Source organism: Liolophura sinensis, chromosome 1 (genome assembly GCF_032854445.1).
Source record: "Liolophura sinensis isolate JHLJ2023 chromosome 1, CUHK_Ljap_v2, whole genome shotgun sequence".
Taxonomy (NCBI): domain Eukaryota; kingdom Metazoa; phylum Mollusca; class Polyplacophora; order Chitonida; family Chitonidae; genus Liolophura; species Liolophura sinensis.
In genome coordinates, this window is record NC_088295.1 from 68,752,756 (window position 1) to 68,896,934 (window position 144,179).

General features: G+C 39.3%; 9 protein-coding genes across 10 annotated transcripts in view; 3 read left to right on the top strand and 6 right to left on the bottom strand.

Annotated features, from left to right (window-relative positions):
* LOC135482226 (bcl-2 homologous antagonist/killer-like) overlaps positions 1-1,317 on the bottom strand; it is a 6,508-nt gene extending 5,191 nt beyond the window's left edge. The window contains exon 1 of the mRNA XM_064762103.1: positions 1,229-1,317. The gene's annotated coding sequence lies outside the window, so the exon portion shown is untranslated. The remainder of the gene's footprint in view (positions 1-1,228) is intronic.
* Positions 1,318-8,921: 7,604 nt separating this feature from the next.
* LOC135482230 (eukaryotic translation initiation factor 2 subunit 3, Y-linked) lies at positions 8,922-19,122 on the top strand. Its single transcript, XM_064762106.1, has 11 exons — positions 8,922-9,034; positions 13,182-13,245; positions 13,516-13,577; positions 13,795-13,860; positions 14,453-14,574; positions 14,921-15,015; positions 15,842-16,000; positions 16,515-16,889; positions 17,276-17,445; positions 18,081-18,253; positions 18,595-19,122. The coding sequence occupies exons 1-11, from the start codon at positions 8,969-8,971 to the stop codon at positions 18,656-18,658; spliced, it is 1,416 nt and encodes a 471-aa protein (XP_064618176.1). The 5' UTR covers positions 8,922-8,968; the 3' UTR covers positions 18,659-19,122.
* A 75-nt stretch (positions 19,123-19,197) lies between these two features.
* LOC135482231 (vesicle transport protein SFT2B-like) lies at positions 19,198-25,573 on the bottom strand. The gene is made up of 7 exons (XM_064762107.1): positions 25,427-25,573; positions 25,046-25,132; positions 23,565-23,650; positions 23,302-23,383; positions 23,042-23,077; positions 22,592-22,680; positions 19,198-22,114 (listed from the first exon to the last, which is right to left on the bottom strand). Exons 1-7 carry the CDS (start codon positions 25,490-25,492, stop codon positions 22,075-22,077), a joined length of 486 nt encoding a protein of 161 aa, XP_064618177.1. The 5' UTR covers positions 25,493-25,573; the 3' UTR covers positions 19,198-22,074.
* Positions 25,574-26,255: 682 nt separating this feature from the next.
* On the top strand, positions 26,256-32,277 carry LOC135469297 (uncharacterized). 2 transcript variants are annotated; one of them, XR_010444305.1, is made up of 4 exons: positions 26,256-26,334; positions 28,060-28,613; positions 28,818-30,879; positions 31,415-31,551. XR_010444305.1 is itself a non-coding variant. In XM_064747917.1 (4 exons), exons 2-4 carry the CDS (start codon positions 28,100-28,102, stop codon positions 31,718-31,720), a joined length of 1,122 nt encoding a protein of 373 aa, XP_064603987.1. In that variant the 5' UTR covers positions 26,256-26,334; positions 28,060-28,099; the 3' UTR covers positions 31,721-32,277. The 2 variants fall into 2 exon arrangements, 1 of the variants encoding a protein (XP_064603987.1); XM_064747917.1 differs by having other exon boundaries at positions 28,818-29,119; positions 31,415-32,277.
* Positions 32,278-32,923: 646 nt separating this feature from the next.
* LOC135482116 (EGF-like repeat and discoidin I-like domain-containing protein 3) lies at positions 32,924-40,371 on the bottom strand. Its single transcript, XM_064761959.1, has 9 exons — positions 40,195-40,371; positions 39,762-39,828; positions 39,285-39,371; positions 38,757-38,858; positions 38,137-38,326; positions 35,167-35,280; positions 34,486-34,643; positions 33,668-33,808; positions 32,924-33,411 (listed from the first exon to the last, which is right to left on the bottom strand). The coding sequence occupies exons 1-9, from the start codon at positions 40,248-40,250 to the stop codon at positions 33,265-33,267; spliced, it is 1,062 nt and encodes a 353-aa protein (XP_064618029.1). The 5' UTR covers positions 40,251-40,371; the 3' UTR covers positions 32,924-33,264.
* A 1,489-nt stretch (positions 40,372-41,860) lies between these two features.
* Positions 41,861-49,795, bottom strand: LOC135461344 (lactadherin-like). The gene is made up of 9 exons (XM_064738386.1): positions 49,653-49,795; positions 48,855-48,921; positions 48,136-48,228; positions 47,611-47,712; positions 46,998-47,187; positions 46,260-46,373; positions 45,401-45,558; positions 42,337-42,483; positions 41,861-42,207 (listed from the first exon to the last, which is right to left on the bottom strand). Exons 1-9 carry the CDS (start codon positions 49,721-49,723, stop codon positions 42,064-42,066), a joined length of 1,086 nt encoding a protein of 361 aa, XP_064594456.1. The 5' UTR covers positions 49,724-49,795; the 3' UTR covers positions 41,861-42,063.
* Positions 49,796-50,158: 363 nt separating this feature from the next.
* Positions 50,159-58,957, top strand: LOC135461664 (lactadherin-like). The gene is made up of 9 exons (XM_064738857.1): positions 50,159-50,283; positions 50,725-50,791; positions 50,915-51,001; positions 51,678-51,779; positions 54,196-54,382; positions 55,096-55,212; positions 55,957-56,124; positions 56,759-56,892; positions 58,571-58,957. Exons 1-9 carry the CDS (start codon positions 50,222-50,224, stop codon positions 58,715-58,717), a joined length of 1,071 nt encoding a protein of 356 aa, XP_064594927.1. The 5' UTR covers positions 50,159-50,221; the 3' UTR covers positions 58,718-58,957.
* Positions 58,958-79,664: 20,707 nt separating this feature from the next.
* On the bottom strand, positions 79,665-90,424 carry LOC135479232 (uncharacterized). The gene is made up of 11 exons (XM_064759036.1): positions 90,305-90,424; positions 89,048-89,083; positions 88,742-88,834; positions 87,861-87,986; positions 87,361-87,554; positions 85,565-85,688; positions 84,865-84,985; positions 82,755-82,941; positions 82,051-82,242; positions 81,348-81,449; positions 79,665-80,321 (listed from the first exon to the last, which is right to left on the bottom strand). Exons 1-11 carry the CDS (start codon positions 90,333-90,335, stop codon positions 80,070-80,072), a joined length of 1,458 nt encoding a protein of 485 aa, XP_064615106.1. The 5' UTR covers positions 90,336-90,424; the 3' UTR covers positions 79,665-80,069.
* A 16,571-nt stretch (positions 90,425-106,995) lies between these two features.
* LOC135463560 (protein lin-28 homolog) lies at positions 106,996-130,094 on the bottom strand. The gene is made up of 4 exons (XM_064740861.1): positions 130,061-130,094; positions 127,550-127,653; positions 112,756-112,928; positions 106,996-107,221 (listed from the first exon to the last, which is right to left on the bottom strand). Exons 1-4 carry the CDS (start codon positions 130,092-130,094, stop codon positions 106,996-106,998), a joined length of 537 nt encoding a protein of 178 aa, XP_064596931.1.
* Between the last annotated feature and the right edge of the window lie 14,085 nt (positions 130,095-144,179).

Genomic DNA, 144,179 nt, shown 5'->3' on the forward strand with positions numbered 1-144,179 from the left:
AGCAATGATAATATTAGTCTCATACATTATTTGGGCAACACAATTCTTAAGTTTTTTGAACTATTTATTGCGTTATTTATAGTGTCATAAGTTAGCACTACCTTAAATAAAGTCAAGATTTTCAGGAGTCCAGGAGTTCAACTGCTGATGATGATTCAAGTGTTCCCATGACCAGGTCAAACGACCCAAGCAAATGGTAGTTGTATAGAAATCACTGGTGACGGTATAGGCTGGAAGGATTTTACTTGTGAAAAGAAACTTTATTGGATAATCATCACAAAATTTTGTGCAGGGATTTGAAGGGGAGATGTTATGGTGCAGAGTTGGCCTGCTAGAGGTAATTGGAGTGGTTATTTGCATTGCTACATATTCCCCATCACTGAGACAACATTGCTGGTCTCTGAGTGCAGATTGAGCAGCCATAAATATGGCGTATCCAAATATTCTTGAACCAACAGTCAAAGTACTCAGGCTAGTGACAACATGTTGGTGAGTGGTCTATTTAGATGAGCGAGTGAGAGATACCTCAATGTTTGTTTATTGGTGTTTTACACCACACTCAAGAATATTTCCCTCATACGACGATGACCAGCATTGTCGAAGAAGGAAACTGGGCAGTGCCCAGGGCAAACCATGACCTTCTGCAGTTTACTGGCAGACATTCCCACGTACGGCCGCGAAGGAAGCCAGCATAGGCTGGACTTGACACTGAATAATATGATATTTAGTGGCTATCATCTGGTAAAATGATGTCATTTCATTGAAGAACCAGCTTTTCACAGTCAGCATCTAAGAAATGACTCACTGACTAAGAAAAGCACAAACCTAGTCTTTACAACTGCCGACGATTGGATATACAACTCGACATCAACAACAACGAAGGCACATTCAAATCGTAATCAACGTTTGCTGTTGAAACAGCAAGCCAAAGAGGGCGCTTCTCAGATATAACAGCTGTATAACTCACATATAACAAGACAGGAAAACACCAAGCCTACACACACAACACATTTGATGTATTAATCAATGCTGACTGTTATCAGTTATTAAAACTGACACATTATACACAACAAAAACAGCTTTTCTTCGAGCAACACAACGAAAGCACTGTACACCGACACATTGTAATGACATTGTAATCATGTATTCGGTTGTATTTCTAGTTCTGGCAAGCGAACTAGAAACGGTTAAAGATACCATAGTAATAGTATGAACAGTAAAAGCTTACTTATTTATCTCTTTCTGATATACATGCTCATTGACAGCGATCAGTTTTCAGTAAACATAAAAGCTCAGCGTCCATTTTTTAGCGGGTACCTTTCCTTCCTTCGTATGTTGGAGAGTTCCAAGGTGGTGATGGAATTGCATAGTTTTATGACCGATTCAAGTTCCGTTATTGAGCGTTGGATTATGACATGATAACGCAGTTCTGCAAATTGGGTAAAGATTGCACAATCTGAAAGGGGATTAATTGACAGCTATATTTATTGATGACACTTCTGCTCTTTCGTTTTAAAACATATGTAGGCCTACGACCAAGGACTGGTACATTTATAGCCTACATTTATTAAATCGGAGACAACCGGGCCTGATTCTTTATTATATTAGTCCCAGATTAAACATTTGTCCTGAATGCGCTTGTGAAGAGTTCTGATTAAAATTGGAATAATCTGCTAAACAGTCCAAAAACAACGGTTCAAGTGATATTCAGATTAAATGCAATTTAAATTGTGACCCAGTGAAAACCGGCTAGGTGGAATAAAGTAGACCCTATGCTGGGTTGTCGATTTGTTTGTTTGTTTTTTTTTTTTTTTTTTTGATTGGTGTTTTACGCTGTACTAAAGAATATTTAACTTATACGAAGGCGACCAGCATTATGGTGGGAGGTAACCGGGCACAGCCCGGGAGAAACCCACGACCATCCGCAGGTTGCTGGGGGGACCTGCCCACACGACGCTGGAGAGGAAGCCAGTTAGAGTTAAAAGTCATCTTCCATCATCTCCCAACACAGAGAGGATTGATATATCATCTTCCATCAACAAATCTGCCATTATGTTTGAGAAGATTAGCTTGAATTAGCTGAGTTAAAAAGTAAGCCTACAAGCCTATCATTTTGGTTACAGGAAAAACCTTCTGTCTCGCCTCAGTCCGATAATTTTTTCCGCTCCTGGATGAATATACAAAAAGATAGGGGAGTCTGAAAGTTGATTTCGTTTTGTCAGCGAATATATGGTGCATATTTATGTTTAGGTGGGTGGTGTACACCGGGCCCCCCGGCGTACTTCAATCGTAAAACTTTGTGCCAATTGTATTGAGTGAGAGATTATCGACTATATACAGATTTAAACGTATGGAAACCTATAGAGGACATCTCGTTACCTCCAAACGACATTCAAATGAATAAAACAAATGAACAGCGTAGGTTACTGACTTGTTTTCTGTTTGGTAAATTAAAAAACAAAACAAACAAAAAAAAAATAACAGATAGTGATTGTATGTAGATGCATGCATGCTGCTTTATTCTTAAGTTAATGCAATGTTTTGCACTTCGGGGAAATGACCTACTGAAAATGAAGACACCCTACTGTTTTAATGTAATTAAGCTATATTGAGGTTAGTTTGTTTGCGTGATCTTTAACCCTTTTTTTTCGATATATATATACATACGCAACCCTTGGTTGGTGTTGGAAGCCCCAAAGTTGAGTGATTATAGTGTTAGCGAAGCACAATGACGCAGGCGCCTCTCAATGCGACCGTTGTAAGTTCGTCCAGCTCTTGCCATGTAGGCTTCCTCTCCAGTAACACATCAGCCTATGGTTGTTACAAGATTTCCTCCAACCATAATGTTGACCATTGTTGTGTGACTTATATGTTCTTCAGTACGGCATATCAATCAAATAAATAAATTAAAAATAAATTGTAGTAGACCATTCCACTTTTATGTACCACATATTCATATCCTGTTGCCTCCGCCAGAAGGCTGTGGTTCATAGAGAAGAATGAATGAATGCTTGGGGTTTAACGTCGTACTTAACAATTTGTCGGCCATATGATGACGAGAGGTTAGTAGGACTTAAGGTACATATATTATGTCTTTTTGTGGCATGGCGAGTCCATGCCGCTAAAGTGCTGCCGGGACTGAAGTATCATGCCTAAGACACCAGACATGACACCCCACCCAGTCACATTATACTGGCACCAGGCCAACCAGTGATATTTGCTTGCTCTAACCTCTCAGGGCTGAGCGTCATGTGAGGCAGCAGTAAGTACAATGTTTAAAGTCTTTGGTATGACCCTGCCCGGGTTTTATCGGGGACTTCGAGACGGACGCTCTTTTAGGCCACCAAAGCGGTCTACTTACAAAAGACCCCTGATCAGTTAACCACGGGCTTTTGAAATTTGGGCTTTCCTCCCTTACGTGGCAGACATTCCAACCTGACCACCATTGGCTCGGCTGCGTATTCTGCTTACAAAGTATACGCTCCAACTTCTCGACAATTGGCTCGGAGTGAACACCAGGTGTCCCGCTTACAAAACAGACGCTCTTGCCTCTCGGCCACTGACACTGGTGTAAACCCGAGTGTACTGCTTAAAGACAGACGCTCCAACTGTCGGCCATTGGCTCGAGTGTCCCGCTGTACGAAACAGACGCTCTAACATCTCGTTCACTAACTCAGATGTGAATTCCGGGGTGAGCCGCTTACGAGACAGACCGCTCTAACCTCTCAGCCATTGGCTCGATTGGGAACCCCAGGTGTCCAGCTTACGAGACAGACGCTCTAACCTCTTGGCCATTGACTCGGGTGTGAACCCTGGGTGCCCCGCATACGAGACAGACGCTCTAAACTCTTGGCCATTGACGCGTGTGAACCTCTGCTGCCCCGGATATAGAACAGACGTTCTTATTTCTCGGACCTTGACTTGCGTGTGAAACCCTGTTGCCCCGCATATGGGACAAACGCTCTAATCTCTCGGACACTGAATCGAGTGTGACCCTGGATGTCCTGCTTACGACACAGACAGTGCAACTTGTTGATCACTGACTGGTGTGAACCCCGGGTGTCCCGTTTACGAGAGAGATGCTCTAACCTCTCAGCCACTGACTCGGTTGTGAAGCCCGGGTATCCCGCTTTAATTACACTCGTGTTGATCCAACACGAGAACGAGGTTTCGAATGCGAAAGTGTAACACGAGTTCACCGTTCGCAGATGAGATTTTAACTGTCCATTTCTTTGCGGTTGGTGCGGGTTGCATCAAGAACGATACTGAAATAAAGCGCCCTCTGTGCTCTGTTTTTATTTACACATTCTGATGTCCTGCTTTACGAGACAGACGCTCTAACCCTTCTGTCACGGACTCAAAGTGTGAACTAAGGATGTTTACCAGGCAGATACTCCAGCCACTCGGCCACTGACTCTGGTGTGGAGCCCCGGTGTCCCTCGTACGGGATAGATGCTCTATAAACCTCTCGGCCACTGACTCGGGTGTGATCCCGAGTGTCCTTATGAAGCAGACACTCTAACCTTTCGGCCACTGCTTCTGGGGTGAACGCGCTTACGAGACAGACGCCTGCAGCCTCTCGGACAGTGACTTGCCTGATAATTAATAGTGAAGAAATATTATCAATTAAAAGTGATTTCCAAAAAGTTCTTTATTGATGATGATAATTAAATTTAACTGAGAGCGAGTATTTTGACCATTAGATCTATAGTGGTATACTTATGAAGAACAGTTACGCATGCAGGTGTGGACTTCGGAACACCTGTTCACATATACAAAAGTAGTAAAGATTCCATTCATACACATTAACTCTTACGGCAAGCATCCACTATTGTTCAGGAAATTGTTGACTACGTCTATATTTGAAGTGGTGTTATTTTGGACGTCATTATATAAACGCATCTTGATCTGTTTAATGAAGGAATCGTTATAGAGTTTATGCAGTTGAAGTTTACGCAGCCTTTTCGTTGTGTCGTTCTGGGTCCGTTTGAACTGTCCTTTGCTGAAGACATCAATGCAGGTCAGCAGTCTCAATGGCACTGCCATGCCTAGGAACTCCAGTATTCGTGTAAGCTCTTTCACCAGCTGACTCCTCAGGCATTCGTAATGGACAAGCAGTAATTTCCCCTGGAACTTAAACCAGTGTTTGTGGAAGTTTTGCCATTTTTGTATCCGTTTCATCCAGTACAGCTCCCACCCTATGGTATAGACAGAGAGAACACATAGCAAATCCAAAGATCTTGATAGATTTTTTGTCGTATATATATTGTATTAAAATTTTACTGACACGGTGGCGGTCAGTCTTTTGGTTGAAGGAAACCGGAATGCCTGGGATATAACCATAGACCCTTGCCAAGTTGCTGGCCAGCTTTTCCATCCATGATTTAAATTGTAGGCTTGCACACTATATTGGTGGGATATCGTCAGCAGCTAATTGTCATCAAATGTCCACGAAAATTTATCTATTGAAGAAGTTTGTGTATATGTATATTATGTATTATATTATGTATCGGTACACTTTTTGAAGATACGTGGTTAATACATGCTTACTGTTTGAGAAGACCTGGTCGGTGGCTAGCTGGGTGTGACTGTGTGTGACCTCCCTGTTAAAGTCAGCCAATAAGGCGTCCCTCGGGTCTCTTGTGAGCAGGATGGCTCTTTTAAAATGGGCAAGGTGTGAATCTTGGAACAAATGGGTTTTCACTGCAACCACAGATCCGTTCCTCACACTCTCAGCGAAAAATCCATTCCTCTTGAGATTCAAGTCACAGTACATACTTCCGGTGGCCAGACCTAGAATCTCGAAATACATTATATGTATACATGTAGAAATCCATGTGCTCATACATGTAGGTCTACCATAAATGTTTTACTATTTATGTTTCAGTCATTTTCCACTTGGGATCATGCGTACAAAACCATGCAAACCCGTATACCAACAGATCTTTATGTCAAGCCAAGCCCTTTTGGATTTTCGAAAAGATAAATGAAATCATTGTACATCATAACGAGATATTGTAAGTCACGATTACGGCTTACCTGGCTGTGACCGTCTGCTGCAAGAAACAGCTTACTTGTAGCCTCTTGTAGGAGATTGTCACGGTTACGGCCGATCTATAGTGGGAAGTACCGTAACAAAGTATTGTCACGGATTACCGGCTGTCTGCTGTAGGTAGGCTACCTCGCTAACCCACTGCCTCGCCCTTTGCAAAAGTCGAGGTAGCAAGGCAGCGAGGCAGCGAGGTACAATGCGAGGAAGCGAGAATATGTTAATCTCGCTACCTCCCTGCCTCGCATTGCTACCTCGCTACTTCGTTTCCTCGTTACTTCGCTTCGCTACCTCGCTGACTCGCCCGGTATAAAAAAGGTGGAGGTAGCAAGATAGCTAGGTAGCGATTTGTCCTCTATTTGCTTCCATATTTGAAATATGATCTTCAAGCTTAGATTTCGGCTTTAGAAAGTAAAATTTTGTCCCCCTCATCAGTTTTATCTGAAGAAAAGGGTCTCCAAATTTCAACTTTCAGTACCCAAATAGAGCATTGTGAAGAGGTTTTAAATTTTGACTTAAGGGGCGGATTCGACACAGTGAGTTTTGTCAAAATTTGAAACTTGATTTTAGAGCTAATTTTCAAGCCATGTACATTAAAAATTTTACTACCTCACCTATGTTGTCTTAAGACGAATGTGTGAAAATTTCAACTTTTAAAATCAAACACTAAGCAGTGTGACAATGTTTTACAATTTGACTTCAGAATTGCCTTTGTGGAATCAGCATCAGGTGTCGCCGGCCGTGAAAACACGCTGAACTGCGCCCAATATTTCGCATAACACTGGTTTTTGAATAATTATGACGTCACCGGAGACAATGGATTCTTAGCGTCGAAACCGAGCTTATGAACTTTAACATTATGAATTAGAAAAAGTGTTCCATCTTGATTTTCCGTGCAATATTATAAACTTCCAACATATCCATGCGTAGAGCTTGTGTTTTTACGTGTCACTGACTAAAGGCAATTTTGGTAGCGAGTTTGACTGATTTTAAAGAGAGCCGAATATAGGCGATTTGCTAAAAGAAATTGACTATAGATATTGTCAGTCAGAGTTGTCTCTTACCTGTGAGCTGTTCTAACCTTTTATTGTTAGTCAAGGTCATGGCTTACCTGTTGTCAGTCAGATTACCTGTAGCATGTTGTAGGAGATACCGTTGCCAGGTATAGTCAGAGTCACAGCTTCGGCTTACCTGTGGCCTGTTGTACGAGATACCGTGACTAGGTATTGCTAGAGCACCGCTTGCCTGTTGGCTATTGTATGAGATACCGTAACCAGGTATTGTCAGTCAGGGTTATGGCTTACCTGTGGCCTGCTGTATGAGATACCGTAACCAGGTATTGCCAGAGCCCGGATAACTTGCCAGTGCCGTGACGGGAAGCTCTTGTGGAGACAGTTGGATTGTTTTCTGGCAATCATCCTTTGCTGCCAATTTGTACTGAAAAGTGTACGGAAAATTCTCGAATATTCTCCCACAGGACGATATAAGACCTGGTACTCCCATTGAACTTCTGTTTCGTTTGTTGGCTTTAAATCTGTTCGCCAGGAACACCGTATCCTTTAATTCTTCGCTTTTGGTCGCTCTCACATGCTTGGGTTTTGTTCTAATGAAGGCAAAACGATCCACTATTAAAGCCGTCGCTGCAAATACAGCTATAACACACAGTCCTGTAAGATAGAAACGTCTTGCCATCACCGAATGCATAACGGGATTCTGTCATATTTTATGGGACAGATAGACCAACACTAGCAAGCGTACTTGTTTAATAGTAAATGTATATCAGCCTGCGCCAGGTTAAGGCTCTATAACATGCATGCGCGTGCATGGTAGGTCAGATTTCCACCACAAAAGAATTAATGTAAGCCAGATGAATAGCGCGTTACCATGTTGGCTTTTATATGTCAGTTTGGACGAGATCAAACCCTGACAGAAGTATACTGGAATTAACACAAGAAGAAACATGGGGTTGCTGTTTCGTTATGGTATGCAATCACAGACATTCATGTCCGTGACAAGGCAAAGCCTAGAGGTATATCGTTGTATATGTATGGTCAGGTACTTTGCAAACAACGCTACCACAGTAGGACACCACACAACTGGATGTACCCGTATTAACAATGAAAACAGTAACCGTCGTATAAGTGAAATATTTTTGAGTACAGCGTAAAACACCTAATAAATAAATCAAAAGTGAACGGATAAGACACCTCAATTTGCTCTGAACCAGAAAGGTTCCTCATCACATCCAGCATCTGAATTCATCTATAGGCCTACAGGGGGGCCTACATGTGCCCTCCGTCACGCATGGATTGGTATCTTAATCTCTGTAAACAGTTGTGGGTTTTTTTATATGCAATTTAACATTCGCGCAGACGGTTTAGCAAACACTGTGGCTGAACTGGGAACATTCTGCAGAAAAAAATTTTGTCTAAAATATGTGACTGGTTGAGAAGGACGTTCGGAAAATAGTGCCGAAATACGAGACAGGTTATTTTATATTCGTAACATCCTAAGATAATCTCCTTTATATTTTTTAGGTTCTACAAAATCTAATGTTTAATATGATACCCACATGCCATTATATCCGCAACAAGACACGATATGTGAAACCGAAAGCTGTAGGCCTATAGGCCTAAGTTAGGCGTAGGCCTAGGTCCTACATGCTGCATGAAAGGGCAGCAGGCCAAGGCTGTCTGATGCCCGCAATCCACGGCTAAAGTAAAGTAAATACTACATGACTACGACTACTACAAAACCTGCATATTGTGAAGCCAAAATAGTGATTGATGGTTGTATTTTGAACACTTTTGTCGCAATCTGAGTGTGGAAATTGCAGTATGTGACATCAGGCAGCCAGCTGAACGCAACTCGGGCCGAACCACTGCATTATGGGTAAAATCGAGCATTGCATCAGAAAGCATGGCCGGGGACGAGCAGCCGAAGAGTCAACAACCACATCTTTCCAAACAAGATTTGTCCACTTTGGTAGGCATTTTACTTAAAATTGCCCAAACGTAGCTACGGGTTCACTAAACATCAGTATGAATACGGGCCGATAGCCCATATTATACCTGTGGTTATCCGGGTGTTTTACCGTATCGAAAACTGAGCACCGAATAGAACTGTTGTAACCATTTGCACTTTAAGCACCGTTGCGGGCATTTTTGTGTAAAATGAAACATGTTGACTTCCCTAAGGAACATGTTCTCGTCTGGGAAGTTATTTTAGACACAGAGGTACTCTAATACTGTTGTACGTTATCACCATCTGCTCATGACTAATATGAAAGAGGCAAAGCGTAGGTGCGCACGCAGTGCATTACTTTTCCTAGTGAGTTATTAACTTTGTACTAACAGTACAATGTATTCACTTTTCTACAGATTCCTATTATTAACTGTGTATATGAAGAATTTTCAGAGCTTGATGTGTTCATTCATAAATCTTTTTTGCCTGATAAGATAGCCCTTGGCTTTTCCCAAAGACCCACTGCATATATAGCCTTACCCTGATAAGGTATATACATACTTGAGGTACATCAGAGGTGTACCATTGAGGTGTAACATAACTGAGGTGAAAGTGAGGTATACTGAAGGTATATCTGAGGTTTTGCCAATTATCCAAATTTAGTACCAGAGTTATAGGCTTGTATTAATTTAGTAAATCATTTTTTGTGCACATGCACAAACATTGGTAATTTTGCAGTTACCATTTTCTTTAAAGTAAAATGTCTAAATCTGATTTCATATTTTAAAACTTTCCTAGTCTCTAAGGTGTAGCTGAGGTACATCATTCAATTTTTTAAAACATTTTAAGTTTCTTAGGTATACCTCTCACCAATGCGGTCGCTGTGAGTTCAAGTCCAGCTCATGCTGGCTTCCTCTCCGGCCGTACGTGGGAAGGTCTGTCAGCAACCTGCGAATGGTCATGGGTTTCCCCCGGGCAATGCCCCGTTTCCGCTCGCCATAATGCTGGTCGCCGTCGTATATGTGAAATATTCTTGATTATGGCGTAAAGCACCAATCAAATAAATCAAATAAAATTCTAAGGTGTACCTGAGGTATATTTTCTTGGTGTTTATTTTATTTTTTTTTTTTCAAAGTTGGTGAGGTGTATCTGGGGTACATTATCTATATTCACAAAGTGTTATATTTTCCTGATGTATATCTGAGGTAGATGCATATGTCTGAGGTATACTTGGGATACTCCTCATCTGTGCCTCACACGGATGTGTACGTGTGGTGTACACACCCATATACACCTCATCTACACCTCACACTGAGATTACACTTGTAATCCTCAAGTTTATAAGGGGTTTAGTCCTTCAGGGTGAAAATTAAAAGTGAAATGGTAATTTAGTTAAGTATGAAGTACTTTTTTCACTCTTATGCCACCCATATTAAGAGTATCCTTGTGTATTTGTGTTTGACTAGTTTTGTTCCAGCACTTACACGTTTTGTAATGTTGTGTAACTATTTTGCAAGACAGTGTTATATCCCTCTTGGGCACTGACCTATCAATATTTTTGGAAATTTCTGATAGTAATAATCATTCAACATTGATTATTTATACATTACACGAGTTTAGTCAGTATATTCAATGCTGTGAATGATGAAATTTACAAAAATCACAAACATGGTATCATAATTTTTATATGAATTTGTCAAGACCACTGTACCTTTCAATTTATACCTGTGGGAATGGAAAGAGATCTACTCATTGTGTTAGTTCAAGCTATTGTCTGAGAAATTTATTAGTTTATGCACACCTTAATTAAGTTTTTGTGTGTAATCTTGATGTGCTTATTTCAAGTTAAGTATAAACAAAGTAATTTGCAGAAATATCACATACCATTTAAGTCGGCAGTTGTATAAATGGAGAAAACTGGAATGCCTTGGGTACACAATGGCATTTGGCAAGTTATTAAGAACATTCACACAACATTGCAAGAAAAGCTTAACTGTGTCAACCACTTATCGCCACCAAGGACCTTCCTAAGGCTGGGATTGAACCCTCACCTTTTGTATGGAAAGACAAGTCCAATAGCCATGACGTGCTCCTAGTATGAATAATAACATACATGTATATAAATATCTTAAGGGATGATTATGAGTAGGAGGCTTTTCATCTGCAGAATCTGCAATAGGCGAGGACCAATTAATTGTGAAACAAATCAGGTTTCAGGACTTTTTTTGGTTATTTTATTTTGTAATAAATTGTGATTACTAAGAATGTGTTGGCTGTGTGTAAGCTTCTGGGAACACTAGAAAACTAAGATCTTATTTCACTGACTTTTATTTTTATTCTTAAATTCTCAACTTTTTAAAATTCTTTTTAGATTGTGCGGAATTGTGTTTGTTGGAATTTATTTATTCAAATGAAGCTGTAGAACTTCAAGTTGTTTACCTTTCTGAGTAGCCTAGTGATATGGCTCACTGAGGAACGGTCTGGTATCGGGATTACTGAGGAGATTCCAGCTTAGGTCTTAGGTGATTGGTTTTCTGACTGTGAGTAGTGTTACCAGTCCACATATCCAAGCTCTCGTCTTTAAATGGCTGAACAATTGAGAGACTGGGGAGCGTTTTAAAACTCAGAGATTTTCTCCATGCACTTGTGCAACCAAGTTGTAGGTAAGTTAATGGTTGGAACTTTGTTGAAGGTGGGAATATTTCGTTGAAAGTTTTGTACGTTCTGAGAGATAAATCGGTGTAACACCGTAAGGAAACAGGCATTCTCGATATGAGCGTGGGTGGATTGTAAATTGTTTGAAAAGTTGCTTGAATTCTGTCCAGGTATAAGTTTAATTTGGATGCATGGTGATTTTGTAAGTAGGCCTTTGCTGAGGTGATCTTTTCGGGCAGAACAAAATTGCTGAGGAAATCTCACAGATTACAACATTCCAAGATGGAACCGTGACAGGAACTTAATGCAAATTCAGAACGAGGTGCACAAGATGGTCGATTCTGCCAGAAGGGTTGATAACTCTGTCTATTTTCTCGTATACGGACATTATAATAAATGTATACACTTGCAAAGAATCACAGAAACTATAAACGAGTATGATGGAATTCCATATTGTTATAATAACATCAGCCCAGAAGTTAAATGAACACAGCCTACATAGTTAAAGGTGATTAATAACTGATATCCATGTTTAGTAGCTGAAACAGTAAAGAACGTATTTTAGCAAATACATAGGCCTGCTGCAGTGTATCTCTCCGTGATTCTTTCTATTTATTTATTTATTTATTTATTTATTAGGTGTTCAATGCTGTTCTCAAAATTTCTTCACTCCTATCATGTTGGGGAAATTTAGAGTTTTCGCTTACGCCAGATCTTCAACGTTCAGGTTGTCTTAACTGAGTAGGCCTTGCATAACATAGCACCCTAAAATGAAAAAAATAACGTTTAGGTATGAAATTCTTTCTGGAAAAGTAATCAGGATGTGTCCAGCATTCAAATAAATGGAAGTTAAAGTGTCCAGTAGTAGTTTATTAGTAGTCGCCAAAACTCACTATGTTGCCCATTTAGCTGCATGTTATTTATCACCTCTCCTTGTGAGGAACCTGGATGCTCAAAACTGTGAGTAGCTGGATTAAAGAATATGACATTGTTAGACAGCAGAAGGGCAGTTCTATAAATACCTGAGGCATTGATGCCCCTGAAATGATTGTCACTTCGTGATATTTTTCACACAATGCTTTCAGTATGACCGCTATCATGCAAAGTGAGAGTCTGACCAACATATTTTCTTTCTCTGATGAGTACAAATGATATTGAGAATTTAACTAACATGATAGACATAGGCCATTTTTAGCATTGCTTTTATCGTACTTTGAGTATCGGCGTCAGCATAACTGGGAAAGCGATATCCAACAAAATGTTAGGGTGGTACCTAAAAAGTACTGCTTGTGTTGAGCTTAGGTTTTGCAGTATGTAGAGCACAATAACACGAGGGAGATGTTCCATTATTGATTCTCTGCGTGAATATTAAATACAATAAATTACAAACTTACAGATTACTTGGTGTTTTGTGTAATAAAATCATTGTTAAACAGCTTTGCTACCATATCTAAGTATTGTTTGTCATAATGTGTTATTGCCATATTTACTTTTTTTTTTTTTTCTTTTGCAGGATGTTAGCAAATTAACACCCCTCACACATGACGTAATAAGTCGCCAGGCCACAATCAACATAGGTATATACTTGAAACAGGTTTTCTGTCAAAACACTGCAGGAGCAGTAATAATTGCTCGTTTTACTTAGATATCTTTGGGCAGAGGAGACACTGCAAGATAAATGAACAAAATATCAATCAAGAATAAAAGGTTCAGTAGTAATAATTTATTCTGTCTATTACAAGTGTGAAATATTTGTGAATAATTACATGCTGTTAAGATGTTTATATTGACATGAGCCTTTGATTCACATTTGTGTGTGAGAATTATTTCTTGTAAAATGTTTACAGGTACAATTGGCCATGTGGCTCATGGAAAATCCACAGTTGTGAAGGCAATCTCAGGAGTTCAGGTAGTGTACAGTTTCTGAATGCACATTTCTTTCTTCTGCCAAGGTATAATTGAAATATTCTTGAGTACAGCGTAATACAACAATCAATAAATCTTTCTTATTTACTGTTTGAAACTTTCTTTCTAATTAGGAAGATTGTTAGAATAACATGTAACAAACACTTTTCAAGAATAACAGCTTGTTCATGTTAAAGGAATTTTCCCCATTTTCTTGGCAGACTGTGCGATTCAAAAATGAATTAGAGAGGAATATCACCATCAAATTGGGATATGCGAATGCAAAGGTAAGTATTTATCCAGACCTTAAGCATCCAGGCGAATTTTATGTCCTTAAACTTTGGCTGTTGTAGTGTTGGTCATGAAAACCACTGATATAATTGATGACAGTAACTTTTATCCTGAAAATTAAAACTACATGTATATGTTTAGCTTGAGAGATGATCTCAGATAAGTAAATTCAGCTCCTGGGGGCTTCATTTTGGTTGTGGAGAAAGGCTGTCACATGTTTCTCGCAAGGTGCTTTTTGATTCCACCCAAAATCTGACTTGTTATTGTGAGAGTGACACTGTTTCTTGATCAGTATTGTTAATATCTCAGCATGACAGGTGACTCATGCCACAATATGTTCACTGGGTATAACTCCAAACATGGGCACTACAATCAAGTTTTTATAGGGTATTGTCATGAAAATTTAATTGTCTCAAAATGTTAATTTAAAATGCATTGCCAGAATAAGAAGAAAAGAACTCCCTTGCAACCTACCCTATTTATTATCATTTGGTTCGGTTAAGCCCAACAAGGATTTTTTAAAGGTGGCCTGATATTGATACTGGCAATGCATTTGGACACTGGATTTTGTGTATTTCTCTCTCACAGATATATAAGTGTGATAACACTTCCTGTCCCAGACCAGATTGTTACAAATCCTGTGGCAGTAACACACCTGATGTGTTCCCCTGTGACAGGACAGGATGCTCGGGCAGATTCAGACTGCTCAGGTAAGTCACTGCAGTGGAATGCCAAGGCTTCCAGCACCATTTTCAACCGTTCATAGAAAAGTACTGTCAGGTAATGTTGTGCTGTACAGAAAACAAGAACATGACCAAACAATGAGGACATGGCTGTCTTGAGTTCGCTGGCTGTACTTAACACAAAGTGATATTGTTCACCAATAATTTGCCAAAGGTCAGTGGTTTACTCAGTTTCTCCAGCTGCAACCTTACAGTTTTCTTGTGAATGAAAAATTCTTTAGTATGGCATTAAACGACGATTAAATAAATAAATAAAAATATAGCGTTTCACGATGCAAGAAGTGTAATTAATATTAACCTGTATTTTTTTCAGACATGTGTCCTTTGTGGACTGCCCTGGTCATGACATTCTTATGGCTACCATGTTGAATGGAGCAGCTGTTATGGATGCAGCGTTGTTGTTGATAGGTAAATGGGTATGAATAGTAGGACAGATGGATAAATAATTTGATAGACTTCATTGCATCATTTCTGTTGTAAGAGTGTTAAAATCCCCATTGTTTAAATAATTGAATTTTTTGGGCTGTACGTGGGAAGGTCTTCCATCAACCTGCGGAAGGTCATGGGTTTTCCCTGGGCTCTGCCCGCTTTTCATGGAGGTGATGCTCTCATGGAGTTTGGGAGTTACAACCCAGTATGTGAAGGTTTCTATTGTGACTTCTTCAGGTTTTTTTTTTTTGGTACATACTGAAAGGCTCTTGTTTCCACTGGGCCCTTCAGAGTTTCTTCAACTTATAAACATGACATCCTATGAGTGGAAAAGAATGTAAAAGTCCCAATCGCAAACAACTAACAACATGTATTAAAATATCAGTCAGTCGATTAATAGCAGATGTTGCACAGTGAGGGTCGAATACCATAGATATTCCTCTCGTGAAAAGTGGAAATGAAAACCCATGAGACACATAGATTTTGACAACATGATGATTTTTGTATTTGAACGCTTAATGTTGAATGTTTTCAGCTGTAGACCAATATTTGTATTTAGGAATGCTAAAGTTGACTAAACTTGTAATATGATGTCATCCCACTGAGCTCCGATTAGAGCATCGTACAACGGAATGTTTCGTCTGGGCGCTGGGGTGTGAAATATCAAAATGTAATAACAGAAGTGATATCTAACGTGATGAAACACTTTTATCAGTGACTGGAATCCTGACATTTCACCTATATATAGATAAAAAAATAAACAATAAAAGTCCCTGTTCATAATTCTGTTGTTTTCTGGTTTCAGCTGGCAACGAATCTTGTCCTCAACCCCAGACCTCAGAACATCTGGCAGCTATAGAAATCATGAAGCTTAAGCACATCCTCATTTTACAGAATAAAATAGATTTGGTCAAGGAAAGTCAGGCCAAAGAGCAGTATGATCAGATACTGAAGTTTGTTCAAGGTAAGAGATTCACCTTTCCTGGAAACCGTTATGATAGGTCATGGGCGGTAATCTGGAGAAACCTTGAAGAAGAAGCTTGAATCGAAGAGCTGGGAATCCAAAGACAGTTTCTTGTTATCGAATGCCAAACCTTGGCTATCAGATTTTGATGCAGATGGATTGTGGGTTTGGTACAGTGGTTGATTTGTCCTGTTGGGAGATATCCTTGTTTTCATGCCAAAATGTATGATTTCCTATTCAATCAAAACTGTGAGAAGTTTAACGGACAAAAACAAATGCCTTTAATTGATTTTAAATAAATACTGATGTATGTTAATTCTTCAGGAGTGTGTATGTTACATCCTTTTCCCTTTTCATTACTTCCTGTAATGTAGATACATGTACAAGTATATGCAGTTCTTGTAAATGTGCCTTTTACTTTATTGAAATGATTAGACATTAGTAATAGTCAGTTATCATCTACTATGGGTACATGTATTATTTACTGCGTGTCTTTATGATATCTTTCCTACAGGCACAGTTGCTGAAGGTGCACCTATTGTTCCAATATCTGCTCAGTTGAAGTACAATATAGACGTCATATGTGAATACATAGAGAAGAAAATCCCTGTTCCTATTAGAGACTTTTCCTCAGAGCCCAGGTTAATAGTTATCCGATCATTTGATGTGAACAAGCCTGGGTCAGAGGTAGAGGAGTTGAAAGGAGGTGTGGCTGGAGGAAGTATCCTGAAGGGGGTGCTGCGAGTGGGACAGGAGATCGAGGTTCGACCGGGTATTGTGTCGCGTGACCAGGAGGGCAAGCTCTCCTGTAAACCCATCTACTCCAGGATTGTCTCCCTTTTTGCTGAGCAGAATGATCTTCAGTATGCTGTGCCAGGGGGTCTTATTGGTGAGGAACTTCTGTAAGATATTTCAGTTTGTGTTTTTTTCAGAAATTATTTTGTGTGGTGTCCTCTGTTGTTGTTAACTGAACTCATCTAAAACACTAATTCACTAATGGTAAGTAGAAATCTGTTGACGAACAAATATATGAAAGAATGAAGGTTCATAATCCTGTATGAATATGAAGAAAATGGCTGAATGTTCAATGCAGTTCTCAACTTTCTAAATCACATTCTCCTAATCTGTCCTTGGCTTGTTGTAATACATTGGTGTGATTGCTTCTAAAAAGTCATCAAATATCAATAAAATCATGCAACAGCATCGCCATGCTTTTATTCAGTAGTTTGAAGAAAGCTTCTGGGTTACACTGTAACTCTATGTGTTTTTCTTCAGGTGTGGGCACAAAGATTGACCCCACCCTTTGTCGTGCTGACCGTATGGTAGGACAGGTTCTAGGGGCAGTGGGAGCTCTGCCAGATATTTACACAGAGCTGGAAATCTCTTACTTTCTCCTCAGGAGACTGCTGGGAGTGAGGACAGAGGGCGACAAAAAGGGGGCAAAGGTATAAGATAAAATAGCATGTGCAAACAAAAATGCACATGTGTAGGTATGATTTATATGAGAATCAATATCCTCTTCAGTTAAGATAAGTCAGTTGAGCTTGTGCATACAGTGAATGCCACAAACCAAATCACTTTGCTGCAAGACAGATTATTTGTACCAAAACGTTTTGACTTTCTGCACCTAGTCTGCCAACCAAGATAGGTTAGTACCAAAACGTTGCCTGCAGTAAAATTTTGACTGATCGTTTGTGATTAGTCTACTCTTGATGGTTATCATCTGCTTCTCTCCTCCCATAGTCTAATTAAGCAATAAAAGTCAGTCAAATCTGGTGGTAAGCTCCCAGTTCAGCATGTGAAAGGACAGATGATCAATTCATTGTGGAAAATTATAAACGGATGATTGTTTTGGAAAAATTAAGTGGAGTTATCTGCATTAACAAAAAGCTTAATATCACACATGCTACTTTGTACAGAAGTTTAATTCACACTTGTTACATGTACTTGATCTGTTGCAGTCTGCCAGCCTCACAGTTAAAAGGTCAAACTTTAAAGAACATGGTTTTGAAAGTAGAGATGGTCATTTTCACCCATGTTGGACTTGTCGTCACAAACATTCTTGTTCTTTCTAATTTAGGTACAAAAACTGTCAAAGAATGAAATTTTGATGGTGAACATTGGATCATTATCCACTGGTGGGCGTGTGCTAGCTGTGAAGGCTGATTTGGCAAAGATTGGTCTGACAACGCCAGTGTGCACAGAAATTGGGGAGAAGATTGCCCTGAGCAGGAGGGTGGAAAAACATTGGAGGTGAGGCCCAGTTCACGGTTTTGTCACGTTTAAATAGTCAGCACAAGGTGTGATTCATGGGATGCTACTGGGATGAATTCCTCAAGTCTAGTTTTGACCCAAGTCAGAATTTGAACATTGTGTGTGTTGGTGGGGAGTTGTTCGGGTCACAACTGAATGTGGGTGGCATGGGGGGTGTTGGCAAAAACTTACCATTATTAAGTCAAGTTTAGACCACATGTTTTTATTTTGATGACATTGATAAGCTGGTAAGGGTTGTTTGCAAGATATTTTGTGGAAGAAAGTTATTACAAAGTTGTATGCCAAGTTTTATAATCTGTATGTGTTAATTTTGATTACAGATTGATTGGATGGGGACAGATTCGCCGTGGAGTGACTGTTAAGCCTGCCGGGCCGGACGAGTGATCTCAGGCTACAAAAAGAAATAAAAACAAGTATAATTTAAGTACATTTTAATCAGTACTCAACATGTTAAAGGAACAACAGGACAGCTCTTTATGTTTAGTGTACATGTAATTGTACAATTAACAAATTCTCTTAAGTACCTATTGGTCAGTTTCACTATCAGGGGAACGTGTTAACTGTAAACTACAAAGCAGTCTTCCCCCAAGACGATGCAGCTGCATCTTGCAATCCTCACTGCAAAGAAGGAAAAAAAGAGCCACTATCCTTGTGTGGCTTCTGGGGAGTGTTTGTTATCTAGGTTCTATCCATGAAATGTCTGCAAAATCAATCTGACTTTTGAGTTAATCCACACAAATAAGTGTTACGGAAAACACAGATACGTGTTGAAGTGAAACTTGTAATCTGCCTTTTTTTTTTTGAAGGCATATCTTGATTATGAAGGAGACCTCAGAAATAAAATTTCTAAAACAATGAAACCATTTTGTTCTTTTTCTTTTCTCATGAACCATTGTCAGAAGAGAAAAAAAAAAGCCCACATCTTAATTTGTAATTTTAATTTATTCACAATGCAGTACAAGAACATAATTGTACACAAATATTTGCATCACCATAAAGTTACAATGAGCAGAATTATAAGGCACCGCCGTGTTTAGTGCACGTCTGATTATCACGGTTACGCACCAGCACACCAACTGACAATTCCAGGAACCAAACCAGCAGGGGACGGTCTGAATGTATGATCCTCCCTTTCACGTAGCATAACACCAAGGACCATGGCAAGTTTTTTTTCACATGGAGCTCAAGTTACGACCAAACAGTGTTGAGACAATCGTCTAACATGCTTGCTGGTGAGTTTTGCATTTAAGGAAACTAGATGGCGACTACCGGTACTGCGATTTTTCTGGTTGGAGTTCATATGGAACACTTTCTAATTTCGGTCAAGCAAGAAATAATACATGTAGATCTGATTTTGTTTGGAGTATGAATGGAACCTTGTCCAATTGTGAAAGGTAATGTACATATACACCAAGCTCGTTATGGAATGACCGCTGCTTTCAGCGTCTGATTAATTTCGTATCAGAAAAACATACTTGGCATTAGAAGTACATGTATAATCTGATGGCCTTCATTTGTTTCTGTCAACTTCAGCTGAAATACAGTAGTACTTATGTAATACTACAACATTTACACTTTGTGTCAGAAGAAAACTACTAGATACTCTTGTGGAATCACAATTACAACTAGGCGTATCTTGCCGCCTCTGCATCGGTGAGACGTCTCTAACTTGATTAAACGTAAATGGATGACGCGGCACTAGATTAATGATAACACAAGTAACTTTCAGTCGCACTTCAAAAAAAACATCCTGCTCCAATTCACCTTATTAGTAACCTTTAAACATAATTCACATTTCACATAGTGGAAGTTATCAAAATGTGACTTAACAGATTGCATTTCACAAAAGTACATGTAACCTTAAAATAATAATGAATGCGATCCATGCAGTAACTGGCTATTAAAAGCAATACTTCTCAAGAGTTTCCCATCAAATCAAAGGGGAAGGAATATTTATACACCTACTGATTCATGGATTTGGTGACTATCATTACCTCCTTTGCTGACAGACATGGTCCATTCCAGAATGTTGCGTCCACGAACACAATGACAGTCACACTCCTTACAACGCATCCGTCGCACACTGCATTCAATTTACATCACTGCCACTACTAGCAAATTTTGCAAAAAATCTGGAACAACCTTGGGATCACTGGGGTCAGGGTGATGACGCAGGAAGTGTTGTCAGAAAATGAAAAAAAAATCTGCCTCAACCATTGTTTCTAATAATATTTTATACACATGAATTCCCTTTCAAAGTAGTGATGTAAAGCAAATGTAGAGAGTGATGCATGCGCTGTAATAAGTAGGAATGACAGCTAAAAGTGCTGGTGTTCAACTATGCCTGCGCAAAGGCTTGCGCACAGTTCTCAGATGCACTGTGGAAGTAACTGTAATCACATAGTTGTGTAATCAAGGGCCAAACTAGTGTAAATTTGTCCGACTTAAGCTTATGCGCAGATGAATAAATGCTTATTGATACCTGCATGCCTTAAGCAAGGGCAAACAATTTATATTTGTCATCTTCATGTATAAACTATAATACATAAAATTCTAAAATAAGATGGGTCTACTCCTTGCTCAATGTTGACGGCTTCACCCAGGGTATGCCATGTCACATGATACTTCACAACATCAATGGGCCTTGTTTCCTAATTGTACTAATGGCCAGGTTGTGCAGAAATACAAATCCTATCTCAAAAGTCAACGATCTTACCCCAGGCCCCTACCTTCCCTCTCCTAGGGTAAATCATAGCGTAAATTAATAACAATAATATCCAAAAATGCAATGAATTGATGGCTAAATTGTCTAAGTTTAACCCAAGACATGCGTTATGAATGATCAGTTATCATAGAAAAATAGCAATTAATTGGTCCCATTCAATTATACAAATCTGAATGCAACTGCAACATGTAAATGTAGAGAATTATAACCTGCTCATATTACATAATGTGCCTGTATTGAATTCTTGCTAAAATTCTTAACCTCTACATTAACACTGAGCTTCTAAATTCCAAAACCATTAGCAAGATGAAGACATTTTCGAAAATAACGTCTTGATTATTTCCTATGAAGCATTTTTGAGCTTAACTGACGTTTTCTCACTCAGGAAAGGATGCAACAGTAACTCGTTAAAATATCTACACTCATTATTTTGGAGTGAAATCATACTGCTTTCGTAGATTCAGAAAATGACCAACTCTTCATACAATATACATGTAAAAGGGATGGTTTACAACATCAACCCTGATTTCTGAAGCACCCTCTGTAAATATAAAACATACAAGAAGAAACTTTGCTTTGATTTTACAAAATAGTCTCTGTAAATTTAGTTTCCCCTTGAAGAAATTTAGGATTTAATGCAGTCATTACAAAAATATTTAGAGCTAACGTGGACAGTGGATTAAGCATGTAATCCTGAGATGAGTAAAAAATAAATGAAAGTAAAATACATGTTTGATGTATCAAGTTGCTGAACAAATATATATGAATTTATGTCATTCACCACAAAAATATATGTACACACTGAAACACAACAGGGACAAACCTGTAACAATTTACAAGTATATACTTTGTACACTTATAATTTACACCGGAAACTATCCATACACTCCAAACCAGCACTAATTCCATGTGTATGTCCAATCCTTCTGGTCTCTTCAGTCAACCAATCTGATATTGACTGATGTTAATTTATAAACAGCTCTTCCTAAAATTGAACACAGTGACTTAGAGTATCAAATCATGCAGAATTAGTCAGACAGTTTTTGTAGAACTTTCTTGGCGAACAGCTGGCCACTTATTCCAAGCAGGCTCCAAAGCACTTTTTAACCGCATCTCTGTCAAAAAAAATATAAAGGCTCTAAGGTCATACTTTGTACATGTATATAGGTAAACTTTCCTACTTCAGATCTGGCTCACCACTGAGGTTGCTGTGAGTTCAAGTCCAGCTCATGCTGGCTTCCTCTCTGGTTGTACGTGGGAAGGTCTGCCAGCAACCTGCAGATGGCCGTGGGTTTCCCCCCCGCCACCCCCCTCTCTGCTCGCTACTGTACTGATGATTGTTTATTTCATTTCGTATTTAAAGATGTAATATTAAATCTGAGAGTGACAACACATAAATCTTACAGCATGGCAAAGATGAAAATTAAATTATGGTTTGCAGCATTAATATAACTTTCTTCAAACCAAAATACAGAAAAATGCTGAATGTTAGATTTTAAACAAACCAGTAGTTTAAACACACCAAAAGTCAAAGGTAATGGCTTTGAGATACTCAACAGTGAGGAGATCAGTTTGAAAATGGCTGTACTTACCGTGCAAATGGTATGTATGAAATCGAATACCATGTTAGGGCCAGGAACTGTAGTATACAGAAAACCAAGGCAAGGGCAGCATTTTTCAGCTGAAATATTTTGAAAAAAAAAAAAACCCACTTTACTCACAGCTCGTGATAAGGTCATAAAAGAGCAAATGTAGGAAAACTTAAACTTCAATTCAACCACTTAATCAAGTACCTAGACATGTATAGTGCTGTATTCTATTTTGAAGGAAAATAATATCCATATAGTGAGGAAGCTCATTATTCTTGCAATATTGATAGTGAAATATGTAGAATACCTGAAATTTTAGGGACAGAAATCCTGATATTTTAACGATATATATTTTCTATTGCACATAAATGAACTCAATCACTGTCTGTGAAAGACATGCATACATAACAGAAATGAACAAAAAACAAAGAAAAACAATAAAATCCTACTCACTGCAAATGCTGACACCAGAGTCATGACAAAACAAACCTGCAATTAAAAGAAATAAGACAATATTAAATCAATATTGGGGCGACAAGAATTGGCTGGATATCCTGTAGACCACAGAAATCATATGTTACATTGTGTGTGTTTCACTTTAGACTTAAGTCCTAGAATCATCAGATGTGTCTGATAACAATGTGCAGTGTGTGAAAACTGAGAAATTGTGAAAATGGACATTCCACATGACATTAAAATGGTAATAAACTTACCAGAACAAGTATGGTTGCTATTATCCTCGTCTGAGCAAACATTTTTTTCACCTGTTTCAATGGTCCCATAAGAAAACATGTGCTGTAAATGTAAGAATTGTTCTGTTATTTCATGAGTGTTTCATCTTCATCTGTGCATCTTGATTCCTGTCAAGGATGTAAAATCTCAAACCACTATAAAATGATTCATTCTCTTATATTTACATGCATTAGAGGATTATCTGAAGTAATTAATGTATTTAATCTGTAAATAGTCCGATTACCTGGCTAATGATAACATATTTCCAAGTGTGTAAAATACAGCAAACAGGACCAGTCCATTTCTGCCCACAAAGAGTAACGCTGAACCCTGTCAAAACAAAAAAAAAAATCCAAAATGTTGATGATTCTACACGTACCTCAGTTCATTTAAGATATTTATGTGACCAAAAACAGCTGAAAAAGGTGTAACTAAATAAATCATAATTTTTCTTTTTCATATGACAAATGACCTGACTTGGAATCATACAGCAGTGAAAGCTGAATTTGGGTTGATATATTTCATTGTTGTTTAACACAGTATTCAAGAATTTTGTGAGACGCACAAACATGCATAAACACACCATACTGGTGAAAGACGAAATGGCCTAATGATTCAAAAACATGCCTTTTAACCACTCCTACCAAACCTCAGTATTTCATAGGTTACAAGCATGGTTCGAGGAAACCCACAATCATCTGCAGGTTGCTGCAAGACTTTTCCATGAATGACCAGAGAGAAAATCAGCATCACTGTCAACCATTGTAGTAGATGTGCATATATACATATACACATGTAGAAAGGACTGCTTATTGTTCTTCAAGTTGCACACAACATCAGTCCTGCAAGCTAATGCAGCAGGCAATTTCCCTACATTAATTAGCATGGAGCATAAATTCCCCTGGATTTTCAGTTTTTGTCACACTAAGTCAACAGCAGTTACAAATAATGTTTTTAACAATTGAGAAAATCAGTACATCTACCTCATGTGAGTTCAGGCTCATGGGATGAGGTACCTTATACATTTGGAAGCCAATGTCCTGGATGTACCCTGTATTTATTGACAAGTATGTAATTCTTCACTGACTATTTTAAGTTAAAAAGGTATACACAGCCATTTGTCAAACAAATAAAAAAAAAAACGAGATTATATTTAGAGGCGTGAGATTCGCAGAATGTCGAGAGATCTTAAATGAAGTTGACCTGCAGATGGGAGTGAGCTCTTCCCAGGCTCTGCCTGGTTTCCTCTCACCATAATGCTGGCCACCATGATGTAAGTGAAATATTCTTGAGTAGGGCATTACATGCCAATGAAATAAATACTCTTAAAAACACCCTTTAACTGGGAGAGTGACCTCAAGGGAGGTAATTCAGTGGGGCCCTGCTGTCAAGACCAACATATATATTTGAATGGTGTTTTATGCTGTACTCACAGGAAATTTCACTTATACAAGGGCAACCAGCATTATGGTGCAAAGAAACTGGGCAGAGTCTGGGGAAAACCCACTACCACATTTTCGATTTACAGCCCCAATGAGCAGACTCTAGATTAAATTTCACCTTGCTGTAAAGTTGCCCAGTGAGGATGTTCTGATCAGTGATTGACTAAAAAGCTTGGGGTATTTGTAACCATATAAATAAACGATTCTGTGCGAACTTGATGAAATATAGGAATTATCAATACTCTTACTACAATCATGGACCTTTCAGATTATATACACTTACCAGAACAGACATACAAACACCAAGTACAAAACAGAAACAAAAAGCTTTCAGTCTGGTGGACCAACTCAGTGTTGAACCTTCTGAAATCTGTAAATGTAAAAAATGTTATCACTCAGCGTTAGGCATGAACAGTGGTACACGCAATCCAGATTTACACAAGATAAAAGCATGTAAACAAATGGAGCATACTGGGTTAAGAAGTGCACATCTAATAACCTGCTTGAAAAGTAAACTGTATGCTGTAAATAAATTATCACTCACTGACAACAATAATGAATTCAGAAAGTAGTGAAACTTACATACGTTGTTGTTGTATTACTGCCTCTCACTAACACATGGGTAACCTTACGGTTGTTCACTAAACGTTTAGAAAACACGAACCTGAGTGACAATTCCCTGTTCCTCATCTTGATCCTTCCCACTTAGTACACTTTTCAACTTGTCCATTATTAGACACTTGTCCCCGTTTAACTTCTAAATATTATCCTCGTTTCCTCCTTTCCATCTGCCACCGCTGTCACCGAATTAGCTGCGCGCGCAACAGGTCTGTAGTAAAACTCTGAACAGGCAAGAGTCCGGAAAATGTATATGTGAATGACGTCAGATGACTTCTTTAGATAGTCACGGGCTTCTCTCTAACAGAATTCAGAGCTCGTCATTTATAAATTTGCCATGCCTTATGTTTTTGTGAGCATAACATTCAAACAAAGCCAGTAAAGTAAGTGTTCTATTGCAATTTTTGCATAATGTTGCGGATGTATTATAATGATAATAATGACTGATATTTTTTGTCCATTTTTTTCTTAATGACTGAATTATAATATGCGACCCTTTTTTGGAAATCGTGCCAGATCAAGGGTAAACAGAAAATGATTACATTGATTTATGATGCATCCTGAAATGGAATTATTTAGAACTCCAAAACGTATCATGACTCTATTGTGTTATTTGCTTGAATTAAATATTATAGGGAGGCCTACAGCTTAACATGTATGGACTATATCCAATTAAATTATAAGACAGGGTGATATCAGAACTGAATTTAGCCAGTTTGTTGGGGATTGTCGCTCATTTGTTATCAATATGTAGGTTTCTCCATATTGAGTTATCTACCCTGACTGGTGGATCTATAAATAGGTCAGTGGTAGTGACGACACAAATCTGTTTATAGCCTGCACAGGCTGGGTTTGTTTACGTATGCAGACCGTTTGACAGATCTAGGCCCGAGCAGATGTAAACCCAGTTTGTGCCTAGTTCCTTCAGTTTTCATCGGCAGTATTTACAGAAAGGTAACTCTGCCATTTTCGTGTGTGTGTTAGAACCTTTACATGGATAACTTTTCAGTGTTTTGTCGCACAATATACATATGTGTAATGTATAAATTCGTGGTCTTAGCCCTTTTTCTCAGTATTAATATGCGATCTATCTCAGCTGGTTTCCGCCATTGCTCGAACAGAGGGTCGTGTGCAGAAGGTCAATCCGCTCTGTTCATGGGCATCTGCGTCCAGAGGTTGCAGTATAAATTTGCATATATACATATTTAAACGTTTGGCCCTAGTGGTGGGTGGGTATGTAATCACTGCACTGTACCGAATGTGTGTGATACTTATTATTGTAAGCTTTATGGTTCAGACATGCCATCGCTTATTTTTTTCCAGCTATGTTTAGGCCTATTGTTGTATGTTGGGACATTGCCAGCTATTTTAGTTTTATGTAAAAAATCATATTGTTATAATATATAAAGCTTGTGCATAGAATAATGTTTCATTTATTGGTATTTGTGATAGATTTTGCATGTAATTTCGCGGAGATGAGAAGTATTAATTTTTTTACAAGTATGTTACCATACACAGACATATTATTAATAGCATTGACTGTGCGCTTAATTGCCAATAAATCAAAGAAAGACTGGTTTTATATATATATATATATATATATATATATATGTGTGTGTGTGTGTATATATATGTGTGTGTGCATGTGAGTGTCACGATGTTAATATATTGAAAGATTGTGTAGTGATTGGAAATGGTTAAACTGTAAAAGTGGCATAATGCTCGTATGATAAAGACCAGTTAGCACTGCAGTTTAGAAAAATGAATGTACATGTATCCAGATAGTCATATTTAGCTTTATTTCTCACGCAAAAAGAGAAATCTTTCAAAATGTTTTGTATCATGGATAAGGTCTTGGGAATGAGTGGCAATTTATAGATGTTCCTTGGTTCTTGATTCTCTGTAAATAGCTATTATGCTGAATTGGGTTGCCCATTTTTGAGGATGTTCATAGAATCTGGATTCAGCATTTGTGTTCAGAGGTTTATATGTATTATATTTTATTAGTTCCTGTTACAAAGCATCATGTATATATACATGGCTAGACATGTCATTGGTTGTTGGAAACATTGTTATTCAACGGGGTCATCTTCAGCACGATTTGTCTTCATTTGTAGGCCTTTACACAGACGGGCTCAGATAACTGTGTTATTGTCAGTTGGTACATATTACGTATTATGTACAGGTATATAGGCTTGTGCCATATGCATGACTGCCTTTTCGCTGTCCAACCTCAGACAAAGGAAAATAGGATGTGTGGCATCTTCGACTCTAAGAATAGAACATTCAAGAAATTGAACAAAAAAAAACTACACCCAGTATTTGTCATGAGCACAGTATATAAAAGGTTATGTTGAATGTAAACTATTTGTGTGTGTGTTTTTAGAAATCACCAGTTTTTGTACATAACTCTAATACTGACATTATTGCTGTTAAACACGGGACCTGAAGCTGTATACTTTTGTTTCATGACACATTGACCATGCATTCTGTAGTAGTTCATATAATATTACTGTTCCGAGCTTATAGAGCCATTGAGCACGCATGATCTATAGACGTGATTACATTTCTATGTAAGCATGTTCCTATGCATGAACATATAGTTTGCCTACACAATATACCTATTAACTGAACTTATCATGTGACAGCTTTTTGATCTGAAAGTCATATCTATTACAGACTGCAAAAGGCACCAAAGAAGCAAAATTATCGCAAAGACATGTTCCCGAACAATTTCCCTCCCAATGGGTATCCAGGAGGGTTCGACCCATCCCAGCAGCCACACGCTCAGCCCCCACTAGTGTACCACTTCCGTGGTCTCCACATCGATGACTCTGGGCCGCACAGGTTAGGTAGAAGTGCCTTTGTCATGCGCAGACAACCACAACGTGATAACAGGGTTCAGCAATACAACCCACCGCCTAACTGGGAACGGCGGATGGTTTCAGGAAACCGATCTCCTCGGCTGTTACGAGACAACGAACGTCTCTGCTTCATTTGTGGGGAAGTGCTTCAAAATTCTGTGGAACCAGGGGTCCACCTTTGCCCTGGCCCAAGAAACACACGCCCGAATCAAAGCAACCAATCTCGGGCAAGTTCCCCGCGAGAAGATCTTGATGTGCGCCACCTGGCGGAGATGCTGGAGAGTCTCCGAAAGGCGCTTAAGAACACTGCGGCCATCCAGACCTTGGGCTCTTGTGTCAAGAACCTTGATGTACACACTAAAACTATAGGTATTTTGTATTGAATAAGTTTTCGCTACTTGATTTTTTCACATAAACTTAAGACCAAGGTAGCATGGTGTAAAGCTGCTCATGCAAAAATTGTAAGGACACTATCTAAAAGAGTGAAGTTTTGAAGTAATTTTTATGATCGAACAGCTTCAATGGAGGCTATTGCAGTGACATGAACTATTTTTTAACCGAACCTTTTTGCAGATAAGGAGCTGGAGAAGCTCCAGAAGGACTACTGCAACCAAACTGACCTGACATCTCGGAGAATCCACCGTTGTATGGTGACGGTGAGACAGAACATGGCGGCCTGGAGGGTTCTGGTGCAGAAAGCGGCCGAAGAGACACAGAGACGAGAGGCCCTCGCCGGCGAGAAGGACAAGAGCCTGTGTCTCAGGGAGAAAGAGATTCAGCAAGAAAAACTGGACAGTGAGGCAGAAATAAAACGTCAGATGCAGGAATTGGAGGACGAGAAGCAGAGGCTATCAGAACTGCACGAAACACAAAAGGTATACGACCTACGTTTGTTTTCAAAGATGACTTTGCAAATCGGCTACAGTGAATTATTGTCCAAACTCATACTACAGTATGCAACAGGTGTGTTGGACTGTAACTCACAGTACATACAAAATCTAGGATATAAAAGGATGAAGAGAAAACACGTTACGTGGACGTCATTTAGTCTTGACAAGGACAGATGTTGGCTTTCGGTTCGGAGATATGTTGATAAAAATATGTTATGTGGGCTTTCGGCTGGGAAGTAGTGTTCAATGACGAGCGCGTATATATAGGGCACAAATCGTAATCCAAATGATGTTCTACGTCTTAAAATGTGTTAAGTGAAACAAAACTGCAGCCTGTAAATAACTCCCTTAGAACTTCACCGTCATGGTACACAGCATAAGAACTTTGGGACGTAATTTTGTCATTTTGTTGGGATTATATAAATGCTAACTGTACATGGTAACTTCGTTGGAATATGATTTCTTTTACTCAGTCCATTTGCGTTTTCCTCTAAACTATGAAATATCGTACACGGAAATGGTGGGATGGTAGAACTGGTATAGTTAACTATACAAATATATAGTCCAAGGTAAGGCAGGTAAGTATAGTCTTTTAACCGTTCTGAATTATCAAAGTATCAATTAGGATCACTTTTACACAAAATAATCAAAGAGCACTGGCATATTTCTGAATAACGCTATAAAGGGTTTCCACAAATTGTAAAAGTGTTTTTTTTCCTTTGTGCAAATTTGGGCATTAAAAATTAATTTAGCAAACCACACTCACACAAGCTTAGGTGTCGCGCCTGTAAAAGCTGTTGCTACTTGGTCAGATACCATCCATACATACTTATTTCAAGTCTCCTGAGTTCAAATCACATGATATTCACATAAAGGATACATTAATTAATCTCGCTTTTCGAGAGCTGATGGAAAACTAGGATTCCGTTGGTGACTCTGTACAGACCGCAGTAGCAATAGCCGGTTGAATGGACCGTACAGCCGCGAATCAAACAGGGCAGTGTGTGAATGAGCTGTTTTAATGTTTCCAACCACTTTTCTCCAAAGAGCCAGTTTTTGAAAGATTTCAAGTAAGGATTTATCGAGACTTCCTCTGCCACTGATGGGAAAAATAAGGCCTTTTCCACTTCGACTTAGTTTATTGTGACACAAAACATTAAATCGAGTCTAAACTCCATAACATCTTGAAAAACCTTTATTCACAACTAGCTCTATGAGGCTATATGCAGAGACTGTTTACGGTTGTTTTACGAAATATAAACCTATTGGGCACAATCATAGGTTTCCAGCCGATGGTACATGTACTTCATGTAAGTCCAAAAAAGTATTAGAGTCAAATACGACCCATGGACTATAGAAATTATGTTTCGTTCTGTGTCAGGGTGGGGGAGCTTGATGGCATCCGATTCCGTATTAGCTGAGACCGTACAATACAGAGTCTTTCAAGATCGTACGGAAATCGTAGAGTAGGAGAAGGAAAGGCCTGGCCGTGTCAGTGGAGGAGTTGATGTAAAATTAGAACTGTTCTACATGTAATTGATGCTGTCACTTAACTATGTTTACGTTGGTAGGATACAGGAGGAGGGTAACAATTGTTAAACCCATATAATTGCCCATAAGTCAACATTGACCCTGTCACCATGTTAGGGCAATAGACTTCCGTGGAGACGACGAAGAATCCGCTAGCTTACAACAACAGAGGCAGTTTAATTGCCAGATGTCACCGGGCTTTTGTATGGTGGAAGGTAAAAACTGTATTGAACGAAACGGGATCATCATTCGGTTTCATGTAGTTCTTGTGTGGACGCTGGGTGTAGTAGCGTATGCAAGGCGACTGATCATTGGCTGAATGCTGTTTAGTTGATATGTTCCTTTAACCTTGGCGCTTGTACTCCGAGGTGGTGTTTGGGGTACAACCCGTATTGTCGGTCAACTTCATCAAGACATCATACATAATCTTGTAATTCATTCATTTCCAAACCCTCCTAACACTGTTTCGGTTTCTTAAAGCGATTTCAGGGAAACTCACATAACTGTTCATGGAAAAACAGTAAGTGATTCGTTAACTACATGGTTATTGTATGAGAAGCATGGGTTCTGAACATTGTTTAAGGCAACAGTAAATCAAGGAGATCTTTCCACTTATAACTACCGGTATCATTTAAAATTATTTTTGTCTTTAAAGCATAAAGCACAAAATTCAAATACTATCATCAATGTATCACCTTCCTTGTATACATTTGAACACTTCTCATTCTTCTAATATCGTTTCATCTGCAGGGTCGTATCAAGCTAGACGTGGGTGGAAAGATCTTTACCACTTCCTTATCCACTCTAACCAAAGACCCGGACTCGATGTTGGCTGCCATGTTTAGTGGGCGTCACGAGATCGTGAAAGAACGAGATGGCTGTGTGTTCATTGACCGTGACGGCACCAACTTCCGCTTCATTCTGAATTACCTGAGGGACGGCATGCAAGCGCTCACAGCTCTGCCCAAGAGTCGCCAGAGTCTCCGTGAGCTTCGAAACGAGGCGGTCTATTATCAGCTGTTCGGTCTGGTGCAAAAAATCGAGAAGTTAATTTAATAGTTGACTTCTAGTGCTGCGTACAAATGAAATGCGCTTGTAAGAGCTCAGATGTACGATAAGAATACGTTTAAACCAGGGAACTACATTGACATTCTTGTTCAGGAGCTTCGGCGTGTTTCCTTATTCGATTCGAAACCGATGGTCAGACAGTGATAGTTTGAGGGAAGTTTGGGTGTAATCTTTCACTTATTGGATCAGCAAATATGACCAGAATGTTTTTTGTACCCATATATGTGCACAGATTCACAATCATTCATTTGGGTTGTGTTTCATGAAATAATTTTCCACAGGAAAACGGTCATAATACTTTAAATGGAGGATAAAGGGGAACATTTGAATTAGAAAATTAACAATGGTTGTTGACAATATGTTATATACAGTTTATGTTATATACTCTATTGTTACTTATTTCACACTGTTCCAGGCTGTGTATTTCATTTCTTACGCATGTTGCTTATCTGATAGTAATTTACACTAGTGTTTACATTATTCTTCTCTGGGTATGTACATGTATACATGGCTTGTTTAATACATGTGTTACAAATAGAACTTGACATGTGTGTTGTTGTTGTTTTTGTTTGTTTGTTTGTTTGTTTTTTGCAAGATAAGGGGCAAATATAGATGGTTATTGTTCTCAGGGAAACCCACTATGAAACAATTCGGTCCATGCAAGCGGTGGACTTTTGTCCCTTTCAGTATTGCGTCAATGGTTCTGTTATAGTTGTTCTCATAAGAATGTTGCAACTGGCGAAGGCCGATGGCTTACTCTGGATACTCTCGTTTTCTGCACTCATAATCCTGATTGCCGTCACATAAGTGGAAAATTCCTCAGCGCGGCGTTACACACCAAGCAAATAGATAAATAAATATCGAAAGAAACATCATTACATCAATGATTGGCGTTTACATACCTGGCTGAAGAATATATCACTGTATATACACTTGCAGTGAACCTTATGGTTGAAAGAAACCACCTTTTCTTACATACTCGTTAAACCTCTCAGCTTGAGAATGCAGCCTTGTGAACTTTGTGGTGGAGGATGATTGGGGACACGGGCTTTTATGACCTTCAAAGAGCCTCTCTTCAGCGAGACCGATTCCTCCAACATCCCCTTGAGGTTTATATGAATGTCAACCACAAGTATGAGTAAAAATTCATTATTTTAAAGAAAACACAACTGAAAAACAAACAGAAAACTCTTTTATACGGGAACGATCCTTTCATTGTAATGACATGGGAAGGTCATAATCTGGATAGTACATATTGATGACAGGAATGTAAACATTCATAACCATCTGGCATAACAATGTACCATAAGAGCAAAAGCAAAACTGACGACTTGGTGTAAAATGTCTTTAAGGCCCTTGTTCAGACGTTGCGAAACCTATCCTGTGTACAGATTGGTAAATATACACTGCTTTAAAATGGTTCACATGCTTTCTTATGTTGCAGAATAGCTGCAGGTATTAGCTTAAATATTGTATGGTCTGGTATATTGGCGAGTATCCTCCGTTCGTTTGGATATATTCTAATATATTCATTACAGAATCTTGCATCCGTAGACTTCTACCCTCAGGCCCGGTTTGTTGGAGACAACGACTGTTACAAACCGGACAAATCTGGCTTGAACCGGCTGGGTCAGAACGTTTGTAGTGACGCTTGTTGGGGTATTACCTCCAGGAAACAACTGACAAAATAAAAATAAATTACTCAATTTGTTTTCCCAAGAAAGTATTTTAATGCTGACTAATCTTGTTATTGGGTTTCATTACACGACCTTCTTAAGAATGAATTACTATGCGTATCAAGTTTCTGGATGAACAAAAAATGGGAAAACCACTGCACCTGGCCCTGATGGACTGAAGTCAGATGAGGCGACGAAGGCACGTAATGTATGCATGTACCATACAAGAAAATGTGTTCTGTAAAGCATTATATCATACCTCGTTAGCTGTTCCATTTTTAATATATGTGAAGCTGGCTCCGTCCAGACTTGTGGCTAAGTTGTAGTCCAGTGTGAGAAATCCACCTGGCGAATTCTGATTGGCCACGGCGTATACCCAAGTGGGCTGGCCCAGATCAACCTGCATAAGAAGTGGCATGCAATGGTACAGTGATGATTTTGTAATTTTTGTATGGAGGAGTCTATAGCCAGGTAATTACTGTTGTTTTTAGGAGGGGGTTTTAAAAGTGTTCCAACTCGGTTTTCCTAATTTCTTGGTTGAAGACTGGACAATATTTACACAACATTCAGAGCTGTGACCAGACCGCTCAGTGGCCCGTTCTACGAAGCAGTCACAAACCGCGCCTGGCGCAATTTCCATCACAACATATACGTCACCATGGGAAATGCGCTTGTGGCAGTGTTCCGACAGCTTGGTAGAATGAGTCTCTGGGGTCCATCAGCTACGGTAATGGATAATACGATACTCTTTTGGCAATGTGCGCAGTTTGACGTTATTTGAAGATCGCTTGTTTTCCACAAATGCCAGTAGTTTATTCGGTTTCCAACACCCTTAAAATTGACCGCCTTCGTATAAGTGGAAAATTCTTGACTGATTCTATGGTATAAAGCATAAGTCAAATGCATAAACAAGTCAGTGAACATGGCCCTGAACTACATTAAATCATAACGGAGAAGAAAGTGTGTTGATTAATTTCATATAAAACACCTAAACGAAAGATAATAAACACCAGCACACAGTACATACACCTGTTACTTCAATCTGATATTATTGTCTATGACAACGTTACTTCTTACCTGAAGCCACGCCCCCTTGGCTGTACCAACCCAACCCTTGGTATGGTTAAGCCTACCATTGGCTGCCAAGTAACCTGGGAGAGTCATATGGGCAGACATTTGTGCATCCGGGATTTTCTTCTCTTTGAAGTTCACGCCCAATGCAGTGTTCACACATACTATATGGAGAGAGAAAAAAGAAAGAAATCGTCTTCTTACGCCTAAAAAGAACTATACATCTCATAAAGGTACTAACTGTTCGTTCCTTTCCCTTTTGAAACAACACACCAAACTAGAAGCAAACATCCTGTTGCTCAAAGGATTCATTAAAGCACATACACTATAGTTTTAACATGCATGTATGCTTGGGGTTTTATGTCGTACTTAACAATCTTTCAGCCATATGATGACGAAGAGTCATTTGGTGTATGTATATGTATATTATGTCTTCTTGCAGCAGAACGAGTCCATGCAGCCAATGTACTGACACCGCTGACGTATCATGCCGAAAACAACAAACAGACACATGGTACCCTCACCCAGTCACATTATACTGACACCAGGACAACCAGTCCTGTTTCCTTGGTCTATCCTCACAGTGTTGGGTGTCAAGCAAGACAGCAACAAGTGCCATTTTTAAAGTCTTTGGTTTTAACCGATCCGGCTATAGTTTTAACAAGCTGCGATGATTCGTTAACTCACCGTCTTCGCAAGTCTTTCCCCCAAAGCTTGGTGCGCAGACACAGAAGAAGTCGTCTGCGCCGTCTGTGCAGCTCCCGCCATTTTTACACGGTTTGGGGTCGCACTGATTTACAGCTAAACAAAAGATGCAAACATAACAAGTAAACCCTGTTTTCATAAGAATCAGTGTATAACAACACATCAACCGATCCAACTTTGTATTATAACAATTATTAAATAAGCATCCCGCGTCATTACAAGAACTATTCGTTGACGTGTTAAAAAATAATTTTCGCACATAATTCAACATTCATCAAGTTGAACGCGTTACTAAAAAAATTTCAAACCGAACTTAGGATACAGCCAGAGATATTAAACAATATGGCTAGAAGGACCTACCCTTATGGTACCGTTTGTTTAGCCAATCCGGCACTGCTTATGTTTGTGCTCTCTGCAGTTGAATCGGTTTTGCATAAGGTATTTTTTATCATGGATAGCGGCTTACTTGCCCCTGTGGGTAAGTGGTTAAATGGTTAGGCTTTAGGAGGATGCACACGCCATTCCCTGTCGTGAATAGCTTTAGGCTGATGTGTGTAATGCCTCTGATCAAACTAATTTTAGCATGTTGTCTGTACACTCTACATGCCGTTCCAAAATTTGCAGGTGTTAAAATTACCTATTTAATTAAGCAAGACCTTGATATTCTCCATAAATTTAAACAAAACATCACTGTTATGTAATAACTATTATTATGTGCATTCGTAGAGTAGAACGTTTAACCTGGGATTAAGAGACGTCTATATCTTAATCCCACGTTTAACATGCTTAATCTTATTAATTAATCAACCCTACAACTTCTCCTTTTTTGTACGAAATAAAAGAGATGTATTGTGAGAGAGGATCAGATGCTGTCGGGGTGGTGTCCAGTTTGGTTAAATTTTTGGACAATCAAGTTTGTAGCGATCTGCTACAAAGACCTAGAATTTTTCTTTTACTTCATAGCTCAACATTTCCTCAGCCATTCACAGGGTTGCAGTTATCGTTTAGAGTACATGGATTGCCAAATGCAGTTCGCGATTTGCTTTTCACAGACCTCTGGGGTAAATTTGTGCACAAATTCCCCACAGTGTCATTTGCCACTCCATAACATACGAAGTCACTGCCCTGCCATCCTTATGCATACGATAAAGTCATAGTTGTGACAGTATAATAGTTTTGGCCATTCTTCTTGATTTAGTGGGAAGATCTTAGCACAATTTAATAAGAGAATAATATCTGTCTATGACAGTGTCAATCATTCACCTTTATTTTTGTTTAAAAGTTAATATATTAACGTGAACATTATGTAGTTTCACGAACTGCTCAATCAGGCGAGCTACAGGTATTTTCTGAATACCTTGTTTGCTTTGTTTTAATCCACGATGCTTGCATTGTTTTGATCAACGTTTTACACGATGTTTTGTCTAACCGTGCATAAGATAGACCTTTTAATTTTCACAACGTGACCGTACTGATCTGTGCGGCATATAAACTCAGATCCGATAGATAAAATATAAATGCGTTAGTTCAAATGTACGGAAATCTAAAATGAAAATCTGTGATGAAGATTAATGAGACAAGGTAGAAAGGGATGGAACAAAAACTTTGGGACAAATGTGCACACACCATAACCACGCGTGTTTGATGCACCAGCTATTGAAACAGATGATGTTCGTAGATATTAAAATACTGAGGCAAAAATATGTCAGAAAACATTACATCTTCAGTATAAATTGTTGGCTTTCTTTCACTCGTAGCGATGAGCGCGTGCAATGGTCTGAAGTACAAATTATATAATAATTACAGCCTGTGGAGTAAATCCTGCATCGAATGGGTCACAGAAAAGGCAAGAAGTTCCGCCCTGAGGCTAACACTTCCATAGGAATCTATAACCAGGAATGGTGTGTATGTGGACCGTACTTGATGTTTTTTGTTGGTGATAACAAAGAGGAATTAAACACTATAACTTAATATTCCAGTTATATTGACCGCTTTGTTGTATTCAAAACTTTATATTATAGCGTAAAAAAATACGGCAATATGCATTCAATCCAACATTAAACTCCAGAATCTTTTATATTTACTTATAAATTTATGTTTGACGCTGTGTTGAAGAATGTTTTACATATATGACGGCTGTCCTCAAAGAAGCCATTGGCTGGAAAACCTTGTGGGAGTCCATCGAAGTCTGTATAAGCAGCAAAGCTGTCACATTATCAGTGTTAGGTAAAATATGCGGCATATTCGCTGTACAAGAGGAAATTGTCCTGATGTGTCTGGTATAGCGTTTCAGCGTTTATTACCATGCTTGTTTCACTGTGTGTGTGTTTGATAACTATGTCGCCATGTGAGGATTCCACCTGTGTATTATGAGGCCTTGTTCTTCTCCGCGTCCCTGTCCAAGGAGACTCCAGTGAAACACAGCACAACGGTTTCCAGTTCCTTTGACTAATGCATGATTTTAGTCTATACCTTGGCTTTTGGAAACTTAAATTTACTGTAATGTACAGATTCCAAATTGCACAGTTCTGCCCTGAAAAGTAGGTAAACAAGGTAGATATATCCATTTAAATGAACCAATTTGAAATGGTTTTAATGCTTAGAGAAGGCTTTACATTTTTCTGGTTAACAGTCGTCACAGATACATGTATCTAAATATGTCAAAAGATATTTCTGCCTTGTATATTTGGTCTTTGGTCATATATGGTTTTGGATGGAAATAAATACATACGAATATTATAAGGGGCTATCTTCGTTATGCAATGTAAGTCTGCGGTAGTCTATGACTTTGTGGAATGAAACGGCTTGAAATAAATGATTTTGGCTTTACGAAGGCATTTTACAGTCATATCCTGACGAAATGTGGCGTTGGCTTTGTAAAATAAAGTGGGTTTATGTTTGCTATCAACTGAGTGTTATCTGCCTGGTTTTGTTTCAGACCGACTTACCCACCTCTAACGTCTATTGTGAACACGGAATCCGCATATTTCCCATGGTTATCCGTGGCTCTGATCCCAAACTTGTACAAGGCGTCATAGTCTGGAGGTTTGCCGTGGATTCGCCCAGTGTTACTATCAATGACCACATTAGCGGGCAAAGCTCCCGATATCCTTTCGTACTTGACTGGCCCCCTCTCAGGATCCTGTAACCATGACGACCGTTATGCATCGCACAATAATACAGAATGTGTTGAGTAACGGTATCGGTAAATATTTGAGAATTAGCGTCTTATCCGTCAAAGTATGCCGTAGACCGTAGCTGAAATAAGGAAGCCGCTTGAGGACCTTTTGCTATGTCGCAAATGTATATTAAAGGAGATCAGCTAGGCAGGTGAGAAAGTTTCTCTATCGGCGGCTATATTTTTTTTTTTGGAAAAAATGTGTCAAAATCAACGATTTCCACATGGATGGATATTTCCATCATGATGAAGTTAACTTTTAGGTTTGGTCGTGAAAAGAAAATGTTCTGAAGATACTTAGGTATTTAATGACATAAACTTTGTGCTGGCAAAATTCTGAGAAACTATCGTCAAGTTAATACAATGTTCAGTAAACGTCCCAGGACATTTTTACCTCTGCCAGGACTCTCACAGATATAGGTTGGCCTGACGAAAATGTGCCCAGTCTTCCATCGCCGAGACTTTGGGACCAAATAGGTGGTAAGCTCAAGATTATCTGAAGATCAACAATGAAACGACATTTTTTCATTTGAGACCAGTTGAATTTATAGTCAAAAAATCTATGAGGATAGGGAGGGGTAGTTTTGAAATGACTGTTATTGAGTTTGTAGAATTAATTCAGATTTTCTTGGTATTGAAGTGCTTATGTCGAGGTAGTTATATCAAATCGCAAAACTTCGCAAAAGCGTCCCTATATGGGCATTTGTCAGATGGCAAAATGGATTCCCCTTAAATGTAGACAGTAAGCACAATCTGGGATAGATTAAAACTTCTGTTCCAAAAAATTGACGAGTGTAGTTTTGCTGTACTTCTTTACTGAATTTTAACTAGTTGTTAGTTGTCAAGTTAGAGATTATTGTTGTCTACTGAGCTTCTTGCCCAGCCTCACATAGTGGTTGTCTCCCCTGTGTTCAAAACATACCGTTGCAAGTTCAGAGAACACTGTATCTCCAATGTACACTTTCCCTCCAGCCCCGGGTGTGATAAGTATATTGCCTGATTCTCCGGCCTGAAATGGAAGATCGCAAATTCTTTTGTACAGCAAACATTTGTTTTAAGTCACTAGAGCTCCTTAGCTAATATATACCGTACAAGTTTTGACATGAAAGATTGTAGTATTGTATTCAGAGCCGTATGTTTATGCCGAATCAGACTTTTTGAGAGGGTTTGCACTGAATTTCCTGAGCTCAGTAGATCAATATATCGGCCCAAATATGCCTTCTATAAGAAGAAGATGTTATACATTTATGGTGCCTCTCTGGAAACATACTAGATCTACACAGTATTCACAGTTATCGCATACTAAAGGAACAATTCCATGTGTTCAGATCTCAAAATGAACTTTATGAGGAAAGATTTCATATAACCACAAGCGTTAAGGGTTGATTAGCACCATTACCTGCACGGTTACATTTCCATTCTCCTCTGAGAATACGTCAACGTTGGGGTACTGCACCTCGAAGAAACTGACAATGACAATATTACTGAAAGATGGTGGAATAAATAGTAGATATGTCCACAAAATTATATACACATAACTAAAGGTTTATGTTCTTTTAATTTTTTAAAGGCACAAGACTCTCGTCCTATGTGAATAAAAAGTGAAGAAAAACCAACCATGAAGTACATGTTATTTTAACCCCAAAACACGTTACATCAAATATTTTCGAAATCGTTTCAAAAGCATTTAGCATGGGACATATGCAGGTGGTTTTCACCTTGAGGAGAGGCGAAGGTGTAAATGTAGGTATGTTGATAAATTATGGCGTACACAATGAAAATTGAAGACACAAGTTAGGGTTATATAGTCAGACGTATTTACAGGACGCTACCTGGCTTCGACCGTTGCTGACGATGTCAGGATCACCAGGCCTAAAACCCTCCACATTATGTGCCAAGGAAACGGTATACCGGGATTACTTTTCAACACTGAGATTTCTGGTAATTTTCTAAACCCCAAAACCAGAGCGCCCAAAGTTACGTTATGGAAGCCTCTTCACGTGACCGGGCAAACCTCACCAAGACCTCGGCGGACTCCAGATTCCTGAAGTGTTCAAGTACATGTTTATTCAGACCCAGGAATTCAGAGGAAACTCGGTACTGAAGGTATGTCCTCGGGTACACACCTATTTATCAACACTGTTAGATACATATATATCTGGTCAGTTGGAGTATCTGAATAAAGTTGTCGTGATTAATGTCTGTCTAGTATACAGAAACACCCTTACCAAAGTAACAACGCAGTTATCATGACCGGGTTTCTAATAGGTGTATACCAACTATAAAAGGTATAAAGCCATATAACATGTTTCATTTATTAGAATGGAAGGACATCAGCCCACCAGAGCGCCCAAATATCAATGCTAATTGTTTTAATTAATAAATTTCACTTATACGACGTCGGCCAGCATTATGGTGGGAGGAAACCGGGCAGAACCCGGGGGAAACCAATGACCATACGCAGGTTGCTGCAGACCTTCCCACGTACGACCGAAAAAGGAAGCCAAGATGAGCTGCCTTCAGCTAAAGTCTGATCATGTCTGTTTATGCTTTAAGTGAAGAGAAATGGTCAAATTTCATTTACACAAAACCCTTCCATGTTCCTCAGGGTCTACTGTTTTAAACATTGTAAACCGTAGTTGACTTGCACTCGCGGCCATGTTAGATCTCTATCAAATTAATTCCTTGGTCTTTCATATAAAAAGGCGCATTTTGATGTGTACACTGGTCCATGGAATTACTTTGTCAGAGATTGGTCGCAAGATCAAGTCATCTATGGCCAGGCCCAGGGCCAACTTGCACGACGCCCTTTTAACGTTAAGAGCATGTAACTAACATGACCTAAAGGTCAGAACTATAGGCATTACGTCGCCATAGTAGTTACGTGTGTTAACGTTAAGAGAGCTCCGTGTCTTGATACTTAGATAAAAAGTTTCTAAAGATGTATGTATAAAGCCAGGCCCAAAATTTCGAGGGCTCAGTCAATAGAGAGTACATTTTCTCTGTGGTTTGTGAATCTAGAATCTAGTACTTGTTTATCAGTTACTGCTCTGCATACGACTGCGATCCCGGCTCCTGCTGCTTGTTGTATCATAGTTGTATCTAATTCCGCTTAACCCGGGGCTAGAAGGTCTATAAACATTCACGTTTGTTTATTGTCTTCGAGTGGTACACGAAGGCCGGATTTGATGCTTAGATGTGGGTTAAGATTTAAATAAATCCTCCTACAATACGAAAACAAAGGACCACTTTTCAATGCGTAAAATGATCCTAAAGATAGCGAGAACTTCAATGGAATAAATAAACAAGAATTCATAAAATTAGTATAGAACGGAAATTATTTGTGTGCTAAATAATACTGATTATTTACTGATTTCTTCAATGACAACGCCTTGGATGGGTCCTGTCCCAGTTCACGAAAATGAACCAGCCAGCAAACGTGTATAGGAGTAAGGACCTTAGCACAGCCAAAGAATAATACTAAGTTTGACACCAGTTGTCAGGCATTGATAATTTATTCTCGATCAAATTTGACAAAACCAAAAACAACGATTGTTGTACGCAAAGTCTAAAATATGTTGACTGTTGAGCGGTGTTCATTATTGTTTTGTTTAAATGTTAGGTTACACGTTGAATATTGTTAGTAAGAATATGAGAACAGAAGATGTGGCTGGGGCTCATCGTCAGGACGTCTGTGCCATTCACACCTTGCAACCATAGACTTCCACTCGCATTCCTGGATTGCTCTTCCATGTTAGAGGTAGAAATCTCACAAAGCGTGCCACAACAGGGAAATCCAGCCGATGCTTTATGATGGAATCGTAGTGCTGACTTCCGCCAAAAACCTACAACACATGACTAAATGTTTAACATTTAATGTCAACAAACCGAATAACAAATGAAATGTACAGTACAAATTACGATAAATCCCTGATTGCCACGTTTCAGTTGTCACATGCATTTTGCACACTCACCTTTTTGTAACCGGACGTCTCGGTGATATAGCTGAAGATGTTACCGTCCTCACTTGTCTGAAGCTCGTATGAGGCGATGTAGTAGGATTGTGACTGGTAACCTTGCGCAGCAACAGCGTACACTTCTGTTCGTTCTCCAAGATCAACCTATACAGGCACATTAAGGAGAGGTACCAATCAGTACTACAATGGCGACTGAGATCACCCTTATGAATAAGATTAAAGCAAAAGAAGATTTTATACAAACTACACCTTAACTGAAAGAGCTATACAAACTATACCGGTATAGAATTCTATTTTTTTTTAAGTTTTCGTAAAAAAGAAAAACGGTTTTAAGCATCATGATTTTCGAGGAACATTGAAAGTCAAGCCATGTTTTAGGCTTGTCCAAAGAAAGCCTCCTTTCCTGTTTTAAATATTAGTTGTGACGTCACTGTGCTTAAAGTTTTACTCCTACCATGTGATTACGTGTATTTCCAGTCTCAATTAAGTATATTGTGATAATCGTACATTTTAAGGTCTGTGAAAGCCAATCCAAAAAAAGGAAGAGTTTGGGTTGTACGGGAGGAGCGGTCAAGTCTACATGCTTGGCTGTATGCCACAGTGTGGCTGGAATGCCATTTTTTTTTACCTAATTTTGCCATGGTGCGGGGTTTGTGTAAATTGGTTCTACTTATGCTTTTACATGAACAGTTAGAGTAAAACGCTGAATGAGGTAAATTGATAACAGGCCGTATTTCACTGGTTACCTGTCACCATTTGCCAGCTATCACACTGTCGTCGTTTCTCTGGTTTCACTCTCTATGCTGTACGTTTTTTTAATTATACTGGCTAGCTACCGGATAAAGCTAAACACGATGACGTATGTAATCTGTTAAAGAAGACTTAGATGTTTAACTATTAAAAACGCAAATAAAAAGTACTACTGACAGCAAATCGGAATATTTTATTTAGCCTTACACATAGCCCTTTGACCTATACATATGCAAGCATGAACGATTCTCACCATACAAGTATAAATGGCCGAAATCAACCTAGGGAGACAGGGAGAGGGGGTGTTGATTTGTAAAGGCGTTTTCCACCCCAACGGGGCGATGCCTCGAGATCAGCTGAGGTAAGGACACAAGCATTAATTGCCGAGATCAACCTAGGTAAAGATATAAGCATTAATGACCGAGACCAACCTAGGTAAGGATATAAGCATTAATGGCCGAGATCAATCTAGGTAAGGATACAAGCATTGATGACCGAATCTACTTCGATAAGGATACAAACATTAATGATCATGATCGATCTCACAAAAATGCAAGAATTAATGGTCGAGACCTGCCTAGGTAAGGATACATGCATTAGAAGTCGAGATGATACAACCATAAATGGACAATAACAATCTGGCTAAGGATACAAGCATTGATGACTCAGATTAATCTGCTGATACAATCATGATTGGTCAAGATCATCCTGGCGACGAACACAAGCATAAACGGCCGAGATCATATAGGTGAGTATAAAGGCATTCTCTGACCCCGATCAAACTGCGAATACAGATTTTTTTTTTTTTTTTTTGGATTGGTGTTTTACGCCGTACTCAAGAATATTTCACTTATACGACGGCGGCCAGCATTATGGTGGGTGGAAACTGGGCACAGCCCAGGGGAAACCCACGACCATCCGCAGGTTGCTGGTAGACCTTCCCACTTGCGAATACAGACATTAATAGCCGGGATCAACCAAGCTAAATATAAAAGCAATAATGATCGCGATCAACCTACAACCAATCTTGGTAGAGATCAATCCAGCTATAAGGATACAAGCATTTAAGACAGAAATCAACCCAGCTGTGGATACAACCATTAATAACCGAGATCATCATAATTAAGTGTACAGACATTAATCGCAAATACCGTCCTACAAATCCAGACGTAAAATTTGTTCATGTAAGCCACATGCTAGGAATAACTTTTAAAGACAAAATCTGAAAAGAACATCTGACAGTATAACACAGATGCACTTTTATATGTTCCATACAAGGATTCTGTGTAGAGCAAACCAGTTTTGATCTTAAAGTGAGCATAAAGTCAGCCACTGAAACTGAATTAATTAATAAAGTAGTATTTCAGAAATGTTCTTAAAATATTTTTAAAAATTCCACACCGCTTATCAACAAAATAAATAGCAAACAATCGTCAGTACCAAGCCACTCATTTGATGACACCACTTTGCCATATCATAGCTATCTAGAGTGACGTCACAAAACCTAGGAGCTTTCCCGTACCATCAGTATTAACAATGTAACAATGAGAAAATACAAAGAAAAACGTCCGGTAACCAACCAAAGGGTACCAACTCTATTCCGTGTTCAAAGGGCCGATGTTTCTTTTGGTTTGGCACTCGGTCAGGGCGATGTTCGTGGACACAAGCGTCATGTTTTAGCGATCCTGCTCGTGTAAGCACTAGGTCTAGCCGGCTGTGCCGACATCAAGGAATTTACCGAATATAGCAGGACCTTCTGATTTATAACAGACTCTTTCATTTGGATTTTGGGAAGATATTTTCGAAATAAATCTGACTTTGCGAAGGAAAAATAATGCAAAGTCACAATATTTTTCTTCAAGCAATGACTCTGCCGGGGCGGTTTTCTTGTTAGCTCTTACTGACAAATTACTGTAGTCTCCTGCCCAACAAGTACGCATTCTGACACGGGTAAGCGTTCTCAATTTCCTGCTCATAAATGTGTCGTCCAAAATGCATCAGTTTAACACTTAAATTAACAGTAAAATGAAATTGATTTCATCGATATTTGTCCACCCACTAAAAGAAACCACACTGATAATGGAGAGCTAGTAGGTTTTTTGACGTGACTCTTTCAGAACACGTGATTGACCAAGCTCATAAAGGCTTCTCCAACAGGGTCATCCCCATTACTGAATTTCATCTTCTCGGCTTTCAAAACTTTATAGAATTTCATACATAGTTTTCTGTGACAACTCTGTCTTATATCTCTTTTCCTATGTATATATAGTAGCAGACTTCATGTTCACTTTAAAGCTTCCTTGGCACTGACCTGTAGCCAGGACCCCTTCCCGGTGCCGACCCAGCCCCCTGAGGCGTTAAGACGGCCGTTCGACGCGGCGTAGGTACCTTCGGACAGGTAAGCAGACATCTGAGCGTCGGGTATAAGCTTGTCTTTTGCATTCACACCAAGAGGATGGTTAACACAATCTAGAGAATGATAACATGTGGAAAATATTAATTTTGATATTGTTGATCATAAAACTCCCTTAAACAGATGTATACGTGAACTGTTTCGTAACGCTAGGGGATCTCTATCTAGATGTTTCACCCACAGTGATCTATAAAAAACCTCATATATTTCACTAATTTGTACGCCATATATTCAAGAATATTTTTACAGCTACAACTGTTGTCATGGAGGTTTACAAGGGTTAAAACTGGGAATACCTCAGTGAAAAACGAATTTAAATGCCACATGTAAGAAATTTATGGTTATTTTAATCAGTCTTAAATAAACGGAGTCTACAAGAGTTAAAACTGGAAATATCTCAGGGGAATATAAATGTAAGAAACGGAACTGAAGATATTTACCCACAGTAACTATTGAGAAGTTTACAAGCTCGCAATAATTGCAAAAGGAAAAAAAGTTGTATACATAATGGTATACTGACCAACCATTCGGGATTATAGGTTAATCCATTTGCACTGTTCTGGCAAAGCTGCAGTAAGTTATAAACGAAAATTTAGTTCATAAACCAACATGTACAAACTTGATTTTGCAATATTTGATTTAGGTTAACCTCTCCACAATGGAATTCTCATGTTCTCAAAGACTGATGGAAATTTGTCGGCTTTGATCGTACTCCACTGAACATGCTGAAGAAATGTCCTCACCAACTGTAACTTACCGAATTCACAACGTTCTCCTCCATAGCCATCTATACAGCTACAGGCGTAACCATTAGACAGGTCGGTACAACTTCCGCCATGCTGGCAGGGTTTTTTGTTGCACTGATTGTATTCTGGAAAGAGCGAATAGTACTCAGATTTTACAGATTTTAATTTATGGTATTGTTTTTTTTACTTTATTGAACAATTACAATCTGCTAAGCAATAAGAACAATAAAAGTAGTAATATTAGTTCCTTCGTTACCAATTATCAAGAAAGTACAGGCCTATTTCTCTATTAGATATAGCTGGATGGGCATTCCGCATACATGGTGTCCTCAGTAATCCTTAATCATTATACATTGATATAATAGGGCTTTATCTGTTGGTTCAGGGTTGGTTCACGCATGTCTGTTTCTGTACGGCTAGATTTAAACATAACTTAGATCTGGTACAGTGATAAATAATTGAGCTGGTTTACATTTACTTTTGCAACTGAATTTGTACAAGAATATATTTAGAAGTCTTTTTTGTTTGGTGGTAGTGAATTGGGAAACATAACCCGTCTAAAATAAGTTAATCCAATTAAGGGATGTGCTCTTTTACTGTGTCTGTATAGTTATGGCCACATAGCAAACAGGTAGTTCAAACAGCAAACAGGTAGTTCAAATGCACTGTAGTACAACAATGGTGAATTTTTTATAAAGCATGGAATCGACTTAGGCAAGTAAACATGGGAACGAATTCGGAATACTTACCCCGGACTTCGAGTCTGAATATGCCATCAGCAAATTTGCCATGATGGTCGGTGGCTCGGATACCAAATATATAGGTGGCGTCTTCATCTGGAGCTGTCCCATAAATATGGCCGGTTTTTGGGTCGAGCAAGATGCCAGGCGGGAGATCCCCGGACACTACCGAGTAGATGAGATCGCCACCCTCAGGGTCCTGGTTACGAAAAATTGAACAGATTAAACAAACATCTCGTCAACAGTTAACATAAAGAACACAGAAAATCTACGTGATTAAGTCAAAGCAGTATAATACTGCGGTAGGGTAAGCAAATAAGTTTCCATCGGTTTTAGAGGTGATGTCATTTCTGGCCATAAAATCCATATATACAATAGGTTTTAATGAATGATATTAAGTCCTGGACCTTTTCGGAAAGGTTGAAATGACATGAATACAATGGTTACAGAACAGTTATACTTCACAGAAAAGAGCATTAATAAATAACTGATTAACACAAACCAGACAAGCTCCTGTGCACGTTTAGTACAGTGTAAAACATCAAATAAATAAATAAATAAGCTTTTGAACTAAACATGTGCCCCTCAAAACCGGCGTATCCTGTCTTAGGCAAGTACTGACCTCGGCATGCACGTAGACTGAGATGAGCAATCCGGCCAGAAAGGTACCAAGTAGATCGTGTTCTTCTTTAGTGATCCACACAGGAGGTAGACTTTTTACTCGCTGGGTTATAAAAAGTTCTAATTAATTCTTGACATTGATAAGCTTACTGTGGAGATATATCCGGTTCTCCTATATTTTTAGGGAATCTATAGCAGCCTAAAGCACCAAATACAACACAGTACTGCATATCTTCTTTGTCTTATATTCTACAATCAACTATATACGACTACTAATTATTCAATATACATAAATTAATAGTAAAATAAAATTTAAAAAAAAAACAATTGATTAATCAAACAAGTCATCTCGTGAAAGAACTGGGTAATTTAGCAATCGTCATCGAGGAGAGATACTTAAGGGAGATTTAAGATTCTTACTCAATTTTCAAAAATTTAATTACACCAAAAATAGACCACTGAACAAAGTAATCATTTCTAGTCAGTCCTTCGTTATCCAAAATCTGGTTTTAAGATGGTGGCTTACGTCAACCAGCTCCCGGAGATCCATATTCTGTATAAATACGGTGCCACTGTTGTTGTTTCCCGGAAGAAGAACTACGTTTCCGCCAACCCCAGCCTATGGAGAATAACGCGTGGTTATATAACTGTCGTAATAAAACCGTCAATGGAAAGCCATTAGACAGGAAGCACTGGATTTGTGCGTTGATGGAATTTTGTTTTCAGAAGACGAAAACTGCCAAGAGAATATGTGTCAAAATTGCTCTATATGTTATGTTAATTTACACACAGCCATTTATGAGAATACTATTATGCTGAATGACAACGGTCACAATAGGTATTTATACACAAAAAACACGTGTGTGTATGAACATAAACTTGTGCTCTCTCTAACAAAAGTCTTGATTCGTATTTGAATATATCTTGTGTTGAAATAACACAAGGTCTTGTTTGAGGATTTAATACAAACATGTGTTCTTCACAGTTATTTAACCCATGTTTGTGTTGTTGTAATACATTTCTGTGTTGAATGAAACAACACAAGTGTTTGTGTGAATATACCAAAATATAGTCGGGGCCTCCGTGGCCGTCATCGTATAAGTGTACTATTCCTCAGTACGGCGTTAAACACCAAACAAATAAATAAACAAAAATACAGAATGAAAGTCTATTATATACGAATGTTAATGCTACTTGTGAGTTCAGCTCCGGGACCGGGTGACATGTAATTCTGTTTAATCTTACCTCAAGGGTAAGGTTCCCTTTGGGCTCCGCTTGGATGAATACATTCGGGAATTCCACATCAAAGAAGCTGAGAGGAGATGATGAAAAACATTATATAGAATCAAAAATCTACCTAAGTCCATACAAGGGTGTAATGAGTGATTAACACTATTCTTGGTGTTCTTGGTGATTTTATCGTAATACTTGTGTATTTCATCTGTGTAATTTCGAAACAAAAATATATTCAAACCGAAACGTTCTCAACGAACTGTAAAATTTGAACTTCTGCGATATTGCAAACTGTAGAAAACAATACCATGTTGCAGGATTGTAGGCCTGTATTAAAAACTTTTAAGATGATATATAGGCCTATAGACTGACCATATTTAATTTGCTCAGTGCCCATTGTACATTTAAAACATTCATAAGGGTAGACATTACATTTTAAGCTTTAAATGCACTTTAGTCGGTACGTTTGAGACTATCTGGGCGACAAAATAGTGCTGCACATTAAAAATTGTCAAAACACTGCATGCGTGCAGATTGTTTACGCCACACTACCGAGTGTTTATCTGAGGTTTAACGCACTGGTGTCTGTACACTGTACATATTTAACTTTCAAGACACTGGTGAATTTAAGTTAAGTTCGAAACACTGTATAGACTGTATTAATTTTCGAGATGCTGTATATAGACTGAACAAAGTAACTTTCGATACTGTGCAGAGACAATGCATATAGACCGTATATATTAATTTTTCGAGACCTTATACACTGAACGTTTGTAACAAAGACATTGCAGACTGTTGAACGTCACTGACCTTCCTTGTATCACCTGAACCACCACCATCCCCAGGGTCAACCCCAGGGCTAGTTTGCCAGCTACAGCCATGATTCTGATTACTATATCCTTGTGTGGCAGCGTTCAGCTCAGGACATTGCCAGAAACAACGGCCAGTAGCTCCACATTCCGCAGGATAGCTTATAACATACATTGTTGTGTTACCCAGGTCGGTGTTGACTTTACTTTGTACAGAATGCTACAAGTGCTTCATCCAGTCTAACGACTTTTAACAGTATTCCGGTCACGATGTTCTTCCCATGATATTTCTAAACTCAAAACTTTATTACAAATGCAATTTTTTAGTAAGCTCATGCCAGCCAGCTGTTACTGATGTTATGCTAAACACAAAAATATTCTCTTATATGTTAGTTGTAAATACATGATACTATCTCCTATAACGTGTAATGTATACAAAGTCTGAAATGTGGTAACAGAAGAATCCGTCACTTCGAGATCCATACACGTATTCTGCTACCTAGGTTCATGAGCCATTAGGGCACACACCTAATACATGCTGACTTCTGGTGCTGAGCTGACAGAGTTATCATGGGATTTCTGGTAGTTTTACTAACCATTTTACCAACTATAGTCATCTGCCAGCATGAAGGGTAAGATTCCACCAGACGAACAGGCTCTCTTCGTTTAATTTTATATTACGTATTATTTAGTGCTAAATGCAATGGGGAAGAAGAAAATTTCACTATAACGGAAGGGTATTTCTATCAATTTCTCCTTTTGCCGGGCGTATCCGAAGGACCAAGTGAATTCGAAAAAGTGCGTATTGCGCAAGCAAATTAGATAATATGGGCGTTACAAATGGGTACTGGTACGTAGGAAGGCCTGTCAGCAACCTGCAATTTCCTCCTGGCTCTACGTGGTTTCCTCCCATCACAACGTCATATAAGTCAAATATTCTTGAATAAGCTCTGTTAAGCCCAGCGATATTCCCAGACCATATTTATAGGTACTCAAAAGGATACATGTATCTTCACTTATCTGTAATGAAAAATCCAGTAATTAACACACACTGGTTGATAATTTTGTTTCAGGGTACTGGACATCCAGTTTCCCAGCATACGGGTCAGAGCCCAGCCTCATGGAAATATCTCTTTACAGGTCAGTACTTACTGTAATGTAGATTTTCGGTGTGATGACATTTTTTCTCGAAAAGTTCGCCTACTGAATCTATGTCAGTAGTCTCTTTATATAACCCTTATTATTTTCTGCATGCGACCTTAGTCAGGTACAGGAGGTAACGTGCGTCTCACTCCAGGCAAGAATGGGAGCGTTTTCTTTGAAGATGTAGACTTGCTGGAGATCATTGAAGTAAGTAAATATTAAAATTGATGATTTGTTACTGATCATTCGGGAAAGTACTGTTAGAATAAAGATTGCTTTCATTTGTATGGCGTTTAGTGGGTTAAACATTAAATTACCCTCATCATTAGCCGTAGTTGTTGTAGTTACCCTTAGCTTTGACATTTGGGTATTTTACAAGAAATAAAATTTCATTTGCCACTGTCGGTGGATAAATTTTAAATTCTCTTGTAATTCGGAATGTGTTTTCAGTATATCAGAGATAATGTACCATTAAAGCCAAAGATCTCGCCTATTCAAACTAAGTGAACATTCGGAAAATATGAGCATCTGAAGATTTAAATGGAACAGACAATAATATATAAAGTGTAATTTTATGGCAAATATTATGGATCTTTATACCCGATCCTCTACTGTATCTACTGTATTTAATTTTGTGTTTACAAGAAGAAAGATTAACCTTTAACTAGCAATTGTCAGGAGATAGACACAGTGCGGGTCGCTGAAACATAGATTGCCTTTTGACCCTAACCTGGTTTCGTAAACATACGTTTGTGTAAACACAGTGTTACTTTTTAATAGTTATAGAGTTTACAAAGTTTTGCCTAACCGTGTAACTCGTGATACTTTTCTGTTGGATGTTACATGGAAATATCTATAATACCGAAAGCGTTGATGATTTCAGATTGTAAAGAGCTTGCCTCCAATGTGGCCGGAGCACGATTCGTCTGATAACTTGGGCGTCTTTAGAAGTGGAACGAATTTTAAGTATCAGATGATGGCACAGGTAAAAGCAGGTGGAATGGGGTGAGGTGGGGGATTATGATATAGCTATTAGAATGACATGTTTTTCTAGTAAAAGAAGGTAAACTTGTGTCTGTATTTATGTTTTCTGGAGGCTTGTAAGTGATGTGACTGTTTAGGAACTATACATATTGTATACATGGATCGGGATTTACAGTGGTGGCAGTTGTCTGAACCATGCTTGTATTGGAACTTACAGTGGTCGCTGTTGTCTGAACCATGTATGTATTGAAATTTACAATAACTGTGGTTTTCTGAGCAATGTATGTATTGGAATTTTAAATGCAGGTGATTATCTGAACCACGTGCATGTATTGGAATTTACAATGATGGTGGTTATTTGAACCATGCATGAATTGAAAATTAGTGGTGGTGGTTTTCTGAACCACGTACGTGTTGTAATTTACAATAGTAGCGGTTTTCTCAACCATGTATGTACTGGAATTAAAATGCAGGTGATTGTTTGAACCATGCATGTACTGGAATTTACAGTGGTGGCGGTTTTCTGAACCATGTAGGTATTGTGATTTAAAATTAAGGCGGTTTTTCTGAACTATACATGTACTGGAATTTACAATGATGACGGTTGTCTGAACCATTCATGTATTGGAATTTACAATGATGACGGTTGTCTGAACCATTCATGTATTGGAATTTACAATGATGACGGTTGTCTGAACCATTCATGTATTGGAATTTACAATGATGGTGACTGTCTGAATCTTGCATGTATTTGGATTTACAATGATGGCGGTTTTCTAAACCATGTATGTATTGAAATTTACAGTGGTGGTGGTTGTTTAAACAATGTATGTAATGGTATTTACAGTGGTACCTGTTGTTTAAACCATGCGTGTATTAGAATTTACAATGATGACGGTTGTCTGAACCATACATGTATTGGAATTTACAGTAGTGGTGGTAGCACACAACAAAATGGGCGCCTTCGACGGCTTGTTGACTTGAAGGCTTTACAAACAATGAGCTGTGGAATGTGTAAATGTCCTGCCCATGGCCAGGACTAAACATTCACCTCGCTTCTTAGCCATTGAGAAAAACACTTTCAAGCTAGAATGATACGAGTTTCTTCTTGTGCATTGCAATACGTTCGTGTCTCACAAACGGAAGGATTACTTGAAATTTAAACTGCACGGGTTTACATGCGGGAAACATTTCCCATTGAAAGTGTCTTTGCCTTGACGCATATTGTATTCTCTGTGGCCACTATCCATATCGTTCACAGGAGGCATTCGTGTTCTGACGAATTAATACAGCTCTTCCTGAGCGCAGAAGGTGGGTGTCGCGTCCAGGCAGAAGATTAGGGAGATCATTCATGCGATCATTATGTTTGCATGCAGAAGTGATGGTAGTACATTGTCTAATAGAGTAATACTTCTTGTGCCTGATCGATAACTTTTGCCTGAGGGATAGTTATTGTTCAGCATGCAATAACAGTACAAGTTGTCCACTTATCTGCAATTGAATTGTCAACATTCAAGGTTGTGGGATAATGAGGAGTAAAATAGCCGTCGCTATTTGCGTAAGTGGATCAGTGGGTACAGTGCAATGTACTCTTTGTGTAGCTGGAATTTATGACGGAGCAATGGAGAGAGAAAGCGCTGTTTTCGTAGTTTCCACACAGCTACCCAATCCTCACGGGATAGAGTAGCAATCTACCACAGGCACTTTGGACTAAAACGACAGCAGTTTTTACTTTACATTCGAGACCATAAGTAGTGCCTCTAGTTCCTGGATGTTGTAGGACACGCTCTATCAACTGCGAACATATTGCTCTTTGAATTACGCTCAGGATATATGTTGTTTGGGCACAAACATAGGTCATTTTCAAGTGTATATACGCTGGACTTGACAATTAAAGTGGCATTGGAAGTAAACCATTAATGACTTAGAAGATAATCCATATATGGAATTATCTTTAACTCATACTCATGTACTTAATTACACAACGATATGCACCAACTCTAACATGCATTGTTAAATAATTATTCTCCAAATGGTCATTTGTAACTGGCGATGAGTTAAGTGTGCCACAATAAGTACTTTGATAGGCGACTAAGGAAAGTTGTGGTTTAAGAAATAGTTTGAGTTAAGGACTATTTCCCCAGCCGCAAGGATAGTCAGGGCCCCAATCAGCTCGTGATAGTATTGCAGCTCAGACTATAGAGATATTCTGCAGGGTCACTCTTTTGACAGGTGTCCTGTTTGTCTGTTTATAGTGGTAGCTATGGCAACAAGATTTTTATGTAGCAAAAATTGCAAAATGTGAACATTTTTGCTTCAAAATTATTATGAAATAACATCATACATCACTTGCTGGCTCCGGTAAAGGTTTGTCTTACCATACGCTATGTAAACACAGTCTTCTGCTACCCGCACAGGATCCGGAGGGTGGTAACATCACGTACCAGCTAGTGGCAGGTAGCCTACCCCCGGGAGTCCAGTTACACCCAGCAGGGGAGGTAAGCGGTGTTCTACCCGAGGCGGACTCTGTGTACCGGTTCACCGTCAGGGCTATTGATGTCCACGGGAAGTTCTCAGACTTGACCTTCAGGCTTGAGATTGAAGGTATACAGCCGTACATGATACATCCTCAGAAACAGAGCAATTGAGCTGAATAAATCACGACTTGCCTGCCTGTAGGCACCACTGATACTCACTCACCAACACAGTAACTGACCTGAATAAATCAAGACTTGCTTAACCACTGATACTCACTCTGAAACACAGTCATTGACCTGAATAAATCACGACAGGCCTACCTGTAGGCACCACCGATACACACTCTGAAACACAGTCATTGACATGAATAAATCACGACTGGCCTGCCTGTAGGCACCACTGATACTCACTCCGAAACACAGTCATTGACATGAATAAATCACGACTGGCCTGCCTGTAGGCACCACTGATACTCACTCCGAAACACAGTCATTGTCCTAAATAAATCACGACTGGCCTGCCTGAAGGTGCCTTATCTACATCTATTTTCTTCAAATCCAAAAAAATTGGGTCCACAAGGGACTGACAAGCAGGTACCCATATTATATCGCACATAATGGGCCTTCATACTAAATAACAGATACAACATTCTTGATTCTAAACTATATAGGTTCAGAGCCCTTGAAAATCAAACGTTTGGACCTCATGGTTGTGTATGCTGGTATTCATGTTTTTGTAAAATTGAAGGAAAAACATAAAAGATATTCTCGTTCCGAACTGAGCCGGCTCCTGCCTATATCTGTTCTATGTTTTAAACTCGGTTGTCTTTTTTTCCCCAGCTAATACCCCCTGTGCTCCTGCCCCGTGCAAAAATGATGGTACATGTGTCCCCAAGACGGACGGAGATCATGACTGCCATTGTATTCTACCTTTTGGCGGAAAGAACTGCGAGCTAGGTAAGTAGATAGTACTAATATACAGATAACTGTGAATGCATTTTATTTATTCCATGTATGATAAGAACTTTATGAAGATGCAGATGTTCAGTCAGTGCGGTTGTTAATGAAACAATGATTTGTGTTTTCGTATAGAATCGATATGTTGACGAAAGCCCAGCGAGATCTAAAACTGCTGGTGTAGAATCGTTTTCTCTGGGCTGTTTTCATGTTTAAATAGTAGCCAATTTTCGTTTTGTGTGATGATTTCATTAACTAAAATACATATATGCAAACGTAAATACGTAAATGTCAGGCAAACCATAAGATGGCAGCATATTTTTAAATGAATACTTGAGATTTAACGTCGTACTTAACAATTTTTCCGTCATATGACAACGAGGAGTCATTAGATGTGTGTATATAGACTGTGTGGTCTTGTGGCAAGGCGAGTCCATGCCACCAAAGTGATGCCGCCACTGAAGTATCATGCTGAAGACATTAGACATGAAACCCCATCCAGTCCCATTATACTGACACCGGGCCAACCAGTCATTTTTCCTTGTTCTAACCCCTCAGTGCTAAGTACCAAGCGAGGCTTAGTACAACAAGTACCATTTTTAAAGTTTTTAGTATGACCCAACCCGGGTTTGATCCCTGGTCTCCCGGCTTTGAAGCGGACGGTCTAACCATTAAGCCAGCCGAAGAGGTCTGCATATTTTTGACGACTGTAAGTGAAAAAAATTTCTTTCTCTCACACTACAGATTGTGGGAAGACGGCATTTGGGGTAGCCGCTAACGTCCGGAAGATTCCTGATGCCTTCATGTCCGCTCATAACACGCATGGGACCTATTTGGCAAGTCAAGGCCGTCTGCTGGATGCCTCGGGCTGGATTGGAGCAGATAACAGCTCCTGGCTTCAGATAGACCTGGGTAAGTGCTGTGCTCAAGGGAATTCTGGAATTCGGTTTGTTCAGTTACGTCATACTTCGCCTCTTGTATGACGTCACGAAAGGACAGCCCGAAAACGTCAGCTGTTAGACTAAAAATAAAAAGGTACACATACCAAAATTGGGCATCAAAGTACTGCAATGTGTACACATACAATTAATGACATCTTTCTTTCAATCACGTGAACACATAAACAAAACCTAAACCTATTTCTCTAACAGAGAATGGGCCGTGTTCTAGTGGCTAGAGGCGCTTTCCTTTTGGTGGTTAAGGTGGGTTCGAACCCGGCCTTGGACAGGGAATTTGTAGATTTCCCAACTCTCTGGTTGTAGGGCCCTGGTGACAATAAACGTTTAACGGCGCTGGTGTGTGGCCGGTTGGACACCCGTGTGCACTGAAGATTATTTGTCCTACACCAAATGTTAAATATGTGCTATATTTTTGGCACAGCGTAACAACAAAAAAACTGCATATTCAAAACAATATCACGATATATAGATCGGTATATAAAAAATTGGCAGAAATGTTATTTACTGATCTATATATATTGGTGTAGTTTTTTGTTGTTGGCAGTAGCATTTATAAAACGTTCGTATCGGAATTTCTATACTCACAGGTAAACCGTCGTCAATCCACGCCGTGGCTCAGCAGAGCAAAAGTGCCAGCGCTTACACATCGGTGTTCAATATGGAGTACAGCACGGACGGCAACACCTTCCAGGCCTACACTAACGCTGTGGGACAACCATATGTAAGTCACAATATACACCCGGATAGCAACAAACAAGAATCCACTTATCTTAGTAAAACACTGTCAGTTTTTCACTTGAATTTAACAGAATTTAACAGCACGTAATGGTTTGCAAAGATTTTGTCCTTTGGAACTCCGGACCACTTTGTCCACAGAGATCCCACAATCAAGCTGAACAGTTAACGAAGTTCTCAAATTTTGATTACAGTCTAAATATTAAGATAAATTTGAGTAGTTTTCAGAGGACAGACAAAGTCTGGTATCGTTTTTTTTTCAGGTATTTTCCCCAATATGCTTCCATAAAATCTAACCTTAATTTTAGACCACTGACGACCAATAAATTGTTCCGGCCCCGATGGCTCGGTAAATTTTCCTCTTCGGAGGCGGGAGATCCAGGGTCAATCCTGGGTCGGGTCACACCTAAGGGTTTTAAAAAGAGGAAGTTGTAGCTTCCTCGCTTGGCCTTCAGCATTAAGGGGAAGTGCAACAACTGGTTGACCCGTATCAGTATAATGGATCGGATGGGGCCGCGCTCTTGCCTTCTGTAACTCGTTTCAGCCAGGCATCACTAGATAAAAGAGCGGTGGAAATCCGAATTGCAACAAGGGGGCAAATAACATGCACTCCTTGGTCGTCATCTGACTGAGAGATTGTTATGTACGACGTTAAATCCCAAAAACTCAGTCTAATGAATTGCGAACTAAACAATAAAACCCTACCTGAGATAAATGGACAAGACGTCGCATTGAACGTGAGACCAGTTTGCAATCAAACTGTCGTTGCTGCTCTCTTAGTGTAGTTATTTTTTAAATATTATATGTGTTGAAGGGATCTGACAGTTATGATTCAAACATGACTTATCTGGAGTTTTCGCCGAGAAATGAAGTTATGTCAGTTTGGTGGGGGTTAAGGCTGGATCACAAAAGCGAATAGGGATTTATTGTACACTAATGTTTCCATATTGATTAACAGACAAGAAGAATCGATTTTCTGTAGTTAAATCAAGAGATTCGTAAAAGATATTGTTGTAATGGTACACTGAGATTATTTTAGTATTCTTAAAATATTTCCTTTGAATCATTGTACTATAAAACAGATGTCATTGTCATTACGCCTACGGCTTGTATTCTCTATTCCTTTATTAAATTTTTTATCTATATTCCTGCCAATACAGAAATAAATGGGAGTAATTTATGCCACTTATTTTGATTTCCGGAAAACACGAACATTCCTTGATGTGGTTTCATCGTTTGTTATCGTTAAATGACTAGAAGCAGTAGCACATTTTATCAGTATTATTGCTTTTTTTTGTCGACTGCGTTTGTTCAAGGTTCATACAAAGCCTAATATTGTCCAGTCACTGCTTCTAAATATAAACGAGAGCATTGATTCCATGCAGGTATATGATATTAATACGCAAATACCACTTATGAGGTGGCGAATTGCTCTTACTGTTCTCTAAGCCATTGTTTTCATTGTTATAATCAAACAATTTCAGACAGAAAACGGAGTGCAGATATTGAAACAAATACTTTTTGTTTTATAAATGGTTAATGAAACGATTGCTCCAGGGACAATTGACAATTTCTTACTGCTTCGTTGCATGCAGTTTCATTGGCTATCTGTAAAGCATAATTCACAGGTCGTTACAGGTTTGTTATGTTTCCATTTTCTACAGCCTTTGGCGGGAACAGCTACTGCGGCCGTTCAGACCACTGCTCTTCCTCAGCCCGTTACAGCCCGTTTTGTACGCTTCCGCCCTGTCACATTCACAGGATATCCGTACATGAGAGTAGAAGTCTACGGGTGCCGGATATTCGCCTAATCTTGGGGCAACATGAGCACTTTTGTGAAAAACTCGTAAAAATTGATTTTCTAAAAGATTGGTTTGTTAAGTGTTTTTCCCTTACAGCAGGACTTTAGTTACCCTAATTTTACATTTGAAATTTGGCTCACATATTGAGATATTTTGCAAAAAATTAAACATCGCGGAATTTATTTTTGTGGTTGTAATGGCCGAGAATTATAATTCTGAAAATTGCTAAATAAATATCCAATAAATCTATTTCCAAGTGTGTTTCCAGGTGTGTTTTATTTTCTTGTGTGTAGGACAATATCTATGCTTCACGGAAGAGCTGGTTCCCATGAATGACCATCTTTGCATAAAGCAAATCTTGTCTTGATTTGACTGTCAGCGAATAAAAATTCAGGAAGTGGAACACAGCTGATTATTTCTTAAAAGGTTCTTTTAACTGATGACATGAAATATAATAGTACTAAAGATTGCCGCAGAGTTGACGTTGAGAGTCAAACCTGCAATGGCACCATCCATCGTCAGAAACACAACAAAATGGCGACATTACCTCCTGAAGATGGCAGACATAGATAAAGCATACTCTAACTGAACTGTCGACATTAACATGTCGCTTTGTACGGCACAAGACGTCCCAGAACTTTCACACTTTTCAAAGCAAATTATGGATACTTGCATTCGTTTATGGTCTGCTGCCTGAAGAAGTAATTGCATGCAGGCTCACTTTTGGACTATTCACCGTGAATTTCATGGTGAAAGAAGAAACCTGCACTATTCTGTATTTGCTTTTTGGCTCTTGGGGCTCCAGCAAATTTTGTTGTAGGCGGCCAGAAATTATGCTGGGAGAAAAGCGGGTAGAGCCCGGGGAAACCCACGACCATCTGCAAGTTGCTGCAAGACTTTCCCAAGTATGAGCGGAGAGGAAGCCATCAGGAGACGGACATGAGTGCTAGCACACTAATTACTCTGCCGTGCAGGCCCGCGGACACACCTGAATGATGTCTATAAAATTACCGTCTATAGTTAGTCGACAACTGACAACGTCATGACTGTGAATAAGGAAACTTGAGATAAGTGAACAGACAGAGGTGAATTAACAATTCATAATTACTTCCAAATGCAAAGAATAGCTTATTGTCAAATTGATGAAATATGATATACAGCTTAGAGAAATAGTTTATGTTGTTCTTCGGATAGAGTCGAATAGTTCAGAGGACGGCTGTTCACTGATAGGTACACCATTATTGCACTGATGGGAATTAGATTGGCGATCGGTTTACAGCCAAGTGGTTAAAGCGCTTGACTTATGAGGTCGCACCAGATGTAGGGCAGAAAATTCCCAACATTCTTCCGTTGTTCTTGTGGCCCAGCTGGCAGTAAGTGAATGACAGTACTTTGTCCTGCACCCAGACATGGATTCGTTGATGGCCACTTTTATTCCACCAATATGACATATGCTATTCACGAAATAATTCGCCAATATAACCTTCAAAGGTCGGAGGTTTACTCAGTTTATGCACATGCGCAATAGTTCCGACTTTCCACGTATTGGATTTTATGTCGTCTTAAGTGCAGATTTCAGTTCCTTGGTTATATGAATGACAAAGTTAAAGATGAGAAACCGAGGTTAATTTTGACAGGATGTCGATCTGCTTAGTCGCAGCGAACAATTTAATAAAATGGAATTTATTTATTTATTTATTTGATTGGTGGTTTACGCCGTCCTCAAGAATCTCACTTATACGACGGTGGCCACATTATGGTGGGAGGAAACTGGGTAGTTTAGTCTAGCAGTCAGAGTGATTGAATAGATAGTATAAACTCGTCATCGTTTATTTAAAAAAAAATGGTATGATGAACGAACAAGGCAGGATTTCCCCTATTTTTAAATGATTTTATGGCATTTGGATAAGAGGAAAAGATGGTTTTTGTAGACATTTATATAAAGCTAAAAGTTTTCTGCAAATGTGTAATTTTACTTATAATAATAGCAATGTGGATTAATTCTCGACATATTTACGAAGTCTGGTCGATGGCAATTAAGCGGGGGAGTAAGTTCGCTACAAGGTACAACCAGAACAATCAGAAACACAGATCTTGCTTTTACATCTCCTATACGGTGATATGTTGAGCAATCTAAAATTGTAACAGTGTATGTATCATGCTTTTCCTGTCTGCCTGTTACGGTGTTTCATGTGACATCCTGTAAGATCTACTATTGGTTAGCTTTAATGGCTTAACACACAAATCGTTTAAGGTTATTGATGCTAAATGTAGGGTAATTGTGATTGAATGACTTTTAACCAGCGTGTGTGAATACCTTATCAGTATATCACTTACCTTCGGTTCCAATAGGGCTGTATCCATGTTGATCTTCTGTAAGGAGATACACACTTCAAAGGACACAAATCGATTTTACCAGCTGCGACATTTAACCAATAGTTGTTTGTCTATTGTCACTACATGATCTGGACCACCTGATGGTCAGTGTCCAGCTAAACAATTATTGTCTGACCTTGTATCTTATTTTATACTGACTTTGAACTTTAAATTGTGGTGACTCGTCCGCCAAGTTCGGTATTTTGTCAACCCCAAGAATCCTGGTCAGCGTTTATCCGGTCACGTGTCAGAGGGTGATCATACTAACCATCCTGCTGTATCTGTTCACGTGTCAAAGGGAGACCACACTGGCCATCCAACTGTATCTAGTCAAGTGTCAAAGTAGGATCACACATGATCGGCATTTATCTGGTTACGGGATAATTGGTGAACCCACATGGGCAGCATTTATCTGGTCACGTGTCAAAGGATGTTCATAATTTATCTGGTCACGTGACAATTGGTAATCCCACATGGCCAGCCATTTATCTGGTCACGTGTCAAAGGGTGGTCACACATGACCAGCATTTATCTGGCCACATGACAACTGGTGACCACATGGCCAGCATTTGTCTAGTCACGTGACAGTTGGTGACCACGCATGGTCAGCATTTATCTGGTCAGGTGTCAAAGGGTGATCAATCTGACCATTGGCTATATACGTGTCAAAGAGTGATCCCACATGACATGGTTAGCATATAGCATTTGGTCACGTCAGCAAGTTTGATTGCACATGGCCAAGGGTGGTCCTACATGACCAACATTTATCTGTCAGACATGTACTATCGAGTGTTCCCGCATGACCGACATTTATCTGTCAAATCTGTAACATAAGGTGTTCCAACATGACCGACATTTATCTGTCAAACATGTAACCTAAGGTGTTCCCACATAACCGACATTTATTTGTCAACCTGTAACATAGGGTTTTCCCGCATCACCGACATTATTTTGTCAGACATGTAACATCGGGTGTTCCCACATGACCGACATTTTATCTGTCAGACATGTAACATCGGACGTTCCCACATGACCGACATTTATCTGTCAAAAGTGTAACATAGGGTGTTCCCGCATGACCGACATTAATCTGTCAAACATGTAACATAGGATATTCCCGCATGACCGACATTTTTCTGTCAAACATGTAACATACGGTGTTCCCGCATGCATGGCCAACAGTTAATTATTTGTTCATGTTTCAAATCGTTCATACTTTCTGGTCAGTTCTTTTGGTCCTTGTCATGCTTGTATAATCAAAAGCAAAAACAAAACAAAAAACACATGTTATGTTCATATTATGATCCAAAATTTATGTCATGTGAGGGCTATTTATAATGGGCATCTACTTTTCCTGTATTCCACTCAGCTGTTACCTTTTTTGTTCAATGTACAACCTGATGGCGTGAGCGGTGTAAGGCCGTGTATAGAGAACATCTCATACACTTCATCGTAAATACAACATTATTGCTTATAATTTGCAATGAAAAGTTGAACATGCTTCTCCATGTTGTTTGTTAGGTTAGGTCGATGCTAATTTTATTCATCAAACTGGAATTTTGAAATTTAACTGTAGATAGTGTTTACCGGGTTGAATTGTGATTTGAAGATTTCGTTTAATAACCAGTGACGGCAACATATTTGCAATAATTCAGAGGTTTCTACATTTGAAATTTTTTTCAACTCGTGCTTAGAGCTCCCACCTGTACTATGTAGTCTATATTTGGTTTGGAGCACACTGAAAACTTCAAAATGCAATCGGTCTTAAAAGTACAGAGACTCTTGCAATATAGATGACTGAGCCAGCCTGGGGCTTTTTGACTAAAATTCTTGCTACGATTAAATATGAATTCCTCAAGGGCCGGAGTTCTTACAACCTTGTTTAAGGGCCCAAACGTCTGTTCCTGGCGACTTCAGACTCCAGTTTAGATTACAGGGCTGATGTATTGGCAAACTAGTGCAGCAATATTGCGGTGTGAGTGCCCCGCCATCTGGAACCGTCGTCTGTGAGAACCGCCCACGCGTACTACGTAGCTGTCCGTATAGGACATAATAACATGACTAAACCCAAAGTCTGGCTACAAGGAAAAATGATTAATGGTTTACATAGTCATTTTGTTCCCTGGCAGAAGAGAAGGACGGAGAAAATATACATTTAATAAGTTTTTCAGAAAAAAGAAGCGTTGGCTACCAAGCTTGATACGTTTTCGTCTTGATAACATTTTCCTGAGGGATAGTTGGCTGGGAAGTAAGTTATCTTTATTGACACAAGAGTACAAAGTGCACGGGAGACAGAAAAAATCATAGTTCAAGAAAATCAAATTGTCGTATAAATGACATTCGAATGTTATGACAATGCAAAAGTACTACTGATAATGCTATCTAAAACAGGCCTGTATGACTGCCATTTTCAAAGTCAGTTTGTAATCAGCTCTTTTTGCTTTTGAAAGCCCCAAGCATTAAACTGTCAACTGTCTTTTGATATTTCCGTAAAAATACACGGCAGATGTGTTGGTGTTTGACATTCGACGATATAAAACAGATCGCACTTATGAATTCGTAAAATCTGCAATGTGCAAAGTATCAAGCGATCCCCGGGGATTTCTTATGACTTATTGTATGATTAACAAGGCTAAATATAACTGCTGAATGTGACAAGTTAAGTCATTGTTACACCCTTCTCGATTGATCGGGTCACTTACACGAGGTTATCTCGATCGGTCTCAAGCAGAACGGGTATCCAACAACAGCTCGATTCTGGGTACACATAAAGAGGGGGAAATCAATTCCGCGAGGAAACCGACGGTAAAAATAACCAAGTGTCGACACAAATAACGGCACAAAAGCGCGTTCTGGTCAGTTCGGATTTCACCCACAATTGGAAACACTTCTCTTATGATCGCGATTAAACCACTCTCTTTCATCTTCCCCATCTAAGCAGTTATTTTATCATCAGTTGTAAAATAAATCCTGATAGGTAATTATCAACAGTATACCTACCAACGCGTAAAATAAAATGTACATGTTAGTAAACGTGTAGCGAACTCTCCAAATATTAGTCTTAATTTATTAGTAATTAATATAGCAGTGACCCTACCTGACTCTTCGTTACTAAGACACAGTCTAAAAGGTATCTCCGTATATGTTATGCTAGTGAGGGGCGGGTAATGTTAGTGGTATCTCAATAATACTCCAACATTCGCAAGCTCTGGGGAAAAAATGCATTAGAACATGTTACAGTGAAGTAAAAAAAAAAAACAAACAAAAAAACAAAAAGAAATGACAAAAAAATCAGAGGAAAGACCACTGAACAAAATATCTAAACAATCTAAACAAGTTTTACTTGTTTTATTTTTGTTTATTTTTAGTTAAATGCTATGGCGAACTTTACGAACCACACTGGTAATGGTGGCCATCATTGAAACACATTTGAAATCTAGTCTACGTCTAAATTCTGGTGAAGTGCACAAGTGTACGAGCTATTCCAGTAATAAATACAGTGTTTGGGATGAAGAAAGTTGTGTGTCTTTTTAATCTGGCCTGAGGATAGCCAAGTATTTTGTTTGCCATGGCCAACAAAGCATGCCCAAAACGGCAAAATTAAAATTGTTATCTCAGTAGCATAAAACGAACACTTGATTTGCAACATATCATACTAAAGCTATAACTCGCGTCTTGGATCAGTGTGGCAGATATCAACTGGTGAAGGTGAGTGGTTTACTCCGAGCAGTCAGATTTCCTCTGCCAATAAACCCGACCGTCGTCATATTAGTATAAAATTATAAAAGTAAATAAATAAAATAAGGGGAAAAAACGCACTTGACTTACAGATGCATTTGTATGTTTCAACAACAGCAATAATTTCACAAATACCCTTTGTGAATCGAGGTGAATATCTGTATAATCCATATTCTAGGGTATAAGCAACCCCGCAAGTTGCAGGTGACACACAAGAAACTCGAAAGTAAGAAACTTAAACGTTGATCTGAGTACGGGGTAAAACACCAGTCAAATAAATATAAAAAAAACCCAACATGATTTGTAACTACAATGCCATGCATGCACCAAGCTGTGTTATGCATCTGTTTAAAACTCAGACATATTATGAACCATGTATCGTGTAAAACCATGAACCAAATGTCATCTCTTTGACAAGTATGGTCAACAATCTGTCAACATTTCGCCATGTACCAAGTTTCTGGTCTTCTTGACACATGCTTAAGAAACTTGGACATGGTCTAAAACTCATCCTGCAAAAACCAAAAGTTTCATTACATTGTGGCAATTTGGTATGAACTCTTGTTTACAGCATCGTGTAAATATTGCGTCCAGCTATTTGTGAGAAAAGACATGTGTATTTTTAATTCAACATGACAAAGTGTTGAGAAAAAAAATCAAAACTTGTTGTGTGAGCTTGATTAAAACGGTGCGACCGACTGACAACCCAACAGACGTCCAAACCTTGCAGGTGATTAAATAGCGCCCGGGAATTCTTCTCTGTTAATGGCTTTATCCGAAATGAAGGATCATATTTTAACTTTGGGCTTCATGTCGTCCTACTAATATCAATAAGTCATATTGTGTACCAGACAGCCTGTCGCCCATTCATAAAACGAAAGTCTAACTTATTCATAAAATGACAGCCTGGTCCATTCATAAAAAGATTAGCAAAAAACAAAGTGTTAAATGTGTGTATTCCACTGTTGGTGATTATACCTTAATTTGAAACGGTACCCGAGAGATAAATTAACATCAGAGAACACAGAAAACGACCCGGCGCGGAATTTAGGGGAAAAGCGGAAAGTGTTGGATCATATAGGAAACAAAAACTATCATTATTTCACGGTCCAGTGCATTGTGTATGAACGCTCCTATTTCTGATTTCTGATTGCCTTTCCGTGGAGAGTCAGGTTTGTCACAATCCTAGTAGCCGGCCAGTTGCCAAGGAGAGTGTAATGATAGGAAGCAACATCAATCACTGGGTATGAACTAGCATTGACTGAAGTGTGTTACAAGGAGTGGAACGCAAATACAACAGACGGCAGGCGATAAGAGGCCAACAAAATTAAATAAATCTTTACACTATTTTGGGAAATCCAGCGCTTATTTATAGTCCAGACAAAAATTCAGACGTTTTGAATACTATCACTTGGAAGGAAATATCAATATAAAGTCTAGGGGCCACACTGGTTTCTCCACAAGTTTTCTGTATTATGGAGTGGTGGCGAAGGGGAACACTGGATGAACTCTGTATTAACATCAGGACTTTTAGTGTACCAGATCGTAACGAGATTGGAAATAAAACGGAAAAGTAAGAGTATATTTTGATTGTCATTCAGAGGCATCAATAGAATTGAATTTGTCCACGATATCAGCAGTCTGTTTGGAGAGGAACAGCTGAGTACCACAAATACTCTCTTTTCCTTACATTTTCTACATATGGTAACTTTCTCCCATAAGATAATATGTAAAGGAGTCAGAAACAGAATAGAAACCTTTCATGAAAATTTCCCTCCATATATATCAATGACACCTCTGACTGGTTTAATGCCATGGCCTATCCCACTATCTGCTTGTCCAATACTGATAACACTAATTTATCTTGACGCAGACATACTTTTCCTTTGGCTCACATAGTTATAACTGGCTGCCAAACCATCCTTCTGATCACGAGAAATAACACATGTCTTAGAAAGTGGATAGTCCCTGAAGATCGAACACGTGCCAATTATAAGCGGATTTAGTACGGAAATAGCGCGCAGGGATAACATAACAAGATGGCAGACTAACTGACAGGCTGGAAGGCGGCATGTCCTATCTTGTTCACAACGCTCTATCACAACAGTCCCCTCTTAACTTGGGTAGATGTTACACGATGGTTATTGCAGTTTGCCATTTTTACCTGCAGGACTTAACAGGCATCCAGTAATTGGAGGATAATTGCCAGGGCCATTATTATCTTGGCCGCAGCCCGGTGGATATGCCGCCATGACAAACTTGACCGCTGAACTCCCGCCAACACCGACGCGTGTGGAAAACAATTGACACTTACCTGAGACGTTTTTTTTCCCTCTTGCAGTCAATATCCCGGACGACAGCCGATGCAATTACACGCCCATCGCTTCAATGATCCGCCAATAAACAGAAAATTAATTTCCTCGCAACTTTTGCCGCTGCGTTCCGTCGTCGACTAAGCGGACACGAAATTTTGGTTAAGGTCAGTTCACACGCAAGCTGTTCGTTAGTTGACAGGAATGACTACCGCCCCCACCCACACTTGACTGGGGTCGATGGAAGGGGGCGACGGATGAGGCAGTGCTATAAGGTACAGTATGGTCAGAGTACAGAGTGATCGGGCGCTTCCCAACAACAGTCATGTGTCCCCAGGTGAACCAAATGTTGATCTTACTGCTGGTTCTCATCTCTGGGACTCTGTCAGCGACTTTGCTCTCACCTGGCCTCTTCCTGAGAAACAAACCGTACCTGACGGAGGGGATAACTCAACAGGAGAGACAAATCTTGCAAGAAACTTCTCCTCTGTGGTTAAATTGTGTGCTGAAAGGAAACTGTAAACTTCCAGAAACTCAAAAGGATATATTTAAAAATAAAAATCCTCTGAAACGAAGAAATGTTATGCTGGTGGGCACGAGACTGTACAACTTAAGGAATATTCTCCGTCGGATGTTCAGCTTAGTGATGGTCTTAAGACACCGCGCGGACTCTCCACAGGCCGAGCAATCTCTGAGAAGATTCCTGGACACATGGCAACCTGAAGGTAGACGGCAAAAGAGCTTCATCAAGAGACTACATACCTGTCCCTTTCTCAATAGGGTTGGTTTCTCACCCAGTATCTGCACATTACCCCGTGCCCAGAAACTGCGCCGGCAAAGACAAACGGTAACGAATGCTATCTCGTCGCCACCGGTACGGCGCTATCCTACAGGCCTCACCCATAGCCTGCACGATTCCTGGCCAGTTCTTCACCTTTTAGGAGGAGCTTTAGGCAAACGGACAATAACGTGATGGACACAGAAGGACCGCAGGACAACGGACTTTTTAAAGATATAAGTGCATGGACAGGCAAGCGACAAGAGGAACTTCAACATGTTTTCTCACGTCTTTTTACCAGAGAAACTCTATTGTGCGGAAACGAGTCAGCTTCCTTTTTAATGCGTTGATCTTACCTGCTGAGGTATGACATTGACTTCGTAAATATATCGTAGCTGTTGTATGTCTATCTATCTATGGCCACGGACAATATTTATATAGAAATTGAAGTTACTGGCGTAATTTGATATCCTTAAGAACTGAGTTAAACATATGTGCTTGCCTTGTATATTTTATGATGCTAACGCGTATGAAAATGAATGCAACAATGTGCTATTAGAAATGATATTTATTATTCAAATTCAAATGTGTACCGTTCTCTCCCTGAATATATAAATATACAGTAATATTGCATGTGACGGTTTCTTCTAATCCTTACTTACTTGAAGGTAATATATACGAAAAATTATGAAAAAAGAGAAAGTACAAGAATAAATTGTTTCAACGTGTGCAAGCGATAAACAATCATTAATAACCCTGAACCTTGTCAGGCTGTCTAATGACAGTGGTTTCTTCTTGACGATGGGGTTTTATTTTCTTCCCTTTTTTCATTACAAATATATGTACTTGTTAATTTTAAAGCAGACTAAGAGGATTCTTCATAAATATTCATTATGCTCACTAGAAGCAGTAAACTCTTTATTGATACTGACAAGGTTTAGCTACGGAATAAAGATGTCCTCCCTAATTAGTGTCAGTTTTCAAAGTGTGACCTTTAAATAGCATTGACAGACTTGTTAAAGGCCAGGAGCCGTCTTTTAACTGGTCATCTTAATGTGGCTGGCTCAAGTATCTTTGACACTAAATAAATGCATGTAATTTATCAAGAACTTCGTTTCCTTCATGGAGAATTCTGTGTTTTGTGTTAAATGTAAGCGCAAACACGGCCAGGCTATTATATTAGCCGCCCCCGCCAATCTATTGACGATCGAATATGCCGCAGCCGTATATCGCTCGAGTCCAGCATATAAACTCTTCAGAGGCATTGGCTCTTCCTAATCACTGGCTTACTCTATTATTTTCACTTTCATATTCTTCACAATATTTCCGGCAGACTGCTAATATGCCGGGTGATGACCTCAAGACTAAGATGTGAGTGACAGCAATGCTGTCACGTAGAAGGGTACAAAATTACTGTCACACGCCTCCATTCTCCCAGCTGGCCAATACAACCTCTTCCGTCATAATCTGGAGAGATAGAATATCAATCCACTGGGGTCAGGGTAAGAAGGTAACACCTAACACATGTAATTACTGCCCAAGGGGCACGCTGATATCAAGAAAGACGATAGCTATAACTGCATAGCCATGTTTCTAGTCAAGTTGCTCGTGTGACTTGGGCCAAAGTGACCTTCCATTGCTTCGATGGTGACCATCTCTTTTTCGGGGTGATATTGAGGAAAGCAAGATTTGTTCATAGTCAGTTATGCAAACGGCTGCATACATGTGCCATATATAGATGTGCGACATATAGATGTGCATGCCAGACCTGCATCACTGCGACAAAACGACGGCGACAGGTTATGAAGCTAGCACTAAAGACAATAAAACTATGCTGTTCGTAAAACTATGTTTTATCCTGTCACACATTTTATCAATCATATAATCCATGGAATTTAATTTGTGAAAAGTTTGGACAAATGACTGAATCTGACAACAGTGTAAATGACCGTATATTTATTTCTGATGATTCAGTTGTTTTGAAAACATCTTGGCAATCCGATCCGTTAATGTCAAGTGAGGTGTAAAATACCATTCAAATTCATATTACGTGCACTGAGTTGAGGATGGCTTCATGGCTTCCCCAGGTGATGCGCTGCTCCTTAAAGGTTCATATCGCATGCTGTCAATAGGGAAGTTTCGAGTCGGAACTTTTTTTTCGTCAAAAGGTAAAAACAGTCTTACCGTATCATGTGAATGGTGAAAAGTGTTGGGCGACTTTGTTGAAATCGATTTAGGGTTAGCGAAGAGCCCTGGGCATCGCTGGCTTAGTTATAACTCTGACATGTTGCTGCAACAACCAGTTTTTCGACCAATGAGTTTGTGTGTTGTAATCCATCCCTGTCGGCTTCGGGTGCGACATCGAGTCAGGAGGTTTAGCAGGTACCCCGCGACGGTCGGTGGTGTTGGCCCCTACTTAAGGCATACCGGTTCCATCTACCCGCAAACCTGACCAACGTCATTTAAATGAAAAATTCTTGAACTCCAATGATATAAATAAATATAATTAAATTACCGTAAAAGATGAACTTAATATGTCAAATTTCCGGTTGAATGATTTAAAAGAGGCTCAGGGCTCTGTATTATGTATACCTCAAAATCAGAACTCATTAAACACAAAAACAGAATATGTCACTTCAAATTATTTATTTATTTATTTATTTATTTATTTATTTATTTATTTATTTATTTATTTATTAATTTATTTATTTATTTATTTGATTGGTGTTTTACGCAAGAATATTTCACTTATACGACGGTGGTCAGCATTATGGTGTGAGGAAACCGAGCAGAGCCTGTGGAAAACCATGACTATCCTCAGGCTGCTGGTAGACCTTTCCACGTGGGATCAGAGAGGAAGCTAGCAACTTTAATTTGTTGGAGGCAACTGTATGGTTACAACATGTGTGGTACAAGAAGTCAGAAAGGTAATGGTACAAATATGCTAATGTCGCCTGGTGAAGTAAATGCTTACACCACATGGGTTACAAAAAGCCAGAATGGTAATGGTTCTGATATTGTTCTTATTGTTATTACGTGCGGGGTACAAGTAGCCAGAACGTTATTGATGCTGATGTTACCAACAGGTATACTCGAACAAATTGTTACAATACGTGGGGTACAAAAACCAGACCGACATATTGATTCTGATATGACGATTCTGATATATATATATACACAAGCCAGACTGGTATAATGTGTCTGATAAAACGTCTACTCCAACAAGTAGTTACAACATGTGGGATTAAAGAAGCCAGAGCGGTAATGATGCTGATATGGCCGAGTCGAACAAATGGTTACTGCACGAGGGTTACCAAAAGCCAGACTGGTATAATGGTTCTGATATAACGTCTACTCGAAAAAGTAGTTACAGCATGTGGGATACAAAAAGTCATTACGTCCATGATACTGATATCGCCGAGCCAAACAAATAGTTACAGCAGGAGGGGTACAAAAACCCAGACTGATATAATGTGTCTGATAACGTATACTCGAACAAGTAGTTACAACATGTGGGATTAAAGAAGCCAGAGCGGTAATGATGCTGATATCGCCGAGTCGAACAAATGGTTGCAGCACGGGGGTTACCAAAAGCCAGACTGGTATAATGGTTCTGATATAACGTCTACTCGAAAAAGTAGTTACAACATGTGGGATACAAGAAGTCATAATGATAATGACGCTGATATCGACGAGTCAAACAAATGGTTACAAAATGAAGGGTTAGTCAAAGAAACGAGTGAGTGAGGGAGTGAGTGATTGGGGCTTAACAATTTAGCAGTCATATGATGACGAAGGAGTCCCTAGAGTGTATGCAATGTGCCTCCTTGTGGCAGGACGGATTTCCACCGCTCTTTTATCCAGTGCTGCTTCAATGAGACGCCTTACCGAAGGCAAGTAAGCAGCCCCGCCCGAACCATTATACCGATACGGGTCAACCAGTCGTTGCACTATCCCTTTCATGCTGAACGCCAACGAGGTAGTTACAAATTCCACTTTTAAGGTCTTAGGTGTGACTCGACCCAGGGTTGACCCTGAATCTATCGCTCCCGAAGCAGACGCTCTACCAACTGTGCTATCGGGGCCGGTCAAAGAAACGAAAAATAGGACAAAAAATTTTTGGCCAGAAAATGACATGAGAATATGGTCTGCTTAGTCGAAAGCTACTTTAATCTAGATGGTCTGAACAATCGGTTCTTACTATACACCCAGTGTCTTTGTCAGACGAACTGATTTCCCATTGTACAAAATATCTGATCTTTAGTCCTTGTGCGTGGGTGTTGATCATCGATCGCTAGGTGATTGGGGGTGCATAATCAAGTGTGCTCGATCTGTGCAGTACCTTTATGTAGAAAAGTGTGTCACGTGTGCGTACAATACCTCCATGTAGAAAAGTGTGTCACGTGTCTGTCTCCATGTAGAAAAGTGTGTCACGCGTCTATGCAGTACCTCCATGCAGAAAAGTGTGTCACGCGTCTATGCAGTACCTCCATGTAGAAACGTGTCTGTAAGTACCTCCATGTAGAAAAGGGTGTCACGTGTCCGTACAGTACCTCCATGTAGAAAAGTGTGTCACGAGTCTGTGCAGTACCTCCATGTAGAAAAAGTGCCATGCGTTTGTGCAGTACCTCCATGTAGAGAAGTGTCTCGTGTTTATGCAGTACCTCCATGTACAAAAGTGTGTCACGTGTCTGTACAGTAGCTCCATGTATAAAAGTGTGTGGCGCATCTGTGCAGTGCCTCCATGTAGAAAAGTGTCACGCGTCTGTGCAGCACCTTCATGTAGAAAGGTGTGTCACGCGTCTGTGCAGTACCCTATGTGGAAAAGTGTGTCACGCGTCCATGCAGTACGTGCATATAGAAAAGTGTGCCACGCGCCTGTGCAGTACCGCCATTGAGAAAAGTGTGTCACGTCTCTGTGCAGTATCTCCAGGTAGAAAAGTGTATCACGTGTCTGTGCAGTAGCTCCAGGTAGAAAAATGTGTCATGCGGATATACAGAATCTCAGCATTGACTTGCACAAGTGACATGAGTTATGCTAATAGAAGAATAAAGAACGGACGGCTGAAGAGACCTTCTTCTTACTAACCAGCCCTCGTATTTATCAAATGTCTTAGGTCAAAAATTCAAACGCGGCTGCAAATAAAATGCTTTGCTCTGGAAAGATTAAAATGTGAAAACTGATTCCTTACTCCAGCACAATGTACTAACCACAATTCGAGTTGGGCTCCTCCTGGGTTTGGCCTTTTAAGGACTTGGAATTTATGACTTAAGTCTTAAGTTGCTTGATAATTACAGGCCCTGAGCCTCAGTGGCCCATGGTAAAGGCATTGAACATACTTGGACTGACATCAGTTAAGTCGTTGTCTATTTACATTTATACAAACCTTACAGTATACAGTACAGCGAGGCCTTATTTCATTAGGCCTACCTTCTAGGAGGCCTGATCTGATCGAGTTGTATACAGACCTGAATTTGTTTCAGCTATATGTTTCATGTACCAACAACCACCTGCATTCATTGATCATCTTATTAAAAGAGCCTGAAATTTGTACTTGCACTACATTCTTTCAAGTTTGGTCCATACATCCGAATAAAAAAAAGACCTGAGCTTGGTCCTACTTGATCTGGATAAGTTCACATGACATCATAATTATCATACGTTACGTTCACCTATATATGGATATAAGTACAAAAGTGGACGCCGAATCCGTTCTCACACCGCCTTTTATGGATTTGTATTTTCCAAATATTATGGAATAACAGCGAAGAAATATTATTTTATTGAGATAATCTGATAATAGTTTACGCCAAATATATTGTCAGCAGACATAAAATACAAACTATACCAACAAAATTAACCAAATGGGAAATTAATAAGGGTAGAAGATAAATGTTCCCGCAGAGCATGACCATTAATTCATCATTCGTATATAGCCAGGAATATATCATATATTCACGGACTTGATCCCGATTTCCATCACCCAGAACCAAGATGTATAGGAACAGTAGGCCATCTAGGTAAAATTTGTCGAATAAATTATCTAGATCAAGAAGTAAATGCTTTCAGTGATAAAAAAAATTAATATCATGGTGTAGCTGATTTAAATTATGAGGCCTACTTCAAATGACTTGACCATCACTGAATACACGTTACACGGCTTGGGTGGGATTTAACTGAAGTTAGGTACGTAAGATCGTCAGACACCATATGATTTGTGTAAGTTGGCCATATTCCGTTAAAATAACGTTTATTAAATTTACTTCTGATATATAAGGGTGACTTCCTGCATTTAAAGCTAACTTACGTAAAAACATATGTGCTTTCACCGCAAAGACATTTTTTAAAAAAATCTTGCACACGAATACTTATATTTTTCATTTTTTTATTTTTTCATTAATATGAAGGCTGTCATTATGATAGGTAGGAGAAACCAGAGTGCGCCAGGTAAGCCGATGATCATTGGCAACTTACCGAAGAGCTTTTCCATTTGTGTCATGTACACCATATCCGTGAAAGATCGTCGACTGTTTATTGTCACCAACGACCCACAAGCAGTGAGGACAGGCGAAGCTACAAATTCTCTGCTTAAGGCCGGTTTTGAACTTGCAACTCCTATTACCTAGCGATTAAGACATTGTAATTTCAGATGTAAGGTGATTCCGACCGCCGTTTTATTCAGAATTTGGATTAAACACGGATCACGTCAACAACACAAATGGTTGTCTGGCTTAAATGAGAGCTGATGACTTTAAGCCGGAAACTCGGGTTCATACGATTATGTCCTATATGGCAAGCGGAAATTGTGCCGCCTTATTGTACTGCGCATCACCGGTGATGACGGCGTAATAGACATGCAATGGGTCACGTGACCAACACTAATCCTACCTGTGATTTATAATGCGATGATTTCAGGCCACTTATGAAATCGTTGTTTCACATAGTAATGAGTCAAAGTTATTCCATTAAATGACACTGAATTTAACATTTTGGCTTTTTTTGAAATGCCTGTATTTCAATTCCATTGGCCGCCCGTACGTGTGAAGGTCTACCAGCAACCTGCGGATGATCGTGGGTTTCCACCGGGCTCTGCCATCATAATGCTGGCCGCCGTCGTATAAGTGAAATATTCTTGAGTAGGGCGTAAAACACTAATCAAGTAAATAAATAAATAAATAAATTCAATTCGATTGATCCTTTCGTTTTATCCGGTGCTAGGAATTGTGCATGTATCACTCCGTCATTTAATCATTTAAATAAAGTGAAAAAGAGTCGCTGCACTGAGTAACCAGACCGGTCATACGTTCAATTTAGAAAGACCTGTACATCAACGACTACTTCGTCTTCCTTAAACACAAACTAAGGTGCAAATGAGGGCATATATATAGAGAGAGAGTTGCTTTGTGTATCTGAAGCCGTTTAAGGTAGATACTTTGCAGTTTTCTTTTCACACACTAATTAAGTAACACCCAAACACTGTTACAGCACGGAAAAATCTGATTTTGCCCAAGATTAATATATCGAGTATCCACGATACGTGATCCTACGTCAGCAGATCTTGATAAACGAGTGGTGTAATTTTTGCCCGAAGATATTCCTAACCATGGTCGATTATCGAATCGTCAGCTCTAACTAAATGTCAACGTTAATATCACATTCGAGGCCCATGTGAAACAAACCTAGAGTGTCAACATCAAATGTTAGAAAGATAAACATTACCTATACAGTGAAACATGCAGGCTACACTTTCCTTTTGATGTTTTCTGAACGCCATGCTCCTTTTTTATGACTTGGCAAAACCGCTTGGTGTCCGGTTTGATGGCTTGACTAGCTGTCCAAGGATGCATTTTGATTGCTGCATCCGTTTAAGGCTAAGATGACCAAAAGTATTTAACTTATATACACTAAATTACATATCGATCGTTTACCTGTTTACAAAATTCGCAGCACTCGTCTCAGTCTGGTTTCGCCAATATGGTGTAGTAGGAATGTGAGTTTTTGACAAAATCATTAAACAATTGAACAACAACCACCATCGGTGAAAAAGGACTTGGAACCATAACTTACACTCTGAAAAATAAGCTCTTCAAACGACAGAAGAGTACCGGTAAGTTTTTAGTGATGATAAACGGCTTTACGTTATTGCTACAAACTATGATGGGATGTGGGACAGAATACTTTTGTTGGTGTAATCGGACATTGTGTTGTCCATAACACAATATTAGAAACATAATCTGCACATTACAGCATCGATCACAAAGCCTTCTAATATTACAAGATGTGGTTTCCAGAGTGTACCATTCTTCCTACAAACAGTATTTAGTCTATTTACAGTTGTAATAAAACGTGGAAGAGTAATGGAACCATGGAACATATGAAAAGAGAGATAACTCGTTATCTCTGGTCTAAAGCCACTGGAATTCTTTCCATTTCATTCAAAAGAAAGAGTGCTCAAACACCCTAAAAAGACGACCAGAAAAAAAACGGACAAACCAACATAATGATACACTCAAAACGGTGATCAGGAGAACAGAGTAATTAAGTTTCAAATCAAATTTGGCTATTATTAAGCACAGCAGGTTCTGGAGATACATCGCACGGATCATGCTAATACCACATGCTACGATGCCAAAATACAGACGACAGACTACCAAGCGGGCCGCTAAACGTATTTTTAGAAGCTGATCAACTTCACTGAGCACCAAGTGGGTTTTATTTTAGAGCGTTACCTAATACATATCCAAACTCACAGAAACATTCTTACAATGTTATAATAAACAATCATATAATATAAAGTCCCTGACACAGAATATATAATGGGATCTACCTTATAATGTCCTCGTCGATTTTACAAAAGCCCAACGGAGGTAAAATGTCAACCGGCAGAGGTTCACCGAGAAGTAGTGACCAGGTACCCTGTACGTATCCGACTGACATCTCAGCTTGGGTTCATCGGCGTTTGTTGCCGACGATAACATAATATATACCATAACATTGTATGGGGTCACAAGATCTGGATTTCGCTATTCGACCTTATCAAAATTAGCTTTATCTTTCAGAAACACACAATTGGGAGTAAGTCTAGACTGATGTATAACAGGTCTTCTCAGGAGGTCTTCATGGTGATCAGAATGGTAGGCACCAGATTTCCTTATATTCAGCCAGTGGTGTCATTCATTTCAAAGGCATGGCGATGAGGGGGTTTTAAAGTACACTGTGATGATACAGACGCTACGTGGGATAAAAAGGAGAAACTATATAGTCCATACACCTCATTTTGTCGGGGGCCTCCTGGCCTGGTCGTTCGCCTGCTGGCATATCAGACCTAGATACCTTTTACCCATGCGACCGCTATTCAAGTCCAGTTCATGCTGGCTTCCTCTCCGGTCGTATGTGGGAAGGTCTGCCAGCAACCTGCGGATGGTCGAGGGTTTCCTCCCATCATAATGTTTCCCTCATCGTATTAGTGAAATAATCCTGAGCTGGGTGTAAAACACAAACCAAAAACAACTAAATCATTATGATGTTATTTTCAGGAAACTGATCTTCATACAAAAAGAGAAATTCTTTAAAAAAAAAAAAAGGGAAAATCTAATACCTGGGTGTACACAAGAAATTAAAATTTTCTTAATCTCAGGTCCAAAGAGACTATCCATAATCGGTGCATATACTGAAGCTGGGCATTAAAAAACTTTCTGTAATTTCCAGGTGGTCATGGGTTTCATCGGACGGTGCAAGGTTTCCTCCAACTCTATAAGAGAAATATGCTTGAATACGTAGTAAACACCAATCAAATAAAATAAAATACCATAAATGATAAATTTCCGATTGCCATAGACAGAACACATTCTCACACTGATATGTCATCAATTAAGGAGCGTTAAGGTGCACACTATGAATTACTTTTTAGTCACTTCAGGATGACTAAAAGGCCCCAAAACAGAAGGAAGAATAGCGTAATCACATTGTGATTACAACACTGGAAACGTTGATGTCGTCTTGCATTGTCGAGATCGTTACGGTAAGTGAATGGCCCATGTTAAAAGATAGGTAGATAAAATTTGAACCGCTGACTGACAGATCAACCAACCGACCGATAACCCACCAACCGGCAAGCCAAATGACGACTGCTCCCCGTTGTAACTAAAGATCTGATTTAAAGCCAGATCTGATTTTAAAATTTACAGCATCAGTGTTAGCAAGTGCGAACGGGGTACTATTCCATCCTTCATAATGCATCCCACAACGACTGTAATTAACAGAGGGAAGAACGAATTTTAAAAATGAACAAATCATTGCCAATAAAAAAAACGTTCAAAAGCATTCATAGAACTTATTTCTCATTTTTATTTCAAAAATAAGGAAAAGCTCAGATAACAGTTGTTATCCTTATACAAACGTATGTTAGATTTCATCATTATTTTTATTTACACTTGAGATCATGTTTTCTAACATATTGCAAATTTCGACGGACACATCCAGTTGCTATCTAAAATATTCCACAGCAGGTGTGTCAAAAGTAAAACTTTATATATGAAATATCACAGACATATATGAAAACATGAATGTATCATAACATAGTCAACATTACCTCAAAAACAAAAACATAAAGACGCCAATAACATATCACAGAATTGCAAACAAGTGCTTAACAGAATTAGATTCGTAACATGAATGTAGGGATTGGTGACATGAACGCAGGGATTATAACAAGCAAAATCCACTAAAACAGTAAGTCAATAAATGCATAAAAATACTTATATTATTTCTGATGAATAAGAACAAAATTAATTTTACAAGAATATGCCCTTCGGGACACAAATCTTAGAAGAATGTTGGTGACAATTATCACATGTGACACAAACATTAGTGCTAAGAATCCTCTTTTTGATAGAAATGATAGCGCTAAGTATTCCTTTAACATATATGTAGACATATACTTCCTAACCCAAGTCTCTGAAATAGGTCTACATACATACATGTAGACATATACTTCCTAACCCAAGTCTCTGAAATAGGTCTACATACATACATGTAGACATATACTTCCTAACCCAAGTCTCTGAAATAGGTCTACATACATACATGTAGACATATACTTCCTAGCCCAAGTCTCTGAAACAGGTCTACATACATACATACATGTAGACATATACTTCCTAACCCAAGTCTCTGAAATAGGTCTACATACATACATGTAGACATATACTTCCTGGCCCAAGTCTCTGAAATAGGTCTACAAACATACATGTAGACATATACTTCCTAACCCAAGTCTCTGAAACAGGTCTACATACATACATGTACATGTAGACATATACTTCCTACCCCAAGTCTCTGAAATAGATCTACATACATACATGTAGACATATACTTCCTGGCCCAAGTCTCTGAAATAGGCCTACATACATACATGTAGACATATACTTCCTAACCCAAGTCTCTGAAATAGGTTAAAAGGGTCTCACTTTATATTGTCTCAATATAAAGTAAGGAGGGAAGCACTGGGGGAATTTGGTGCTCATCAGTGGTTTCAAGATAAGACTAGAGTAAAATTAATAATGTAAAGAAACGAATGAATACAGGCTTTCTGGGCATTCATCAAGTTGTCATCTTTGTTACACCTGCTAAATAGCCTATATAAAACAATGTGTTTAATCCGTTAGCATAATTCATACCTGGATAAATCAAAATGCAGTCACAGATCAAAGCATTTTAATCACTTTCTTAAACTATCTGAACACCTTGTTTTAATATGCCACCTTAAGATTTAGCCCAGACTGGAACTTGTAACTGCTTATGACAAGAATCAATTGTTGTTGTTTTTTTTTTTAAATTTTTAAAAATTCTTGTTTAATGCCATATTGGCAATGTCACAAGAAGACTCAGTAAATGCAGCTTTTTGATATTTGTCATTCTTAATTAACTGATTACTGATTAACATTTTCCAGTTATACTATGGCATCTGGTTGCCTCTCGGGGTAAAGCACTAACCTTCGGCAAATCACTGACAAACTTGCATGCCTTATAGGTGGTCTTCAATGAAAGTTTGATGGCACAAATGACCCTATGAACCTCACTGACAGCTTATTGTGACCAACACCCTTGCTACCAGTGCAGAGATCTGAGGAACTGTTGAGCCAAGCCTCCAATCCATCACCACACCATGGCTAAGGCTATTTTCTCTGCCATGGTCCTAGTATGATGGCACCCCTTCTCTGCCTTATGCCGTGCATGGTTCATCCTGGCTCTGTTCCTCTCCACCCTCCACTGGCCATCAGTTAGGTCCTCCAGGGCACTGATCACCTCGCTCTGCTCACACACCCCTGTCAGCTGCTCCTCCTGGTTCTGCAGAGAAGCTACCAGGTCTGGGAATTCCCTCAAGATGGCTCTACTGGAAGCAGCAAGCTGAACAAAACAAGCTATACACTGATTTGTTTATTTCTTTAATTGATTGTCGTTTAAAGCCATAAGACTTTTTAAAGTGGTGACCAGTCTTGTGGGTGAAGGAAACCAAAACACCCAGAATAAACCACCGACCTTTAGGGAGTCACTGGCAAACTCTCCCACATGAGGCATATTTCAAATTGGAACTTGCAAAACCACAAAAGACAGCCCTGCAGGACATGGATTTCCACCATGGCCCCATGAACAACATAAAAAAATTCATGGACCAAAAACCAAATTGTACTAGCACATATTTTTTATACCTTAAGAATGCAGGGCTGGGATAATTTGGATTTGATCTCTGTATCTGTATGACCTTTCTCTGTCACAGAGAAACTCCTGCATAACATTTTTTTAGTATCAACTTGTTTAGTTTATTAACAAAAACCAAACATGAGGGTATTATAATTCAACAAGAAAACGCACATTTCAACATAAAAATTCAGCATGTACCATTTGATGTTAATGTTCCCTTTATGATGTATATTGAGGCTATCATTTCAAAAGATATTTGATGAATAGGTATATTAGCCTGTAAATAACTAAAATATGTTCAAATGACTACATGCTTAAGTACTCTTTCATTTTCAATTAAAGAAATGTAAGTGTTTTGAGTTACAATTGTATGACCAGTGTTTCCCATTCTTCTTGTCAGAGTGTGTGTAAATTAATTAAACATGGCCAACAATCAATGTTAGGTGTAAAATTTGTTTGGTTACAAATATCATACCTCAAACCTCATACATCAAGCAACCATTAGGTCCAATAAATATGAATGTTTCAGTTCCCTAAACTGTATTTACACAGATGATTGCCAGTTGACTCCACGTCTGGCTATGTAAACATTGCTGTAGAATATGCAGCATCTCTAATTTGTACCATACTGAAAACAAAACAGGTTTAAAACAAAAGTGCTTCTAGTTCAGCTAACTATAGGTCCCAACCCCAAAATCCAGAACATAAGGGAGGTAACTGAAGACAACCTACCTCCATGTTGAACACATCAAACACCAGCTTAACATCTTTTCGCAGATTTAGCTCCCTTGTTGTCTGCACTTCAAGGTGATAAAACCCATCTTTTTCTACAATCTGTCAATACAAAAAATTGATACCTGTGCAGGACTTTTGGTGGTGGCAAAATGTACGTGTAACATTATTAGTTTAATGCACTGTGTTTACGTCAACAATCAGAAATTTGATGAGAGTAAAAAATATTACAAAATGAAGGACTAATTTCATGGGGGGTTTATCGTCATTTTTCAAACAAAGATACAAGACCTCAAATCTTGCAAAAAATGTGCATTTTTTGAGGCAAATAACTGTGACAGAATCTTAATCTTTAGGCTGAATGTTTTGCTTAGGATATCATCCAACCTTGCAAACAAAGCTCAAAACACCTTCAGTTGAAGGCTTCAATAGAACTGTCAGAACGGCGGGAAAAGGAACATCATGGACCAAATTTTAAGTCAATTAAAGATATCCTACTACAGCATGACGCTTACGAATTTCAAATACATCCCACTGTCTCATTCAAGCATCCCAGCACACTGTCCCAACCAAGACATGATGAGAGCACTTAGTTGTGACATAGATACTCTATAAATGTTAATTTTTATAAAATCGTTCAATAATTTGGACAAGCCTAAATTTATATCTTTGCTATAAGCAGTTGTTTAAGCAAGGCACACACCTGTAACGGGTTTTCATCTGGGAAGGCCTCTTTCAAACATTCCACACAAGTCTCCAGGTTACACTTAATGGACTCCAGCACCCCCAGAAGGAAGCAGGCCTCTCTAAACCTCCTAAAGGCCAGGGACTGATGAGAACACAGATCATCCACACGCTTCACAATACGGTCACACCGTTGGAAAATTTCATCAAACTGGAGGAAAAGGGAGAATTAATCATTCACATGATATACTCACTAGTATTTTGTTACCCTGTAATATTAGCAGACCAGGAGCACACATTGGGCACATAAACGTATTCCTTGTAAAACTGATTCATGTTTATGTATACAAATTATGCTACTGTACCTAAATAATAATGCAAATACCTTTCAACATTCAAGCATTTACCCTAGTTCTTCAATCTTTTCAACCCCCTATGCTACGAATATATTGAAACATTCTGAGAGAACTGTGCAGTGTAGAGAAATAATTTGCATAGTTTTATGAAGCCTGCATCTTTAATGAAACAAACAAATCCTTTTACTGTTATTTTCATAATAATTGTATGCATAAATTCCTCTGAAAAATGTACATTAGTTGTTGAAAACGTCGAAGGTTTACAGTAAGAAAAATCCCAATGTATGGAATGACTGAATACTACAAACCGCATGACATATAAACACAACTAGTCTAGATACTGGGCATGTGCTGTGCATGGTATAACCTGATTAATGCCAAGAAGTTCCATGTCAGTAGGGATTGTCTCCCCTTGTCTGGAGTGCACTGCTGGGCTGGTCACTGGTCTCCATTTCTCCACAGTGTGTGGGTACTTCTTCACGACCAGGTAACGGACCAGACTCTGTATGGCTCCCTCCACTGACCCATCATTAGCGCTAGATGATACCATCACACTGTGAACAGACCATGAAGTGTAGACAGAGAAATTAAAGACGAAATTTATGACTGGGAAAGGCGAAGGAAAAAAATTTGTCTGCTGAAACTTAGCACAGTATATTTACCATGTTCTTTCATATTACAGACAGAGCAAGACATCACTGAACTTTTAAACCTCTTGACATTACTTATTCAACAAAAAAAAATAAAACAACAACACAGAATATGATGAAAGAAATCCGAACTGGATATTTATTTTCAAGCTGGGATTAAGATAGGCATCTGTCGCAATCCCAGACGTCTATCTTAAACCCGGATTCACGTTCAGTTGTAATCAGTTGATTATAATAGTACACTTGTATAGTCAGCTTTTCTCAATTCCAATGGTCCACAATCATGATTCAGTCAGTTATCCCAATTTTCACCAGGCCAAAAGTCATATTAACCAACCTCGCCAAATTGAATGAAAATACTCCCCTGACAGACATGAGGTGTGCACATTAGTGTGAGGTGTAGATGAGGTGTACACCCCATCTGTATTATCTGGGGTGTACTGTACCTCAAGTCCACCCCTGTCATATGCCTGTACTTCAGATGTACCTCAGGAAAAAAATCAACATTGAGAGGATGTGCCTCAGGTACATCTTAGAAACTTTGGATGTTAAAAAAATGAATGATGTACCTCAGGCACACCTTAGAAGCTTTGAGAGTGAGAAAAAGTAAATGATGGACCTCAGGTACACCTTAGAAACTTTGAGAGTTTTTGATTTTGATTTAGTGGTCATGTACCTCAGCCACTTCTTTGAAAATTTTAAAACAAGAGATCAGATTTATATTTTACTTTGGACAAAATGGTGAGTATAAAATTACAAAATTTTTGTGCAAAAGGAAAATGTTTACTAAATAAATAAATCTCACCCTATAATAACTTGCCATTCAGTCTTTAAATATTGACCAATCACAGAGCACGGATGTATTTGTCTCTGATTATTCCAAGATGGCTGCCCTGAACAAGGTGCATATATATTCAAGGCTGTGGGAAAACAACCCAATCCTGCACTGATTAATGCTTTCTGGGACAGAATTTATAACATGTTTGGGCAAATGCACAGTTCTAACAGGCATAGAAAAGGAGTACCACTAAATTATGATCAAGCAGCTAGAAAGCCTCATGTGAATGTATATTACTGTTGTTGTTGTAAGTCAGCTGAGATTTACAGATACTGTAAACAAAGAACCGCGTGCACTTACAAACTTACTGAAATTTATCTATAATTTTTACAGCCAATATTAAAGTATTTTCAGCTTGTTTTCCATCAAAATAAAAGTGAAAACAATTTACACCCACCATGCCTATAAGCATGAACCTCAGCTATACCTCAGTTGTACCTCAGATACACCTCAGGCATCATTTTTTTTTACCTAATATTTATAGGGTACACTTTCACTGAGGTGTACTTGAGGTACTAATATGCATAATTGGCAGTACCTCAGATACACACCTCAGATACACCTCAAGGATAATGTGGACACACCTCAGTTCAGATATGCTACTCCCCAATGGTACACCTCAGATGTACCTTATGTATACCTCTAGTACACCTTATAAGGGTAAGGGTTCAATTCACTGAGTGTTCCTACAACAACTGTTTCTCACTTTAATATGGGCCATATAAGTCATATCAAGTAGTCATTCCCTACTGCTGATGAGTGTGAAGTCATGTTAGAGTCAGATTTCTCAATTTCTCACCTGGCCATGAATCACATTTTGGTAGTTAAATTTTTCCAATACTGACAGCAATTTCTATTGGATCATCAAGTGATATTACAGTCAGCTTTCCCCACTTATCACCTCGCCAGAAAGTCATGCTATGGTCACCTTCCCCAACTTCTCAACTGGTCAGGTAATCATGTTACAGTCACCTTTCCCAACTTCTCACCTGGCCAGAAAGTCATGTTCCTCACAGATTCTCTCCAGCAATCTCACACATGCTGGTTTCTTCTCTCCAGGTTCAGGACCTCGCTGAGGCGGAAAGGACGGATTATAGCTCCATGGGTCATCTGGACAACAACAAATTAGGCTAAAACACAACTCCATAGCAAAAGCAGTTGTTCTCTCATTATATACCTGTCTGTGTACATATAGGGGTTGCAAATTGAGAATGACCAATAACAGAACTTTGCTATAAAGGGATGAAGGCTTATGGAGTGGAGAAACAATTTACAATCTCACATCTTTGGAGGGGCCTCCGTGGCTCAGTTGGTTAGTGCGCTAGCGCAACGTAATGACCCAGGAGCCTCTCACTGATGCGATTGCTGTGAGTTCAAATTCAGCTCATGCTGACTTCCTCTCCAGCCGTACATGTGAAGGTCCTCCAGCAACCTGCGGATGGTCATGGGTTTCCCCCGGCTTCCTCCCACAATAATGCTGGCCTCCGTAGTATAAGTGAAATATTCTTGAGAACAGCGTAAACACCAATCAAATAAATAAATAAAATAAATCACATATTTTGTCAATATGATAAGCAATGTGTTAGACTTAGTATCTGAGACTTGGCAACAAGAAGAATACGAGCATGGGTAAATTTTAGCAATATCCAAACTTGCTATGATCCACTGTATAACACAAACTGATATTACCTTTAGTTTCTTGGGCGTTCTCATCTTCACCAGTACTACCTCTGTCATCATTCATTTGATCAACACAGACATCCTGTACTTCTCTCTCAGCATTCTCTTTGTCTTCTCTAACTTGCTTGTCAATCTACGTACAGAAAACCCACTACTGTATATTTTACAATTATGTGAGGTCTACTGTCCTTAGACAGATGTTTTGAGATTTGTTTGGAAGGTTTGGTGATATCTTGACACCTAACACACACAGAACTTGAGATATAAACTGACTTGGGCAGGCATAAAGAGAAACTACATGTAACAGCACCCACTCACCACCATATTCCTTCACACAGATGTACATGTTTACTGAACAAAAATATAAAGGCGACATTTTTGGTTTTGCAATATTTCAAAAGATAATGCTGTGATTTTTGTCAACATAGTACTACACCCTACAAAACCCTACACCAGTGTACATCCCAGTCTCAAAAACCAAAGTGTTGTCGATTTCAAGCCTATTCACCATTTTGACCCATCAGACAGGTGACCCTATTTCTTGTTTTTAGTGGTCTGTATGGTCTTTCCTGGTCTTCCCTGGCACTCCTTACACTCAGGTGTACAAAAGGACACCCATACAGTACAAGTTATGTCAAATGGCATGATGCCACAGATGACACAAAACCAACGCTGGCATGACCCCTAACCTTAATGTGTCAACGATTAGTCGTCTCAGAAGACATCATGAGAGCGTGTAACTGCCCCAGACCAAGACTGCCATATTCATCTCTTCCACCTCTGTGACTATTTCAGGCCAGCCACTGCCACAACTAATGAAACAGTTGAGTTCCATAATAATCAGATTTTCACCTGAACGGTTTGGAATCACCTCAGAGAAACAAATTTGCAAGCCCATAAGACCACTCCAGGGTATAGACCTTACCCGTGTGCGACGCCAGAGTCTGCATGACTAGGTTAACATTCATGTTCGTTGGCCTTTGGGACGATGGTGACGTGTTATGTTTTCAGACGAATCTCATTTTCAGCTACACAGATGGGAGGCAGTGGGTTTGGGGGTAGGTAAGCACTATGCCACTGTGCGTAGGGTGCAAAACAGTGGTGGTGGGGTACTTGTGAGGGCGGGGATATGTCATGGCCATCACACTCAACTTCATTTCATCAACGTTAAGTTGAATGCATTAAGATACCTTGATGAAATCCTGCACCCAATTGTCTGGCCCCATGGGGTAACATTTCAGCTTGACAATGCCCGTTCCCATGTTGCTGTTGTATGCAGAGCATTTCTACAGGCCCAAAATGTTGAAGTGCTTGACAGGCCAGTGTATTCACCTGATCTGTTCCCAACTAAACACCTGTGGGATGTCCTCGACTGGCGTGTTCATTGGTAACTACCAGTTCTGGGTGACATTGCAGAGTTGCGTTTGGCCCTCACACAGGACTGGGAAAACATTCTGCAAGTCACAACTGATCATCTCATCTGGTCTAAGCGTCAACAATGTGTAGCAGGCAAAATGGCGGACACATTCAGTTTTAAAGTGTGGAATTTCCCAAATTGATCTCACCATTGATTCCTAACCTACCTTAGTGTTATCAGTGGTGGTCCATTTCCATCAGTTCTAGAAATGTACATTATGTATAAGAGTCTATTTTATGTCCCCCTGGAAAAAGGTATTGAATGGAATTTGATAACGCAGTTACTTTTATCAAGATATTGCGTGTTGCGATTATTTTTTGTTCAGTTTAGATCCAATATAAAGATAAACATCAAGGTAATGTATACTTCTGCAACACTGACAACTCACGACATCATACTTGTTGCCCAACAGCAGTACAGGGATGTCACCAGCAGGCACTGGGTTCTCGTCTCTGCTCTCTACCAGACCAGAGCTGTTGGTGGTTACCTCCCTTGGCTGTGTTACCGTTGCCTGATTGAGGACTTCCCTCCTCCACACGCCTGCCATTTCTATGCTCGTGTCATCACTCATGTCCACCACCACTGAAAACAAAACAGAGATAGAGGCTATAGTTACAAAAACATGTGTATCTAAAACATGCTAGTGAAAGGAAGTGAAAAGGCTCCACCGTTGTATAATTGAAATATTCTTGTGTATAAAACACTAATCAAATAAATAAATAAACATTCTCCCTCAATGAGGAGGAGGACTGCATGTTAAGAATAATAATTTGCCTAAATATTGTTTAGCCCAAAAGTGATTATGTCATCAAAGCCATAAAGGGAGTTTGACCTTGGCTCTAGTACCCTATAAAAATGTGCTACCTGTAACTGAGTATTTCTATTTACCTATGGCAGCATCCACATCCCTGAAGTAGGTTCTTCTGAGGTCCACGTCCTCTCTGCCTGGCAGATCCCACAATGTGACAGACACAATAGCATGGCCAGGGATATTCAGCTTTCTCACTGAATTCTCTGAACAATACAAAATAAATATTGAGTGTTACACAGAAATCCATAATATTTCCCTTATACACAGGTGGTCTGGTTTATGGGAGGAGGAGACATTGGCAAAATTCTAAAGGGAACCACTGCAACACACTAGATGGTCAGCCAACCAGAGCTGAGACAAGAGGAGCTGGATTTGAACAGTTGACCTCATCGGTAAAAGAGGTTAGAAAATAAATCACAACAAAACATTTATACCTGTCAACATTTTTATAAAATACACATACTTCAAAGAAGACTAGTAGTTGGTCAGAAATATGCCAGCTCAAGAAACCAACACAGAAATTATCAATGCATCTAAAAGTTATCTTTAATATACATACACAATATCTGACTGTGTAGAGTTACAGGAGTATGCCAATTTTAAATAATAAATTTTCAATGAATGTTTCAGATTGGTGTTTTAATATAATAATGCCATACTCAAAAATGTTTTCTCTTACATATAGGCGATTATGGGTGGAGGAAATAGGAGATGAATGTTTCTGCACTAGTTGTATCTTCATTCACCTTTATGCTAATTCTATTGCTCAACACAATACGACTAGAGAATCACTCCACATGAATTTTTTAACCTTAAAGATTTATATGCTTATCTGACTGTTATTAAATGCCATACTAGCCCCAGGCAATACTCAGTAGTTTTCCACTTTACATTATTTGATGGCAGTCAGTTTTATGGACAGAGGAACTGCACAATACAAAGTGTCAGAAAGACTTACCAATGACAGGCTTCCTTGATGAGGTATAGTAAGGCACATGCTGGTTTTTTATGTATCTTAAGAAAACGCTTGATTTACCAGACTTAGGAGCACCTGAAATAGTGAAACTACATATGTAGTAAACTGACAACACATGGATAATAAGAGCCATAAGTACTGAAAAACCAAATCTACCATGATGCAAAAAAAAAAAAAAACACATTGGTACAGAACAACTGTTGTTACATAAAGGTTTTCTTTCTTAATAAGAACACATGCAAGAGATTACTGTTTTTTAAATAAGCAAAAAGTTACTTCAAGACTTACCAACAAGTACAATTTTGAATGCTGGAACATCATTTTCTGAAATTTAACAACAAAACATTTAGTAACTCGTGTTAAGTTTGTTTTCCTCTAATTTATCTAGCACACAGAACACAAACAGAAAGAATGAAAGTACAAATGTTTTGCAACAAAACTTTTTACCTTTTTTTTCATTCATAAACACTTTCTGCTTAAGTAAATATTTATTCTTCTTTACATGTATCAGTCATATTCATGCCTCCACAAGTTCACACATCTAATTACTGGAAGTTAAAAATTGCCCATAACTCTGGAGACAGGGAGCTGAGAGATTGAGGTTTCCTCAACCTCTGTCACACCTTCTGCAAAGATGCCATGGTTTTTAGATTTTTTTGAGTGGAAAAAGTCATAGAGAGAGCTGGGTGAGAGTCGGGTATAGGCCAGTGTAAAGGTAACCGCTGCAGAGTTATGGGCCATCAGTTGTACCTCACCATGTCGTTGCAGTGCAAATGTTGCAGCAAGGAAGTTTACATTAGGCCAGATCATGCTATACTACAATTTTAAAGGTTCCATTACCTTTCCCCTGATTCAATTTCACTCGAGTACTCATGGGGTGAAATGTTTTGTTGTTAGCTTTTTGAAAAACCTGATTTCTGTGTCATATCCCTATAGATTGGGTCCACTTTCACAAAACTTCGAAATTCATATTTCTCGTCACTTTTTTCCATAAAAGAGACTGTCTAGATTATAGTGCCTTAGGGTTGATGTCATTTATGAGCAAAGTTAGGAAAATTGATTTACGAAGGTTTGTGAAAGTGTCCAGATCCTTTCAGAAAGATCCTGGAGCTTTGTCTTTAAATGTCTGCTCTCTCTGCCTTTTGTACACAATGTTATGGAGAAAGGCATTGAAACTGACGCCCAGCCCGTTTTTTGAAGGGTCCCTTTTAATTTCTGGCTTGGGGTGTGTTAATATATTAGCGTGCTTTTTTCTACCTGTCACACTGTAAATTTATGTTCTTATTCCAAGTAGATATTCTTATTTTCTATCTTGTCCATGTTCACCTTCCGGGCCAGATCTCATTCTGGAATTCGGACAAGTTCTAATGGGGTGTCTATGGATATCTAGAACGTTCGTTATGCTTGACCACTGGTATGTCTTTCATGTCTGCTACACAGCTAGAATTGTATCTCCCAAGTACAACAACAACAATTTCTACTCAAACACATCTCTACAAAAAAATCCAAATCAAGCTATTCAGACATAAATTACAGTACAAGTACCTTTTTCATGTGAGCTATTGGCTGTACCCATTTTCAAGTATTTAAATTTCCTCAGGTTAGTTTGATATCAAGAACTTATTTGCAGAACTCGAGATTTGTTGATATGTCGCCATAGCTAACCCTATCATCAAATGTGTTGCGCAAAATTTGTGACGTCACTGCAAACCGGGCACCTGTTCGCCAAGGCTATCGCCAAAGGTTCACCTTTTCTTGTTTCAAGACAAGCAATCTAAAACCGACTGATTGTGGAAATTACTAAAAAGAATTAAAACTGAATAAACCCATCAAACGTGTGGCAATGTTAAATGTAACGATACCTCATGGCGTTTCATAGTTTTGTCCTACCATGATAGAGCTACATGCTGGCCTACATTGAACATGTATCCATGTATTCAATGAAGCCCCATGGGCCTATATACAGGCCGAGATACATTACTGTGTCAAAAAAAAAGGAGTTGTTCCGACAACTTCGTTATACCTGTGACTAAATGAACAAATTAATAAACTAATTAAATGATGAATTTTCTGATTTCCGTCTAGTCATTTGACCCCAAAAGCTGATACGTCGTATAGCCCTAACAGCTAAAAGCCAAAAATGAAGTCAAGGTCATAAAGTGGCATTTAGCAGTTGGCAAGAGTAACACCACAGGGTTAGGATATGGATGTCATAAAATAATAATAATAATAATAATAATAATAATAATAATAATACATTTTTAATATGTGCCGTAATCATATCATTAAAATTTAGGGATTTGTGTATGTATATGTAAGTATATATGTATGCTTGAGGTTTAACGTCGTACTTGTCATTTGTGTTTATTCATTTATTTATTTGATTGGTGTTTTACGCCGTACTCAAGAATATTTCACTTATACGACGGCGGCCAGCATTATGGTGGGTGGAAACCGAGCAGGACCCGGGGGAAACCCATGACCATCCGCAGGTTGCTGAAGGACCTTCCCACGTACGGCCTGAGAGGGCATTTGTGTACCTAAACCCTAAACATGTTACAACGAGATAAAGGCCTACATACATGGACATCCGTCGTAATTCGTTGGTTGCGCTTAAGTTAAGATGTTCAAGGCTTAGGTCCTGTACAGGTATGCTACCGGTACTTAATTATAGTCTTATTGTAGACTGGATTGATTGTTGTGAAAACTGTAGCCAACCTAATTCCTTATTTTCTACATGCTCCTTAAAGCTCTCGTAGACAAAAAAAAAAACAAAACAAAAAAACAAATGGAAGACAATGAAAAGACATAGGCTTATGGATATGTCTGATCAAAAAGTATGTTTAACAGAATACACGGCCACATAGGCCTGTACCGGTAACTAAAATCAACATTCCAATTATATGTATGTCTACATATATACACGCATTAAGGAAGCGAAGAATGCTTCTAACGTTTCTAACTTGAACAGATGAATCGTAACACATATAAATGTATTTAAACGTAGTCAACAACCGTGTTACATGCCAGCAGGCTTATATATAGGTATAATTGCGCCAATAAATATTTTTATGTAATTTAACGTCCCCTTCTTAATCTGTATTCTAATCCCCCCCCCCCCCCCCAATAAATACACACATGGGATACACATACCAAACAACATGTGAGTAAAAATTGTAATGCTGCTGCTTTAGCTGTCATGTGCAGCATTGTTAAATGCTATTATACGAGTATGATATAATGATGGAGTAGCCTAACGACCTCCAATGAACTGTACAGTGCTCTGTTTTCATCCACACTGTATAAATGTTTATATTTAATTTTATTTTATTAGAAACCCTTCAGTTTAGGTGATCTCCGTGCACGTGCTTTAGGATGGCGTCAGTTTGTGTGTTACATCACAGAGGGTTTATGGTAGGCAGGCCTACTCCTTGGAATTCATGTGGGCCATAAGACAACTTGCAGTCAATAACAATGAATTGATGGTTGATGCTGAAACAAACATGGCTATCATGGTTATATTTAGTACAGGCACTGTTACTAGTGCTGTGGTCATTTTAGGCCTACAGATCTACATGAAGGCGTAAGGTATATATTAAGATTTAGGCCTCTGTATTTAGTAAGAATTGTACAGCTGTACAATTCAGATGTTTTGGACAATTTGCCCTCACACTGTAGCTTCACATGTACAATGCATGTGACAGGTCTCTGAGTTTATTTAAATTTATAAGGAATGGCGACAAACAATTGGCTACTCTTTTAGGCTTTCTTCTTCGCTAGCAAGATAGGGGGAATAACTCTTCAGGATAAAAGTTCATGTTTCTGTGTGGTACCTGCTCTGCAGATTCAGATTTAATGTCTGCGTTTCGTATTAAGATGGTAGTGGGGAAAATGGCCGTCGGAAATGTGGAGGACGAAACACAAAAGGGTTTTCTAAATAAAATAAGTGTTTCTGACAAACATTGTCCTAAGAAAAATAGACAGAATGACTGCACAGACCTGTTTAAACAACGAAATAATACGTTGCATGTGGGTTTCAGCTCTTTCGTATGAGAAATTTCACAGATTAATAAGTAAACATAAAACCAAACATAAAACATTTGGGGATTAAGTCCCCCAAATTAGGTATATAATTTCATAATATTCATCATTAAATAATGGTTATGTGACCAGCTCGACCATTATTTTATCCGATATACATTTGGAGCCTAGGCCCCAATATATATGTTCGAAATTATCCATGAATATCGTCCACCGGTCGTGCGAAAACACCAGAAGCTCCTCTCTTCTTTAGCAGTTCGTTCCTTCTTATACAACAAACGGGAATGTACCAAACCGAGAGATGCATTTGTGAAAGAAGTCCCAACTTCATGTACATAATTGTCACAAAGTTTACGTTTTCTTTAAATAAATTTGTTGAACAGAACTACAGAATTTATTCTAGATGCTTTCCTTTTTCCTAGAACACAAAGAGCGTAACATTGTTAGTCATATTGTTCTATAACAGGAGAGTGAGAATTTTGGTGCAGGGCTTGTATATTGGCCAAAAGATGCTGTTTTGTGATATATGTATGGGATATGTTCCACATCCATAAGCCTTGGCGCAAGGGTGTACAGATGGTCTGAGGCCTGTGATTGGAAATTGATATGTCCATGGCAGTGCTATGCGCTGGCCTACAAAGCACAAACAACTGACCGCTATACTGAGCAAACTGGCCGGAGCCGGTCAGTGAATACAGCTTTTCTGGTTGTCCCCTGGGCATGCCCACGGGTAGTGGTCGTGGTGGAAACTCACTTCAAGCCAGGCTACGCTTAATCTTTCTTTTCCGAAATGTATGCGATACCATTGTAAATCCTCATGTTCACTGCAAAAATAAAATTTAAAAACCCTTTATCGCACTTAAGATTATTTGATTGTTGAAACCCCTAACCGAGTATAGTGTAAAATTCCATTTAAAACAGGAATGGGTTAGATAAATCGAAGGAGACATGGGCGAACAGATTGATGTAAGCCCGCTGCGATTTTCACAGCCCAGAATCGGCGCCATCTTGTTTGACCACCGCAAAGTAATTTCTCTCTGGAAAGAGTCTTTGCGTGGACTTGCTGCGAAACATATTTAAAGAAGCTGAAATAAAACAAATAGATAAGACAAAAGCTGTAGACTCGGCAAAAAATAACAAAAACTATTTCTGCGTCACTAAATTATAGGAAGACTGTATCGAAAATTGAAGATTATTCACATGCACATCTTATACGCTCCCGATTAATTCGTGCTCCATTCCATGTAAATAGATGAATATATTTACCCTATGACTGAATAAATAGTGAACATGTATACCTATATATATATATATATATATATATATATATATATATATATATATATATATATATATATATATATATATATATATATATAAGAACCTATATATTTACCTATGTATGTATAGACTGTATATGTAACGGTCGATTTCTATCTTTGTTTACATTACCCTAGACAGTAAAAGCCACAGTCAAGTATATAGTAAAATGTATCGTGATGTAATTTGTGAAAATGCATGAAAAAAGCAAATTATAAGTCAGACAATGCATGACAATGATGTTGAAATATACAGGTCGTTTTATAAGGGATGGAGTGATGGGTGCATGGTTGAACTGAAATTATGCCATGTTTTCTTTCAATTTCCACTTTTTGTTCTTCAAGGCGGGATAAAAATTATTTTCTCTGGTCCTGGTGGTAGAATGGGGATGGTATGATGAAGAATATGGAGAATGGTGGCTAACTTATGAGGAATGGTAGGGCAGATTCTACCGACAAGCCTTGGCCAGAAGCCAGCAGAGCACGTCCATATGTGACCAACCAATAGAGAGAGCGTGAGAGCTGAGAGAAGCGGTCGGTATGGCCAGGGGTCAAGCTCTGGACAGGAAATAGCTACGGCCTTCCCGGCTATCTTTATCACACACTTTGGCGCGCAAAGGTCAGGCGGGTAAGAAAGAGGGATCGAATGAAGTCGACCAGATATCCTGGACGAAGCCAAGCTCATATCACATGCTGGGGGTAACTTGAACAGGATTGGACTATAATTGATAGGTATACTTGACTTACCTACTCCGAATGGAGAAATTAATAACATGTTAGAAAAACAAACATGGAACACGCAAAACAATTATCCTGAAAAAAAAACAAAAAAAAAACAAACAAAACAAAACAACAAAAACAAAGGTAACTGTTCAAAAAGTGGATTTGATTTACATAGAAGGCCATGAAGCGTTCGAGGTATGACCGACCCAGATTTGACAGAGGAAATTTGCTTGCACCCACTGCCCTCTGTGCATTCCGCGCACTGACCGCATTACTGGCCACTCAATGAAGCGTTCACCCGTCAAGGTGTGAAAACTGGCCGTATCACGTCAAGCACGACGGATCAGCCACATACGAGTTATAGGCTAAACCAGTTTTGTTCTATTTATACTGCGTTTTTCTCCTTGCATTGGCAGGTATATAGAATGGCATTGCACAATGGCCAGCGACAATTGCTTTTAAACATATGAACTTTGAATCTACGCGTCTTCTTAGAATAATTTTACAAACATAAAATTGTTAGAAATTAAAAAGGAGTTATTGCAAACAAAATCTTTGCCCTGAACACACATCGAGAAATTAATTTTTACGGACCTAAGTTTCTCGAAACTTATTGAAGGTGATTCTTCATATTGACAGTTAGCTATTTTTGTAGTGAATAGACATTAATTGTATGTATCACTGAAATTCTGTAACATGAATCAAGCATAAGAAGATTAAATACAAATTATGTTGACAGCCAGTTATTTATCACATTTTTATAATAGGGCATATACATCAAAGGAAATGTAATCTTGTTTTAATAATATATTTACATGAAGAACCACGGGAATCAGATTAATAAGGTGGATTTATTTATTTAAAAATGTGCGCGAAATAATTTGCATTTATACTCTACAGCAAAAGTAAACATGTCTACACACGGATTAATATCACTGATGACCGTTGTCTTTGTTAAAATGCTAGGAAGTAAAAATATGTTATTTTTATATTAATGAAAATATATTGTGTACATTGATAGTTTTATCATAGCACGGAAATATCATAATTATAAGTGTTCAAGTATTGGAGAATTTTTTGGTAATGAAATCAGCTATTTAAGCTGGAATCGTTGCAGATTTGTAACGTTTTTGTTGTTAGTTTTTTTCGCACAAATAATACCGTCCAAATGGAATTCAATAATATTGCTGTAGCTGAAAAGTTCCATTAGTCCATTTTTACAATCAAAAAAAAATTATCTCTTACATGAACTGATTACTAAATACATAAAATATTACATTATAAAGAAATTTCAGTGCCGTGTTGTACATGTACGTGTTAGGTATTGTCAGATTTTACCGAGAGAATTTTATCTTATCGGGGAAGACCAAAGCTTTGTTAAAGGACATTAAAGGATTTAGGAAGCGGGGGTATATGGGTTGTATGGCTGGGCTATAGTGCTTGTGACTGGACTGACCATCGGCTACGCTAGGAACATATAGAGGAATAATGGTCAGCCGAACCAAAAGGAAAAAGCAGACATCTTGGTCAATATAGAACATCAGCTGTAGCTGTGCACATGCACGGTTAGATTATTTTTTCAAATAATTAAGAAAATATGGTGAATAATAAAGGTGAGAAAATGTGAATTATTTGAGAAGAGTTATCCAAAAGAAGGTAGAGCTTTATACGTAAGCTACCATGCAAGACGGCCATATCGGTCATTTCTGTACAGGCGATATTCAGTCGTGCACGATCATTTATTTGAAGTAGTACACTGCTAAACAAACTGTTTGTAGCCATTAAATTTGTTTGGCACCAATTATCATACAGAGCACATGGGGCGTATATGGACGGAGATATCTGGGCGAATTAAGTGTGCTAACAGAAACCAGTGAAGATACGGAAGTGGACATTGGAAGCTGTATAGTCTCAGAAAGACGAGCGCCACCTCATCCAGTACATGGTTATTATTTGCGCCATATGTCCAGCTCAAATTAAGAAGTCGTATCATTTTCTTGGGCATATTTTAATTAGAAGCCTTTGCAGAATGTAAGATTCCTTGAGGATAAATTTATACAACAATCCTCGCACTCAACGCTAGATATTTTGCCATGCAGGCACCCTTGAAATTAATAATATAATTACACTTGTAATATTTCATACGTTTCATACAGCCAATTTTTAATCTTATAATTACGAAACAAATACTAATGTTCAATATACAGTAGCAGACAAAACTATTTGAAATGTTCGTTATGTATTTGCTGCAATGTGGAAACATTTGTTAGTCAACTGTTACATGTGTGAATGTGTTGGGATGCATTCGTGAAGATGCCTTCAGCTTGAAACTAATTTATCTTACTTTCCGGTTTGTGTCAAAAATAAACCTTTAATGAAACTTGATTATTTATACCATAGAAAAATATATATAATCTTTCGAACCCTAAATATGTTAACATTATTATGAACGCTGATGGATTATTTGGGTCTGACCGATGGTTACTGACCATACATTTTTTGTTCGAAAGCGTGCGGTATAAATACCACTCCAATGGTTATATAGGAATGGACAGGGACCATTGAAATAATGTTATCTGTGCAATGTTGTACACATTACGTTATAAATTTTATACTGATATATAAATATATCTACACGTATATTGCATAATTATTTTTAAAATTAGCACGGCATGAAAATTTATACCATTGCATTATTTGACATGTAGTGTAAAACAAGGAATGATAGAACTGAAACGTCTAGCACAGGAAATTGGAAAAACTTCCGCTGAACACAACCGACAATTATTTAGCGCCTTCGGCAGTATTTTTTGAAAGTGAAATATGTATATACCTTCAGTTGATATTTCATAATTTTATTATTGTACCTTATTCCAGTTCAAACCTTTCCGTTAATTTACAGCATATTCGTTAACATTTCAATTATCTCAGTCCCGTTACTGTTTACGGTAAACTCTCATTCTTTTTGTTTGTTTGTTTTTCGTACATTTTATCTAGGATTATATATCCGCATTCATATATGCAATTTCAGTGTAAATTTTCATGTTAACACGTTTCCTTATGTAAGATTTTCTATTTCAGAGGTTTGAAACAAATTGTATTTGCTTATCTATTGTAATTATAAATGTTAACTTTATGAAGATCATTATTCACACCGAAAAATTAATGCGCATTTTACATACAATAATTTTATTGAAAAAGATAAGATTTTTGTACGTGATATTCACTGTGTACGGCATCTGTTTCATCAGTAAAATGGTGTATAAACAGAATTCGTGGTCGCGCATTAACGAAGGCGGCGGACACCATAGGGAATATCTTGAAGATTCTTGGCAGACAAACAGCTGCCGCATCTCTCCGCGAATTCACCTTCCTCATCAGCAGCCTTGTTGGCGGACAAAATGGGCGGAGTTACGGATGTGAACATGCGCACTGGAAGATGGTCAGCGGTCGATCATGGTTTGGTACTCCCGATACTTTATCATGAAGGTTTGCAGAGCCGGGAAGCCAGATGAGCGGCGAGGTAAACACACCAAGTCAAATGCAACCGTCTAATGGAGATTCGGAACGTCTATCAGTTCACCTGGCTCACTGAGTCTGTGTATATCTTACCAACTTACCGACAAATCAATACTCCACCTTACATAATTTGAAACATTTTTGATTGATAATATTCACAGTTCCAGAGTGGAATAGGTTCTTTTATCTAATACATTACTATTGGTTAAGTGACTGATTGAATGATTTTTCAATCCACATACCACGTGTATATACCATCTCCGAGGCCAGGAGGATTCAGGTTTCTTGACAACGAGGTCGAGACATAAATCTAGGTGTATGTTGAGCACGTTTTGGAAGGACACATGCAGATCTATGCTGTTTGGCTTATAAGCAAAACACGGGTATTTTAGACTGATTGTATAGGTCTGCTATTTGAAATCCTGCATAATTTCTGCTAGGATAAGTGGAGTGCACATCTCGAGAACGTCTGCCGTTCAATTATCTTGGAGGTATCTTGGAATGTGGATTGTTGCTGTTTGTAAAGTTGTGTTGAATTCTCGAAAAATGTAGCATGTCTTGACCGGCGATGTTTCTAAGCAGTTTTGCTTTGTTCAGAAAATGTATTTTATAGCAATCTTATGTTGATGTATTCTAATCACATAACGCATTCAAACTACAACTATATTTATAAAGAGGAAGAATTAAATCATGCAAACCAATGCGTTATCTTTTTATCTAAGTATTTATATCATTCTCGTTGTCAAATCTGAAGAAATCTGAAGCCTCCTGGTCTCGGAGATGGTATATGCACGTGGTAGTTTCCTATGTGTATTGAAAAATCATTCAACCAGTCACTCAACCAAAAGCAATGTATTAGATAAAAGAACCAATTTCTTCCTGTTTTTATAAACCCTCTTTTAAAAACCCTAATCAGTGTAAACGTCAAATGAAGACGTCATATCCAATGGACATATGCCAACATCTGAACGTTGTATCCAATACATTATAATTACGCTTCATTTTAGGCCGAACAAACAAAGCAGTATGGGCAACTTGGCTCCGGCCTCGTACAACAAGAGTCAAGGCACCTGCTTTTCTACACCCAAGGCCGGCCAGTGGTGTGCTGCTAGAGAAATGCCTCGGACTATGACAGGTGTTACAGTTCATTCAATAGCAGGAAGGTAGCTCACTCACACCTCTTCAGGGCCAATCTTATTGTACTGCCAGGCTTTCCGGACACAAGGTCCTACACACAATGAGACCCCTTGTTCAACCTGCAGGAACATTTCACATGTTGACCAAGATCAAGCGTGAATTAAATTGAAACACTTTAAAATTAACATAGAAATGGGTTGAACAGGGGTGGGGGAAAATGGACAATGTGTCTTGCCGGCAACTAGACTTTTATATGCCCAAAACACAAACAGGAAAATGTTGGCATTACACACACAACCTCAATAATCAAGAATACAAATACTTATGAAGAGGTAAACGAACAAAGGTTAATTAAAGATCCAAAATTACCAAAATTGTAACGAGTCTGTAGAGCACGTAAAAGTGACACTTAAGTATACCTTAGTGTGAGAAAGCGATCCTTTCTCCAGCTAGCGATACGAAATGGAAATGTCTGACCTACCTACCAAATAAGTTCACGTTTACCTTACACTGCAGTACTAAGCCAATACCTCATGCAAAACACCACTCTGTCACAGGCATCCAAAGCCAGCAGTTAGTTAACATGGTTGATCGTATAACACTAGATGCTGGTATGTTGGCCTTTTGGCACCATTTGAGTTGTGGAAGGAAGGGGGGCCATTTTCCACGTCTCTGTAATGTCTGTGGCCAGCGACAGAGGAGCTGTTTACCAGCCGTCACAGGGGAATCATCCATCACCGTATGGCGAGCTAGTCTCTTTTGCCTCATAATGGTAGGTAAAAATGAAAAATCTCCGCTCGAGTCTCTTCACATTACACCTTGAACGTTGTGCGGTCAGATAGCGTTTTGATTAATGGCTTCGGAAGAATGGTTTTAGCCGTAGATTCCATGTCTCTAGTTGGTGTCTTACGAAATCAGCCTGATGTATGCATCTTTATGTTACAATGCGTGACAAGGGACTGATATTGTCTGAAGTGACCAGTGGGTAGATTACACCAGATAACTGTATAATACTGAACTGCATGCCACTGTCTTAATTCAGAAACTTGCTCCAACTTAGTATCTTCAATTGCCCGAAAGGCACAACTATGACGTCACTTTGCAGTTATTTGGAAACGAAGATCAAATAACGTGTATGTTGATACGCCATAGAAGCGTATATACATTCACCATCCTAGAAGAATGGAAGAAAGACAGTTATATTATACATGTATATATTAATATATGGTAAAACAGTAATCTTGGGAATTCCCATATATCCCATTCTTCAAGTGAAGACTGTGGATTCACTATCAGCGCATCTTTTCCCCAAACTATCCAGATTTAAATACCAATGGTGATACAGAAATGTGAAATTGTCTTTGACATATAAGACGTGGGCCATTTCGATCATAGAAAACACTGCAACTTATGAAATGAAAGCTTTAGAACTTTCTGCAGTTCCGTGCATATGGTTAATGTACTTTGATGCAATCAGTGAGTTATGCAGCTCTTGTTCATCAAGGAAACCCTTTGCTATATCCATGATCAAACCATTGATTGCTCGCTCAGTGTTAAATGCTGTAGTGAGAAGTGTTTCAGTTCATAGTATGATAATATGAATACATGGTTGCTAAAACTATTTAGCATTCCTAATTTCTGTTGAGAAAAAAGTACACGTAATAAATTGGACAGTTGACTGGAAACAAAACATCCATCCTGTTTTTACAGAGATATGTCGAAAACGTTCCGTAGTGTTTGTGTCACACCCTTTACGCAATGGCTGAACGATGGACAGATGGCCCGATTTTATGCCGGCCTCCTATTCTTTCCATTGAGGTGGAATGAACAAAGAGCTGATTATCTGATGGCATTTTTATTTAACGAAGGTGTTATACAACTTTCGACTGCGGTCACTTACACTAAAGGCGACCAAAAATGTTCCACTACAAATGACATCAAGTCTCCGAATATATATTTATTGCTGATTAATTATTATTGATTAATACTAATACCAGTATACCATTAAAAAGTGACAAAGTTGCCATGTATAACACAAAAACTTGTTTCAGTTCCACAAAGGACCATCGCTTGATCAGGTGATTAAAACACTGTTTCGCTGCAACTGTTATGCTCATGACCATTGAAATCACGTGTTTGGATCGACCACGGTTTTATTTATTTATTTATTTATTTGATTGGTGTTTTATGCCGTGTTCAAGAATATTTCACTTATACAACAGCAGCCAGTATTATGATGGGAGGGAACCGGACAGAGCCCGGGCAAAACTCACGACCATCCGCAGGTTGCTGCCAGACCTTCCCACGTACGGCCAGAGAAGAAGCTAGCATGAGCTGGAGTTGAACTCATAGCGACCGCAATGACGAGAGGCACCCGGGTCATTATGCTGCGCTAGGAAGCTAACCAACTGAGCACCACCGTTTTAAGTCAGAAAATTCACTAGGTACCTGACGACGGCGGTGGTTTGTTTATAAGTGAAATTAGAAAAAGAAAATGATAATTAAAATAATATAATTTATAGAATATTGTTGTATACTAAAAGATAGGTATGTCAGGTGCATACGTAAAACTTTCAGGTTTTTTGTCATGTTGAACATTTTACTTGCACATGGATTTTACCTGTATGGCTTCCAATTAAGGAAAGTTGTTGTTGTCAACATATGAATTAACTACGCTTACAGCACTGATAAAAGTGAAGGAAATTCAGTTTGTTTGTTGTTCAGGGAGATCTGTCGGGTGTTCCTTAGCAGTGTATAAAAACAAGATTAATTCAGGCTTTTTAGGCGTCGTGTGTTACAAGATTTAATATTTCACGATATTATTACAATAAAACGTCAAGACGGTCAGCATGGCCCTCTTTTCACTTATGACGCAACTGGTTAAGATGCTCGTTTTTCAACCAAACATGATTGTGTGGGACCGATAGTTCAGACGTTTGTCATTCAATCGCTCGAGCTCATGACGTGATGGGTTTAGCTCAAATGTCGGTCCCGTGGATCTCGTCTTTCAATCGATCCAGCCTGGGGTTGGCGCAGTTGTGGGATCCGTGGTTCAGACGCTTGCCTTTCAATCGCTCGAACTCATGATGGGTTCAGCTCAAGTGTGGGACCGATAGTTCAGACGCTTGTCGTTCGAACTCCTAGCGCATTCTGATCAGTTGTAGGATCCGTGGTTCAGACGCTTGCCTTTCCATCGCTCGAACTCCTGGCATTATGGATTTAGCTCATCATGGGTTTAGCTCACTGATGGGACAGGTGATAGAGACGCTTGTCTCTCAATCTCAATAGCTCGATGGCATGAAACCACAATCATTCATTCCACAGTTCCACTAATGAGGTGATAGGTTTAGTTTATGGGACCGGTCGTTCAGATGCTTGTCTTTCAAACGCTCCAACTCATGACATCTTGGATTTAGCCAAGTTGTTCAGACGCTTCTCTTTCAATGTCAATAGCTCGATGGCTTTTGGCCATAATCATTCATTCAATAGCTCAAACTCATGAGGTGATGGTTCTGCCCCATTCTTGGACGAGGAATTATTCCAGTCACCAGTGCTCTCGGGGCCTTAGAGGCGATTGGATGTCAACACTCATGTGACAGTTCTTATGGGCTAACATGAAGTTTGTTGTTCAGGACCAGAAATTGTGGAAATACTCCAGTCAACAGTGTTCTCTGGGCATTCGTGGCGATCAGAGACGTCAACACTCATAGGACAGACAGTTCATGTGGGCTAATATTAAGTTTGTTGTTCAGGAGATTACTTGCCTTCCATCAATATGCCACACAGTCACGCGTGGGAAAGTTCGGCAGTACCTTGCCAATGGCCGATATACTAAAACCCCATTCAACAGACCGGTTTTATGTAAGTGAAACATTCTATTGCCCTTGAACTCAATCAAGCAACAACTACAGCATTCCGCATAAAGTCGATGTGGTCTTACACTTGTGGGTCTCGCTAAGTGAATGGCCCACGTTAAAAGCTAGTCAAAATTGACCCACCGATCCCAGGAATATGATCTGATTCTGAACTATTTCACACACCTGTATATGAATGAATCTTTCACCGGACCTTTCCATATAAGGTCATACTTTATGCAAAGAATGGAATTCATCCGATCAATGAGATCGAACATCCAGTTCAATCCTTAAAGAGGAGCTCATGGTAAGTACAACAAATCGTCCAACTTGTTACTGACGCAAAAGTACAAATACTCTTAAAGAAAGTCAAAGACAGTCTGCAATAAAATAATTTTTCTTCCTTTATTTTTTTTTCAATATCATAACACATTCATGTTCTACTCTCCTTATATAATCTACAGATAGAAAATAAACCTGACTGCCCCGACAGGTAAGTAACAAGTCCTGATAGATTTGTAATAACAAAGTTTTAAACGTCCCTGAGATGATCCAGCAATCGCCTAGGACTTACACATGGTGCCGGGCCAGAGTCCATTTACATACACATGGTACCTGGCCAAAATCGAATAATACAATATACATAGGGCCATTGGGTGACTTGTTGGCCAGGCAAAAAAACAGGAAAAAATCACAGAGGACTCAAAATTAACAGCCCTTTGCAAACAGAAAATTACCACAAAAATAAACATGGCAAAACGGTTTTATATTCAACGAGAACTACTATGCATACAATGGAATAATGTGTTATATAATAACCAAATCTACTCCACATGAAAATAGGTTAGCCGTACAAATCAAACAAAAATACAGAGTTATGATAAACAAATAAGCATTTACCCAAGAAATTACAAGAACAGGTTCTCAAAATCGGCAGATACCATACGTTGTAACCATGTATTATTTTCTTGATAATATTACAGCTTTGGACGACGTCTTTCATTCAGAAACGATGAGGTGGCTTTTGTGTAGTTTCATCACTAGGGGACCTCAGCAAATCTTGTCAAGAGTACCAAAAACAAAGAGAACCTTTGGTAGGTTCACCATAACTTTACCTATCGCAGACCTGTACCAATCACTTTCACAGTGTACTTTTCATACGCCTATATTACGGCTTTAACTTTGGATTCATCCAGTTTTAGTATTTTAGTTATTTGTCTTCACCCATATGTTGAAAAGAAAGAAAGAAAGAAAGACATGATATTATTTTCTGACATTAAGATCAAAACTAGTTTCTGTAAGTGACCAGACATATGGGTGACTGTTGTCTACAGAAAACACCCACCCACCCTTAGTCCCACCCAGTAGAATGCCAGAAATGGCAAGGAATGGAAAGCAACCCAAAACAGTCTCTTTCAAACCCCATTGAGGCCCCCTACAGCATTCCATTATATCATTTTCTTTGGTTTCAGATCACAGAATCTCAAAATGTAAGCAGAAAATGCAATATGTTGCAGATAAATTTATAATGTTCGTTAATAATCCCGGACATACAGTTGACTAACCTGGATTCACAATGGCGGTGATGTTATAGTAAATGACGGTAGCTGACATCAGCTCAGGTCATCTCCAAAGCTTGTCGCATAGCCGCTAGGCGGCGCCAGCAACGTTTAAATTCGAAGCCAGCGACACCTAGTGGCTGACTGCGCAGCTAAAGCTTTTCCAGCCAGATCATACAGACAACTAGCAGACTGATACAATAAGCCAATCAAACAACTTGGCACAACCACGTTTAGGGTGTTCACGTATCACCATATACATTTCTCTCTTGAAGGCAGTGATTTTATCAAAAGGAAGGAGCTACAAAATGCGGTACTATACTCCACGTAAACCACTTCCTCTACAGTTAAGTAACCATTACTCTGTTAATATCATTACACCAACTCATATACTCTTACGAGCACGCAGGCACACAAACAAGCCACGATCACTCATACCAACAATCGCACTGACGATTCGACAGAGCCACATGCCCTGAGATGATAGCCTCTGTACTGACAACGTTTCAAGAAATCTCGGCCATTCCCGTCCCGGCGCGAGAATTCCGCCAAATTAAAACGACAAAAAAGCGCATGGGACGACACAATAGGCTATACACTGTTACATTCCAAGTAAAAATAACTGTTCATGCTGCCAAAATGTTTCTCATAGATTAAGTGCTGCTCAAGTGTTTAAAATAAAAAATAAATGCGCGTGTATGATGAAATGATATGCAATATACGCCAGCATATTCTAAAATGGCCATGCATGCTCTCTGTCAAGCTTCTACTAGCGTCGACGATGGTAAAATGCTGCATACTTATAAAAATTTAAAAAAAAAAAAAAAAAAAAAAAAACGTTTTCTAGACGAAAATCTTATTTTAGGGAGACTACGCAAAAAACATGACACAACTAAATCCACTGAGCTCCAAAATTGAGTTGAGGTTCGCCGTTTTCCAGTGAGCTCATGACACCAATACTGGGTTATGATGAATATAAGAGGTAGACTTGTATAGTTTGATAACGGGGACCGAGCCCACACAGAATTTGCTGCCAACAATGAAATACCTTTCTCCTTAAGGACAATGGATATCTACACAGTATAGTTTCTGTACAAATGAGGTATGGTCTAGAGACCTTGTATTTGCACACCTTTCCCATCAAAGGCCCATTTATGCTTAACGCCGGTGAAATACTTAGAAGGAGCGACAACAACTACAAAGCGATAAAGCTAGATAGCGAGCAAGCGGGTAGGCAAACGTTTTAAAACTGCAATATAATCAAGCCAGTGGAGTGCCGAAAACATGAAACACTTAATATGCATTCTTGGATGAGTTATAAACGTTGTCGGTGACTTTAGAATGTTGCAAGAGTTTGGCTGACATGAATGTGGCTATATGGTACAGAAATTTATTCTTTTGGGGTTAAAATTGAGGTAGAACAATTTTGAAGGGGATGGAAACTCGGAAACCCTCATCCACACCTCGAGTACCATTCTCGTCCCCAGGAGAGACGATTCGCCCCTGCCTTGAGAAACTTCCTTCTTCATCCCTCTCGTCCCCTGCTGAGATTTACGGTTTATCACCACTTCGAAGACATATATATTTATCAGCCATTTCGACAGGGTGTGTATAAAATGGCGATTTTACCCGTGTGGTTCGAATGCCAATACTGAATCTGTTTCCTTTCCCTCTAATGTCATACATCCACAACATACAATACACGGCGAATGTTCAAGCAAAAACAAACAACATCCATTTCTCATAACAACACCCTCCAATACCAAGTAAGTCCAAGGAGACATTCGCTTTGAACAATAATCGTCACGTGACTGGTCAAAACATTCACACTTTGTCCACGTGACCATGGCGTCACGAGCTTGCAGAACTACATGCAGTCCTGCATTGATCTCATTACATTACCTCACACGTGATGACGTCACTGCTTCTGGTCGACGTAGCAGTTTATTTCTTGGACATATATTGATGTCAGATAATTGATCTCAGCACAACTAGCAGTGTCTCCTATAGCAGACAGTTTCGGTTCCATTTGACACGGACATTTCGGGAGCAGGTTCCTGATAATGTTCCTAGAGACCTTCTGGTCAAACGAGACCTTGGCCCATTCCAGAAAATCCCTCATTACCATTACTGTCGTTGCCATGGTCACCAGATCGGCTTCCGTTACTTCCGCTCCTCCTAGAGTTGTCCTTCTCGGGGCAGTCCGCGATCAGATGGTCGGTGGACTTGCAGCTGTGGCATCGTTTTGGAAGAGGACCATGGGGACATTTGGCAGCCATGTGATTCCCGAAGTCACCACAGTTATAACACCTGCAATAATACAAACACAGTAGTATTTAGTGCACTGTGACTTCAAACTCCTTCACAATATCACAATAAGCAGCACAAACTGATGCTGTAAATTCACAGAATGTACAACATAAAATAGCGTGTCTGGTTGTACATGGGATAAAAATAACGAATGCAGCGCACGTTTTCTCCAAAAACGTAGCCCTAGTGTGCTTACATAACAGATTGCGACATCATTAAGCATATCTTCTTAAATGGAATAGCATCAAATGTCCTCAAGATCATGTCCAAAAGAATTCCCCTATAGCCGTAATGTTTCTCCCAAGGTCGCAAATTAGCTTCATCATTGTTAACAAGTGAAGCTATACAAGTCGTGATCCCTTCGGTGCAAAGAGTCCAGTTCAATTCTGGCGATTATATGCTTACTCCACTTGACAAGATATGCTTTTAATAACTGCAGAATAAACATTAAAACAATTAGCACGTGACATTTATGCCTGATAACGTTCACAAGATTTATATTTAAATGAAATTAGAATTATGCATAGAAATCCAATGAATTTTAGAATATTAGAAGGTGAGGTGCAGTAATAGGAAAGTAAGATGCACATTTTTCCCAATTATTCTTTTTGAGCAAAGTCATAAGACGAAAGACGAAACACAAGTTTAATATAAGGACACCAAAAAGGTTCAGCATAGCCTCTACCGCTGAGGACTTAACAACTGACTAGCGACTAAACAGTTCCCTAAACACGTTCTGGATACCCTTTATAACCAACACGGTAGACGACATACAACAACGTAATGGAATCACTTAACTTCATCACCAAACAATACAATCAGAATTACCTGAAAATACCTCAATTTTGGTACAGGGGCTCAATAATAACATCATATGGTGATACACTGACTGATGCAATCCCGCTCATTATTGATGGTCAAGGTCAAAGATGACGAAAGAGGAACACTAACATTATCTAGTGTAAGCCGACGCAACCATGTTTGGTTATGTCAACGTTTCGAATTCCAAGATGAACAAACGACGGTTATGTTGCAGACGGAGCAACATACTGCATTCCAACACGAGGCACACAACAAGCAGAAGTCCAACACACTGAATACTCATAATCCTTCATGCAAATCTTCTGGCAATGACGGATACCACGCTTTGTGCATCAAGCAACCAATTTGATTAAACATTAAATCCGTTTATTAAAGTGTCTCGAGGCTGTCCGCAATTTTGCATGGTATTTTCAAGACATAAAACATCAGAATTGTGTCAAAATATGCCTGTTAGAGATCCTGCTCTTTTTCAGTTAATAGATGGCTGGATCATATTGTTGTTCTTGCTGTTATCGTGGTAGTCCTTGAAATGTATTGAACAACAAATCTACTCGTCACACAAACTGCTCAAGATTATACCGCAACATGAACCCATTTACAGAATTTTGTTAAATGAAATATTGCGGTGATCAGAAGTCCGCAAAACCATTGTCCAACAGGATTATGTTACAAAGAATAGTGCGGAAAACACTACCGACAAGATACAGGAGAAAAGCCACGAACCGTTATATTAGACAAAAAATCCACAGTCAAATTTTGAATTCACGGTGTCCACTGATAATCGATGAAGATAACCTTACTGGGCATCACAGAGATACAGTCGATCTTCAAAGGAAGTGTAGCAATGAGACCGATCTAAACTAAACGGCTTCAATTCGAATAACGCGGGCTTCCCGTTCGCACGGAAAATTAGCAATAAGGTATTGGCCGGGCAAGGAAACAATGGAGTATGCTGACTTAGATTGTGATACAAGCTTCCAGCAAAAAGAAACAGCATGGATAGGCCACGAACTAAACACTCCCGAGTCCACTCACCAAATAATCGATTAATAAGTGAACGGTACAGTTGCACTTAAGCAGGTTCAGTCGTTGGCTCCAGTCTGAACAACAGTTGTAGTTTTTCTGTTTTCATTTTTTACTTTCCTACAGGAATCGGTATTGATCAGTTTATCACTTGTCATTATCATTCAAAGTAAAAAAGAAAACTGACATTGCTACAATGCTGTTGGGTATGATAAAAACAAATGGCCCCTAACCCGTGACCTGTGACTTTCCCATCCATCAGTATACCTTACATTTAGTTTTCCCTCATCCCAGTTGTCAAATGACGTAAGTGATTGTAACCCACTGTGGGCTACGTTTGGGTTCATCTAGTTTAACGGAAACAGCGCTGTTAAACCAGAAACCTATTACTGTCTTGTTATTGAACCTTGCAACAGATGCAGATTAAATGCTTATCGTGTTATCTATGTTATTATGTTGTTGTTGCTGCGTTCACCATGTCGGCTCTCTAATCGATAGGCATGTCTGATCTTGTGGACGCCATCATCGTGAAACGACCTTGAACTGTGGTCAACCATAGGAATAACATGACCCAGTGACCGAACGAAGGAGAGGTCAATCCGCGGTTATGCAATTTACATTGAAACATCAACAAAGGCAAAGGTACGACACTGCTGTTATGCGTAGGACGCTTGTGAGAAGAGCAAACTTGTTGAAAGAGGATTACACAAGGAGTTAAGAAAACGTAAGACAATGTTTGATCACTACCGAAGACGGTGGTGAGCACATGCCCTCAATAACAATACCACCTACCATTGTCTACTGCCATCGGGCCATCTGCACCGGGAACACTGTCCTCGGGGAACCGCGCGTCTCAACGCTTACGGCGAGGCTTGTACCATTCTATACCTAAATACACCACTCCAATGTTTACAAATATCTTCTCTGCCAAGTGCACACGATATATTATGCAATGTTGTGCTCATGTTAGCAATGATACTAAGATTGCCCAAGCGGGTGTCCCCTCTTCCCATTGGTGGGGAGGGAGAACATGCTCCAAACGGCTGACTGGATAAAATTAGTGCCATGGCCAATATTAGCTTGTCACATGATTGGTAGGAAGCTGGCTCCAAGCCAGGCCTTTTTTCGCAGCATTTCACAGCCTCTTTCACCTATTAATGTTTGCTATATTGCGTGTTCCAGAAACCCAGTGAATTTGACCTACATTTAAGACCTTGTACCCATTGTTTCTCAGAAAAGCTCCCGTGCGAGCTATGGTGCCAAAACCGAAGACCTGTGATCCTAAACGGTTGTAGTTGATTTATTGGGTTTTCGACGATATATATATCTGACCCAAATTAGACCGACTAGTAAACACTGGGTCTCTGGTAGAAGTGCACAAAAAAGGTCCTATCAAAACACAATCACGCCGATGTGAATTGGGCCGATTCCTTGTGCCCCTGTTATCTGTCGAAGTCTGTGTTTAATGTACAGCACGACGATAACGCTCGCGGGCAATCAAGAGAGCGATTTCACTTACTCATTACCCAGGATTAACCACAAGAGAAACATCGCTGCATTTTTTTTTATTTTTTTTTTTATTTGCTTTGTTCTGACCTCAATTTAGTACTTACATGTTTTTCTTTCTGGCCTCAGTTTCGAAGTTATAGGCGTTTAGCTTATCTCTTATGCATATACTTCTCTGTGTTTACTATGCACCATCAGGCAAACACAATGACGGCAATATTTTGCTACATGGAAAAAACTGATTTCGCTTGATGTGCTCAACAATGTTGGGGTCATTTATTTATTTATTTGATTAGTGTTTAACGCCGTTCTGAAGAATTTTTACTTTTATGACGGCAGGGAACCCGGAGTAATGCTCGGAATAAACCACCGCCCTTCACCAATTACCAAAGAAACCCACTAACACAAAGCCGCAGCCGAAACAGTGAGAGCTGGATTCGAATACGCGGTCTTTTTGGTCAATAACCTGAAAGTCGCATTGAGCCAGCGCTTTAATCACCTGATCCACTGAAATCCCTCAAAAAACGCGCTGGTAACGTTAAACCTATATATAGCATACACATTCATTAGGAGTTAGACCAAGACAAAAAAATAAAGCTAGAACTATGACCGCTTTGATACTACATTAACATCGTGATATTCGTAGATCACAATACGTCTCTACTCGAACCGGTTCCACACAACCATTTTTGACATAAGTCAAAATTTTGAACTTCAATATAATGCGAAGGAAGTTTAAATGTGGACAGGTTGTCTTTACCTACCACTTATACAGGGTTCTTTATTTTGCCTCCTCCTTCAAATATAAGCGTTTATCATGTTCCAAATACTGACATATAGACACTACATTTGTGGAATGGACAACACACACAATACAGTTTTCATCCGACTAGGTGTTGGTACGCAGCAGATTGTTGGGTTGCAAGAACTGTGTACCCCTTAAACCAAGAAGATCTGTGCACAGCCATTTGATGTGTCAAGATCAAAGAACAAAAAGTTCCTTCCCTGACATAACCTAAGCGACTTGCATGTACAAAAAGTCAATAAAAGCAAGGATAAAGATGAGAAAAAATAATTCCTGTATATCGCTGAAACTTTCTTGGTCCAGTCTAACTTTTCAATACTCGCCACAAACAGAAGTTTCATGCTCCACGTGTGAAGGACACCTCAACGTTTGCCACCAAACATAAAACTTTTCACACTTAAGGGTTGCCACTACCAGCTCCCATCCTCCATAGCAGCCCCCAACTACATTTAAAGCCATTTTTCATACGTGGTAATAGAATTTGCCTACACCAGCATTTAATTCATAGACGCTACAACGGTAATAAGACTAATAACTGTTTTAGCCTTGGGCCTTGGCAGTCATTCAGTTAGAAGGAGTCGATACGGTATGTCCAGTAGTTATTGTTCAGGTACCGCCAAAGACTTTTATACCAGATCACATACATCTCAATACTGAGCAAACCAGTGAATGATTCGAGTGAGAACTTGGTATTGTGATCGAGCAAAGCTTATGACAAAGGCTTTCTTTTCAACCAAATTCACATGAACCAACACTGCTATTGTCTCTGCAAAAGGTCCGCATCAGTTGGCCAAGTGAATGGTGCAGTAAATCCTATTCCAGAGACACAATAGCCGCATTTCCACTGTCCTTCCTGTCCAAGAATACAATGGTGTGTGCTGAAAATAGCCTCAGTGAGTAGAAGTGCTCGGTTTGTTATTACTGCCCACACTGACCTGAGGTCTCAAGTTGGCCGATGGCAGCACACACCTGCCTTTCCGGGGCTAACATGTCAAGGATAAAAAAAGACAAACAGTCATGTCTTAGTTATTACTTGGGCGATTAGCCCAAAGAAACTGCCATAGAATAGAATTGCGGTCAGTTGGACAGTAGTCGCGTGCCTCTGAGCGGTCAGCTACCGCCATCTGTTCTGGTCACCTGGTCCAAACCATAGCAACGCTCAGTAATACCATGGCGGCAAGTCGTTAGTGGACAAGCTGTACAGAAAGGGCCAAATGGATACCCTTTATCTTAAAAAAGCCATTGCACATCCATTATTTTTTCTGAACCGCCCTAAAACGTCCAGACGAGTCATCCAACTGTTTGGTTCTACCTATTGACTCCGGAAGCCTTGACACAGACAAAAAGACTTCTTGTCACATGATATTTGATCACTTACCTGATTTTTCGGTATTTCTTCCTGGACAAGGGTCGCTTTGCACTTCCCTTGCACTCCGATCCTCCCGGTCCGCATACATAGATCGCTTCCAAGCCTTTTTTACTGACATTGTATTCAAACTCCACCTCCTCACCTTCTTCCAAACTTCGGAATCCTGTTTTATGAATCACCGACTGTTAAAAGGAAAACGAAAGACAATGTTGTTATCCACAATAGAACATTATGTCACGATGCATAAATAGCTGTGACACAAATGCAACCTATTTTAACGACACGTCACTAAAGCATTAATTACCATAACGCCAAACTTCAATACGTGTATCAGCGAAACAATGCGATGGCAACAAGCAGTAATATAGTGTTGGCGACATCATACACAACGGTATATCACTGCATAGACAGGAACGAACTAATTAAACCGTATATGATCGATGCCAATACTTGAGACATGATTAATGAATGGATTGGTCGATTGGCGTACTGATTAATACAGCACTGAATCATGCACTTGTTTAAGACACTGAATGGTTTGTGTCTGAATCGTCGGTTATGTCCCCGTTACGAACAAGTAGTGATCCAGTGCTGAGCGCATTGAACTTCTCAGAAATTCTCAGAAACTGAAATTATTAAAGATTCTAGAACAAGTGCAATGATATTCTTTAGACATTTTCAGGTCTAAGTCATAGTCAGAACAAAATATACACCAAAGGTCTTCATCACCTGAGACAAAGAGATGCAGAAAAACACTGAAGTTCAGGATGAAGTATCCGAAACTTGGATTACCCACCCGCATCTTCTCAACCTTGCAGTTTAACTAATTTAAATCAGACCACTATGTCTTCTTTAAAATGTCCTAAAATGTTTCACCCCCATAAACTAGCTTTTCCTCATCGTCATGAAGATCATCGACTCTAATATCCCAGACTGAAGGCACGAGTCACATAGACAGACATTACGTCATGTAACCTTGGTGATATCTTGTGTCCCGAATAAACCAATGCCCGTTCACCTATGTTCTACGATAAATACAAGTAAGACAAGCACCGATTGGTTGTACATCCGTTCAAGTCAGGCGATGAGGTTTCTAGTAACAATAAGTAAGAAATAATTTATCGGAGTCGACATGAAGAGGGATATTATTTATGGATATCTACTTAGAGATTACCGTTACATTTATCATCAAAGCCTAACCTTAAGTTAGATAATATCCCTGATGACCGATCCCCATTGTTACTTGGACGAGTGACACGACAAAACCTAATATATACAGACCGGGCGGGCTTCCGTAAACGGACACTAGCTAAGTATATTGATCTATATATCGGAGAAATGCAGTATCCGGTTATAAAAGCCGACAGCATTAAATATACGGCAACAATCGATAAGCATGCTACCTATACCTATACATCTATTATTTAAAGAAGCTGTGATTTTATACTGTGCTAGTCTAAAAGATTAGATTCCATCTTGAAACCTGTAGTATATTTTCCAGGCATGGGAGAGGTGTCTTTGTACGCCAATGGTTTATGGGAAAAAAGAAAGGGATAAAGAAAACATTCAAAACATCTAAAATATGCACTCGACTAATGCATAGACTCTAAAAGAACTCAGGTTTGCCATTTTGAATTGTGTGAACTACTTCATGCGACAATGACATGCATGGTAACCAGGACAATTTCATTACGTATCGCCCGGTATAAAAATGTTCTAGAACAGCTTTTGATAGTCCTCAACTTATTATGATTTGTGACGTATACTTTGACAGTTTTCCTCTGTATAATTCGAATACTGCGATGAGCTGATGATAAATAGAAAAAAAAAAACAGAAGCCATAGAAGGATCTAGAAGATCATTCACCCAACACTAATATACGTGTAAATAAATTTATTCAATTTCGTTTCAGATTTGAGAAATACATATTTTTGTTCCCTGCAAGACTCATATGAACACATTTTTGCGACGTATAATGTAAGTAAATACAACAAATTACTATATAATGAAAAGTCCACTAATCCAACAGATAGAACCCTTCGTTATGAATAGTCACGTGGGAATAGGTTTGATGGTAACTTATGTGAGTGCATGCGTGGATGTGAACGCTTTGTCGCCAAGGGCGCTCAGGGTATAGTGACGTACATGAGCAGCGATAGATAAATCAGACCCTGAAAAGGCAGAACTATCACGGGATTGGGTTAGATTGCGTCACGGATTAGGATCGTATCAGTAACGTGTTCGTCAGATGTATACTTCCATGTAACAATGACCGGCAGTACCATACACAGTACCATACACATACCCTGCATCAAATTAGTGCCAGTCGCAAACCGTGGGTTCACTGGTATACACGAACTTTAATTTTATTATCGAACGCCCAAACGGTGATAAAACTGATCATTTAGTTTCGCTTCTCCAGGACGAGATCCCAGATGGACAGCGGACCGTTATTCCACCCTGTTCTACAGCATGTGTTTGGCTAATGTAACCTCTGTACATCCCCCTGAGCCCTATAACAGCGGCTTATCGCTGACCTATTGCTGGTGTACACATGTACGTGGGTGGGCACCTTTCTACTTTGACCACTAATAAAAACACAGGCTGTACATTCCGATCCTGACCCTAGGTCATGGCCAGTCAGCCATAACCACGGCCCCCGAATATATTATCTCGTTACTATAGAAACCAGCCCGCATTATGTTGGTAGTGCTGACCGTGGAGCTGAGAGGACTGTGTAGCGAGCCAGCCGGGGCTGGACAACGTTGGCCACGAGAGCCGCTGACCCCAGCTGGCCATCACCGCCTGGTCAGCAACCATTCCAGCTTCGCACACAGATCTCGCATTCCGTGGCCAACCCACAAACTCACAAAACAGGAATGTGGAAAAAACGCCTAATGGTACCCACACTGTTTTTGTGGTCTACAAAATATCCACCAGAACCTAACCACAATGTATATATTGGAGAGTACTACTTTCCCGCTTTGTTTTGAAGTATGCTTGGTACGAGAATGTGTTTTAAACGAACATTGTTTCTTGAAAAGAATTTTATTGTGAGGAAGCAAAACATGTATCCACTGGTTTCTCCCGTCACCTGCCACTGGTACTGTCGCAGTAAGTGCGGCTTTCTACAGCATATACACTGTACACGCCTTTTCAGTCATTTCAGTGTGAATTTAATTCTACTACGTAGTATTTACTTTCATGTCTTTTGAGAATTTAGTATTGACATTTACCTTCCCCGTACAGTTTCTTGATCAGTTTTATTTCGTAACTTTAATTTTTAATACAAACAGGCAGCTGTGCGACAAATTATCTTAAAGAGAAAATCAAAGCTTTAAGGTGTGGGGGGAAAAGTACTTTTGCAAATAATTATCAAGAAATACACTATCAAAATTACTGGCAATAGTTTAAATAACTGAGAATATTTCAGTGAATTTTCAGATAACAAGATTACTTTATCATATAGAAACTGGTTATAAACCTAGTTTCAGGACAAAACTATTCACTTCCAGATGCTGAAGTGCATCTCCGCGGGTGGTTACAGTTTTTCAGCACATGTAGGCGTACAAATGCAATTATACACTTCATTTTGACGTCAGAAATTTCATAGGGTACTACGGTACCCTATTTTAACCGAGTCCAGTCTAAGTGCTAATAACATTGTATGTCTTTAAATACGGATATAGCGCCCATATATAATTGAGATTTATCAATAGAAATTGTCAAACATTCTAAATCAAAACAAGAAAAGAATAATGTCTGAATGCGCTTTCTAACTAAAAATCTTTGAAAATACAACATTAGATTAATAATTATCAAGGTTGGTAATGTATATTGTTAACACACCTGAGATCCACAGGGGTATTTTTGTGCCGGTTTCTTAACACCTATGTAGCTGTCCATCTTACATTATCCGTCAAATATCCAACACATTTATTTGACAAGTACGACGCCTTATCTGGCAAAAACATATTCGAGCGATCCATGATCATTGAAATTCACCAACCACATGTCATTAACGTTGAAATATAATCTGTGTAAGAGTACAGCTGAAAGTACAAGTAAACATTAGTTTTCAATAATAGTATTTCAATCGTATTTAATAATCCAAAACTGAATGCAGGGTTTGAGAAATGGTATGTGGTAAAATTTATTCGTGCTTATCTATAATATTCCATTTAGTTTTATTTGTTTTACTTCAAACACGAGTACCCCTTCTTCTCCTCACCGTGTAAATAAATAAATTTATACACACACACACACACACATATATATATATATATAAATATAAGATTTATACAAGTAAGTTATTCAATAAAAATCCAGTTACTACCTAATTTCTTTTATCCACATGATGATGATTAGTATTAAATTCACACAATTTTTTCAACTTTCAAAAATTAAATGAGTTTATTTTCTATTAAAATATTAATAATATCCATGAAGTGTTAATTTCGATACTCTTTCCGTGTTTTGTTCCGTGCTCTGTACAGTAATGTTTTCTTGAATCTAAAAAAACACCATTAAAATGTATGCTGTACGATCAAATATATTTTTACTTAAATCTGCCAAATTATAATCAATTCTTTATTTCACATTTCGTTAAATACTTGTTTGTTGCATTTTGTTATGTATATAATTATATAATCTGTTAGACTGTATCAGCATTTTAACCAAACTACCAACGACTACCAAACTAGCGGCTTTCATTTAGCCTGAAAATATCAACACATTTTCCGGATGTTGTGTAAAATTTTGAACTTCTGCTTCAACCTAGCCCAACAATTCATGTATACATTTATATCTGTACGGTGTAGCATGCGGCCGAGCCGGCGATGTTCTGGCCAGAGGCCAAGTAGTCTGTAGTAAAGGCCAGAGCCGCCTTATCCCGCTAGCCCACTGACCAATGGTCAAATTTCTGTAGTATTGAATAAAGAGCCAGCCTGACAATATGGCTGTGGTCAATATGCACTTCAGCAGTCACAGAACGCCTCCCTCCCTGGCAACCAATTACTTCAAAGGGAACAGACATCCTCCCAGTGCCGTGTGCATACATACTAGCTATGAGCAACCGTCCAGTATAAGCTGTTGTTTTAGGAAACAATAGGCCGATATTCCCATATTATCTGTACACATGTACACACACCGCTAATGTAGATGAAAAGTGGCTTCAAAATTGAATCTAAACTCAGCCTTCTACACTTATTTAAAAGTTATTCAGTTCAAGGATGTTGAGGTTTAACAATGACTAAGTGTAATATAGCTTTCTAATTTTTCTTCCTGCTAATTGTTACGTTAACTAACATACCTAATTTTATACTGTAATGTCAAGTTTAAATTTTATTAATTAAGCATGTGAATGAAAGTTTACACTACAAGAAGTAAAAAACAAATAACACGTATTTAAAAGTACATAAAATTAAAATATCGCGAATTGTTTGTAAAAGAGTAAAAAATTATCATTAAGAAGTCATTCAGTAGCTTTGGATATCTAGGCTGAGAAAGGATAGTGCGCTACGTTAAATACAAAATGACGGAGTAAATAAAATATTTAAACAGACTAGGCTCTCTTAAAATATCTCTGTCTATATTTAACAGTTTACAGTTATATTTTGGTAAAACCCTTGCCTAATAGGACTGTTCACCGGAACACTGGGTTCTAATTTAATTTAAAGTATGACATTGTTGGATTTGAAACGGTGAAAAGAAAATGAGGCAGATTAAATCAAAGTTCACAATATCTAAGCTTGTTTCAGTAGGTAACTTTATCTCTAATCTGTAGAGCATATACTGTATCTGCTCTATAATTCGCCTGAAAAAGCGCATTTTTAGAGGTCAATAAATGAAGTAAAACATTTCTACTGGCGTCGAAATTTAAACACCATCTAAATTCCATAACAAAAAATAAAAGCACCTTCCAAAGATCAACAGAAGTCTCAGAATCATGCACGATTACAAAGATGACAAAATGTTAGGTCATATACAGTCAGTGAGAAGAGGCGGCCCAGAAGAGGATCACGTACAATGTGATTGAAAGCATGAATGGACTAGAAAGCACTTTTTCCAATATTTTCATTTCTGTGTCTTACAAATTGTGTATGTTAATGTTTAAGTTCGAATCGCCATTTGAAATTCAGGAGGTATCTGGAATTGTTCTGAATGGTTAGTACTAACCATCGGCATGACAGACGGAGCGATGGATGGACAGTGGCATGACATTTTGAGGCTGTGTGTGTATGCAGGTTGGAGGGGGTAGTGCTCCAATGTGAGGGTGGGGGGGGGGGGGATAAGTGCATGGAGAGGATCTCGCTAGTTGTTTGTTCAGAGATTAGCCTAGACAGTTGGTCACTACAATGGGTGTCCAGCAGCTACGATAATGGATGAAGCAGTTGGTCGGCCTTCTCTACCAGAACTAGGCGTAGATTTCGACTCAGTGTTCAGTCCCAGATAATGTCGTGAGGCCCAGGGGCCGACTGAAGCTGTGATAGGAAGGTGACAGATCGACCATTCTCCCCACTCGTTACGCTTGACCAGTCCTTTCTGAACTAAACCCGGCGAGATAATCCCTCCAACCATAATGCAGGCTAGGAAATCTGGCCAGGCGTCAGTTTGTACAGTACACACTAAAACATATATCTCCCAGCGAAAATTTATGTCCCGCTATACCGCATTCTTTCATACAATTTTTTTTTTCATCATTTTACCCGAAGTCGGTCAACTGGTATATACTTCACTTCTCCCTCAAGTGAACGTCCCCCACGTATTGAAGGGGGGTGGTCGTACATCCGGGCATTCGCCTGACTCCGCGAAATCTGTCGCTCCCACTCAACTGGCACATTAATATGACAAACAGCTTAGTACCCAGACCCACATCTTGGCTTGTCTTAGTTTTCACTGTTTCGTCAACAACGAACAGCCTGGTATAGAGACATTCTCAGGCTGCTTTGGGAGATGACTACAAAGAAGAAGCGAGTGCACCTATCTTAAAAGCACAAAGAAAGACAAGGTTTGTTACAGGGAAAAACAATCCAGAATTTTATTTGAAAATTTATTCCACACGCAAATAATTTCTACTATAAAGTTGTAATTATGTGTACAGTCAGCGGGTGGCAATATGCCATGGATAAATACCGTTAATAAACCACTATAAATAGTTAACCTTTACTTATTTCTGGTACTATATAAAGATATGTTAATGCGTCTGAAGAGTTAGGGAACTTGATATGTTTAACAACTTAAGTTGGAGGTAACTGCATACTTTTTAAATTATAAATATATTTGTGTACATAAACCTGTGTATATATTACACTCCCCATTAAAATTTTCATTTCTTCAGCAGTTTCCCAAAATCAGCACAGTTTTTAAAATGGAATGTTAAATGAAGGTTGTCAAATTTAAACTATTTTCCCAACCTCTTCTAAAGGATAATACCTAATGAGTGTCATCACTTCTATCTGACAATGTAACAAATAAACTGAGATTTTTGGATAACGTTTTCTATGTAGCAAACTAACAACAAATCGAATAGGACACATACATGAACTTCACACACACACACACACACACACACACACACACAAATATATATATATATATATATGGTCATATAAATAGCCTATGGTTTATACAGAAAATAAACACTTGTGTATTTAGATATTTTCCTCAATACACTACAGAATGGAAAATATTTTAGGATCCGTTGTGACCTATTATCAGAAGTATCTAAATTACGTTATAAATAAATAAATAAATTCTTTTAAAATTTTCTCCTGTATGCATGTGTACACATCAATCTAAAGAATATTTTACTCCTAAAGTCACCATGAAAATCTAAATAGATATATATTAATATTTACATTGCCAGAATTAAATAAATCCTCAAATTCATTTACATATAGATGCAGGAGATGAATTATTACGAATTGTTATGATAATTATCTGAACAAGATGTTCTATTTTTGTGCTAAATTAGTGCTTACGTGACAACTACTGTCAAGATACACTGTGACATCGCCACATCAAAGCATCTCCACTTATTCAGTTCATCTTGATCATGTAGCTTTATTTCTCTACCTCCAGCTTTTGCCTGGATCTAGGAATTTAATGCGCCCTAGTCAGCATTACTCAAATAGAACAATTTTAATTGACTGGGATTTGTTTTGTACCTTTTATTTGAAAGTCATAAATGCGTGTGTATATAGTTTGACGTTTACCTTAAGGTTTTCAAATGGAATTTCAACACGATGGATTACAACCGCAAATACTTATCAAGAATGATCTAACGCACTCTAATGGACTAAACATCTATCATACATACACTTACTTATGTAGGCCATGTCTTTATATATTTTAGTATATAAAACATTGCCAGGCAACAAGGAAACAGAATCCTCATAATCCGGCTTTTATGTTTCGAGCTATAAACTATAAGAGATAAATTCTAGAAAATCGAACGATCAGGTGACAGCTCTATACGATAAAACAGGTCGATGTCATCTAAGATGGCGGCCTGTGCAATGGGCTCCGGTAGTGCTGATATACAGTTGCACGCGACTGCACCAGACACATGCAAGTTTCCGTCTAATTAATTTACAAAAAAAGCGGAGTGGTAAGAGATGAAGCCTTACATAGATTTTCGCATGAAACAGAAAAAAAATAACCCAGTGCATGTGAAAACGTAAGTAAATACCACGACGGTTTCAAAATATATCTGATAATTTTATGCGATTCTGAAGACCTCTCACAATGTGGATATTCTGCACGATATACCAGCCGATAGTCTGGCATCATTCACTAATAAGCAGTCAAAATGTGATACTATAGAAAAAAGGGTGAGCACTAAGTCACTCCAATCAATACCCACCTGTGTGTGTAAAACGTAAGCCTTTATGGGCCTAGAGCAGACAAGATGCATTGTAAACTCAATGTCTTCACTGCGGATCGATAATCTCTCTGCCTCACCCCGTGAACCCCTCCCTCGATCGTCTTACCTACACCCTACATAATACAGTCCTAATCTACCATACGATTAAACCTAAAACTGAAAGAATACAAAAGCTTGAAGTATGCCCTAATTCGTGCCATAGAAACACTATCGTTTTTAAGCCACGACCAATACTTAGGACCACATATCCTTGTTTTTTGTTTCTCTTCTTTTTGATTTTTTTTTTCACATTTAACAGACAGTCTGACTTCGTCAAAATTATGAAAAATAAATCACAACATTATCTTCTATGTCTCGCGAGATAAAATAGGAAATAAAACACTGTTGATATCTAATAGCACTCCATAACATAAACCAGCAACAAGCTGACATATAGTGGTATACCAGGCTATGTACTAATTAGGAATTCTGACCCACCCTTCTGATTGGGATCAAATGGTATCATGTACCCACAGTCCAACATATCCATTTCATCTTTTCGATGCTTTCCCCAGATATATATTGTAATAAAGGTCTATAGAAGTCAATAAACAGATACTATCAGGATCTCCTTTCCCAACAGCCTCTCTTGCAGTCCATAAATTCTGACTTGTTCTAAAAACTATTATTCTTTCTGATAAAAGTTAACTTTGTCTTCCTGTAATGTACTTTTAATAAATATTACTTTGAAGAATTTCACATTAAAACACGACATTACACTGTATATAAGTTCAAAGACTGTAGATGGCCTTGAAATGCGACATTTAGAGTATAATATGTTTCATAATCATTAACAGAACAATGTCTTTGTCCATGTGAAAACAATTCTAACGACATTGTCATACTTTATGATCTTTCAAGATCTTTGAAGAGTTGAAAATTCCATATGTAGACGTTATGTAGAAACCTTTCAAAGTCCCAAAAAATTCCAGAATAAAAACATCGACTGTGAAACTTAGTGGTTCTGCAGTCTACATTTACAGTACACATCACGTACAAAATTTACAATATTAACAAATATTAACAAATCTACATTAAACTTGAATCTGAAGCAAACTTGTTTGAGAAGTGATTTCCTAAAAAGAGCCTTTTCTGTTTTTAATTAATAGCCGGTGGAAGCTGTTAATATTTCAAGTTTCAATTTGTCCAGTCATTCTTGCACCTAATGTAGAATGTGTCTTCCAGTGATTAGTCTCTAAAGTAACCCAGAAAGAAGAATTGCATAAAACCAGACCCCTTATGCCAAATATTCACTACTCTTATATTGTCCTATAACAGTTTTCGTTAACATTTTCTTTGCAATTTTAATTTGACAGATCTATGGTCCAATAGAAAAATCAAATCCTTACATGAAAGTGTATCACTGTATGCATGTATACAGGAAACAACACAAGTGAAGAGTTAAAGTGAAAAGCATTGTTTATAAGTAATCCACTCTGAAGCGCTAGTTTCTATTCTTGACAAGGGGAAAGGGGCACTAAGAGGCAACCAACCGGGGTAGAACTCAAATACAGGTCATCGCCGTATCAGTCTACATGCTGCTTCGTGCAGCTTCCCAGCAGCCATTATCCCATTCACATATACATGCTGCCTCAAAAAGGCTCTCTACCAGCCACAATCCCATTCACATATATAATGCTGCAGCGACCAGCTCTTCAGCAGTCATTATCACGTTCTCATATACGTGCTATCCTGACCAGCTCTCCAGCAGCCATGCCCCATTCACATATAAATGGTGCACCGACCAGCTCTCTAGCTGCCGCCATTGTCCCATTCACATATGCAGGCTGAACCGACGAGCTCTCTAGCTGCCGCCATTATCCCATTCATATATGTTGGCTGCACCGACCTGCTCTCCAGCAGCCATGCTTCATTCACATATAAATGGTGCACCGTCCAGCTCTCTAGCTGCCGCCATTATCCCATTCACATATACATGCTACGCCGACCATTGTCCCATTCACATATGCAATCTGCCCCGACCAGCTCTATAGCTGCCGCCATTATCCCATTTACATATACAAGCTGCACCGACCAGTTCTCTAGCTGCCGCCGTTATCACATTCACATATGAAGGCTGCACCGACCAGCTCTCTACTTGACGCCATTATCCATTCACATATACATGCTGCAGTGACCAGCTCTCTACCTAACGTCATTATCCTATTCACATATATAATGCTGCACCCACCAGCTCTCTGGCAGCCATTATCCCATTCACATATACACAGACCAGCTCTCCAGTAATCATTTCCTCATTCACTTCCGCTTCTCGGCAGCCACTGACTCATTCATATAGACCGTTCCTTCTCTAGCAACCATTTCCTCATTAACACATGCTGTCCCCTCTCCAGCGACCATGTCCTCATTAACATATGTGGTCCCCTCTCCAGCAACCATTTCCTCATTAACACATGTGGTCCCCTCTCCAGCGACCATTTCCTCATTAACACATGTGGTCCCCTCTCCAGCAACTATTTCCTCATTTTTCAAATGCGGTCCCCTCTCCAGCGACCATTTCCTCATTAACATATGCGGTCCCATCTCCAGCAAACATTTCCTCATTAACATATGTGGTGCCCTCTCCAGCAACCATTTCCTCATTAACACATGCGGTCCTCTCTCCGGCGACCATTTTACTCATTAACATATGTGGTCCCCTTTCCAGCGACCATTACCTCATTAACATATTCGGTCCCCTTTCCAGCGACCATTTCCTCATTAACATATGCGCTCTCCTGTCCAGCAACCATTACCTCATGAACATATGCGGTCCCTCTCCAGCAACCATTTCCTCATTAACATATGCGCTCTCCTGTCCAGCAACCATTTCCTCATTAACATATGCGCTCTCCTGTCCAGCAACCATTTCCTCATTAACATATAGGGTCCCCTCTCCAGCGACCATTTCTCCAAACAGAAACTCGCTGCCTCGATCCGCTTTCCGCCAGCCATTCGCTCATTCACAAATATGATTCCACTGTCTAAAAAGTCAATTAAAACTTTCACAACTCTGTTCTCACACAATCATTTTCCAAACAGAAACCGTTCTGATCACTGATATTCCTAAAACTGCCTGTTCAGATCACATCTACGTAGGACTGCTCTATAAGACAAGCACCATGTAATTAAATAGAATACAGAAGTGAAATGAATTCACTGGGGCATTCACCCAGTGTTGGGAAGACCAGTGAATGGCCTGGCGACCCAGGCTATCAAATGGCAGGGTTGTTCAGTTACTACATAGGGAACCTATTTGAGACTGGCTTTGTCAGATGTACCCCTCCGTATAGGGTGGGGACTACCAGTAGTGTGTCACCCCAAAACATTTATTAGAGCCACTATAACTGAGAATTCTTCAAACGAAAAACGGAAATTCTGTGCAGGAGAGCGAAAAGATGTCTCCAGGTAAAACACGACACTTATCTATCAAAGTCATATAATTTCTTTGGAGGACGAAGGAACAGGTATACATACATACGTAACTTCTCTGCATTGGTTATAGGAAAAAATATGGCAAGTAAACAAGATGTCATGCAGAAGACGTACATGATGAGTAGTGCAATAGTTAAAGAAGTCACAAATTAAAGAAACACTCTGGACACTCAGTTTTATTAACAGAAACGATATGTTTGCCATTCAATTAACTTCCTCAAGAAACACGAAAAATTTTACCACGGTAAAAATAAATTTACATCAGCAATTTGAGAGATGCATGGCAAGAGCAATATACTGTGTCAGCATCGGATATACATTTATATATCAAAAGAGTATCCCTCAGTTCAACATTTCACAGGAAATTTGAACCAGAAACCATTTCTGAGACGAGCCAGTCGTTCGTCATTGTCTCCCTGCAAGCCAATCTCCAGTCTCAACTGATGGCGCTCTTGGGAACACGTTGCCGTAGTTTCGTATTTCTACGGCAGCCTTAGCAGCCGCCATTGTCTTCCAACATACGTGTAATACATCAGCCAGTCATCTCACAACCAGTATTACATATACAAGTCTATATGCCATTTTATATTTATACATGTACGAAAATTTTAATTTGAATAGCTTGTAGTGCAATGGACATTAATCCACTAAAATGACACAAGAAGATGACAAAATATAAACTTTTTAAAAAAAAAGAAAGTAAGCCAACGATCAAACCATTAACAAGTAGACTGCCGTCATATTCAGCGGATTATCCGACATAGATATCAATATAAATCAATGAATAAATATAAGTAAATCAAATACTAGAGCCTTGAATAAAACCCTCATGTGCTATCAAAACTCCCAGAATATATGTAAACGCCGTGTTGTGTTTAATATCAAATTTAATCGTTAAAATGAGGACGCCGGGCAGATCGTCCGATGGGACAACTTCCGCTATCTGAATTTAAACAAGCCAAAGGGCAGCGCATTCTGACCGACACGCTGTCATGGAGACAAGCGCACAGGTTGATGTAGCCTATACACCGGGGTGGAGCCGGCTCTTTGCGCATGCCCTTTCCTTTCCCGCGTCACCCTGCGCCATCAGCTGTGATAGACTGTGTACAGGGCTGTAAAGCCATAGGGCACACATGACAACCCTCATAAAACAGTTCGCCTTAAAATGAAGGTCAGAACTGAGGCCTATGGGATGTGCCCTGTGTGTACATCTATTCATCCTAATATAATCGACAGAGACTTACAATCATCGTCAAGTAAACACTTCAAAAACTATAATTTCTAAAACTCATAGAATCGACAGTGGGTTATATAGGGTCCCTACCTGTCTCAAGTAATACACACTTTCAAAATTTAAACAACATTTATAAATTTGTAATTTCTGTCTAAGTTACAATCAAAGACACACATAACATATATGTTGAAAGCTTTCTTACATTTAACTATAATTGAATAAAAAGGTAATAACTTGATCAAGATTTATTAAAAGATATTGGGGTAAGCAGATTAAAGCAGGACAGGAGATAGCATTAAACAATTTTTTTAAATATGTGCAAAAACATTTGTTTACAAATATTTAAGAGCATGAAAGTAAAATTTCTAAAATTAAATGAAAGGCTTAATAGAAGTCAATAAAAAGCAAAGCGGGGATTTTGGTCGGCATATTCCAAAGTGTTAATTAACACTGTTATATTAAATGGTAAAGAAAAATTAAGTCATCATTTTGTTAGTGTAACGAAGAAAATATAATTACAAGCGCAAGGAAAATTTAAACTTCCCTGTAAGTAACAGGTGATGTTGAGAAATGTGTATACCTATTATGGACATGTAAATCTAAAACAAGAAGCAAAATATGAGAAAGAATTTTTCAGCACAGTTTTGAGGGAAAAGAAATTTCGAGAGAAAAAAACCATCCAATGTGCCCCTCTCACATTAAACTGAATCTTTAGGAATTAATTAACTTTCAGCCGCCATGACAAAATAGCAACTGGACCACAAATTTAAGATTTCAAAATTACTTCCTTATTTCTTGGATAAAGTCAGAATTTCCCTTTAAAACTGATCTAATAGGACTCCCAGATACAGCACAAAAAGATCAATAAGATCATATACACCTCCAATATAAGCCTTCATAGGATTTGTCCAGCATCCTATATAATCACATGGCTCATGGAATAGGACAGACAAAGTTGGCATTCGCCACAGGCACAGATGTGTGTGAATTGCTTGGGTGACAATATCATGGACAGGCCATGTGATCTTCCTTTAAAATACATATACAATACCATGTCATGTTTCTGGGAAATACCGCTGACTATCTACTTAAACTATAATTACAAACTTTCTGACCGTTAACCCATATGGTCATGGCTAAACAGGAAGACCCATACTAGTGACCCTCTCTACATGAGAGAAAACTGTCAGGAGACAATCAGCACCTACCTGATGTACAAACACCTCTGCGATAGTCTTGTCATCTGGTGTTATGAACCCCCACCCTTTTACAACATTGTACCATTTACATCGGCCCTTCTTCCGGCCTCCTCCTGAAAACCAACCAAATTACCAATTAGATTTAAACTCACAGTTTTATCACATCACCAGTCATCAAAGTGAATATCACACATAACTGATTATATAGGCACACCAAATAACAACAACAAATTATATTTAATTCAGGTCATGAATAATATATTTATATGAATATTTCTCAACATAAAAAAAGAACCTTCACATCCCCATAAACCAATGTAATTGCTGAGACTTGTTTTGGATTCCTAGGTGAACATTAAAACTTAATTACCAACACCATGTAGGCCTATCTGACAAAGTTATCAAGAATTCATACTGTCTAGTGGAAAGCTCAGCATATGCCGCAAGTTTGATCAAAATGATCAAGACTGACATCATGCTACATTGATCTGTCAACCATCCTAAATTAGAGGCGACTGATCATATACATGTACTTAACTAGACTGACCACTAGACGAGGCGTTAAGCATGCTTGTGTGAGCTCGGAATAAATTCTGATTACCCCTTGGTTTACTTTCCCTCTGTCACTACTAGCATCTCATTCCTTAAATGAAAACTCAATCATTGTTACTAAAATGCCATTAGCCTCCCCCCCCATCCTCATCACTAACCGTGGTTTCATAAGCAACTGCTAATTATTTAAGATAAAGATTCAATAGTTCGACGAGATCTAAATAAGCGTAGTCCGTGAACCGTTAATTTTCCTAAGTCAATCCTTTCAAGGCAGCTGTAATACTGATGACGATGGACTCGTAGCTAGTTGGTTTTTTTTTCTTCTGTTTTTGTTTGTTTCAACAACAACATATCACATTCAAGGAGCTTGGTCACTAGCGTACCACGTGACCCATGATAACGACACCACGCGCAGTCGTCTTGGAAATAGCATTTCACATGTACTTGTGATGTGCTGGGTATTAGTCAAGCGTATGTCACCGACTTTCGGCATCTCACACAGAATTAGTCATCAAGTGCTACAGAGACATGCTGACACTGAACAAAGCCACAAGACTTCTGAACAAATACTGAATCTCTGTACATCCTTTTCTTCCATAGAACTGTTGAAAGTGTATATTTTCAACAAGTTTTTTCAAAATAACAGGTAACACACAAGTGATTTTCTTTACAGTAGAATTCCTTGTAGTATGATTTAGTTAGGTGTTTTCATTTTCATCCTCAAAGATGTGCCTCGCTTTTACATTAAAACATGGTAGGAGTTTAAAAAGTCACCATTGTCAGGTTCAGTGTTGTATGGTGCATGGTTTGAATAGCTTTGAAACCTATTTAGGGTATATGTGTCTGATAATGTCTATTATATCATGTTAGGAAGGCCATCTCACCAAAGGAAGACAAAAACTTGAAAGGGCATCTAATTAGAGGGGTAAAAAGTTCACCAGGTCAAGGTGTAAAAACAAAATACCTTTACATCCAGCCTGCAAAATTGAGGAATAGTAATACAATGTAAGAAAAAGTAATTTTGATCATGTTAAACTATTCGTAGGTTTTCTCGGTCTCATCTGATTCGGGTGGGAATTCAAAACTTTTCACAGTGGGAATACCTTTGACGATTTTCTAACATGACAACTAGGCAGAATGTCGCCAAAAAATCCTCATATCTGAATAACTTAGTGGTATAAAGTAGAAAAAATACAACTTTGTACTTTAATTTTTGGGTGGCAAGTTTAAGCAAAGGCTTGAAGTGTAAAGAGCCAAAAAGTTTATGCCCGAACCTTGTGGGTAACGAAAGGGTAACAGGAGTTGGGGCTTGCTGTCAGTATCAAGGTCGACCTACGGGCCGCCATGCTGCAGAGCTAGCCCCCATTCAGTCAGCTACGTAACCCTAGGTCTAACTCAACATGTTTCACTTTACGGCACCTTGTCATGACGTACCCATGCACATATTAACATAATTAAAACGTCGATCCCTTTTAAACACTGGTCACAACATGTAAACGATGAAATTGTGGAGGAAGGCATGAGAAGTGTGTAACTGTGAGTATATGTGTGTACATGAACCCCATGCCACGGGCCGGGGCAATCCACTGCTCCAGCTTTGTGTGTCGGCATTTTTTAACCCGTGTGTACCCCTTACCCGTGACCTACAATTCACCACCCACAATACACGACAAAAAAATTCGAATGCCATTGTCCATATTACAGAGTTTTCTAGTTCAGAGAGACAGTATGTAGCCCGGTGACGAAGGCCGTCTAACCTGTGCTGGAGGAAGGCTTAGAAGACTGAAGGTCGAGCACAGGACCAGTCGTCTACACTATATATACCTCCACACGACATGTTGCACCATCTCTCGGTTGGAAGAGGCGGGTTGCAGTCAGGGAGCTACATGAACGGCTAGCTAGAAGAACTGAGTTCGTGTACAGGGGATAGCCCCTCAAGTGGTCACCGTAAGGGCGGATCTCTCTCACCTCCTGCCTCCTCAGCGCCCGCCCAGGTCGCCATTCACACCGGTCACCACGAAACGGCGGCCATAGCCATGGTTATGGGGAGTTTACCACCACGGAGACGGCCAAGCACGGATACCCCAGCTCCTTACACGCTCTACTGTGTAGGTTCGGCAACCTTCATTCTTTACATGGACGCAGTACATAACACAAAAGGATTGAGGCACTTCCTCCGACCACCGGCTAGGAGGTCTGTATTCTCTCAATGGACATGGAAGTAGAGCGAGTAGATAATGGTGCACAACAGGCGCGTATGGGGAAAGGCCTGCGGTGGGCGCTAGGCGCAGGCTTGTCTCTGCAGCAGCAAGCAGCGGTCAGCAGCGAGCAGAGCCAGATCAGCTGATCAGTTACCAGCTGGAATCGCTAGTAGAAAATACCCGGGCTGAATGACCCCTAAATCAATGAATGATGGTTGTGTGGTGGAGTTACCCCGGTGCAGCCCAGTTGTATCGTGCAGGCAACAGCCCTAGAGTGCATCACTCCATGTGTAGGATAAATTATCATAGTGAATGAATGCAGGGCACCGGCCTCGAGTCACGCGCACAATCTCAGCAGGGGAATCCATAAAATGTTTTTTCTAGATGTTCTGCCAACCTCCAGTGCTAAGGCCATCCTCGTCCACCTTATGGCCGGCTAAAATCTGTCCTCTTCATCTTAGCATAATCACTGACCGGGTCCTAACATCTTGGTGGCGAAATACTGGGGCAAGGATAGGGAGGTTAGTAGGGTGTAAGCCTTAATACAGATGTATTTTTGCAAATCTGACCGTGTCACCCAGGGAGGTTAAGAAACAAGTCCTGCTCTCTGAGTCTCTGGTCACCGTTCCCCTGTTAGGTTTTGCACAGGCCAGGTAGACTTGCAGGTTGAGGGCCCTGTGCTAGTGGCCACCCATAATATACACACCTCCTCCTCCTCCTCTTCCCAATGCACGGAGAGAAGATGGCGGGTAGTAATTACCGCAATATCATCCAAATGTTATCGCTATGGACGCTGATCTCGGCACCTTTAAAACTGTAAATTGTCGCAATCCTTCTTTGCAGTGCTTAGCTTATTATCTCCACTCTTAACCTCAAAGGCTTCAGCGCGTTCACCGGGGTAATACTGCCCTTCTTATACTCTGCAGCCATTAACCATCTTCAAAATAAGCATGCGCTGACAGCAAAGTTAGAGGGAGGCGAATGAAGGGAAGGACAAAAGGGCACAGCTGATTACAGAGCGAGAATCAGCTCTATAGATGCCTTTAGTGTGTGATGATAAGTCAGGGGTCGGCCAGAGAAGCTTAGCCCCGTGAAACAAACCCCCCAGTTTACTGACCTCGTTCTTGCCTGCCCTATGCGAGGCCCATTACAGCCTTTCCGAAGCCCAAGGACGGAGATGGGGGGTATATAACACTCAGAAACATCCTGTAAGTGGTCAAGAGGGCTTAGGCCTACCTGCTTACCTATATAACCCACATACACACTTAACCTACATTATATTGGGATAGTTTACACACAACAGAACTCACAACAATACAATGAGCCAACCCTGTTAACAGTAATTTAACAGACAATTACCAACTACACGGTGACATGCGGTTTGTAAACGTCTTATACAAGACACATTCCTTCAGCGACAATACAACATTGAAACTCAGTCCGTACATTAACACGGGGCTGTTCTAGCTCTGTGCGAATCTGCGCAGTGGCAAAGGTCTCCGACCAACAATCAGCTGGCTTCGAGGAAACTATGGCCGCTGTGGCACGACGGCCGGGGCTGAACTGTGCAAGTCTTCATACCAACACTTTACGAGAACCATAAATCTAAGAAAGAATAAACTAGTGGAGAAAAATAGTAGTAAGTAACCTGAGGCCATGTCGTTGTGCTCATCAAGTGTAAAACTCCGATCTCACTTGAACTTCAGGTGGAAATTCCCGCACTCTTTTCTCTCCCCCAACAACCAGTTCTCGCCGATCTCCGCGTGCTAGTCCCGGCCCTCCGTCGATTTGTCTTACTCCTTTCACGTGACCTATCTCAGGCCGTAATGCATATGTGTAGGCCCTCCGTCCACTCTAGGCTGGCCGCCGACCAATGGTAGGTAGCGGCAACCTGTCACATCACCAAGGGGCTGACACCAGTTTGACTGGTTCCCGGCCAAGCGAATGCCAATCTTTTTTATGTTAATTACGTGGAACTATTCCATTCAATAAAGCACTGATGTATATATGTGGAGGTACTATAATGCGAGGCAAATGGGGCGGAGCCGTGTCGAAGCCGGGCGGGCAAATTCCATGTGTTGGCCACGCCCAGTACGACAGTAATGGCGGCTATATTTACTTTACTACCGCGGAAATCAACTACCTTTACGGGCGTTCAGCAGTGGAATAGTGTGTTCTCTGTTATAAAAAGCTTCGTATGCTCCGGCAAATAGTAAATGTCGCTTTACATGATGCATGTGCATAATGATCCGGCTTTATGGAAATGAGCTCTGCATGGGAATTTATATTCTTAGAATATTTTATGACTATTATGGGGCTACTTCGGGGAGTATAGCTTCAAACAGCTGATCCGAGTTCACAGATCTGCTATGTAGTTAACCGCAGCTGAAAGGTCACCAGTAATTATTGTATGTCAGTGCCGATGCAGATGACGTACCCACCACATTTCCTAGTACAAATTGACAGCATTATTACTCTGATAACTGAATAAAATAGTTATAAATTTTGTGTGGAATCTGATTTGTAAAGGCATTTTTTTTTCATTGCTAGTTTGAAACTTCATCGTTTTGTTCTTTCTTAAAGAGTGGCATCCACAGAAAACTCCATCTGCAAGTTGTGAACTCGGTTAGAGTGGAGTAATAGGACCTGTTAAGCGCCTTTTGCGTGCGGGGGAGGCATGCTCGCTCATACCCCCCTATGGACCCTCGAATCAGCTGTGCGCTCTGGTAAGGCCTGGTGCAGATTCGCCGTGAACTAGGTCACAAGTTGACATAAGGAATATAGGTCACATAGCGTAAAGCGATTTTCAGATGAATAAATACAATTTATGCAAACTCTGCAGAGGGAGATTTTGCAGTTGGGAGAAGTCCAGTTTTCCCTGTAGCCGATGCGGCGTTCATCTTTTGTATCGGTGCGCCGGTATCATCTAAATCCATGAGAACAATGCACCCGCTGCAATACACGCATTACGAATCCTCGATAATGCATCAAATAGAAGGCCTCGGAGGTCGCTAGTATACGGGGCAATGTATTATAATTATTGCAGATGAATGCCGGTACTATGCTTCAGCTTTCATTGCTGAAGGCCATTGGATATATTAAAGCTCGTCTCCATGCAGGCCTACGTTTTTTTTTCTCACTGCAGGAGCGTTCGAGAACACACATAATGTTATGTTCATGAGTAGAATGTGCTGCTAGAAATAGAAAACTCACTCTGCAACCGCTGAGATCAGGCGATGGTCTCCTAACTGCTGGACACAAATCTGTCAACCTCTCATATTTATATGCTGTAATTTTCCTGCTTAGATATCTTGAACGAAAATTATACATTTTTGCCCGAAGTTCCACCTCATATTGAAAATAAGATTATTTACAAACCCCTCCATTTGTGAACAAATATATAAGCAACACATATATATGTACCCGTCAGGTTGCAAGGGCTTTGGTGATGCTTTACCACGACCAGTGAACTGAAGATGAAAGAAAATACAACCACAAAATGCAGAAAAAACGAAAGGGGCTACAAAGCCGGCCTTCTGCGAAGAGATTCCATGATTTACAACCGAGCAAACATCTTGTTTTACTAAACCTTCCATTCATATGTCAGTGACCTTGAACTCCGACACGTATCACGGTGGCTCCGCCTATATAGTGCGGAGGTGTGGCTACCGGTTGCTAGGCCGTATCGACGCACCACTCAAAAATAAGTGCGAACGCTCCGATCCGCCTCTTCGCGTTGTCATCGAAAATGGGCGTTCTTTCCGGAGTGGAGCAGCGTATGTAGGAGCGCAGCGGAGTACTACGTATCCCGCGATCGACCATACACGTTGGTTGTCAAGAGGTCATGAACATCCCCATAGATATACTCCCGGTTACTACATAACCGCCTCTACGCTTTGTTCGCGAGTTGGCGCGTAAACAAAGGAGAGCTGTTGGCTTAGAGAGGGGCACGCGAAGTATCCCATCTGTCATTCACATTTATACTCTTGTGCTGTCTTCATTGATGTATACAGATGAATGAAGGCAGCGAAATGTCTTCGTTTGTAATAAAGCTAGCAGGAAAGGAATCTGTCGCATGGCTACGGACTAGCGAGAAGCTGTGTTGGATGTTGTCTGCGTTCTGTCATTTCCCTGTTCGATCAGGGCGACGAGAACGTTAGTAAAGACGAGTAATGGCGGACAGAATTACGGTGACCAGGGGTGCGGCCGTAACATGACTCAGTCAAGGCCACGTCTAGTTAGACCAACACTCAGTGAAGGAAACACGAGGGGCTATGTCATTTTTTTTTATCTCGCCTGTCCCTCTCTCCCGCTCTCTCTCCCACCTCATTTTCTTCCGCGTGCCATTGCAGCCTCTTTCCGTGTTCCGATTAATGAATCACACAAGCCAGATGATTCAGTGGTTAGAGCTGTAAGAGGCGTAGTAATATCCGAGGTCTACGACTGCCACGAGGCCTTGTAATTGACGGAGTCCGGCCGTTTCTATTTGGAGTAAAGGGATATGGGGGATAGTGGGGGCAATATGGGGAGAGAGGGAGGGGGTAACGCAGGAAAACTAATGGACATGCCCACCCACGCAAATTACTCATATCACCTCGACCCACATGTACCAGAGCTATTTCTCAAATCCGACTCGTTCCTGAGATTTTTTGTTACTGCTCCACTAAATACTCATTCTATTACAATGAAAACTGGGTTTTTCAGCCATGCTTCCAAACGACAGATGAATCAAAAGTGACAGAAGGCATGCATTCGTTTTGTTGAATGTCTGCCGGAGCAAATTCCACACACAACAGGAATGTTCACAATGCTACCTTAGATAAACATGCATTATGTGTGTATTGCCAATAATACATTGGATATTCTTTTTCCTCGAAGAGACTTGATACCATCGGGTTCTACGTCTTCAATGGTAAAAACCGCAGCTCCGCATGCAGTAACCGGACATTCTTGCATCACTCCGTACAGCACCGAAAAAGGTATTGAGCGAGATCTAGATGCGACTCTACAATGGCTTTGCTTGTGGAAACAAGTGAACCAAGCGAAATACACCTTACACATTGCCTGTAAGAGGCAAAACCTTACTGAATATGTAAGATAATAGATACGTGTTGATATAAAAGCTTAGTCGGGAATTTCAACATGAGCAATCTTCCAAGATTTTAAAATGATTAAGATTCGCTTCATTAGAAGTACATGTAGCATTAAAAATACATCATTGTCAAATAAACATTTGTCCAAATGGTTAGCACCTATTACTGATTTACTTTCTCTCCAGTTCTACGTGGGAAGGTCAGCCAGTAACCTATGGATGGTGGTGAGTTTCCCGCGGGCCGGTTTCCTCCTACCATAATGCTCGCCTCCCTCGTATAAGTGAAATATTGTTGAGTGCGGCGTAAAACACCAATCAAATAAATTACTGATTAATCGGCGGCCAGCATTATCGTGGGAGGAAACCGGGCAGAGCCCGGGCAAAACCCACGACCATCTGCAGTTTGCTGCCAGACGTTCCCACGTACGACCGGAGAGGAAGCCATCTTGAGCTGGACTTGAGTTCACATCGACCGCATTTGTGAGAGGTTCCTGGGTCATTACGCTGCGCTAGAGCGCTAACCAACTGAGCCAAGGGGGCTGTATATTCATTGTCTTAAATTATATCGCCAGGTTGGATATATGAACAGGTGCAATCAAAGTGCAACTGAGACACATATTTCATTATCGACAACTTATATACTAGCACTGTACATGATTTGAATGCTTATTCACTCATTCGCCTAGACCATACCTTGCGTCTTTCCAATATCATTGAAATTATTGACTGCTTCTCTTTGCATGACTCAATCCTAATATCATACTTGATACGCCCTTTCTTAGTTCTTTGGTAGTTTGTGTTGAATGTCGTATTGGGAACTGGCTTTGCGATTATTTACCTGGAACGCTCATCTTGGTTGACGACTGGTATACGAATGACTATCTAAGCTAGTCGCATAGATTCGACTAGCTTACGTCGCTTTAAATCCTAAACTTGCCATTACCAAGTCCCACCTAACCACAGCTTACTCCTAAAAAGGAACATTTTAAACGGGAGAGTGGCCTCAAGGGAAGCAATTCGATGTGGCCCTATTTTAGATCCCTCGTCCAAAAGTGTCCCGATAGCATCATTGTAAAGCCGACAATTACTTTTGGAGCATATTGAGATGATGACAATTATATGTACACAATTTTCATTATTAACATTCATGTAAACTTTCTATATAGTCGATATCTGAATTCCCTGCCGTAATACATCTTCTCTCGGCTCTAAATGATATACTCAATGATACCAGTACTTTTCTGAATTATCAGAATAACGCACTAACAAAATTAAGTGGATAATAACTAAAACTTTCTCCGCGAATCAGCTCGGATTCGGCCGAGCTTTAAATTTCAACAAAACTGGATTTAGTCGAGGGATGTTCGTGTCTAGTTCGTGTACAGGCCGTGCTCAAGAATATTTCATTTAACCTATAGCTACATTTACGCTTTATTCTAACCCTATAACCGCTTTACGTGGAAAGGTCCTGCAGAAACCTGCGAATAGTCGTGGGTTTCCCCCGGGCTCTACTTGGTTTCTTCCTACCATAACGCTGAGCGACGTCGTATAAGTCAAATATTCTTGAGTAGGGCGAAAAACACCAATCAAATAATAAATAAATAACCCTAACTGAGACCTACTCCTAATATAATTCTAGAGCTTTATGTAACCCTAACATCACTCTATTACTTTACACCTGATTCTAACCCTAACTGAGATCTAACCCTAAGATAACCGACCTCTGTAACCCTAACACATGCCAAAATCTATCATCGCCTTTTACCCCTAAAATCAAGGAGCCTCCGTGGCTTAGTTGCTTAGCGCGCTAGCGCAGCGTAATGACACATGAGTCTCTCACCAATGCGGTCGCTGTGAGTTCAAGTCCAGCTCATGCTGGCTTCCTCTCCGGTCGTGCGTTGGAAGGTCTGTCAGCATCCTGCGGATGGTCGTGGGTTTCCCACCCACCATAATGCTGGCCGCCGTCGTATAAGTGAAATATTCTTGAGTACGGCGTAAATCACCAATCAAATAAATAAATAAATACCCTAAATCAACTTTACCGTTTATTCTAACCCAGATTCTGAACATGTAATTCGAACATTACCCTACCTCTGTAACCCTAAAATCACCTTACCTCTGTAACTGTAACATTACGCTACTTCTGTAACCCTAACATTACCCTATCTCTGTAACCCTAACATCACCCTACCTCTGTGACTGTAACATTACCCTATCTCTGTAACCCTAACATCACTCTATCTCTGTAATTCTAACATCACCCTACCTCTGTGACCATAACATCACTCTACCTCTGTAATTCTAACATCACCCTACCTCTGTGACCGTAACATCACCTTACCTCTGCAACTGTAACATTACGCTACCTCTGTAACCCTAACATTACCCAATCTCTGTAACCCTAACATCACTCTACCTCTGTAATTCTAACATCACCCTACCTCTGTGACCGTAACATCACCTTACCTCTGTAACTGTAACATTTCGCTACCTCTGTAACCCTAACATTACCCTATCTCTGTAACCCTAACATCACTCTACCTCTGTAATTCTAACATCACCTTACCTCTGTAATTCTAACATCACCCTATCTCCGTAACTGTAACATTACCCTATCTCTGTAACCCTAACATTGCTCAGTTGGTTAGCGAGCTAACGCAGCGTAATGACCTAGGAATCTTTCACCAGTGTGGTTGCTGTGAGTTCACGTCCAGCTCATGCTGGCTTCCTCTCCGGCCGTATGTGGGAAGGTTTGTCAGCAGCCTGCGGATGGTCGTGGGTTTCCCACCATAATGCTGGCCGCCGTCGTATAAGTGAAATATTCTTGAGCACGGCGTAAAACACCAATCATTAAAACACTAACATTACCCTATCTTTGTAATTGTAACATTACCCTACCTCTGTAACCCTAACATTACCCTACCTCTGTAACCCTAACATTACCCTACCTCTGTGACTGTAACATTACCTTACCTCTGTAGCCTTAACATCACCCTACCTCTGTAACCCTAACATCACCCTACCTCTGTAACCCTAACATCACCCTACCTCTGTAACCCTTTCATTACCCTCTCTCTGTAACCCTAACATTACCCCATCTCTGTAACCCTAACATTACAGTATCGCTGTAAACCTAATGTTTGGTATAAACCTAACGTCACCTTATTATCTGTATACCCTGCATTAATACATCGACTCGCTTTTATGATCGTAGCTAACCCTGTATACCTGACTAGCCAAGCAACCTTAACATACGCCTGTAACATGCTTTAGACATTACCTTGACTTTACTATTTATTCTATTTATTCTAAGCCTAACCCTAACGCTAACCCAACTCTACCCCCACCCCTCCCCCGTCCAAACATCGTCCTAATTTACCATTGATTCTTATCCTAGCTAAGGTAACCCTAATGTACTCTAATATAACAGAGCCCTAAAATAACATAACCCTAATCCAAATTTACCATAAATTAATTAAATCTTAATCTCATCATTATTCCAGCTTTACCATTGATACTTACCCTAACTAAACCCTAACATAACTGTAACCCAAAGAGGACTTTAATTCACGCATGACCTTACTCACTACATTGACTATAGCTCATCCTTATTTTAACCGTAATTCTAAGCTTGAAAAAACGTGTCGCCCTATAGGCCTGAGACCGGCATAGCCCGTAGTGACCCAACTCAACTGGTTGTATGCAGTATAGGTGCGAGTTGCTGATTGTCACGGGTTGAGCCAGCACACACATAACGATTGTGCAACACCAGCTGAATCGCGTCGCTCTGTAGCATATGCAAGTCGGGCTGATTCGAGCCCTAAAGCTCGGCATACAAGGGAACTCAAGACCCAACTCAACTCAGCCTGTTGCGTCGGGATTTTCCTGATTTTAACCCCAATATTAAACCAAACTTAACCATAGGCTAACCCTACTCTAGCGCAAACGGGAAATGGGGAAGAGGTGCTCACTAGGTCAGGTAGTTAAGGCCCTTGGTCTTATATCGACAGCCAGGCTGTCGATTAATAAGGTCTCTGTGTTCAAATCCGGCTTTCGCTGTTTCCGCTTCCGGTTAAAGTTAGGAGCGTTTCAGGTACCTGGACATGGTCAGATGTGTACTCCAGGCAATCCGGCGACACCGGTGTGTTCTATGCACAAACCTGATTGCCGTCAAATAAGTGATGAAAATTCTGGGAACGAATCGAACAACGTAACGTTTTGTAATGGCTGCTTTTGGAAAATACTTTGACAAAAGTCTCTGATTTATAATGACAAGTTTCAGGTGACAACACTATGTTCTGACAAGATAGGGACACCGCTAAGAAAAATTGTCCTCTTTAAATCATTCTCGACCTTCTATTAGCCAAACGTCTTACTATAGAGTAAAATTGATTTTGGTCAGATGATGTAGACATTCTGTTCAAAAGTCACCATTATGGCAAATCCACAAATTTGTTCGTTATCTTTTAAACGACATCCCTGATTATGAAGTTAAAATCTCGGCATAACCGTGTTTGTCTTCAAAATCGCTTCTTGGTCTCGTCGAAAGTTTTAAAGGGCACGATATTTTAGAAAAGTACAAATAATTTTGTATTGGATTCCGTTCGAAATACATTAGCGTTCAAGGCTGAAAGTCTTAAAACTTTTTCTAGATAACTGAATCTGCAGTGATACTTTTCTTTTTCCAAGTAATGATAAATGGGATATTTAGGAATTTTTAAGCCACATAAGATTTCAAAGTAGTGTCAAGTCCTTTCTTTGAATTTTCTTGTTTCATATCAAACTTACTAATTAAGGGAATTCAAAGGCCGGAGTTTAAGTTTATTATGTGCGTTTAGTGTTCGTACGTAATATCAGACTCCTGAAAAAAAGACATGTTGACATTGGTTAAGTGATGTATAGTGTATGGTTGGTTCGGAGAAGATTTCCAACTTTCAGTACTGAGGATATGCTTGCCTGTTAATTAACATGGTGATTAGTATTATCTCAGAATCAGTCTAAAATGACCAGAGGCGCCGTGTATAGACAGCTAGTGCTTAGTCTGTATTGATATTTTTCATAACTTTCCGGTGTGACTACATCCCAGAACACAGGACATTATGTAATTGACAAACAAATATATAATAAGTTATCCAGAAGACCCCAGAGGGGAGAATTTGTTTTTTCGCAAATCAAAAATCATAATGTTTATCCCAGACAAGCGCGTTAATATTTCATAATGCATAAATAACTTTGGAAAATCCGACAACGGTGAATATGAAATTGATTAATGACATACATGTCTCGGTGTGAAGACTACATACATGCTCATTTAGCCATATCAGAAGTATATGTAGACCTATATAAACAGAGGAAAGTGTGCTTGGTATGACTCCCAGTTTCCCTTCCATATAGGGTCTACTCCATCGCTCATTGATTAGTGCACACAATCACGGAAACAGTCCATCTAATTTTTCTATTTATAGACAATTGTATCTTCCTGGAAACCAAGCGCGCCACTATATTGTCTGAGGATGAAACAAAAATCAAAACGTTTTTATTTTTTCTGTTCTCAAAAGACACTTTAAAATTTCGTGAAATGTTATTAATTTGTTGTAATTTTAAGTAATTCCTTTTCCAAAGGACTCAGCTATTACCATTCACACATAAACATACCTGTCTGAGATCTGTTTAATTCTTCCCAACTTTACTTCAGAAAAACAGATCTGTACTCTTCCATTCCAAAGTAAATGTGGAACTTGGTCCTTTGCTTTTTCCTACAGTAATTCTGACTTCATATCACCAAGTCATTTGTGGATAATTAAGGCCATAACCTCATAATAACCACAAGTGTATATGGGGCGCATCGACAGCAAAACTTCCAAACTCCGCTAACCGCCATTTCGAAACGAGTCGGTCGCACTAGGTATCGTTCGGAAAAAGATAAATTCGTAAAACGTTAGGAAACGATGGCTATTTGTGAAAAAATGCATACTCCTTACAGCGCATGCGCTGGGCTTATCACTGTCATCACGATGACGAATCAGGGAGTGATGTCAGAAAACTCAGAGACTTGCTTCAACCTTCACTGAATTGTTTCTATATAAACTATGCCCAACATAATTCTTTGTCCGCACAAGAGCATAGGTGTTGAGGCTAAGCTAAACAAGCCTACGTAATGAAGCTAATAGATGATTTCTCATTTAGTAAATGAGAAATGTCGGGCCTGGTGTAAATTACTCTTGGATAGTTTCTGTATATTGTTGTATTCATACGAGTAAGTAAGACGACAGTTATGGACCTAAAGTATGAAAACATTATCTTTGTAAGAGTCTAATTTGCATGGATATGCCACCACAGGTGAGTCTTGGCAAATGTCAACATGTATAAAACGACCTGTTATATATGGTGCTGGTCTAGCCTATGATTTCTTGACTAAGGAATCAACAGGTGTTTTAGAATTGACAGCACTGATTGTGACTTACAGGCGACAAATTATTTCCGGCAATTCCTCATTATCGCGTTGTCTATATAAGTAACATCGCTCCATGCAGTGGGCAGTCAAGCTAGGCGAAAATCAGACATGCCAGCTATCATATAATGTAGTAGCATACTTAATTTTCAGTGTTTATGTACTTCTGATGATATTAGATACCGCTGATTAACAAAGACATACTGGGATTCCTCCGAAGTTATCAACACTTGAACATGTGATAAATAGTTAAGTAGTCCGATGACAATCAACATTTGATTGCATGTCCATGCGATGTATGTATTACCTCTTTCAACACTTGTACATGTGATGAAAACTTATATCGTAAGCTTTTAATACCGCATGGTACTTTCCAAAAGTACCGCTTTCCAATTTTCGACGACCGCAAGCTGTTTGTATATACATATTTGGAATCGACTTCGTTGTGACAGTAGCCTTAACTTTGTGGGTTCTAAAATACTATACACTCACATTTGAATTCTCTCACAGCTGAAACATTAACTTTGCAGCATTACAGATTTCCTTTCGTATACAGAAAAAAAAATTCCTCCTAAAAACAAAAACACGGGAACAGACCTTTCCAAGCAGAATTGTCAGTATCGGTAAATTTGCGTTTGCATTATAAAACGATTTATCACATATATATGACACCCTGGGCTAGGAGCTGTTTATTCATCGTGTTGAATTAGAATGCCACGTTGGATATATAAACTGTTGCAATCAAAGCGCAACTGAGACACATATCTTGTTATCGACAACTGATATTCTATCTTGGTACACAATATGAATACTGATTTCACTCAGTCGCCTAGAACATACTTTACGTCTGTCGAACATCAATGACTGGTTCTCTTTGCATGGTTGCGTCCTATTTTCGTACTTTATATTCTTTCTTAGTTCTTTGGTTTTGGGAATTGGCCTGGGGATTATTGACCGGGAAGGTCCTAACTGGTTGACGGCTGGTATACGAATGTCTGTTTCGACGCATAGATACTATAGTCTCCTTGCTTTTAGGTTACATGAGATAATGATTTGGAAGGGTAAAAAAATCAGTTTTGAAGATCGATCTCTAAAATGACTATTTTTTTGTAGGATGAGGATGATAGTGTTCAAGACATTTGATTGAGATGTGTTAAAAATAAATTTAACACCATTGTGTTCACAACGTTTGGTTAGATTTCATTTTCAGAAATATGAAAAGACGAAAACGAGCATATGTACATGATAACCAACGCTTGATTTGGCACTACTACAAGAAGGACTTGATCTTTCCGCAGTTTTCCTAGCCAATATTTAAATAGATGCTTCAACACTGCGATAAAACAATATGAATCACATTACTACTGAGACAATACCATGTCCTCTCCTGGAAAAGCAGGTAAACAGATTAATGAATTTCATGGTTATTGCATCTGTTTATTTTGGCTTATGTTGAGTGAAACATTGTTGACAATTTAATATTAGAGACAATTCTCTTCAAATCAAATCCATCCTAATTTGGTCGTGAAATAAAGCGCAATGCTTTACTTATTTTGTATATTACATGGATGTATGGACTCACTCATATGTTTCCCAGGTGACAGAAACTACTAGAAAGTATTGTTTCCAGTGAAGTGTACTTTCATTTTAATCATTTTACCTGCGGGAAAGTGGTACACACAAACACGCAAATTCCAATATCGCTTTAGGATGATTTATCACTGATAATGGTCTCTCAACATGTGCCATCTGCCCTAAGACGATTTAAAGACCTATCAATCATATCATATTCGACGGAAATTTAAGACATACGTTTGTCAGTAATGATGGTTGCTTGTTGTTTGCAGTCCAGTGCCTCTATAAATTATGCTTATAACAGGCAGGCTACATTGTAATTACTCTGCGGAGATAACACATGAAGATAACATCTATGGTGATGCAATTACCGGGTGATTTTACAACCAGCCGCGGAGGGGCCACCTATGTCTATATGTATACGTAGGGATGTTTGTTGGGCATCTAGTCTATATGTAACGGCTATAATGCCAACTAAAGCTCCGCTAATTGATGGATTGAGACATTGAATTACAACAGATGTATATATATATATATATATATATATATATATATATATATATATATATATATATATATATATATATATATATATATATATATGTGTGTATATATATATATATATATATATATATATATATATATATATATATATATATATATATATATATATATATATGTGTGTATATATATATATATATATATATATATATATATATATATATATATATATAATTTTGAGATATACAATAGATATAGACCATCCCA

Coding starts and splice junctions, on each gene's coding strand:
- LOC135461664 (XM_064738857.1), top strand. CDS start 50,222: ATGGGATTTCTGGTAGTTTTACTAACCATTTTACCAACTATAGTCATC. Junction 54,383..55,095: donor CTTCAGGCTTGAGATTGAAG/GTATACAGCCGT, acceptor TTTTTTCCCCAG/CTAATACCCCCTGTGCTCCT. Junction 56,125..56,758: donor CTGGCTTCAGATAGACCTGG/GTAAGTGCTGTG, acceptor CTATACTCACAG/GTAAACCGTCGTCAATCCAC.
- LOC135479232 (XM_064759036.1), bottom strand. CDS start 90,335: ATGGGTACAGCCAATAGCTCACATGAAAAAG. Junction 88,835..89,047: donor ATTCAAAATTGTACTTGTTG/GTAAGTCTTGAA, acceptor TCACTATTTCAG/GTGCTCCTAAGTCTGGTAAA. Junction 87,555..87,860: donor GGATGTGGATGCTGCCATAG/GTAAATAGAAAT, acceptor TTTTGTTTTCAG/TGGTGGTGGACATGAGTGAT.
- LOC135482230 (XM_064762106.1), top strand. CDS start 8,969: ATGGCCGGGGACGAGCAGCCGAAGAGTCAACAACCACATCTTTCCAAA. Junction 13,246..13,515: donor CCAGGCCACAATCAACATAG/GTATATACTTGA, acceptor AAATGTTTACAG/GTACAATTGGCCATGTGGCT. Junction 18,254..18,594: donor AGGGTGGAAAAACATTGGAG/GTGAGGCCCAGT, acceptor TTTTGATTACAG/ATTGATTGGATGGGGACAGA.
- LOC135482116 (XM_064761959.1), bottom strand. CDS start 40,250: ATGTGGAGGGTTTTAGGCCTGGTGATCCTGACATCGTCAGCAACGGTC. Junction 38,859..39,284: donor TGTTCTCTGAACTTGCAACG/GTATGTTTTGAA, acceptor GTTGATCTTCAG/ATAATCTTGAGCTTACCACC. Junction 33,412..33,667: donor AAAATGGAACAGCTAACGAG/GTATGATATAAT, acceptor TTATTTTGTCAG/TTGTTTCCTGGAGGTAATAC.
- LOC135469297 (XM_064747917.1), top strand. CDS start 28,100: ATGTTCCCGAACAATTTCCCTCCCAATGGGTATCCAGGAGGGTTCGAC. Junction 28,614..28,817: donor TGTACACACTAAAACTATAG/GTATTTTGTATT, acceptor ACCTTTTTGCAG/ATAAGGAGCTGGAGAAGCTC. Junction 29,120..31,414: donor AACTGCACGAAACACAAAAG/GTATACGACCTA, acceptor TTTCATCTGCAG/GGTCGTATCAAGCTAGACGT.
- LOC135482231 (XM_064762107.1), bottom strand. CDS start 25,492: ATGGACAAGTTGAAAAGTGTACTAAGTGGGAAGGATCAAGATGAGGAA. Junction 23,651..25,045: donor GTGTTTGTATGTCTGTTCTG/GTAAGTGTATAT, acceptor TTGTTTTGACAG/GGTTCAGCGTTACTCTTTGT. Junction 22,681..23,041: donor CTCTGGTGTCAGCATTTGCA/GTGAGTAGGATT, acceptor AAAATATTTCAG/CTGAAAAATGCTGCCCTTGC.
- LOC135463560 (XM_064740861.1), bottom strand. CDS start 130,094: ATGGCGACCTGGGCGGGCGCTGAGGAGGCAGGAG. Junction 127,654..130,060: donor GGGCGCTGAGGAGGCAGGAG/GTGAGAGAGATC, acceptor GTTGGTTTTCAG/GAGGAGGCCGGAAGAAGGGC. Junction 112,929..127,549: donor CAGAGGTGTTTGTACATCAG/GTAGGTGCTGAT, acceptor TCCTTTTAACAG/TCGGTGATTCATAAAACAGG.
- LOC135461344 (XM_064738386.1), bottom strand. CDS start 49,723: ATGGCTGTAGCTGGCAAACTAGCCCTGGGGTTGACCCTGGGGATGGTG. Junction 42,484..45,400: donor GGAAGGGGTCCTGGCTACAG/GTCAGTGCCAAG, acceptor GTGCCTGTATAG/GTTGATCTTGGAGAACGAAC. Junction 42,208..42,336: donor AGACGTCCGGTTACAAAAAG/GTGAGTGTGCAA, acceptor CATGTGTTGTAG/GTTTTTGGCGGAAGTCAGCA.